At 38.3% G+C, this 133,619-nt stretch overlaps 18 protein-coding genes across 19 annotated transcripts in view; 7 read left to right on the forward strand and 11 right to left on the reverse strand.

The window, feature by feature from the left end:
* LOC6582888 (glucose-6-phosphate 1-dehydrogenase) overlaps window positions 1-250 on the reverse strand; it is a 1,943-nt gene extending 1,693 nt beyond the window's left edge. Inside the window, exon 1 of the mRNA XM_002008535.4 lies at window positions 1-250. This exon is cut by the window's left edge and continues 1,693 nt beyond it. Within this exon, the coding sequence (XP_002008571.1) occupies window positions 1-138 (138 nt within the window). The 5' untranslated portion in view covers window positions 139-250.
* Window positions 251-10,709: 10,459 nt separating this feature from the next.
* Window positions 10,710-57,323, forward strand: LOC6582890 (tyramine/octopamine receptor). Its single transcript, XM_032731492.2, has 4 exons — window positions 10,710-11,321; window positions 29,486-29,524; window positions 53,928-55,559; window positions 56,458-57,323. The coding sequence occupies exons 3-4, from the start codon at window positions 54,114-54,116 to the stop codon at window positions 56,845-56,847; spliced, it is 1,836 nt and encodes a 611-aa protein (XP_032587383.1). The 5' UTR covers window positions 10,710-11,321; window positions 29,486-29,524; window positions 53,928-54,113; the 3' UTR covers window positions 56,848-57,323.
* A 1,418-nt stretch (window positions 57,324-58,741) lies between these two features.
* On the forward strand, window positions 58,742-59,995 carry LOC6582891 (viral IAP-associated factor homolog). Its single transcript, XM_002008538.4, has 2 exons — window positions 58,742-58,881; window positions 59,071-59,995. Exons 1-2 carry the CDS (start codon window positions 58,876-58,878, stop codon window positions 59,785-59,787), a joined length of 723 nt encoding a protein of 240 aa, XP_002008574.1. The 5' UTR covers window positions 58,742-58,875; the 3' UTR covers window positions 59,788-59,995.
* Window positions 59,856-61,365, reverse strand: LOC6582892 (tubulin polyglutamylase complex subunit 2). Its single transcript, XM_002008539.4, has 4 exons — window positions 60,935-61,365; window positions 60,714-60,881; window positions 60,424-60,659; window positions 59,856-60,360 (listed from the first exon to the last, which is right to left on the reverse strand). The coding sequence occupies exons 1-4, from the start codon at window positions 61,002-61,004 to the stop codon at window positions 59,998-60,000; spliced, it is 837 nt and encodes a 278-aa protein (XP_002008575.1). The 5' UTR covers window positions 61,005-61,365; the 3' UTR covers window positions 59,856-59,997.
* Window positions 61,366-62,086: 721 nt separating this feature from the next.
* LOC6582893 (anoctamin-4) lies at window positions 62,087-67,158 on the reverse strand. The gene is made up of 13 exons (XM_002008540.4): window positions 66,940-67,158; window positions 66,686-66,867; window positions 65,648-66,622; window positions 65,443-65,588; window positions 64,800-65,380; window positions 64,524-64,741; window positions 64,303-64,467; window positions 63,992-64,249; window positions 63,416-63,511; window positions 63,253-63,352; window positions 62,796-63,192; window positions 62,644-62,734; window positions 62,087-62,576 (listed from the first exon to the last, which is right to left on the reverse strand). Exons 1-13 carry the CDS (start codon window positions 67,133-67,135, stop codon window positions 62,250-62,252), a joined length of 3,732 nt encoding a protein of 1,243 aa, XP_002008576.3. The 5' UTR covers window positions 67,136-67,158; the 3' UTR covers window positions 62,087-62,249.
* Window positions 67,159-71,024: 3,866 nt separating this feature from the next.
* On the reverse strand, window positions 71,025-79,906 carry LOC6582895. Its single transcript, XM_044010304.1, has 11 exons — window positions 79,837-79,906; window positions 79,504-79,769; window positions 76,611-79,445; window positions 76,383-76,547; window positions 76,139-76,318; window positions 75,905-76,072; window positions 75,649-75,837; window positions 75,408-75,581; window positions 75,156-75,341; window positions 74,329-75,078; window positions 71,025-73,563 (listed from the first exon to the last, which is right to left on the reverse strand). The coding sequence occupies exons 1-11, from the start codon at window positions 79,841-79,843 to the stop codon at window positions 71,074-71,076; spliced, it is 7,410 nt and encodes a 2,469-aa protein (XP_043866239.1). The 5' UTR covers window positions 79,844-79,906; the 3' UTR covers window positions 71,025-71,073.
* A 319-nt stretch (window positions 79,907-80,225) lies between these two features.
* On the reverse strand, window positions 80,226-81,358 carry LOC6582896 (mucin-2). The gene is made up of 2 exons (XM_002008543.4): window positions 81,293-81,358; window positions 80,226-81,225 (listed from the first exon to the last, which is right to left on the reverse strand). Exons 1-2 carry the CDS (start codon window positions 81,297-81,299, stop codon window positions 80,273-80,275), a joined length of 960 nt encoding a protein of 319 aa, XP_002008579.2. The 5' UTR covers window positions 81,300-81,358; the 3' UTR covers window positions 80,226-80,272.
* A 628-nt stretch (window positions 81,359-81,986) lies between these two features.
* On the forward strand, window positions 81,987-83,001 carry LOC26527125 (protein obstructor-E). The gene is made up of 2 exons (XM_015162642.3): window positions 81,987-82,090; window positions 82,193-83,001. The coding sequence occupies exons 1-2, from the start codon at window positions 82,084-82,086 to the stop codon at window positions 82,858-82,860; spliced, it is 675 nt and encodes a 224-aa protein (XP_015018128.1). The 5' UTR covers window positions 81,987-82,083; the 3' UTR covers window positions 82,861-83,001.
* A 730-nt stretch (window positions 83,002-83,731) lies between these two features.
* LOC6582897 (peritrophin-1) lies at window positions 83,732-84,712 on the forward strand. The gene is made up of 3 exons (XM_002008544.4): window positions 83,732-83,792; window positions 83,848-83,897; window positions 83,970-84,712. Exons 1-3 carry the CDS (start codon window positions 83,780-83,782, stop codon window positions 84,672-84,674), a joined length of 768 nt encoding a protein of 255 aa, XP_002008580.2. The 5' UTR covers window positions 83,732-83,779; the 3' UTR covers window positions 84,675-84,712.
* Window positions 84,704-85,299, reverse strand: LOC26527580. The gene is made up of 2 exons (XM_032731051.2): window positions 85,227-85,299; window positions 84,704-85,162 (listed from the first exon to the last, which is right to left on the reverse strand). Exons 1-2 carry the CDS (start codon window positions 85,297-85,299, stop codon window positions 84,762-84,764), a joined length of 474 nt encoding a protein of 157 aa, XP_032586942.1. The 3' UTR covers window positions 84,704-84,761.
* Window positions 85,300-85,390: 91 nt separating this feature from the next.
* LOC6582898 lies at window positions 85,391-86,555 on the forward strand. Its single transcript, XM_002008545.4, has 2 exons — window positions 85,391-85,716; window positions 85,770-86,555. The coding sequence occupies exons 1-2, from the start codon at window positions 85,513-85,515 to the stop codon at window positions 86,436-86,438; spliced, it is 873 nt and encodes a 290-aa protein (XP_002008581.4). The 5' UTR covers window positions 85,391-85,512; the 3' UTR covers window positions 86,439-86,555.
* Window positions 86,556-86,618: 63 nt separating this feature from the next.
* Window positions 86,619-92,690, reverse strand: LOC116804300. Its single transcript, XM_032730934.2, has 2 exons — window positions 92,550-92,690; window positions 86,619-88,871 (listed from the first exon to the last, which is right to left on the reverse strand). Exons 1-2 carry the CDS (start codon window positions 92,554-92,556, stop codon window positions 86,890-86,892), a joined length of 1,989 nt encoding a protein of 662 aa, XP_032586825.1. The 5' UTR covers window positions 92,557-92,690; the 3' UTR covers window positions 86,619-86,889.
* On the reverse strand, window positions 88,967-91,872 carry LOC6582900 (mucin-2). The gene is made up of 2 exons (XM_044009527.1): window positions 91,766-91,872; window positions 88,967-91,703 (listed from the first exon to the last, which is right to left on the reverse strand). The coding sequence occupies exons 1-2, from the start codon at window positions 91,779-91,781 to the stop codon at window positions 89,089-89,091; spliced, it is 2,631 nt and encodes an 876-aa protein (XP_043865462.1). The 5' UTR covers window positions 91,782-91,872; the 3' UTR covers window positions 88,967-89,088.
* Window positions 92,691-93,562: 872 nt separating the features above from the next.
* On the forward strand, window positions 93,563-94,566 carry LOC6582901 (probable chitinase 10). The gene is made up of 2 exons (XM_002008548.3): window positions 93,563-93,671; window positions 93,736-94,566. Exons 1-2 carry the CDS (start codon window positions 93,594-93,596, stop codon window positions 94,516-94,518), a joined length of 861 nt encoding a protein of 286 aa, XP_002008584.1. The 5' UTR covers window positions 93,563-93,593; the 3' UTR covers window positions 94,519-94,566.
* A 437-nt stretch (window positions 94,567-95,003) lies between these two features.
* On the reverse strand, window positions 95,004-100,610 carry LOC6582903 (multiple epidermal growth factor-like domains protein 10). The gene is made up of 5 exons (XM_044010305.1): window positions 100,501-100,610; window positions 98,956-100,439; window positions 98,611-98,744; window positions 96,392-96,426; window positions 95,004-96,323 (listed from the first exon to the last, which is right to left on the reverse strand). Exons 1-5 carry the CDS (start codon window positions 100,541-100,543, stop codon window positions 95,041-95,043), a joined length of 2,979 nt encoding a protein of 992 aa, XP_043866240.1. The 5' UTR covers window positions 100,544-100,610; the 3' UTR covers window positions 95,004-95,040.
* LOC116804301 lies at window positions 96,771-97,551 on the reverse strand. Of its 2 annotated transcripts, XM_032730937.2 has the most exons (3): window positions 97,455-97,551; window positions 97,237-97,386; window positions 96,771-97,181 (listed from the first exon to the last, which is right to left on the reverse strand). In XM_032730937.2, the coding sequence occupies exons 1-3, from the start codon at window positions 97,486-97,488 to the stop codon at window positions 97,126-97,128; spliced, it is 240 nt and encodes a 79-aa protein (XP_032586828.1). In that variant the 5' UTR covers window positions 97,489-97,551; the 3' UTR covers window positions 96,771-97,125. The 2 variants fall into 2 exon arrangements, with proteins under 2 accessions (XP_032586828.1, XP_032586826.1); XM_032730935.2 differs by having other exon boundaries at window positions 96,919-97,386; window positions 97,455-97,550.
* A 6,567-nt stretch (window positions 100,611-107,177) lies between the features above and the next one.
* Window positions 107,178-109,155, forward strand: LOC6582905 (peritrophin-48). Its single transcript, XM_032731512.2, has 2 exons — window positions 107,178-107,368; window positions 108,081-109,155. The coding sequence occupies exons 1-2, from the start codon at window positions 107,362-107,364 to the stop codon at window positions 109,133-109,135; spliced, it is 1,062 nt and encodes a 353-aa protein (XP_032587403.1). The 5' UTR covers window positions 107,178-107,361; the 3' UTR covers window positions 109,136-109,155.
* Window positions 109,156-119,363: 10,208 nt separating this feature from the next.
* LOC6582906 lies at window positions 119,364-120,469 on the reverse strand. Its single transcript, XM_002008552.4, has 2 exons — window positions 120,025-120,469; window positions 119,364-119,961 (listed from the first exon to the last, which is right to left on the reverse strand). Exons 1-2 carry the CDS (start codon window positions 120,331-120,333, stop codon window positions 119,560-119,562), a joined length of 711 nt encoding a protein of 236 aa, XP_002008588.1. The 5' UTR covers window positions 120,334-120,469; the 3' UTR covers window positions 119,364-119,559.
* Window positions 120,470-133,619: the final 13,150 nt, after the last annotated feature.

The raw sequence follows: 133,619 nt of genomic DNA on the forward strand, positions 1-133,619 counted from the left end.
CTTGATGCCCTGCGGCAGACGATTGTCGCGATAGAGTTGCCAGAGCGCCGGAAAAATGCGGCTGAGCGCTAGACGACCCGAAGCGCCGAACACAACAAACGAATAGGCGACCTCATTGGTGGTGTCGATGGGAAGCATTCTGGATTTGCAATTTTGATTGTCCAATAAGAAAAAAAAAACAATTTACTTTTTTTTTTGGGTTTTTTTCTAAAATTTAGTTTAATTTATTGTTGATTCCATGAAAGTAAAGTCAATGTGAGAAAAAATTTGTTAAAAGGTTTCACACTATTTTTTTTTAATTTTAGTTTTAATTTTTTTAATTATTTTTATTGGGGTTATTGTTAATGATAATAATATTAATATTATTATTTTTATTTATTATTATTATTTATTAATATATTATTTTATTTTTATTATTTAATAATATTTTATGTTAATATTTTTATGTTATTTTTTAATTTAATTTTTTTTATTTTTATTTTGTATTCTTATTATTATTTATTAATATTTTTATGTTTTTTTTTTTTTTTATTATATTTTTTTATTGTTTTTTTTTTTTTTATTATTATTATTATTTATTAATATAGTTTTATTGTTATCATTTTTATTTATTATTATTATTATTACAATTATTTTTATTATTTATTATTATTATTATTATTCAAGAATCTGTCTATATTACCCTTTCTCTACTGCCTGCTAAAATTATTGGTATTTGACGACCCAGCTGGACCCAACTCCCTCACCAAACTAAAATTCTTATTACACACGAAATCTATCAGCAATTCCATTTCAGCTTCAAATAAAAAGATGACTTTGTATTATTATAAACTACTTCTTCTTCCATATATATTTCTAGCGAATAAAGTATAATATATTATGCCACACTTGAGACTTAATCTATTTCCAAACAGCAGGAAATAAAATCCACATCTGTATTGCATTTGCTCTGCGCAACTTTATCTCTATCTCCCTCTCTCTCTTTTCTTATTTTTTTTTTTTTTTTGTCTGACAAGACAAAATTTCTTATGTCTTCGTTTTCCAAAGGACCAGCTCAGAGAGTGGCTCAAGCAATGCGCTTCATTTACAGCTCCCACATTTAAAACGCATCAATTGTTCATTGTTGGCAATTGCTTAAAGCTTTTTGCAATGGGTCAACTTTAGCTTGCTCTTCTACTCCTCTATGTTGAAAGAGAGAGAGAGAGAGAGAGAGAGAGAGAAAGGGAGAGAGAGGGAGAGAGTCAAAGACATGACCATTGCCCAAAGTCAGCTTACAAGGAAAATGACGCTGCAGGCGGCAAACGCAAAAGAAAACGCAAACGCAAACGCTTGGCCAGAGCGGAGCCCCAAGGAAAAGCTGTGCACAGTGCGCCGAAGATAACGGAAAGCTGGCTACGAAACAGGAAGGGCAACAGAACGTGCTAAAGGAAAAGCAATGCTGCCAGTTCCACACATAAGCACATAGGAGATTTTCCAAATGCTCTTTGTAGTAGTAGTAGTAGTAGTAGTAGTTGTTGTTGTTGTTTTGATTGTTGTTGTTGTTGACTGCAATTCAAATTCAATCATTACAAATACCCTAAGCTTCCATTCAAGTACATTGGCAACCCGACGACGACGACGATGCTGATGCTGCTGCTGATGCTGTTGATAATGATGATGCTGAAGATGATGCCGATGCTGACGTTGCTTGCAATTTCTTTGCGTGTGTCCGTGTGCATTGTGCATGTGTAGCAGCTAATAGTCCAGTCACGCCCTGCTCATTTTCGTGCTCGTCCTCCATGTCGTCATTTTCGCCCCGCCACGTGATGGGCACCTGATCGGCACAGGCTCCCATGCTCTATGCTCCGTGCACCATGCTCCATGCTCTCTGCTCTCTGCTCTATTGCAATTTGCCTTTCAGCATCGTAGGCTGGCGGAGCAACACCTAAGTGCATCCTGCCATTGTGCTGGTGATAATTAAATTTTCCTTTGACTCGGCTACAGTCTACAAAATGCAATATGCTGAAAGTAAAAAGAAATATCTGCTCTCCAGGGCTCAGGGCGTTGTAATTGCCAGCTCAGTGTGTGGTCCACTCTAAGCTAGGCAGCTCCTGTGTGCTAGTATGTGTGTGTGTGTGCGTGTGTGGCAAAGTGTAGCTCGTTGCAACGATTTACTATCTAAATTAATGTATTTAGTTGCCTAGAGAAATTCGTGAAAAGCTTTTAAGAGAAAATTCCAGTTCGATTGAGGCTGCTCGAAGAATTTTATAAAGCTACAAAGAAAGAAATCGATATATGTATATGGCTGTATGTATATATGGATACACGTATATTCAGAGCAATTTCAATCAGTATAGCCATCATAGGCCAGCCTAAATGTGGCTAGGCGGAAAGGCTTTAAAGGTTTTATATTCTTTGCCTGCGTGGGCCAAAAATAAACAAAATACTGAAAATGAGCGGATTTGACAGCTTAGCCGACCTGGCGACCTTTTCCTTTATTAACCAACGCTGCCAAAGCAAATAAAAGTAGGCAACGGCAACAGCAACGGCAACAGAAACTCCAACACGTGCCACACGCAGCAAATCTCGTCTAATTCACTGGCATCGGCTCTACCAGCAGAAGAAAGTTGGAACGTGCCTGTCAGGGTCTCGACGTAATGCGCCTTCTACCCGGCCACGCCCACCGCCCACCTCGCAAGCCCAGTTGAGCCGAGTTGAACATTGATTGTTGCGCTCGCTAATTGCCTTGTCTCATTTTGCTTGAAATCACATTACTTGGCATTTAAGGGAACGCGTTGACATTTCAAACGCACCGGGGACACGTGGCGTATGCGTAATATTTCCACTCAACAAAGGTAATTAGAGCGGCTAATTGAGGTCTAAACAATGACATCAAGATTAATTGCCAAAGTGTTGGCTAGATATACATCTAGATTTATGTTTCATTGAGGTAACTAATCATAACGAATGTTCAAGTGTTAAATAAATTAAAAGCTATCAAATAAATGCAAATGCAAGTCGGCCAAGGGAAGTCAAGGAAGTCAAGGAAGTCGACCAAGTTGGGCAAATAAATGTGCAAATATCTATGCCAAGACACGCACAAGACAAATGGAGCATTGACCAAACGACCTGACCTTAGCCCAAAAGTAACTCTCAGAAAGTATTTTAAAGAGAGAAAGAGAGACACACACACACACAGAGATATAAATCAGAGCAGTCCAGCGTTAGTGCCTGTGTGAAAAATGTGCATAAATCTATGGGAGAAACGGAAGCGTTTAAAGTCAAGTTTCGAATGAGTTGGCATTTAGTTGGGAGTTGCTTATGATGTGTGACAGTTTGCCAAATTGAAAATCCAGTGAACAATGCGCACTTAATTGCTACACACAGAGAGGGAGAAAGATAGAAAGAGAGAGAGAGAGAGGGGGAGACAGAGACAGACAGGCAATGTCTAATAGACGGGCACGATATTAAGATCATAATTGCCAAAAGACATGAGCATAATGTTGAGCACAAGCCGAGACACATGTATAAGAGGCAGAGATTGAATTACGAGGCAACACACACACACTCACACACACACACACGCACACACGCACAGAGAGACAAATACTAGGCCAGCTGTTTCGTTTTCACTTGCACTTTATTGTGGTTTATTTGTTTTCATTTACTCGGCTCGCTGGCTCACATAAAATTTAATTAAATTGTTTTATTGCATGCAAGTAAATGGGATTCCTTGGCCGTCCGTCTGCTGGCCAGAAAAGTGAAAGCTTTTTGGCCAAGCAAGCGTTGACAACGGAATGCTACGTGGCAACCAACCTGGCCAGCCAACGTCAGGGCAAGCAGGCGCGTCAAATTTTAACGCACTTTTGTGGCTAATCTTTTATTAGCTATACGGCAATGTGGCATTCCGGAGAAGAAGAAAGAAGAGAACTTTACTGCTATGTGTTTAACAATAAGCTAAGAAATGTGAGGCAAAATGTTGCTCTGTTAAATAAATGAAATAAGTATTTTCGGTAGATAATTGAAGAAAATAAAGAAATAATATTAAAGTTAATTTGGAGAAATTAAAACAATACAAAATATTCTTAAAAAAAATATATATATTAATAAAATTTATATAAATATACAAAAAATATTTATAAATAAATATTTTAAAAATATAATTATTTAAATTCATTTGAAAAAAAATAAATAAATAAATATGTGTAAATATATTTATATTTATTTTATATATATACACATATATGTAAAAAAAAAAACAATAAAAATTGTTTATATTAATATAAAATAAAAAGAGCAAACAATATTTATATAGACAAATTTATTTATTTATATAAAACAAGTAAGAAGGCTCTAGTCGAGACTGCTCGACTAGGAGATACCCTGAACCCTCTAAGCTGATATTCTAATCATTCTGCACTTCTTTTATGCACACATACATACACATGCATCCACACGCACGCATAAGCCTGCGCTCTGCTAACTGCGCAGTAAGCAGCGACTGCGCTTGGGCTGCACTGCAATGTGGGCAATATTATGAGAATTTATTTGTTGAATAATTTCTTTTGTAGACATAAGATCTTTATGAAACTTTCAGAGTGTAGTCATATGATGAATATGTGTGTACATTCTAAAGCACAAGTCTCTAGTACTTGAAATGCGCTTTTTACAAATTGGGGGAGAAGGGGGCGTGGTATCCAAAATCTATAAATTACGAAATCTTTGTATCCATTAACTTTATATACAACGCAAATTTGAAGACTCCAGGTCTGAAAATGTTCAGATTAGGCTGAAAAAACAATGCCGATTTTTCGATTATTCTCGATAAATAAGTTATCGGATAAATTATCGAAAAAATAAAGCAAACTCGTACTGCGTATGGTACACACGAGTATGCATACCAAATTTCAGCTCTCTAGCTCTTATAACTTCTGAGATCGACGCACTCATACGGACGGACGGACGGACGGACAGACGGACAGGGCTATATCGACTCAGCTCATCGCGCTGATCAAGAATATATATACTTTGTGGGGTCTGCCACGCCTCCTTCTGCCCGTTACATACTTTTTCACAAAACCATTATACCCTGATTTCCCATTTTCAATGGGTTCAGGGTATAAAAATTAATTTAAAATAAATAAAAACAAAATATTTGTATATAAATATTTTATATATATATAAACAATATGGCAATTAATTGGGAAAAAGTTAAAAAGAAAAAAAAGCAATAATAAATATTGAATTTATGAAAAGACTAAAAATAAAATCTAGATGTAAAAATGTATTAAAAAACAAATTGAATTTGAGTAGGAAAATTATTGAAATTACTTTGGAATGAGTAAAATATTTACAAATATATAAATGAAAAAATGTTTTATTCCCATTATTTTGCTTATATTTATTTTATTGATTTATTTTACCGAAGGTAATGAAAAAATCTTATTTGAAAATAACGTCTAATTAATTTCTTTAATTGATTCCCAATTGTATAGGTTTCCTTTAGAGACAAACTCGTACACCTGTTTCATTAATCTAATGGAGCAACTCATGTTTGACCTAAAGATTGCTAAGAAAAAAAGAAATTAAAAACATTTTTTTATAGACGTCACTTTGGGACACTAAAAAATTTGAAATTTTTGTAAAGCTTTGAAATGAATGGTTTTAAGGATGGGCACTACGTGGCCAAAGTTGCCTGAGCTGTGGAAATAATCGTCCTCAAGTTTACAGTTCACAGAATCTACCGCACACACACATACACACACTCCAACACACATACACACTCACATGTGTAATCAAATAGCTGTGCAGAAGAAGAAGAAGATGAGGACGGAAAACCGATATTAAGGACAGCTGACGGCTGCTGTGGGGCTAGTGATTCCTTTTGTTCTGCCAGCCAGTTGGATATGTTCCCTCAAATTGATTGAGTGGGGTATTTAAGAGTCACTCAGCATTGAAAAGCAATTTCATACTTGTCTCGCTGTGTGGGCTAAGGCCAATAAAAATGCCAACATGATATTGCGCATACGCCCCTTTAACCAGCAACTTACCTCAATAAAGGCAGCAAAGGCAGAGGCTGAGTTAAATATAAGTAAACAGAGCTTGGCCACAGCTCAAATTTGAGCTTGAACAATGAAATTCATTATCATTATGATAAGCTAAAGTGCAGGTAATGTACCTACCTCTCTCTCCCCCTCTCTCTCTCGCTCGCTTTATGAACCTGTTAGTTAATTAATTTCTTAAATAATTCATGAACTAACTGAAGCTGTAAGACATTGTGGCAGCACCCGCTACTTGTTTTCATAAGCAATTGACAGCAGCCCCAAGTGCCTTTTGTGCCCTGAGTTGAGTTGGGTCTGCAGAGTCTGGGCGAATTTTAATATCTTAAACTACGCTGTAGCTGACCTTAGCATAAAGTGCACTAGCCAAGGCTCCAATGGAGCAGCAAGTCAGCTGAATGACAACTGCCAGCCGGAGACAATTGATATGTACAGTAAGCGAGACTGTTTTAAAAAGACTTGCAGATAAGCCTGAGATGAATGACAACGAGACATAAAGTAAGAAGAATAAATTTTATATTTTAAATTGAAAATAATTCTCGTTTGACGATTTTCATGCACATTTTGCTGGAATCACAAACAAACAATGAAACAAAATTCAAATGCAAACATAGAAGAGAATACACAAAGAGTGAGAGGGAGATGGAGAGAGAGAGGGAGTGAGGGGTTCAGAGCAGGGAATGAGACAATAAATGCTCTTATTGGCATATCTACATATTTCTGGTTCAATGCATTCACAGAGCACAAGCGCACACACACATACACGCACACTCACACACACACAGAGAGATGTGGGACGAGCGAAGCAAACAGATTATGCACTGAAAACCAGGAGACGCCGCCGCTGCCGCTGCCGCTGCCGCTGCCGCTGCCGCCAGCTATTGCCAGCGGACCATTGGCAAACCAAAGTATGCGAAAGATGCCGATTCATGTGTGCCATAAAGCACAGGCAAAGCAACAACAACAACAACAACAACAGCAGCAGCAGCATACTGTGTGTGTTTTGTATGGATATGCATAGTCAGCTATATATATATGTGTGTGTGTGTGGCTAAATTTTAATTTGGAATTTTGAAAATGTTGTTTCACACAAAAGCACGGAAAAAACTATGTAGAGAACTCAAAAATTATATAGAGAATGCAATAAATATTTTCTTGCTTGCATGAAAAGCTAAGATCAAAATGTTTGCTAAAAAGTTATTCCCATTCACATGCAGATAAATAAGATAATTAATAACTGTGATTTTTTTAATACTTGGATTCTAAGTCCTAGTCGAATAGCGCCCACTACATTTACATATATCAAATTTATGCATATTCAGCAGCATCAAATTGTTGAGTGGGGTATTTAAGAGTCACTCTCAGTTGAAAAGCATTTCCATGCAAACAGCAACAGCAACAAAGACAGACGAATCGTCAGACAAGCGGACAGATTGACAACCAGGCTTATTCGCTGTCATTCTGTTTGTCCAGCTGTCTAGCCGTCTGACTGTATCTAATTCATCAAGATTATGCGACAGATGATGTACGACATCCAAGCAAGCATAAAGAATTTGTTATGTTTCATTTGTTGTTTTGCATGTATAGCAAATTCATCTAAATTAACAAATTAATATGTATTTATAATTCTTTAGTTTCTCAATTTTGTATTCAAATTGTTATTAAACTCTTGTTAACTATTGTATAATAATAAATATTATTTAATTATATATTGGATATTTAATCTTAGTACATTCATTTTTCTTTCATTATTATATGTTATACATAATAATATATATATATTTTTAATGATATATTAATCCTATTATATTAATTATTATTTCTTATTTTATAATAAGAAATTCATATACATACATACATATATTACATACATTAATATACATTATTTTAAAAATACATTCGCCCCTTTCTTTCTATATGCTATATGCTCTATATCGCTTACTACTTATAAGAGATTTACTACCATTAATTTCTTATACAATTTTTAAAATTTTTTAGACTAAGGAAAATTATAAAAATAAAAATGAAATAAAATAAAAAAAAAAAAAAACATTAAAAATTCACATTAAATAATTTTGACACTCAAACATAATATAAGAAATTTGTTCTAAGAATTTGTTGCTTCAAATTTGCAATATCCGTGTATATATATGTATGTAAGTGTGTGTGTGTGTATGTAAATGTTTTCCTTTTTATTTGGCGCCATTGAAGTGTTAATAATAAATAGATAGATTGGAAATTGTAACCCAAATGTGTTACACCCTGTCAGTTGTTCTCGATTCACATCAACCACATTCCCTGCAATCCCATTTCTTTTATATTTCCTTCTTTTTTTTTTTTAGTGAGAAATTTTTGTTTATCTGTGTGTGGCTTCTGGGTATTTTAATTTCGTGTTTCATTTGGCTTTGCGGCAAGGACAACGGCCATGTCTTCCCAGGCAAATGGGGAAATATATGTAAACTTTTATTAGCCATTGTATATGTATTTATTTTAATACCTTTTGTGATGCGAGAAAAAAAAAAAAAAGAAATATTGAGCGACAAGGCAAAGACGGCAGACGGCAGACGGCCAGCAGCTGGCTGCTGTCGGCCTGGCCAAGTCCTTGGCCATTAGCCCAAAATAACGAGCCAACATATGAATCACACTTAGGGGCTGGCAAGTTATGAGTCCAACTGTCAGTGGGGGAAAACTAAAACCTGTGTTTATGAAGAAAAACTGTCGCCAGCCAGTTGAGAATTTCTGAGCTCTCCACACATTCGGTTGCAGCAATGCAGCAATACAGCTATGCAACTCTGCTCCCAGTTGACTGTCTGACTTTTTATTTCCGTGTCGTGTAAAGTGCAACTACACTCGAGTTTATCTGGGCCAGCTCCGGGGCGGACAATGGACAGACCACAGGCCACAAATGCTGTCCATCATGCGGCCGGGCCATTGTCTTGGCCAAGAGTATTGGCATTATGTAGTGGGAAAACATGTGTACACTGCCGTTAGAATAATTTGCTGGAGCTTAAGCTTTAATTGGCGCAAGCTCGAAACAGCGCAACAGGAATTCATGTTGACAGCCAGACAAAGGCTTTGTCTCCATTTCCATGCAGGGCTGACACAAAGTTCTCATTATGTCGAAAACAAAAAGGGAAACATTTTCCCAGGCATGTGGTTAAATGAGTGCAGCTCGGTTCATCTAAGCGAAAACTAGAAAACTGCAAAAGCTTAACTTTGCAAATTTAAACTGATGCAGAGCATTTCATAACAATTTTTATTTTTCTGCAATCTCTGAAATTTAAATCCAATTAAGGGAAAACTAATTGTGGTGCAAGTTAAACTTTGAAAATTTAAATTCAAGCTCAGCATTTTATATTTTTCTCTATTTTATTTACAAGCTATGAAATTTTGCGAATCTCGGATATATTTTCTGACAAGTTATGGAAATTATTAATATTTTGTGAAAATTATTGAAATTTAAATTCATATTCAGACTTTTATTTTGAGAATTTATCTATGGCACTTTTATTTATTATAATTTAAATACATTCATATTCCAAAACTTTTTTAAATTTATAAAAATAAATTCATATTCCAAAATTAGTTTCAAACTTGTTTTTGTCTTTTATTTTTGGTCTATGCTATTTTAATTTAAATATTTTTTATCATAAAATACTTTTGCAAATCTTTATAATTTAAATTTATATTTCAAGCAATTTTGTATATTCCATTGAATAAATACATATTCTAATATATATATTTTTATGATCCATTAAATTCACATCCTCAAACCACATTTCAACATAAATATTAAAGTTAGTTAAGCGCTCTTAGCTACATTAATCACTCGCCTTCTGCTTGTTCACATGATTATGATTATGGCTAAGATCAGATTACGGTATCATGCAGCAAGCCTAACAGTAGTTGTATTATTATGTTGTTGCCTTACTTATACTTGAGCAAACATAACTCATTATATTTCGTGAAACAAAAAAGGGTGACACAAGAAAAAAGCTTTTGTATGCGCTGTGTGTATGTATATGTATGGATATACAATGACTGTTTGCATTATTCAGAACACTTTCACTTAACTAAATTTATCGACCCATTGTTGTTCACCTTCCTATGGGGGTTGGCGAAAAGAAAGATAATTGTGTTGCACCATCACGAAAAAATATCAGCTCATTCTTTTTTTTTCACAACTCCCACTCAGCGCTCTAAGCTCTGAACTCTCTCACTTCCCAGATAACCCCACCCATATCTTGCCACCCCCATCACTTCCGCAGTCGAATGTTTGCCTTAATGTGTTTATGAATTGTCATTTTCATGGCCGAGCCGTTCTCAGTTTTGATGACATGCAAAGCAATTTGTTAGCCCGGCCCGCTGCTTGGCTCGACTTCTATCAAGAATTTGTCACATTACAACAATTATACATATATACACACACACCTAAATATGCATGCATACATACTTACATATACTAGCATAGTCCGCAGACAAATGAATATGTTCAACGAAAAGAATCAACAGTTTGGCACGAAGAGAGCGCCCGAAGAGAGCGAATGTGCACTGCTTTGCCGGCGCCGCAAGAGTGCTTCGTTTCGTTCGTGCCGTTCGCTTCGGCTCGCTGTCGGCACGCTGAAGCTTAAGGACGGTCGCAGCAGCTGCCTCCGTTGTTCAGTTCTGCTTTCAACGTCGAGACGTCTGCACGCGCGCTCCTCTGCAGTTGCGCTCGACTCAGTACATTTGCGAGTGTGTGTTGCGTGTGCGTGTGCATGTGTGCGTGCGTACGTACGTACGTGTGCTTGACGCGTGTGTCGCAACAAACTTAAAGTTGAGGCAATAGACAAAGTCAAGTTGCCAGATAGCCTAACTAACAGCTGCCAACCGGGAATTGATACGCAACGCACATTAGACAAAAACTTCAATTTCCCTTTATATGCTGCCGCAGCATTCCAGTGCTTCAGTGCCCCTAGGTGATCTCAGTATGAAAACAAAACTTTCGACTGCAGTTTGATCAAATTAGGCATTTGTGTTTGTGCTCCACTCTCGGCTCTTTAAACGTTTGACATAAGCTGAGAATTTCCGAGCTAAATCAATTACTTCAATTTTTCTCGTGCTAACTAAAGTAAATTATAAAACACTTAAGAAGTAACAACGACAACGACAACAACAACAACAACCGCAAGAGAAGGAAAAGCTACTTAATATTCAGCCAAAATGTTTGTCTAAAAGTTCATGTCAAAGCCAAATTACAAAAGCGGCCGCGGGCGCATTTAAATGTGTTTAATTAAAAATCAGGTAAGCAATCAAATGCGGCATTTCCACATTGAAATTGAAATGCTGTTCATGTTTATTTTAAGAGCAATTTTGTTGAATAGACTCTGTGAACTTCAACTCAGATGCTGAGATATTTGATAAGAAAATATTTGAGGGCTGATAAGAGAGCTTGTTAACAGTAAAATACAAATGTTTCATATCGTATATTAGATATTTGCTAATAAACAAATGTGCTAAAATATAAGTGATATCATGCGATTAATCAACTTCTATTGATTGAGAGACCAAAATTGGATTTTTTACTTACTGAATTTTTTTTTTATTAATTACCAATAGAAATAGGGCTGGAACTAAGACTTTTTTTAAGACTAAAATTTATAATATATTAAAATATGTGAACTATAAGCAGTTTTAGAAATATTTGCTTATTTATTTCATTTATTTTTTAATTTGTTTAAATTATTATAAATATAATATATAAATTATATAAAATATAATTATTACAAATGATTATTACTCATAGTAAATATATGAATGTAAATCATTTTAATTCATTCATTCCATGGGTAAGCTTACATTATGTAGCCAGACAAATCAGAACAAAACTAAAATATTTAATAGTAAAAAAAAAATTTTTTTTTAAATCTATTTGTCCTCTTGGGTATAAAATTCAACGCCCCAAATGCTAAGTTTATAGCAAATACATCATTCATATACATAAATAAATATAAATGTGGATTAATAAGAACCAATAAGTACTTAAATCAAAATGTACTTTGAAATAAAAATGCTTAAAAAGTTATAAAATATATACAATATAAAAAAAATAAAATAAATAAAAAAAAAACACATAAAATACGATTCACCAGAAAGTTTTTACCAAATAAATTTAAAAATAAAATATTCAACTATTAAGCTAAAAAATATATATAAATCAATATTAATAAAAAGAAAAAAAAAAGAAAAAAGTATAAAAATAATAACCCAACTTTGGTCATATTGTACTTTTTTTTATTAATCCCTGACGTAAAATAAAGGTTATTTATTATTTAAGTGTGTGTGTTAAAGTTCAAAGTTTGCCGAATATTCATACGACGCCGGGTCATATATGTATGTCGTTTCAAAGATTTCCTAACAAGCTTTCATTGTTGCATTCAAGAGTTCTGATTATTAAAACACACACACATAATTTTCCCTGAGTACCCTCACATAGTTAATTAAATAGTATATTATTATAATTTGCATGTCTTATGCTAGGCTCATGATGCGGATTAACAATGTCAGCGCTAATAGCAAACAAAGCACAGTGCCACAAGACACGATCTGAATGGCATACACACACACACACACACACACACACACACACACACAGACTCACATAATTCACACAAAAACTGTTGCCGCTCCCCCAAGTGCGAGTCTTTATTTTGCCTTAACGCCTTTAATTAATTAAACCGCACAGCTCCCGGAAGTACGGGCTATGCCCGAGCACCGCCCCCGCTTCAATGCCTCAGCTAAATGCCGGCTGCGAGCTGCGAGCTGCTTTGGGGACAACTGTAACAGAATTTGTGTCGTCTTTAAGCAATTTTATTTGGCTCACCTTTGGCGCACAGGTGCGCGACGTAAAGACACAGCGCGCAATCAGTCAGTGCCCCAACCTCAACCTCAGTCTGGGCCACAGATCCTTCCCCTCCTCCCTCTTCAAAGCTCACGCGTGCCACATTTATACTAATTTTGAAGAAGCGCGGCATACTCTTGCGGCAGTTGCTTGATTATATATTTATTTGATTTCTGGCTAGCTGTTTTACGATGCAACTCAGTCTTAGTCTTAGCCTTGGTCTTAGCCTTAGCCATGGTCTTAGCCTTAGCTGTCGTCTGTCTTTGGCCTGCTTATTGCCTGTTTTATATGCGCCGTTTGTCTGCCCACAGCATTTACATAAAATCTAATCAAAAGACATGCACATTAACTGCCGGCGGGCTCATCAAAATTTCACCATGTTGTTGTTGTTGCTGCTGTTGTTGTTGTTGTTGGCTCTCGTATGTGTTGTGATGTCGGCTGCACTTATCCCTCAGATCCTGTGTCTCTACATCTGGCTCCGCCTACCCCTAAAAGCGTATTTAATAATTCAGTAAATTGCCTGTCGCATCAACTTGCCAACTCTTTATGTTTTTCTTTCTTTTTTGTGCGCTTTATTCGATTTTGGTTTTTCGGTTTCTCGGTTTTCGTTCCCTTTGTTTTCTTTTCCTCTTTGCCGGGGTAAACAAAACACAAGAGTTTAAGCCAAAAAAATGATGTATGTATATATATGTGTGTGTAAATATTTATCGATGCCTAACGAAGTGTGTATACCCTATTATAAGTATATATGTATATGCACATATATACATATATAGCTATATTTGTAATACATTTTGTTTGAGTTTGCCTTTGCGGCATTGAGCAAGCCTCAGCGAAATTCCGTTTGTTAAATATTCAAAGCACCCACAACAAGTTAAGCAGCTAACAAGAAAATAATATTTAAATGTTTATCGAAGCGTTGCGTTCGTTTGTTTACTTTAAATATAAATTTATTGATTTGAGCACAAATAATAAAGTGCTTATGCGCCAACTACAACATTTTCATGAACTATGTGGAATTTTATGAAAACAATTTGTATTTCAATTGTTACTGTTGTTTATTATATTCATATTATATGCACAAATATTTCCATAAAGTTTTATTTCCTTATTATGTTAAATAGTTTTATTTATTTAAAATCTAATGAAAAGTTAAGCTTCATATATTTACTATGAAATATTTTTGTTCTATATTATTTATATATTTATTATTATTTATTCTTGTTTCTGTAATTATTTAAAATGAGCGAAAAAAAAGGTTAAAAATATGTATATAAAAAATGTCAGCCATTATTTATATTAATTAAATTATTTAGAAAAATTAATCCCACATATTTAATAGATAAAAAGTAAACATCATTAACTAATGTCATCATTAGCTTCAGCTATTTAATAAATCAGATATCAAAGTTTCAGAATTCATTTAACAATATTTTTTCATTTATATTTTTCTTCATTTAAAAATTAATTTACATAATCAGCTGTCATTTAAGTCGAACAAATTTGCAGCGCCTTTTCATTAACCTGGCAGAAAAAAAAACAAAAACAAAAAAAAACAGAGATAAAAACAAAATGGGAAAAACGTGAAGTAAACATGCAATGCAACATAAAATTAATGCAGTTAAGCTGACGTCTGTGTTGATGTCACTGCCTGGGGAATAGTGGGCGAGTGGAGGAGGGAAGGGGGATACGGTCAGTGAGGGACAGACAGCAACACTGCACTGTAATCAATTAAATATTGATATTTTTAATATTTAATCTTTTCAATTAAATTGCCAATGATTTACATGACAGGCCCGGCGTCCACTTTTTATGGCAAACGCAGAAAATGAAGAAGCATTTGCGCTCGCGCTGCGACAAGCAATCCCATTTGGTTAACCGTAAATGATGTTGTTGTATAAATCAATTAAATTGTTAATTTAAAAATAATTTAATATATACAAATTAAGTTTGCAAGTGCCGGCTGAACTTTATTGTCTTTTGTCTCACACACACACTGTCTTTCTCTCTCTCTCTCTCTATCTCCAACGACTGCCATTGCGCTGACATTTCGACAGATTTATTTAAGTTAAAAGAGATTTTGCCAGTTGTAAAAATTCAGAACTTAAACTGAATTATATGCTATCGATTACTGTGTCTGCATTTACGTATATATTAAATGTCAAAAGTTCTCAAATGACATTTAAAAAGATATAAAACATGCCTGCAAATTTGGTTAGCCAGTCTCTTTACTAGCACAGTTACATTAAATCTAATATATGTATATTAGTAATAATCAAAACAAAACAAAAATTAAAAATATTATTTAAAATAAAAATTAATTATTAAAATTAAACAATAAAGAAAAAATAAATTAAGCTTTCAATTTTAACTTAAATTAAAAATGAATTATTAAATAATAAAATTAAATAATAAAGAAAAAATAAATTATTAAAAATATACTAGCAATAATTTTATAAAGAAAAATAATAGTAAATGAATAAAGAAATACAAAAAATATAAAAGAAATAATAAATTTTTATTTATTACATTTTTATTTATTTTTTAATAAAATAATTATTTATTTTTCATAAATTTGTTGTTATTTTTTATTTTGTTATATAAATTGATTTTTTAATGAGGTTTTTAGTTTTTATTATAATGTTTGCAAATTTTAAAATTCTGGTTTTTATTCAACTCACATTAAGTATACGCCAAGTGGCTCGATATAATTGTGAGCTCTTTTCATCAGAGCTCGCTCTGCAAGCCAAAAACAATATTATTCTATGCAATTGTCTTACTTTACGCCCATTTAATACATAAGCACTCATTGTATGAGCTCTGCAGCTAAATAAAGCTCATTAGTCACAGTTCTTTTGGTTTGCATATTGCGCATACGCCGTGTCGGTTGCAGCAGGCGCTGCTGGAATTCTATGCATTGTGGTGCGCCCTGCGCTGGAATTTGTTGAAAAGAATGCCATGGCGTGCCAGGCAGCTGAATTTCCTAATTATATATCTTTTCCCGACCCATTGCACCGCTCATATGCACAAATTGAGCAGCAATCAGAGCGCACTTACGGCCAATAGGCCACATGGTCGGCTGGCAGGAATCAATCATAATTATTGTACATCAACTGAAATGGCAAACCAATTTGGCATTTGCAATAAAAATGCATTTAATTGTTAACATATGCAGTCACTATATGAATATATATTTATTTACATGTGGATAAAAATTTTAAACGAAAATGTTTTAATTGAATTGAAGGCCTGGCATTGGCGGCAATCAATCTACCAATCAATCAATCAGCGCGCGTGATGAGTGCCAAATAAAGCGAATTATTTGCAAGAGCAGAAGTAAAGCATCAGCCATACAGAGCCCGCATAGTGCCTTCCCCTCCGTCTCTCTATCTCTGTCTCAGTCTCAGTCGCGCTGTCTCTGTCTCTCTCTGTGGCTGTGTGTTTTGCATAATAATGCCAGCCCTCGCTTACTCAACTTCAGCCGGATTCAGCTCGCTGCTTGGCTGCTACGTGCCACAGCAACTGATCCTGACAGGCTGGAGGTATCCATTTCGCAGTCAACCGCAGCACAGTTACAAATTAGCGAGTGTAGCCAACTTGGCACCAGCCGCAACGTGGCCTGTCGATTGCATGCACTGCACATGTCTCCTCCCCCTACCACCAGCCCCACTCAGGAATGCCGGCATAAGCCGCAGCTCCATTTACCCAATGTTCCATTCTCCCGGTTTCATTTTTTTTCTCTTTTTTTCGCTCTTCCGGCTGTGTGCGCGCACATTGAAATTTGGCATTTTCATTCTATTCTGCAGGCGACGATTGCAGTTGCTATGGCCACAAAAAAGGAAAAGAAAAACGTGAGCGAGGGAGAAGTGGAATGAACAAAAAATGTCTTTTATTTAAACACAAACGCTTTGCGTTGGCTTCGACAGTTCACACGCAGCTCTGCGGGGTCTTTTGGCTATTTGCTAAAAAGCTGGCTCATCAATTTGGAAAAGACCAAGCTGAGTATCCGCAATGTCAACGTTGACAAAAGTTTTAATTACAGCAAGACAATCGTTTAACATCAAGCTCTACGGCCTGCTTTGCTGCGCAGCTCGCAGCTGTACAAACAGCAAAAAGTGTTGCATACTTATGAGGGCGCCGCATTTTCGGCGTCTTGGGTAAATGTAGCGTGGCGAATGTTAATTGAATGGAAGAAGATAGCTTAGGCAGGCATATCAGCCAAAATCATAATCCCCACTCAGCCCCTTTGTTGTCTTATCTGCGTGAAAGGCGTTGGGCCCGAGTCAAACAGCTTGGTCAATGCTTTGTCTTTCGCCTTTACAGATTGCGATAATTTGCATATTATGCTAATTACGCAACAATTCTTCTTTCTTTGCTGCAAAACTCATTAATTTATTTACAACAATATGCCATGGCAACATTCCGAATCCTTTCCCCAATTAGTCCCGAAATTTTACAGCTTTTTTTTTTATTTTCATTAATTTCCTTGCTTCATCTGCCTTGGCTCAGCGCGCACAATTTGCATCGCTAAGATTTTAATTTTGCGCTTTTTATGTGCAGCCCCCCACACAGACAATGTTTATTAATTAATACTGACAAACTACAGTAGAGCCAAGATAAGTGCAACTGAAGAGCTATTATTATGCATTTCATTTTTGTTATTTTAAATGAATTATAAATAAACATTAGTTAAAAGAAAGTAAAATGAAAAAATAAAATGAAATATATTAATAATAATAATAGTTAAAAATGAAACCTAAAAAATAATATAAAATAACTTGTATAATATATTTTTATGCTGATATCTAAAGTCAATATATACTAAATTAATTTTCAAGTTTAATAAAATAAATTATTTAAATAATATATAAACTAAAAACTTTGTATTAGTTATTTATTTTAGCATATATTTACAAAAAATAAATTTAAAAAAAATATTGTAAACAATAATGAACTAATTATTGATACTGAAAAATAAAATCAAGCTCACCTTAAGTAGTGGAAACCATTTGATGTCTTACGCTCTTTTCGCTATATCACACTCTCTCTTTCCCTCGCTCTCCTCTAGGCCTTTGATTATGTTCGGCTTTACTTATACGTTGAGCGCTTCGAGTTGTGCTTTTCGATTGACGCTCTTTTCACGAACATCGTTTTGAGAGCGATACGACTTGACGATCGTAATCAGCCTGCTCAGAGTTAATTCACACGATCTTCACATTCACATACACATGCACACACTCAATTCACGTTCGCCACTGATGTGCTTAGCGAGCAGAGCCCTCTTATAGAAAACCAATACATACACACAAGACGATATGCTTCATTGAGCTCACCCAAACGATCGATCAGAGCGTGGATCGACTCGTAGAAGCAATCGGTTATCTCTCTAACTTTTCTCTCAGTGTCAATAAAAAACATTTGTTTGCTGACATCAAAAAACGTTATAATTTTTTAAATTGAATTATTTCTAATTTTTGTAATATACATATACATATACACTTTTTTTTTTTAAATTTATTTTACTAAAAAATTGTTTGTATTTTAAAGAAAAAAATTTAATTTACTTCAATATTTGTCTTGTAAATTACTTGTATATCAAAAATGTTTTATTTTTATTTTATTTGTATTATATAAATAATTTTAAGCAACATATAAAATCTGTAAAAAAAAATCTCGATGATATCGATGATATGCCATATTAATCATTATGGAGCACCTATCGCTCAGGTGCACTTTGCTTTATCATAGTCGACTTCAACATAAGTTTCTGCTCGCTATTCACTGTAGCTGCCGCAAACTGTGGCTCATAAGAAATGTAGCGCCATCAATCGCCTTTGTTGTCGCTCCGCTGCTGATGTTGCTGTTGCTGCTATGATGTTGCTGCTGCTGTTGGCAGCTGCTGTTGCATTTCGGTATTAAAAATATGGCTGCATAACCATGAAGGACGCAGTCAAAGGCAGCTTATCATCATGTGCCGTGCGGCTTGCTCAAAAACAGATACACATTTATATTTGCATATATATATATATATATATATATATATATATATATATATTGGTTAACGATTTGGAGCAGCGCATAGTAAATGTACACAGGCTCGTTTTAATTACAGACTCAAAATACAAACACATGCCGCGACCCAGAGAAATTATGGAATACAATTTGCATACGTTATTGAGTTCGAGTCGCACTCTGTGTGCCACCGAAACATGTGGGTTTCATTTGATATTGAAGCGCTGCCACATTTCGCGTTCTCTGCGCATTTCGTATGTTAAGCACCCACTTTGAGGCAGCTCGTGCACTTTAATTTGTTGGCCCGCATCCGCACGTGAGTCGACGTGGACACGCTGCGTATGCGTAATTTCAGCCTAGTCCCCTGTCTGTACTCTAGTTACAGTCGCTATTCATCTCGCCATGCTATGGCTGCTCTTTGTACGAGAAACGCCTACAGATCTGCTTCTTTCTTTTGGAAACATCAAAAAGTTCGCATATGTTGAGGGGGAGGCTGTTGGAATACGTCTAAATTTTTGTTTGAATCTTAATTGCTTTTGCTAAGCAACTGTTGCCTCAATAGAAAATTGAATTTGATAAGCAAAAGACTTTATTCTCAGTTAAATGCAAAATAAATTAAAAATAAAATAAATAAATAAATGACAGATAGAAAGAGAAGACAGATTAGATGCAAATAAAATCCATTCCAATATAAACCAAAAAGATTATTCTCATTTCATTGACTGGCTTATGATATAAAACGAAAGCTGACTATATAATAATGAAACTCTTTGTATTTGGCAGCATATGACGCCTATTCCCAGTGTAAAATTGTTGAAAAATAGCAGAAGCCAAGCTTTAGCTGTGATTAAAAACAAACATTTGCATGCCTGATGGCACTTGGCAAAATATTTAAGGTCAAGGCTCAAACTAAACAGAGCAGGGCACACACAGACTCAGACACAGACACCGCAAGAGGTGAGGTGCAGAGCAGAAACAGAGTGTTACTCTTTGCCATTATTTGCACGATGTGGTGACACTTTTAATAACCACAAAACCCATAAATAGCGTCACCTAACCGCAAACAAGAACAACAACAGCAGCAGGAGCAGCAACAGCAGCAGGAGCAGCAGCAGCAGCAGCTGAGCAAGCAATTTCCATGCCATATCCATCAAATGAAAAGAAAACAGAGCAAGACTCAGAGTCAGAGCCAGAGACCGAGACGAAGCAGCAACAGCCGCAGCAGCAGCAGCAACAGCAGCAACAGCAGCAACAGCAGCAGCAGCCGCAGCAACAGCTCGTCGCAGCTCAGTAAATTTCGAATCCAGCTAATTTCCGCAATCAGAAAGTCACTTGCGTACCAGGGCGTATAAACAATGAGCCAAACTACACGAGAGCAACAGGAAGAAGAGCAGCGAGGGGAAGTCGAGGGGAAGCCGATGTTATGCCAGCATTATAAGCGCCATAGTTATAACTATCATGGCTCTAGTGGCTGTTGTAGGGTTGTTTCCAGTTCCCTTTGCTCAGCTCTCAGCTCTCTGTTTACAGCTTCTGTTCTGGGGCCATGTGTCATTTAAAAACAACAGCAACAACAACAACAACAACAACGTGGGACACTCAAGTGAAAAGAGCTACACAAACAGGACACGCGGTGACTACGGATTTATGTTCACTCACCCCTCCCTCCCTCTCTCTTACTCCTACTATTTTTTTCTTTTTACGATGACGTTGCCAACTTACCGAACGAGTGACACCTAGCCGTTGTGCACACACATACATAAGTAAATGCAGGTAAACTACAGCGTCCAGCTGAGCAGCGGCAGCAGCAGCAGCAGCGCAGAATGACCGCCATGGTACAAGTAATGCAATGACACTAGCTGAAAATGAAAGCTAATTGATTATGCAAGCACCTCGATAAATATTCTATATGGGTTTGATGCATAATTGATGAGGCGTTCCATTGCGATTCAATAATTTATTGTAATTAAATTATTTAATTTATGTATAAAAGTGTGACTGAGTCTGGATATAATTTAAGAATACCCTGTAGGCATATGAAAGTGGGTTAAGTGTGTTAAATAAGAAAATATATATGTAAATAAAACAAGGAAAAAAAATGATATGAACAGAATAATATTTAAAATATATATTTATATGATTTAAATAAATAAAGGCATAAAATTAAGAAAATATAAAAATAAATAAATAAAATAAATGATATAAATAACATAAATAATTGATATGAATAAAATAAATATATTTAAATGATTTAATTTTAAAAAATGAATGAAATGAATCAAATATAAATATGTAATAAAATAAAATAAATAATATAAATATGTTATAAAAAAAAAAAATTTTAAATTAAATAAATAAATAATTAAAATAAATGATAAAAATTAATAAAATAATAAGAAAATAAATTTTAATAATTATTTATTTGAAATTATTAAATAAATTTATAAATTGTAAAGAACAATCACTTGTGGAATACCAAAATTTATGCTAGCTAAAATGTCTCATATAAATATATACTAAATTTTTTTTTTTTTTTTTTTTTTTACATAACACTAAAACAAGATCTAACTCTTTTACAGAGCGCAACTCCTAGTCATGCATGTCCCAAAAACTCAAAAACTCTCACTAGTTTTTAATTGGGTTTGCGTGTCTGTTGCCCCAAGTATTTAACTGTCTGTCTCCCTCGCACTCGCTCACCTTCTCAGTCTCGCACACACCCAGCCTGCCTGCCTACTTGTCTGTCTGTCTGTCTATCTGTTTGCCACACAACAATAATTATTTGCCATTGCTATTGGAAAACAATTTCCCTCTTCCTTTCGATTTCCTTGCATTTTTCTGTCTGCCTGCGCGCAAAACTTTCCACCGGAAATTGTTGCAATTTATGATTTAATTTATGTTCATTTTCATTTTTTTTTTTTAATACTTGTGCTGCCGTCTCGTTAGCTGCGCGCTGGCTGCTTCATGTTGCATATAAATGCGCTGATTATCGTCACGCCCACGCGCCATTGGTTAAGTGGTCGGCGGAGGGGAGGGAAAGAAGAAAGCGAAACGGATGAGCCGCAGATAAAACGACAATCACAACGTCTAGTAACTACAATCAGCTGTTAAGTGTGGGGCAAGGCGAATGCCATAAATTCTGGGCCGCTGAGGAAGAGGAGGAGAGAGGGGGAAGATCGAGTAACTAAAGGCGGAGAGTTGCTATATTGACTGGCCAGACGTCTGCTCAGAGCATTGTGACTTAGTGAATAGCCAAGTCAGTGCCAAAGTATTGCCAAGTCACAAATCAACAGATTCTGCTTCACCTGTAGCTCAAGGCAGCTACTCAGTTCTTTGAGCTCCTTGAGTTCTTTAGATGTGAGCTAAAAGCAAAGCTTTCAGTTGACATGCGTTGACAATGGCCTGTCGTTCAATTCGGTTAATTTAATCAGAAACCTTTCAGAGCAATGTTTTGTAATCATATTTAAGTGCACGACTCTTAGCCCAAACGCACAATTTGCAGTTGCCAGCAGAGCGAAAGTCGTGCTCACAAAGCTTTGCGCTTTGGCAAATTTGACAAAATTAAAATCAAACGCTTGCAAAATGTCACGCACATTTTGGAGGGCTGCCAGGGCTGCGTCGTACCCCACCCCTAGTCCCACTCTACCCCTCTCTCTCTCTAGAGGTTGGCAGTGACAGTGATAGACTCGTCCCAAAGCGTTCGCTACTCACTTTGATTGCAGCCAACATGTGTGACTGCCAGAGTGAGAGGGGTAGGGAGAGAGGGAGGGAGAGGGAGAGAGGGAGGGACAGAGTGGAAGAGAGAGCGCGTGAGTGGGGATGGAGTATTCATCGTACGTTGAACAAATTTTTTATAGCACATTTACTCCACGTTATTTTTTATACCCTCAACTCATTGATATTGGCAAATCGGGGTGTAAGGATTTGGCTCAAATGTATGTAACAGGCAGAAGTAGGCGTGGCACAGCTATGAATTATATATATTCTTAATCAGGAGGAACAGCTGAGTCGGTTTGGTCAAATATTCATATGTCTATCTCTCTATCTATCCGTCTGTCTGTCTGTTCCTCTGTCCGTCCGTCTGTTTGTCCTGTCTTTCTTTTTGTTGGTCTGTCCCTCCGTCCGTCAGTTTGTATATTTTAATGCATCGATCTCAGAAATAATAATAAAATAATAGACCAGCTATAAATTTTTATCAAATTTAGATACAGGGTATCTTTTAGTCGGACACTTCGACTACAGTTGCCTTACTGGCTTGCTGTTGTCGTTATATTTTCAGTAAAGTGACATTACGTACGAAAAGTGAAAAGCATCATTTTTATGCGACACACTTGAAAAGGTTTTTCGCTCATGTTTTTATGAGTTCAAAAGACGCCAAACCAAAAATTGTCCCAACACACACACACACACACAGGGAGCGCAACGCTGCTGTGTCTGTCCCAGTGCAGTCATGCGTGTCTACCTCTATGCCCAGATTCTACCTTCGGCTGGCACTTTAAATGCGCCCAGACCAGGCCAAATTGCCAAATAGCGCGCATATTTTATGTCAACAGTGTTGGGCAACGCCGCGAAGTATGCAATACTTTATAAGCCTTCAACTTAATTGCTGAGACAAACAAAAATGACACGAAATACCAATTTACGGCTGTTAACAATTTCAATGCATATACAAATATATATATATATATATATATATATATATATATATAATATATATTCTATATATTTAAGCAAAGGCCTCAGGCCAAGAGTCAGCCACTCCTGGCAAGTGCTCGTGTAATTGCCAGGCAAACAAACACTCAGTTGACTATTTAGTCAGCACTCGAGCAGTCCAGCGGCCCTTTGATGCGCTTGCGTTGAGCACCTTTATGATATTTGGGCTACAGATAGATGCGACATACACTCGTCTAGGCTGCAGCACAGTTAATTAGCCCAAAGTGCAGACTTATGCGGACTTAAGCGTTTCACTCGTCAAGTAGGCTGCTAGGCAACTTTTTTAATTACCAACTTTGGGCCAAGTGACACTGATGATAAGAACTATGCGAATTGTCCCCAAATAAAAGGAGACGAAGAAAAAGATGAAGAGAATCTATGCAATACCTTGATTACATACTGTGTGTGTGTGTGTGTGTGTGTGCGATCTGCGCTGGAATTCATATCCACTTGAAAGTTTGATAAAGTTTCTAGTTTACGGTTAGCAGAGCTGGGAGCTATGAGCTGACGACACATGCACAGTTATTTGGTTATTTGATTTGGCTTTCGGGCTTAGGTTTTGGCCGCCTCTTAGGCAGTTAGTCAGCCATGTTGCATACGGTGGGTCTTATCTAAAAATAACCGCCAATTTGGAGTTTTTTGGCGAAAACTTTGCCCAGCTTCCGGGCGAGCGAAACTTTGTGTGTGTGTGTGTGTGTGTGGAAAGCGATTTTCACGTAAGCCAGTTCAGTAAGCCTCTAACACACACATGCACACACACACGCACACAAATAATCATAATATACATGCTAACGTGTACAACTTGCTGGCATTATGATAAAGTTCAGGCAATCAATTGCTTATGTGCAACCAATTTTTCAAAAGCGAAAGCAAAACCCAACGACAGGTGAGACCAACTAATAAATCACTTGCGTCGCAGCGCCTGACAAGATGCGTGCTCAATCGACAGGGCGGTCTGTCGTAGCCTCAATCTTCAATCGGCTATGCTCGGCTGCCTTGACACGTGAAGCGATTAATAAAGTGTAAAAATATAAAACCTAAAAAGGTTTTTTTTTTTTTTGTTTTGCAAAGTGTTATAATTAAGCCATCGAGAGCTGCTGACAGCTCGACCCGCGGCGTCTGACGATAATGTTTTATTCCTTATTCAGCCTGCAGCAGCTCATGAGCTGTCAAGTGTCAGGAGAAAAGAAATAAAAAGAAATGAACGAATTTCTGTTCAATTCTGATATATCCTTGAAACACCAATCTATCATGGGCTATTAAACAAGGCGAGCTAATGAGCTGTTAAATATCTGAGAGACAAAAATAAACGATAAGCCAAGCTATTTTCAATTTGGAATATAAAAGAAAATTTGCTAAATATATTACATATAATTTTATTTATTTTTTTATAAATATATATAGATATTTAGCTTGCTTTATATATACCTAATGTTCACTTGCTATAAATGTTAGAGCCTTTACCGGAAACGGAAAATTGAATTGGAAATTCAGAGTATAATGTGTGGAAGGAACTTGTGTATTATTGATTAGGCATAGGCAGTAGCAGCAGTAGTAGAAGCATTAATAGCATATATATTCCTTATTCGAATGTCGTCATTCGTCATAAAGCTCAAGCTGAGTCGATGAGGAAATGCCGGGCTGGCCATTTAGGCATCGGCATTAGAACTAAAATTAATGATATTTAAATTTGATTATCATTCAGAGTAAAGCTGTTCAACCCATTCCCGATAAAAATCAATAATATCAAGGACTATTAATTTTTGTACAATGACTTTTGAAAGATATAAATATAACATCTCACAAGGTTGACTGAAAAAACGCTGCTCAAAAAAGTGATTGAAAAGTACTATTAATTAGTATTAGTTTTAATTCATGCTGTAAATGAAAAAAAAAAAATAATAATAATAATTATACAAATTTTTGTATAGAAATAATTTCGAAAAGAATAGCACAAGCGATTATTGGATAGAGTAGAAATGCTTTCAAGCCAAACAAAATTGAAGTACAGTGGAATCCCTAAAGCTTCAATTGACAAAGAATACAAATTATACGGTCTTAGATTTTCCATTACGCATTATACAAGACTTCGAAACCAGATTTTAATATTAATTTTGATTGCAGGGAAAATTTAATACGAAGCAGCCAACTCATCAAAACAAGTATAGGGAATTTTTCCGATTAAAATTTGAGTTAAAATTTATGTTGAATATAAATTGAATTTTAATTTTAAATTAAACTTTTTTTGAAGGGCACAGCAGTTGTTTATTTTTTAATACTGCTTGATTGACATGTATTTAATTATTGAGAGTTTTGAGAGAGCTAGGGACTGGACTAAATATTGATTTTCTTAATAAAAAAAAAAAATGCGATGTCTCCTGGCTGTTAAATCGATTGATTCATCGATGATGACGAAAGCAGCCTAAACAGCGAGTAGAGTTCGCAGTTTCAACAATGTTTATGTGAGTGTGTGTACATGTCTGTGTGTCGAATACATACAGAAAACCTGCAATATTTGCGACAGCAGCTCTCTGCAGATATATCCTGTTTTTCATTATAATTTATTTATTATTTTATACTTTAAATATATATTTGATTGCAAACTTTAGCTCAATTAGCTAAAAGTCCATATTCAGGCTCTCTGCCTAAATTCCACTTACCTAATTGATTTTTCGTTTCTAGGCAGATTCTGAAGCGCTGCGAGTTAGCTGGCTTTGAAATCTCGCTTTGCCAAGTGATTTTAATAGCTTGATTGATAGCTTAGCCTAATTGTTCAGTTTGTGGTTGGCTAAAAAAGAGCGAATTTATCATCGTCAGGCAGTGAAATATTGAGATAAATACACAAAGAGCGAGAGCAAAATGTTTTGGCTTAAATGCTCCAAAGTCAATGACTCGAGCAGTGGTTCGTGCACATGATCTAATCAGGCCAAAAAGTAACTTTTCATAAATGCCAAACACACTCACACACACACACACACATTCACACTCACACTCATATTATGTATACGCCATGTTGCACAGTTTGTGGTTTACACTCGACTTGCTGCTCTCCCTCTCTCTCTCTCTCTCTCTCTCTCTCTCTGTTTCACTCTCCCTATGTCTATTTACATTTACTTTCTTTTTTCGTGTGTGTTTGCCAGTGCATAAATTAAATTTGAACAGAACTGTTTTTGGCTTAGAAAGTTTGTTGAAGCAAAAACTACGTATACGTCATGTTGGCCATTGAGTCGAGCAGCTGGTTAGCCATCGAGCTATTGTTGTTGCTGTTACTGTTGCTGTTGTCACTTCTTGTTTAGTCGCATAATTTTGCAGGAAAAGTAATGAAAAGAAACTGGAAAACAGTAAGCTGCCGCCCCACAGAGGGAATGCAGTTGGCAGTTGGCAGTTTGCAGTTTGCAGTCGGGCAGCTGCATAGATTTACACCACTCAACCTGCAGCTGCAGCCAGGCGTATTGTGATTCAAATGGTCTTCGTGCTCAGTGAATGGCGCACAGCTGACGATTAACTTGCTTGCGCAGAGCGTCGCCTTGTTTGCACAAAATGTTGGTCCAAAAACGGCGCAGCCAAAAAAAAAAAGCAGCTTCCCCCCAGCCAAGTTGTTGCCATCTTTCGAACGATAAGAGATTTATGCAAAGTGCAACGGAAATTGAAATTGAAAGGCAGCGGCGGCGGCGGCGGCGGTGGCGCCACCAGCAGCAGCTGCTGAGCACGCCAGACAGCTGTGTGGCTGCTTCATTTCCTCTGCGAGCAAGTTAAAGCGCAGCCTGAGAGCACAACTCATTGACTCTGGAGTGTTTGGGTGGGGCCAACGGCTGCCTTTAAGTGCTCAAGTTGTCCAGCGCTTTTCAATTAAATTCAATTTATTAATTTCAATTATTTGCGCATCAAGTGACCGCGTTACAGGCGGGCATAGAAATAAAAATGAAAAAAGCCGAGCCCAAAGAGAAAACTGTCAACTCCGCACACTGAAGCACTGAAGCAGAAGCCCAACAACAACAACAACAACAGCATCCAGATGCTGCCCAGCAGCCGACTCCTGCGGCGGCTAAGTGCTATGGAGGCATTTGATTGATGTACCGCAGTGAGAGCTGGACTGGGCCCACAGAAATGAGCAACAACCACAACGCGCTGCTAAGTGAGCAAACGCATTTAGCCCATTAAACAAAGAGCTCGAAATACTAAAAGAGAGCAAGAAACTAAGCAAAAACCTTTAAACATGCTCTATACGAGATGCTTAATTAGAATTTTATTTTATTTTTATTTTATTATTTTGAAGCTGAGAATCTGCTGCTTTTACAACATATTTAATTTAATTTTTATGAATTATTTTTTTTTTTTTATTTCTCAAATGAATATTTGTTATCTGTTGCTCAAATAATTCCAGCTTAGTATTTTTGATTATATATTTTAGTATTATTATATTTAACGAGACCAAAAATCAATTTAATCAAACATAAAAAGCGGCTTACATCAGCCAAACTTATTGCGTTGGCGTTTATAGCCGGGCTTGGAGAGTATATCAAAAAGTTGGGCACAATTAAGGCCAGCTAACATTATCATTCTCATATGTCAAAATCAACAAAGCAGCTGTTGTTTGGCCTTTTGCTCATTTTCGTTTGACTGCCAGTTAATGGCCTCTTTGTTGTTTTTCTGCTTCTTCTCCTTCTTCGATTTATTTTTTTTTGTCTTTTTTTGCTAGTCTACTTTGAGGTCGACTATCACTTGCCTGCCTGTCGGCCTTGCCTCTTTTATGGCTGACCATAAAAATACTATTAAAACACAAACAGGCCAGAGATAAATGGCTCAAAAGAACAGGAGCTGCAGCGCCTATTGAACTATATCCATAAATCTCAAGCACCATGATGTTAATAGTGTCGTAAAAGCCGTAACAAGTCACCTGAATGGCTGTCAACATGCGACACTACATATGCATGCCCGGCCATATGAAGAAATAATGCTCAAAGTTGAGTGCTTCAGAGAGTCAATGGGTCAATGAATATTTCATTGAAGTTCTGTGAAAATGCGGCAGGCCTAGGGGCTCTTAAACTAGACTTGCCAAGACAAAGTTTACGAGAATTATATATTATACGATATATAAGCTTTAAATATGGTAACAGCTGATGCACTTCGATAATATATGTTTTTATATATGTATATTTGAAACATAATCCTAAGCAGCCAACAGTTAAGCAGTTTACCTTTTGAGCGTTGGTTTTCCTCAGTGAATTTTCAAAGAAATTATTTTGTTTATGGTAAGACCTTACACCTTTAAAAGATTCGGGGTATAAAAAAAATATATATATAATTTAAAAAAAAAATATATATATATATATATATATACAGTCGAGTCCCAGTAATTCCAAATGGCAAAGGGATCAGTTTTATTTATTTTTTTTTTAATTTAAAATATCGAGAGTTATCGAGAAGTGGATTGGTTTTTTCTTCGATTTGTTGCGATTTACTGTATAAATAATTCGACTCTTCTGATATCAGATTTCGATTTAATATGTCTAGCTGGAATGTAAGGAACATCAGACAGGAACTCACTTTATCAAAATCCCTCAAAAAAGTCTAGACTGCTGACTGAATCGAGCTGGTCTGTGTCATTAAACACTGTCTACATAACTCTCTCTCTCTCTCTCTCTCTCACGCTATCTCTCTCTGTATCCGCTAGACAGATCAAGTTTACTTATCGCTGCTTTGTTCTACATCAAAGGCGCTTCGACGTCATTCTCAGAAAGTCAATTGAGCTGTTCAGGTGGCCCTTTCCCGAGCTCAGCTCACAAATTTCTTTGCATCTCACACAGTTTCCTCTCTTAATAAACAATTTCCTATTGTTCTCTTTCAGTGCTGAAGTCGCTTTGTCTGCAACTCCGTAGCTCTTAGGGTAAGTTTGTAGTTATATTAATATATATACATACATAATTGAAGCAGACCAAGGCAATTTGGCTCTGATCATATCCTCTGCGCCGTGCCCCAAATGCTGTCTGCTGATTGACAGCAAGGCAAGGACATGACACACGTTGGACTTCAACTTCAACGCAAAACGTTCCGGCCGTAATAAATCGACATTGCGGTTGGTGGGGTGGCCGGGGCAGGCGAAACATTGGTCAAATTATAACGTTTTAGCTGTCCTGCGCTGTGCGGGGCTGTCTGTCTGTGGTGCGCTGTCCTGTTTGGACTTGTCCTGCCATTCGCCTGATGTTGACATATTAGAGGCTTTTGAGGTGCAGAGCCACCTTCACGTTCGGTCCGGCACAATTCCCAGCGCTGGGGCCATTTGCGGTGCGAAATTTTACAGCCAAAAGCTCCAGCAGATTATCGGCAAAATAAATAGACAAATTGATTTTAATGGAATTGGATACAGAGCCACAACTCGGGCCACGCCGCACACCGACAGCGACCCAACCCTGTTGTGCAAACATAATTTCATGTAATTGTGTCTTCGCTGTGGCTTCCTCTGCTCTGGTCAGCCTTATTGTGAGTGTGCGAATGTCTCTCTCTGTGTGTGTGTGTGTGTGTATGTGTGTGTGTGTTCCTTAAAGTAAATATTTATTGGAGGCAGCCTGCTTTTGGCCAACTTGATGGACATTTTTTGGCCAATGGTATATGAAATAACAATCACGAAGGTTGCGTTTTGAATTTATTTTATAAGAATTTCACTGTAAATATAACTGTAAATAGAAGCCTTTCCTTGGAAGGACCTTTGAGACCAAATAAGCTGATTTCGGCTGAATTTAAGATTTTACAGCGGCTCTTAAGCCTTAAATTGCCCAGTTACCAGATTAGATACCAAATTTTATTCAGCTAAAGGTTTTGATTTAAAAGAAGACTAAATTTTGAGAAAATATAAGTAAAACATTGATTTAAAAATTTTTAATGTTCTTTTGTGTAGCTTAGCAATATGAGACAAGTAAACCAGTACTAATTTTTTTTAATACACATAAAAATATATATAAATAAATATGATAGTCAAATATAGAGAAGACTAAATAGGTATATATGTATTTACAAATTAATTAATAAATTATTTATAATTAAAAATGATATATGCATAAATACAATAATTCATGCTTAGTTAACAAATATTATTGAAGTCAGAAAAATATATACATATATATATTATTATGATTAGTGTTATTATAAAATAGGTTTATAAATTTTATGTTTACTTCAAAAATAAAAATTAAAGAGAAATATATCTCCAAAATAAATATATAAATAGTTTATATATAAAAATAAATTTGCAAGATACATTTAAATATGTATGTATATGTAAATTTACAAAGAAAATTTAATTCAAGTCAAATAAAAATAGATATATGTTAATAAATTATTTATAAAAATTTTTACATCAAAATCAAACGACATAATAAAAATTTTTAGATTTTCTTAAATATATTTAAAATGCAGTCAAGCTAAATTAAATAAGTGCCTAAATACTTAAGCAGATTTATTTTGTAAATATATATCTTGGCTAGACAATATTCCATAAAGTTGGTCGAGTCATTACCTGTAAGCCAATAAGTCTTCAAGACGGCTGCTGTTTGTCTGCCATTTGGCCATTTTGGGAGACAAAACGCTAACGGCAAACTAAAAAGTTATTGCTTAAGAATTAGTTGTTCTCAGCTTGTTCAAAATTTTCTGTGTCCGTGTGTGTGCTAGTGTGTGTGTGTGTTTGTGTGGGCGAGCTGAAGTGTTTGAGCGAGAGGGAGAACTTTTAATGACATGCTTTGTATGCGAGCGCGTGTTACATGTTAGCCACATTATCTGAGCAGCTAGCGACAACTTTTCGAGTACGAGCTGTAGATGGCGCCACACTAGCCTCCCCCCACACACACACAGACAGCGGCTTACGCTGGCTTTGTTGGCTGGCCTGCAACGTGTCCAAGTTTGTTTTTGTGCTATTGCCAGCCATCGCATCGCATCGTGTCGTGTCGTCGTCCTTTAGCTAATACTTTTCGCTGCACATGGCACATGTTTCTCAGCAGCTCTCGAGCATCGAGCATTGAGCAGCCCACAGCCTTTCACATTCTCATACACAACTAATACGAATTTCACTTAATTGCACTCGAAAAACTATGCATGTGAATTGCACTCAGCTCGACTGGCAAGTGCGGCTAGGTTGGCTGGGACGTCTTGGGGCATGGGATGGTTCGTGTCGGTAGCGTTTGCTGCTGGGTCTAAGTTTGGATTTGGCTCTAGCCGGGTGCGCCATCAGTTTTCGCTTTCAGTGCAGGCAGACACTTTTTGACAGAGCGTCGGACGCACACGACGACCGCAAACGACATCTCGGGGGTCTGAGTGGGTTAGAAAAAGTTTTCCGTTGCTGGCTTGGGTTTCCAGATTAAGTCCCCGCCTCTGCCCGCTGTTGAGCGTAGCTCACGCATAAGCGGCACATCAAGCAGGGAGAGCTGCAGACATCCTTTAGGCAGCCGCAAGCTAATGAGTACAACTTTTTTCTTTCACCTTCACAGCTTTTTATTTCTTTTTCGTTTTGCTTGTTGTCTAGTGTTGAACTTTTCATGCACTTGTTTCAAGCATTTCCAGACCAGCCCAGCCCAGCCCAGACCCGCAGGTGAAATGGCAAAGTGGAAAAACTGGGCGGATCCAACTTAAATGAAAACTTCTTGAATAGAACAATGCGGCATGCAAAAAAGAGGAGTTAACGCCATAACAAAAACTATGCTTCGTTGGATGGTGTAATGATAGCCAAATTGATTAAGTTCCTGTTCCTGTTGCCTCGCTGCCATTGTTCGCCTTTAAGCTGAACGATAGAAATCCCCTTTTAATTAAATTTCTTAAAAGCCTAAAAACTAAGTCTATAAATCAAAGCGAAGGCAAACAAGTTTAAAAACTTTCTGATAATCTCTCAAGCATTCGATGATTTTACACCTTCAGCAGAATTTAATTCAGATTCAAGTTTTTTTCTCTTCTCTGTCAGCTGCTCGTGGGGAAATTATCCTGAGGCGTAAATTCCTCGACTGGCCCTGAGCAGCAGGACGAGACAACAAAAGGTCTGTCATAAACTGTTGCACTACTTTGAGGGTCAGGCAGAGGCGGAAGAGGGGCGGGGCCAGAGAGAGCCTTTTAAACTCTGGGTAACCTTCTTTTGCACTCGCCTCTCACGCATTCCATTAAGGTCACTTTGCCGGAGCTGGGCGGGACGGGGCGGGGCGGTGCGAGCTAAAGTGTGCCTAGTGAGCTGAGCCAACCCAGCCCCAGGCTGAATGTTACTTGTCAACATCTGCAAATAAATAGAGCGGGAGCGAGACAGAGGCAGAGGCAGAGACAGAGTTGACTGAGGGGGGTGTGAGAGGGAAGGGAGTGGCAGTGTGTGGGGCAGTTAAAGATAAATTGAAATTTATGAAGCAGACCTGGGAAGTCAAATGCCAACACCAAACTAACCGACAAAACATTTCAGCACTTAAATGCTACTAAGTAATTTATAAGCCACAAAAGTATTGCATTAGCCGCACAAATGATATAGCATCCGATATACGTAGAAGTCTCCGGACAGAACGTCCGGCAAGCACTTTAGCTTCAATTTAAACAGCACAAGTGCGAAATAAAATATAATACAAAGAAAATTGACATACGAATTGCGTATACGCTAAGTAATGCAATTTGTTGTCCAAAATTCGTTGCCCTAAACTGTATTGCTGAAAATATATATATCGTCAGTATAGTGCAGCTTTGGCATTCCCTGTAAGTATAATTTTGTTTTTCGATTACATCTCGGTTCATCAGTTACCAAATTAGAAAAATGAATATATTTCGGGGCAAACTTTTTTTTTAGTAAGACATGTAAGGTAAAATATATATATTTAAAAATATTTATTTAAATAATATATATATTTATAATTATATAGTATACTAAATATTTATTAATATTTATTTAATTTATTAATATTTATAATATAGTATACTAAAATATTTTTTTAAAAATGAATTTATTGAAAATATATCAAACTAGAGAAAATTGAAAAAACGGCCACAAAAAACCAAAGAGTATTTATTAGAAATACGCCACCCAATAATCCTCTTTTTCATTCAAATTTCAATTAAAGCAATTTTCATATAAGAATCAAATAAATAATAAAAAAAAAAAATATTTAAAATATAAATTACTTTTTTTTTAACTTTTCATTTTATTTTATTCTTCACTGGAGTTATATCTGTATATATTTATATTAGATTCAGATTGATACCATAAAAGTTCATTTAAATTAAAAATTCATTATTTTTATTATTTTTTAAGAATTTTATTACTACAAATATTGTGTAATTTGTTAACGCAAAACAATAATTTTAATTGAATTTAACATTCAATGATTACAATTTAACATTCTGGCCGGAACTTAACCCTAGTTATTATGGAATATGGGTCATAATAACTAAGCTCTAGCTCCCTTCCTGCCCTATAATCAAATTCAAGTCCTGCATCGCAGCTATGATACCCTTTGCCAGTGTATAATTTCATTATATGGCGCAGCCCACCTGTCGAAAACTACAAAACGTACAACAATAGCAAGTCGGGAGGCAGGTAACAAGCTGTGTTCGCCCTGCTCTAGGCAATACATTTGCCAAACCTTATTAAATTATACAGTCAGCCCATGCTGTCGTCTCAGCCGAGACGGGGGAGTTCGCTCTGCTCAAGCAGCCTTTCCGCCTATGTCGTAAAATGTTAAAGTGTGGCATATTTTAGCTAAATATTGCAACTACACCAATGAGAGTTGCACTCGGATGCCACAGCTACAAACGATACGCATAAGTTAGCTCGAGATCTCTCTCTGCCTCTCCCTCTCCCTCTCTCTCTCTCTCTCTCTCTCTCTCTCTCTCTCTGTCGCTCTCATACTCCTCAGTCTCCCTGTGTGCGTGTCGTGGGCCTTGTTCCAGCAGGTGATAAGTTTTGTTGCCGTGAGCTAAATTAATTCAAGGCATATAAATTATCGCTCATTGTTCGCTTGTACTCTCGCTCTCGCTCTGGCTCTCACTCTGGCTCTGGCTGGCTGCAGTCGACACTGGGGTTATATATATTTAAAACGCAGCAATAAAGCAGCACCGGGCCATTTCATCCGGCCTCGCCCATTTCCTTTAGCAGCATATAATATTCTTACTCTCTACTTATAATGCGAATGCTAAATGGCTTTGGCTTCTTTTCTGCTGGCATTTGCCTTATCCTTTTGCCCAAGCATTGCCTTTTGTGTGGACTTCTCGCTGGTTGTGCATCTGTGTGAGTGTGTGTGTGTGTGTGTGTCGACATTTGCGTAGCGTCTTTAATTTAATTTCAACGCGTATACGCCCCATTATGCCGCATTTGAAACGTCAAGTGCGCCCTGAAAATCAATTGACAAAGCCAAGAGGGGCAAAGCGCTGAGAGAGAGAGAGAGGAAGAGAGCTGTCTCCAAACATTATGCATACATACGTATCAAAATATTGCCTGGCATTTGAACTGTATCGACAAAGTCAGAAAGTCAATAAGCAGCTCGATTGTTGTCTACAATGCCTTGCAAATTAGGCGTAACTAATTTGCTTTGTGTGTGTGCGCGCGCCCCCCACACGCATGATTCGCATGAATTTTGAGCTGGCTTTCAGCTGGAAATTTTGGCAACATGGCAAGGCTCATTGCCTGGCAAGGCTTATGGCGAAATGCGAAAACTTATGCGTGCACCACACTAAGGGGCGCCTTTCGCCCAACTTGCTGCCTGTCAGGCAGCGCCGCAGCCGAAGCGCCCAAGTGACGACCGCATTGCCAATTTCGGCACTCACATGACTGATGTGTGCACAAAATGGGGCCAAGTGCTGAGCAAGGCCTCGCAAATGATGTCGGAACTTTTTACGCAGCGTCCTCATAATAAGGAAGCCAAATTATATAACTTTGCACTGACGAGCTGGGAAACCCCACAAGCCAGTTAACCAAATTAAAGAGCACTTTGTGTGTGTGTGTGTGTGTGTGTGTGTGTGTGTGTGTGTGTGTGTGTGTGTGTGTGTGTGTGTGTAGGTGTGTGTGGGTGTCGAAAGGTTGGGTACTTTAAAATTAAGACAATTTGTCTTGACAACCATATCAAGTAACCTGGATAATATAAAAAGTTATTCAGACTCTCCTCGTGAGTTTATATCGTCTGCCGACTTTTTCTATGTAATTGTACAAGCTGGAAAAATTATAGGCAAGTGATAAGAAATTGCAATAAAATCAAAATGAGAAAATTCGAGGAAATATTTTTGTATGGCTTTATTTACCAGCTGCATCGGTGCCATTGAGTAGGATTTTATATCTCCTTGTAACAGGACAACCATATCATATAGCCAGGACAATATATATACAAATTTATTCACAGTTTCTTATTTATTTATGGTCGCTATATGAAAGGAAAATGCAAAAAGGAAAATTACAATGGGAGTTCATACGAATCTTTTCTACTATGATAGGTTAATTTTTCTATGAATATGAATTTTGAAGAAAAATCAAATAAGAACAAACACCTAAGCAAAAAGAATAATATATATAAAAGCATTATTAAATAAAATTAAAATAGAAATATAAATATAAAAAATTCTTATACAAACCGAAAAACAAAAATTAAAACATTAAAAAAAAAAACATTTTTATGAAAAAAAAAATAAAATAAAATACAAATATAATATGTAAAATAAATATATAAATATCTAAGAAATACTTAAAGAAACAGCCAAATTTTTTAAATATTATGTCTTACTTTATTTTTTATTTTATTCAATTCTATTTAAGTGTCTTTTGAACGCGATTCAATAGACCTGTACTCCATGTCTACTAATTGGGGCTAGTATAATTTTGTATATAAGCATTTTATTGATTGAGTATGTGACCTTCCGAGCTGTTTTCAATGCTCGTTCAGTTAATAAGCGAGTAATTTACTTGATACGTAGAGACTCAAGTGGAAAGCTACAAACTAAAGGCATTTCTCTCCAGCTAGCACAGTCAAGACCTGCAAGGACTCAGTCAAGCCGTGGACTGCGCACAGATTACAAAGCCAAAAACAAATTCGAAATGGGGAGCAAAATGATTGAATGGAGAGCACAAATTGTTGCTATGCCAAAAGCAAAATTCATTTCAATATTCATATTAGAATAACAAGTAGTCCAGCACTCAAGTAGCAGAGCTCAGTATACAAAAAAAAAAAATATATATGAAAACACGCCCACACACCGAAAAAGAAAAAAGAGAAAAAAAAAATGCCAGAACGAGCTGTCGATGACGTTCATCGATGTTGGATGCCGCTGCCAATGGGAAGACACGCACAGCAATTGTTGTTGTTGTTGTTGTTGCTGTTGTTGTTGGTTGTTCTTCCGGCATGTAAATAAATACTGAAGAAAAGCGAAAACGGCTATGATTTATTTTCCATTTGGCACGCACATTGTCAATATTTATGGAATTTATCAAAAATTTAGCTGCTGGCGGCCCAAACTCGATGATTGCGTCGAGTCACTTGAAGCGAAGCCATCGGACACGATTTTCCCTGCAATAACAACAGCAGTAGCAACAACAACAACAACACCAACAACAACAACAACAACAATCTGCATAGCTCATAAAGTTGTCGACACTACTTCGTGCTGGCCCAATGCCGAAAACTTATAGCCAAAAATCGAAGCAGTTATTTATGGACTTTTCTATTTTGCTTCTTTTTTCTTCTTCTTCTCTCAACTGTCGGAGCAAAACAAGAAAAATGAAAAGCTAAAAAAAAAAAATAAAGACAGCCGGCCCATTTAAACAAATGAAAGCAGCGAAAACATTACGCTAAATATACAGGCAGTTGTTTGGGCCACACAGATGTACCAAATAAGCGGGAGGCTGCCCCGCTCCACCCTCACAAGCCCAAAGAAAAAAGTGTACCGAAAATCAAACAAAAATATTTTTGAATATATATATATATGCGTATTTATATATATATATTTATGCCTCTGGGGTATTGCGCGTGTATCAAAAATTCTATGAATGGCTTGCGTAGCACCTGAATGAGTCTATTGAACTGGGGGGAGCTGCTGCTATCAGGCAGTTCCTCAATGCAACTTATCAAAGGCACAAGTATATATACTTTTGTATATTTACGAAACAGATCACAGCTATTAAGAGTTGAGTTATGTTGTTGTTGTATAAAACAAATATTTGGGATTGTGTAAAAATTGTTAATCAAGATGAGCTGGAATTTCATTCTTAATTATATGCATTTCCCAGGTGAGTTGCATATTTTTAATATTTTGTAGATCGTTTGACCTACATGTGAAAAACTCTGAGCGCTTCGATTGGATTGTGATTTCTTACAAAACATTTTGTCATGAATGCAAACGGGATCTAATCTATGTCAAGCATTTCTTTCACTCTAAGCAGCTGGCAGTTGGCAGTTGGCAGTTGGCAGTTGACACTTGGCAGGACAATAAACAGCAATTGCTGCTGCTGCTGCTGTTGTTGCTGTTGCTGCAATGATTGTGTAATATGGCTGCACATTTGCATTTGTCGCATACAAATTGTTTGGTGGCTTGGCCGGGGGCAACTCGCACTGCCAAGTGATTTGTGAGCTGTGTTATATGCTGCGGCGGATATATGCTAATTCAGACAGCTCAGCACAGCACAGCACAGCACAGCACACAGAGCTGTGTAAATTTGGCGCAAAAGAGAGAACAATATGCGAATATGGAACCCAAAAACCCAAATCAACAAGCACCGAGCAGAGTTGAAACCTCGACCGCAGACCTTGTAGCCGATGCCTGGCTGCGCATTTCTCACGCGTCAAGTGGCTGCCAAATATGATTTATATGCGTTGGCAAACTACGAAATATGGCCGTTAAAATACTATAGATAAATCCCGTATCGAGTACACATATGTATACAATATTCTGCTGAAAGGAGCGCATATCAGCGATAATCTAATGAATCATTAGATATAGTATCTACTGAAAGACTTCCACGAATTCGGTGTAGTCGGAACTGCGATAGACTGCGATTGCTCTATGCTAATTCCCGATCCGGCTTTAGCACTTAATCAATTGTCAGATAGCTGTGACAGCGGCCAGCGCAATAACATAAAACTAATCACATGTGACAGCTGTCACATATCGTAAGATATATTGACTTGCCATGGCCCAGCGAGGTCAGCGCGACAAAAAACAACAAGTGGACTATATGAAAGTAAATACATACATATATATTATACAATATATTGTTAGAAATATTACTTTCGCTGTAGTCAGTCAGCCAACTGCCCAACTTTGGGCATTGCAGGGGAATAACGAGAGGAAAGTAATTGGATACAGCAGGAATGCAAATATATTTTAACCTTGAATATCCCAAAGAATGTAAAAGGAAAAAATTAAATTACATAAAAGTCGTAAATGAAAATTTTGCAAATTAATCTAGTTGCCAAAGCAACCAAGTCGACCAAATATTTTATTTTTCACTGCTTAAGAGAAGCTAGTTGAAGTTGAATTACATTTTTTTTTTTTTTTTTTTTTTTTTTTTTTTATTTGGAAACTTACCAACTGCATCAAATATTTCTAACAAGAAAAAAATAACATAACTTCATAACATATGCAGAAATATATATGTATATGTATAATAATAAAAAGCAATATTATTTTACCTGGTCAACTGATGCTTCGTTTGAATATAGTTGATAAGAAAACAAAATAGGTCAGGGTGCTCTAGTTGACTATGGCCGAATAGTAGATACCCTCTGACTTGCAAAATCTGGCTGTTGCAAGGGAATCTTCTTTCATACATACATAACTTATCACATTGCACATACATACACACAGAGTAGAACCAAAGTTAGAAATTTACAAAATCTGTGTATTCGTTAGAAAAACTCCCATAAACTTCCAATTTGAAAATTCCATAAATATTAGATATGATGGAATTCTCAAATTGAAGTAAATCAAAATAAAAATGTATTGGAATGGAAATATAACGGTTAAGAGCAGAACTCGAGTTATACATTTTTATTGAGAATAATGAGATGGCATGACTGGAATGGTTGATTGAACAAAAAATTATAATAATAAATTCAAATTGCATATAGTATGCAGGAATATAAATTTTAAATTGCAATTGGCTACGAAATAGCTGAATTCATATTGATGGACAGACGCATTGATGCACAGTAGACAAACAGACTGACGGAGGCATAGACCGGAATGGCTTCATTCTGATCAGAAATATATATATATATATTATCGCTACTGCATTGCCTCCTGCTGCCTATTTCATGATATCATAATACACTGAACTGGTATCTTTTACTATTATAGTTATAGTTATATTTTAAAATTATACATTATGCACAAGTTCAAACAAGAAAAATAAATCATATTTCCATTTTTAAATATCTATCTAAAATATTCATATTAATTCAGTTGCCTTCATATAGACCAACACGTACAAGGCACATTACACAAAACTAATATACTCCATTAATTTCACGAAATGGGTATTAAAAGCATGCCTTTAAGTTGTTGCTCCTCCTCAGCTATTCAAAAAGTCGTTGAATTTTGAGATGGCAGCAACATTTCTCAGTGGCCCAGCACGGCAGCAGGGCACAACACGTTTACTTTGGCTTGCTGAAAGGCGGCAGAAACTGGCAGCAAATTGCATGTAATAAATGCGAGCAAGTAACTTTTGGCAAAGCCAGAGAAATGAGTGCCACGCCCAGCACGTAGCGGGACTCCTTAGTCAGCTGCTGTTGCTGTTGCTGCTGCAGCTCGTCCTCTGATACAGCTCCATTTTCCACTTTCAGTTGGCAACAGCTCGACCATCATTTGGGGAATTGTGGAGCTGTGACAAATATGTCGAGTGTCGAAGCTGCCAGTTCCAGTGCCTGGCTCTGGGTCTGGGTCTGGGTCTGGCAACTGCTGCAGCTGTTTTGGTCCTCATATTGATGGGGCAGCCATCACGCCAAGAATGAGAAGGCGAAAAGAGCACTTCAGGGCACTCTCAATGAATTCGTAGCAAGTAGATTTGCGCCTCTCTGCACGAACTGCATTTGATTTCATTGCATTTATTCCAGCAGCAACAAGCAAATGGAAAATGAAATGAGAAAATGAAAGCTGCGATTGTAACTTAGCTGACTTTTATGCTAGATTTGCAGCAATCAAAATAAACATATAATCGACGGCACACAATCAGAGACAGCTCCATAAACAATTGCGAGTTTATTGTGATGCCAGCGTCTGTTACGCAATTGCAGTCGCTGGGCGCCAGACTGGCCAACAATGTGGCCAAAAGCAATCGGCTGCGACTGGATTAGATTCGAGCTGTATTGCCATTTTAGTTTTTATGACCCCGGTCCCAGTGCCCAGTGCCCAATGCCCCGTGCCCCGTGTCCCGTGCCCAGTGCCCAGTCTCAGTTGTGTGGGCCAAGCGCAATGCCATTTCAATCAAACTTTCAACACGTACACAGCAGAGACTCAATTGCCTCAGTCCCCCAGTTCGGGTCATCAATTCGTCGAACTTTGGCCATAACAATGCGTAATACGCTTGCCAGCCAAGCGAATTAAACATAAAAGGTTTCGTTGCTACAATATACAAAAATATATACGAATTTAATAGAGCTTAGATGATGAGGGAAGGGCTTAGACCAATTCTCAGAATTCCCAGATTGAGCTGTGGAGAAGAAGAAACTTAACGGGAATTGAGAAGGTCCATTAGGCATTGTGCGAGAGAGACTTGAATTTACTTAGGGAGGAAATATTTAGAAATACCTTTTTACTTATCATGAAGTCTATTTATGTTGCTTCGAGCTACGATTGGATTAAAACAATGAATTTTATTCAAGTGAATGATCAACAAATAGTTTTATTTAATAATGAAATATTAGCAAATCCCTTTAGAAGAACCGAACTTTGAAAGATTCCGCAAGGGGACAAATTTAGCAAGAATTCAGCATGGTTTTGCTAGGAATTGTATTTTAGTTTAATTTATATGGCTGAGCAATATTTGGAAAACATTTGCTTAACTTTAAATCTAAGTACGAATCTTTTATTGTTGCTTTGAGCTACGATTGGCGCAATTAATCTTTTTATTTAAGAGTAAAAAATATTTCTCGTTATTTATTTAAAATACTGGCCTCTAGCCAACAATGTAGATTACGGTTTAATGATGACTGCGCTATAGAGTCTAAGACATGATGCCGCAATAAAAAATTATTTCAAAAACAAAAAAAAAAAAAAAAAAACAAATATTTATTTATTAATTTTCTTGTTAATTATTTCTTTTTATGCCCAAGCCTAATAAAATATTATAATTTTATCATAATAAAATATTACCAATGTCTACATTATTTGTATTTCTGTATAAGTCAGGCATTGTAATTATGTTATTACTTACATATTTTTATTTTATGGAAAAATAATCCTACACAAAATATTGACTTAGTCTGGCTTTAAGATTCAGTTTTTCTGTTTAAAGTAAGAAATTAGCTTTCTATAAAAACTTCCATGCCAACCCAGAAAATTTGTAATTAAAAAAAAAAAAAATCGCAGCCAAGTGCCAAAAGAAAATGTGAATTGTGTTCAGCTATTCAAATATTGAATATATCAATATCCAAATTACATTTATGCTCTCCACAAAAACCACATTTATTATACATGTTTGAAACAGCAAGATACGGCTTATGCAGCTCATCAGAATGCCATTCTCATCAGTTTGCAATTAAGTTGAATTGTGTAAAAAACACATGTTAAGCTCCCAGGCGAATGGTGGAAATATTAATTTTGGTTGCATTCAAAGTTCGAACTTATCAAATTCAGTTTTAATTGCTAACCACAGATTCATTTGCATTGCGGAATACGCAGTGGGCTATACGAAAACGGTTCTATTTATTATTCAGTTCGCAGTTGAACAAAGCCACACAAAAACTTTACACGCAATGCCACAAAGCAATTGAAAATTCGATGACCATTCGCCAAAAACAATTGCCAGCCGAACAAACAAAAAGAGTTGCATTGCCATTTAAAAAACTTTTCATATATAGTATATGAAAAATAAGAAATAAAAACAGCTGGTAGACAAAAAACTCTCTCTCACACACACACACACACGGACACCCTTTACCTTCACTGATTTGTTGCGCACGCTTTTTGTTAGCGTGTGTGAAATAAAAACAGCCAAAAAAAAGTCAAAGTACCAAATGGCAGAGTGCCAGATAGCTGGACGAAACTATTGTGGGAGCCGAGCAAAAGCAAGAGCAAGAGCGATAGCGAGAGCAAATCAATCAAATCAAATCAATCAATTCAAAACATGTATAAAAGACAAACAAACAAACAAACACACAGTTGGAGGCAGTTAAGCTTTGGCTAAAAGTTCAATTGCCAATAGAAAACGAAAACAATCAAAAGCCGGAGAAATATAATTGTGCTTGTTGACCCGTGTGCTGACCAGATATGCTACTATCTGGTATTAAGTTGCTCAACAGCCAGCTTGGCTTTTAGCAAATTGATTGCAGTCCACGCACACACTCACGCCTTCGCACAGCCCCTTAATTAGTTTCTGGCAAATTGATTTTGTTGTAGCCAAGCCCCAACCACCAACCACCAAACACCTAACTATCCAGCCAACCGTTCATTCTCCCCGAGCTGGTAGCAGAACCGCTGCCAGCCAAAGTAAACAATAGACTCCCTGAAATGCATATGTAAACAGCCAAGATTCCATCACAATCTCTTTAAATATATCCTATTTCTGATAGCAAGAGAGTGTTTCGGTATATATTCTTTATTGATATAAAAACTAAATTTAATTTTAGTTATATTTTTTATGCTATATAAAGGTAAAATATTTGTAAAATTTAGTTGACCCAGAATATCACACACTTTCATAAAAAACACATATACATACATGTTTATATCTAGCTTGGTCTAAAAGCAATTTCTCCATATTGAAAATTATGAAATAGTCGACTTTCTTCCAATATAAATATTGAAGACTTTATAAAATTTATCTCAAGTTTAATATAAAATGAGAAAATTCTGTCAGAGTTCACAATTTATATGAAAATAAAATAAAACTTCTCCTCCTGCTTTCAGATTTGCTATAGATTTTTGTTGCAGTTAGTCGAGAGTAAAACTAAGCTTCTTTTGATTCCAGTACGTTTTTCTGATGACAAATTTATAGTAAATAACTAAAAAACAAATTTATATTAAATAAACAGAAAAAATTGTAAGCTGTAAGAAATATTCAGTATTTAATACGCTATCCTTAAGACAAGCAATATTTCTATAATATATATATCTCACACATCTAGATTCATATCTGAAACATCTATATACAATGAAGATAATATATATTATTACTCAAACATAAAAATCTTAAAGAAAAATAGTTATACTATCAATTACAGCGTATCTCCCAAAAGACTCCAATGCTTTCATCAAAGACATGACAAAGACACGAACCTGTCACTAAAACTCATTCAATTAGTAGAGGCAAATTACAAATTACGCATACGCCACATTAGCCATGTTTCTATTAGAGCGCAGCTCATTTTTGCCACTTGCTTTGCCACAAGCTGCAGTCAAGGCAGTATTTAACGGCATTACATTAAACACAACGACCTTACAACAATAATTCTCAGTTCATAGTTGGTTGAGCAGAAAAAAAAATCATCATGTCGCTGACATGATATGCAATTACTTATGCATACACCACACACTCACACACACACACATACCCACAAATGCACATACATGCATCGCAAGGGGCAACACTTTGTGTTGTGACATAGAAAATTTGCTTATGACGGCAGCTCGACAACAACAGCAGCATAAATTGATAAGAAATGTGCAAATGATACAGTCACCCTGCCAGCTGAACTGAGCAAAAAGAGAACAGAGAGAGAGAGAGATAGAGAGAGAGAAAAAATGAGGGAAAAATATCAAAAATAGAATATCAATAGAAAAATAATGCAATATAATATTTAATGGATTTTTGTGCAAAATGTTACCGCAAACGTAGCACTACAGCTCAATATAGTTTTTATACTAGAAAATACTGGAAATACTGAGAAATGAAATGGGTATATTGGACTTTATTTTAGAATGATAAAAACTTAGAAGATTTTAGAAAAAATGAAGTAGGTGTGCATATATGTATTCATATAGATAGATAAATAGATAGAGGTAGAAATAGATATAAGTCTATATATGTATCTATGTATCTATGTATCTATGTATCTATGTATCTGTGTATCTATGTATCTATGTATCTATGTATCTATGTATCTATGTATCTATGTATCTATGTATCTATGTATCTATGTATCTATGTATCTATGTATCTATGTATCTATGTATCTATGTATCTATGTATCTATGTATCTATGTATCTATGTATCTATGTATCTATGTATCTATGTATCTATGTATCTATGTATCTATGTATCTATGTATCTATGTATCTATGTATCTATGTATCTATGTATCTATGTATCTATGTATCTATGTATCTATGTATCTATGTATCTATGTATCTATGTATCTATGTATCTATGTATCTATGTATCTATGTATCTATGTATCTATGTATCTATGTATCTATGTATCTATGTATCTATGTATCTATGTATCTATGTATCTATGTATCTATGTATCTATGTATCTATGTATCTATGTATCTATGTATCTATGTATCTATGTATCTTTGTATCTATGTATCTATGTATCTATGTATCTATGTATCTATGTATCTATGTATCTATGTATCTATTTATCTATGTATCTATGTATCTATATATCTATGTATCTATCTTTCAATCTATCTTTCTATGTCTCTATCTCTCTATCTATATAGATCGATTGATAGATATATACAGTCAAAAATAAAGTAATTAATAAATAGCACAATCTATTCCATAATATTTTCACCATATCTTGCCAGCTCAATCAAACTAGTGAATAATAAATAGTTATAAAATAGAAGTGAGTACAAAAAACCCAATCAGCTTTAACAAAGCCATAAAAGCTTAATAACCCAGCCCATATTAGTCTGCATCAACTCATATAAACTTAAATATTTCAAATCAAGCCGAGGTCAGCGTATGTGTTAGTCAAACGCTGCACTTTACAGCACTCAAAGTTGTTTTGAAATGTTTGTGGCCAGAGATTCCATATTGGATGCCTGCCAAGCGCATTTCTCGTTTCGAGAGCCAAACATTCTTGGCAAATGGGTTTCCACGGGATTCGATATGCTCGGATCAGATCTAAAATGCATATTACAATTGCAAAAATGTGCAGTAGAGTGCAATTTTTGATTGACAGTTGTGGGTGTAGCTCGACTGAATGTGTATGAGTGTGTGCCCGTCTGTGTGTGTGTGTGTGTGTGTGTGTTAAGTGCAGCACACATGTGCTTGGCTGTTAGCTAGTAGTTAACATGGCTGGCTTGCCAATGATTTCCATGTTTAGCCATCGCTCGCAGTCGACGTGCATGTGTCAGGTACGCACACACCCTTCTGGTCTGCCGGCTAACTGTCCATTCATACGTCTCTTTCTCTGTCTCTCCGTCTCCGCGCCCCTCGATTTATCTCTTTCTGCTACGCTTCTGGAACTGGTTGGCTGCCTGTCTGTCACTGCTGCGATTGTGCACAAAGTGCATCAATTTTTAAAAAGCATGGCCCGCATTAATGGCCAGCGTTGCGCCAGGGCTGCAAAATGCAAATTGCTGACACGTCGAACATGGGAAACGAACTGATTGACGTCAGCTGAAAGGGCGAATGTGTCAGCGATTAGATGGTATTTTTGCTAGCCCTTAAACTGTTTTGTGGCCATTGCTTTAATTGGCATTTCGAGTTAAAAAACGAAAAAAGAATTCATTGCAAATATGAGCAAAACAAATCAATCAATCAAAGGCAAAAGTGGGAACTGTGAATGGTATTTTTAAACTATACGTATGTATGTAGTATGGCTTAGAGATAAAAAATTGAAGCCTGGCAGAGTATTCATTATATTGGCTTTGCTGAAAAAGTCTGAAATGCATTATTTTTCCAGAATTCATTTTAGAAATGAAAAATACTGAGAAAATCAGAGTAGGAGGAAAAAATGCAAACAAATTGGTAGACGAAAATTGAGAGAAAGGGAGAAAGGGAAAGGGGAAAACTCATATAGAGGAGAATAAATTCATAAGAAAAGTTATACAGAGTGTGGGAGCAAATAAGAGAGAGAACGATAGATAGAAAAGGAGTGAGAAAGCAAGAGAGAGGGAGGTTGAGAGAAAAATAGGAACAGGTTGGCAGAAAAATATTGACGAAAGCACATTGAGAGAAACAGTAAAAAGAAAAGAAAAATAAGAGAATTTGTTTCAACAATTACTAAAACTGAAGTTTAAATATACAATTTTTCACTTAACGATATTAAATTGAAGCCTCGGCCAATCTAATTTGACTAGCAATGTAAAATTCGGAAATGCACATTATATCATTCATTTCAATTAAGCAAATGGCTCGCCAAGACAACTCTACTACTATCCCATTTAGAAATATCTCTCCAGTCCATTCGACGCAAGCTGAACGACTAAAACTATTCAACCCTGAATTGGCACACACAATTTACATATGAAAAAGCTTTTTGGCAATCGCCGCGCTACGCTGCGCTGCGCTGCTTACACATCAATGCGTTGCGTTTGCGTTGTGTCATTGAATAAACTTGCAGTCGGGAAAATTTTACACGTGGCCATGCAAGACATGCGATGAAACACAGCAAACGGATTGAAGCTGGAGACGCATACGCAAACACGCGCAAGACTCAATGTGTAATACAAACACACACACACACACACACACACACACACACACACTCAGTACTGTAAACAAATTTGCAAGTGTGTGGCTGTGAGGGTGTGTGTGTGGGTGTATATGTGTGTTGATCTATTGCTGTGCTTTATAATACGTTAAGCTCGCATCAAGCCCCTCAGAAAAGTGCGAACAGCAAACTGCCAGCTCAGCAAATAGATAAGAAGAGAAAAGTCAAGCCAGCTCGAATTTACCATTTTCAAATTGTTGTATTCTCCGCATATCGCGCTGCCCATATAAATGGCAAGTGGAACTGAACTGAAACCAAAAACGCGCATTAAAGGCCTCAAAATCGAACGCAAATGAACGTGTTCGAAAGCCTCAGCGAAATGGAAGCCTCGCATGCGAAATGTGAATGGCTCGAATTGAACACAGCCAGAAAATTGCGAAATGCGGATGCCAAACTGCGGCCATGTGGGTGTGTGTGAGTGTGCGTGGGAGTGTGTGTGTGTGTGTGTGAGTGCGTGTGTGGATAAGGTTCAAGCCATTCGCATTTTCATTTCGCTGGACTTTATTGAAACAGGTCGACTTCCATTTAGACGGCCGAGGGAGGGGAACTAGCAATAGGCATAGGCTATAATAGAAATACAGCGGGCACGTTCCGCCAAAGCGGACAATGCCATAGCCACAAAAGGAGACTTGAAGTGGGCAGAAATTGTTAGAAATGGATACAGCTAGTTGCGGTATCGCAAATGCCAGCTAGTTGTCGGTATCTGGGGCGTGGCATAAGCCTATGCGATTTGAATGAGAGGCAACAGAACAAACAGAGAATGGAGCGAGTCACGATAGGCTCTTAACTGATCCAACTGGGTGTGGCACAGCAACCAGTTGAATACGGCGAATGAACGAACCAGCAGCTGAATTATGTATAGAACTTGGCAAACTTTTTGATTTAGATATGCGAGTTTCCTTTTTTTTTGTGGAATATTCAAGTATGGGAAGCTGTGCCAACTAAGAGGTGGACTAAGTGGATTGAGATGTTGTGAAACACAAAGGGCATGTGGCCTAAGAGTCTCTTAACTTCTTGATTGACAAGTTAGCTAAGCTACTGAGAATAGTACAAAAGCAAATTGGAAACATGTTTCCATAAGAACTATCGATTAGAAAATTGTGTTAAGTTTAATAATAATTAAAATGATTCAAGGCGCTGTTAAGTAAAAGCATTTTACATATTTTAGCTTTAGCAAAATTTATACGAAAATATTTAGGCTCATTCAGTCAAAGAACATTTTAAAATAGAAAGTATATACATTGCATAGTGAACTTTATCGGACCATGAAATCAGCTGAGGCCATACCAGCGTCAAAATATATATATTTTATAATATATTTATAAATTTATTTATTAATTAATTAATATAAATTATAATTATAAACATAAAAGAGTACAGAAAGTTATTACAATAATATCACCAACCCGATTTTTAAATTGATTTTTAAATTGATGTATAAACATATCTAATTATATACCTATCTAATATACCTATCTAATTATATATCTATCTATTTATCTGTATATTTTATACATATTTGCCTGTATATTTTAATTTCTTACAAACTTTTAAAATATATTTTTAAGATGTATAACTTGGGATCGATAGTAAAATTATCATAAATATATGTATTTTAAAATATGTAGGTATAATTAAATAAATTAAAAAATTGAATATATAACCAGCAGAAGCACAAGCAGTTTGCTATACATATTTCATAATCCAACAAATAAAATTTTTATTAATATGCTAAAATGTCATTCAATATAAAAGCTTTTATCTTTAATCTGTAAAATTTTTTCAAGAACTCTTTTGTGTCCAAAGGCCTTTAATAGCCATTAGCATATGAGACAGCTCCATTAGCTAATAAAATACATCGCGGCCTCTTAATAAAATTCACATAACAATACCAAAGCATGGGCCAATATAAATATATTACCTTTAAGCCATATGCATTTCGTAGCATTAGCATTAGGCTAAGCATAGGTAAGCTTTAAACCGTGCTAACAGCCACGAATCACGCATGTATTACTTCATCTGCAATGCCTGCTGCTCACCTGCCACTCACCTTCCATGCGTCTATCTGTATTAAATATGTAGAGGCTCCTGTGTATCCTTACGATGCGGGATATGCGCAAATGAGCCCTTATTTATAGGCCACTCTGGGCATCTAAAAATAAAACACTCGCAAACTTGTTGTTTTAGCCACTTGTTTATATCTATACTCCAGTGTGTCAGTGTGTGTGTGTGAACGTGTGTGTGGGTGTGGCTGTCGATGGCATGTAAATAAAACAATAGCCAAATTCGACAAGTGTCTTAACAAATTTCAGTAATTGGCATTCCTCGACCAAACTTTGCCGTTTTTCATTTATTCTTCCGCTGTGCGTTTATAATAATCACCCGATGTTCTTTTTCTGTCTTTAATTCCCTGCTATTTGCAAAAGCTATTGAGTTTTCCAAAGAGCTGCTGACTTTTGTTCCACACTAGATATATTATATACAATATAATCACATACTTATTGACAAGAAATAATGGAAATTATATTTAGACTCCGCGTCATCAGGATAGCGTTGCCTTTGCGTACCATTATCATTGAAACAATATCATTGAAGCTATATATTATGATTTTTTTGTATTAGACTCAGTCTTATGTTTGCTGGAATAAAATCAAATTAGGTTGCCTGTCAATTCAGCAAATATTTTGTAGTATTTTTTTTACAAAGAAATACATTAAAATTTGTCGAAACTTGACAAGTGAAATAATTAAGATAAATATTTTGCATTTTCCTATAACATCGGCAGAAATGAGATATATATATATATACATATATTCCTTTCTAGGAAAAAGAAAAACAAAATGATTCCGGATTAGAGCAAGATAAAGAAGCACCAGTCTATTTATTTTATTTTATTTATTATTATTTATTAAATTAACAACCAAAAATGTTTAGTTATTATTAAAACTAGTTGAACTCTTGTGAAAGTAAAATTATTTTCTTTAATTATAGTTAACTTACAATACCCTCATTTACCTAAGAGAGTATCACACAGTCGCTTACACCCAACTATTAAGTTCTATATGCTTCATTTTGTTGCAGTCGAGTAACATTTTGTTTGATTCAGTTGCCTGATTTAACATTTAACATTTTAAGATGCCGAACCATAAATATAAAAATTCCTTAAATATAAAAATATAAGGGCAACTGGTTTTCAAGCACTAAATCCAATTTTCTCCAATAATGCATAAATGCTTAAAATAATTCAATTTTATATAGATTATTTTACATATTTTCTCGCTTATATTTCTAATTCAAATGCTTCATTTGAAAACCAAAAATTTATCGCATTCAAGCAAACATTTCATTTAATTAAACAGTATTATGTGGTTTATAGAAATTTGCCCATAACTTTTTCAAAGTTAAAACTTGCCATTCTAAAAGAGGGAACAAGCGGGCTTACGACTTTTAATAGAGGAAAAACTTGAAAAGTTTTGCTAATGACAGCCGAGCCAAGCAGAACCCAGTTGAATATCTGGGCGATAACGTGTTTATCTATGTGTGTGTGTGTGTGTGTGTGTGTGTGTGTGTGTGTGTGTGTGTGTATGTGTGTGTGTTTCTATCTATATGTTTGTTTGTTTGTTTGTATAGATTATCATAGCATATCACACACATCGCCAAGGTCATGCTCACAAAAACTTTTGCATATGCAAAACCAGACTGAAAAGAAAAGTGCAAAGCGTTTGCCGTTGGAAAACTCAAGGCAACTTATCCAAAGCTTTTCATGCTAGCACACAGCCACCCACGCAGACTCAGCCACCCACTCGTACACCCCATACACTCGCACAGACACACACTCTGCTTGTAATCAGCTTATCACTAAGCATTCAGTCCACGGCGGACCCTAGTGTTGAGCTCTGCATTTATGTAATTAAAGCGCCAAATCAGCTTAAATCAGATAGCAGACGTTCCCCCCTTTAGTTTAGTAAAATCCGATCTCTGGCCACACTGTGCCTGACGCCGCTCATCAAGCTGGCCCACTGCATAAATTAATATCTGCCACTAAAAAAATAAAAAAAGCAACACTTAAAGCTTACAGAAATCAAGGTGAGCTTCAGGTTCATGCAGCTGCAAGGCCTCCGAAAGCCGAGCGGTTCGCGCGAGCCATGAAATACGAGGCAAAAAATTTTTTGGCCTGAATGAAAATGTTTTTTCCCTTCAAGTTTCCTCTAGCTTTCCATGCCACTTTTTTTTGCGAATCGCGTGCGCGCAGTTTATGAGCCGGTTATTTTGATTAATGCTTTTCCAGCGACTGCCACTGCGACTGCGAGGGCAAACGCCGAGGCTGAGCGGATAAATGTGTCAGGCGCTGATGCCGGCAAAAATACGGCGGAACAATTATGTGCAATTTATAGACTAGCCTAAGATTAGCCGAGATTCAGCTGGCAGCGGAACAAAGATGCTTAGCTATTCGCAGATAAATCAAATGACTCGAGTCAGTTGCTGTTGTTGATGATGATGTTGCAACTGCTCAATTTGGGCAATAAAATCTTGAGATGGGTCTTGACGATGACTAACTGAATTGGATTGAAAGTGTTGTTTCACATATGCTAAGCAATTGCAATTGACTTTGGTTTGTTTGATTTCCTATATATGTTGACTGAGTACATGTTCTGTAGGGTATTAATGGAAGCAATAGTTCTCTTAGAGAGTCGAACTTCGTAGAAGTAGATGCACACCTACACATCTATCAGCCACACATAAGCACTTGGGTGCTCAAGGGCATAGAGTGAGCTCCTCAGCGCTGACAAATTAGTTATTGAGAGTCCATTCTAGGTAGATTTATAACCCTAATGAAATTAATCTCTTGCGTGATTGCAAAATAATATATAAAAGAGAAAATTTGCATAGACTCTGTAAAATTGACGAAATTAGCAAGCATATCGAGACAAAAGCCTCAGTAGCCAGTGCTGTGACATAAAAATTAAATTAATTTTTAATTTTATATCAACACTTGCTTCTAAATAAATGAATAACATTCATATATGCTTCATATATAGCTTTCCTCAATTATAAATAAGAAGAGTGGTACTTGATCCAATATCTGTAAGAGCAGCATTTGAGGCTGAAGATATAAGAGCGAACCGCGTCTGCTTTAATCTGGACAGGACGAATAGACGCACGAGCACACAACCCTATAAAAAGACTGCCAGACACAGGGACAAATAAATCTAAAAAATAGCAACACAACTGCATAGACAAAGCAACATCAACTTTCCTAATCATGCTTATCAAGTTTACGCATACAGATATATGTATACTTTGTTAAGTAGGTCACGCCTTTTGCACATATTAGCATAATTACATTATACATATTTAATAGACTCAAAGTGCTACTCTAAATATACTTCTTATCTGCGGAGCACATTAAGAAGACGGATTAAAAAGTAATTTGAATAACTCGTCATAAAACGAAAAGCTGAGTACTCTTAGTCTACTCCAAAGAAGAGAATTCTAATACTCAGATTAAAGTCATGTCCATAGCTACTATATTGCTTATAAGCAAAGCAAAGATAATGATTTAACACTTATTCAATATACTCCCATTAGTAACACTGCCTTCAATTGAAACTAAGTGAAACACTTATATGAGAAGATCGCTTCTCTTTCTACATTTGTTACTCAGTATGAGTATGAGATTTAAGAGCTTGTGGCACATCTTACTCATTTCTCTCACCTACTCACATATCCTGCAAGTTGGCCTTCAAAATGTCCAGTTGCTGTCGTAACATCTTTTATTACAAGACTATCGACCGTTGCTCAAGCTAAGTAGCTCGCTGTATTATTTTACAGTTGGCATTTTACTTGAGCTGGCATTTTTAATTAGTTAGCTTCCTGCCGTTGAAGGAGTCCAACAGCATATTGTCAGCTAAATTGTTAATGGCTTTCTGACAAGACCCTTTTCCAAAATCTTTGTTAACTCTCTTCTTTTCTTCATACTCTTTCAATTAAAGTCAACTGATTAAATGCGCTTTTGAGAGTTTTTCACTTCTATTGTTAACTTTGCCATTTTTAAATGTTTTCTGACAACTTGTAAATAATTTGTTTCTGGGCTGAGTCCGATTTGCTGCTCTGAAATAAATCATGCAAAATAAATATTAATTTAAGGAAATATATAAATAAATAGAGCTACTGTAAATGTACTTTAATATATTTATTTATATTTAATAATTTACTTCTAATCTAAAGTATCATGCAAAATAAATATTAATTTAAGGAAATATATAAATAAATAGAGCTACTATAAACGCTTATGTATATATTTCTATTTAATAATTTACTTCTAATCTAAAGTACCCAATTATATCAGCTCTATATAATGAGTCGTGCTTGCTGCAACATAATATTTGCTTATCGTTAAGCTGCCAAAAATTGGCAGCGAAATGAAATCAAATTTTTCACGCACAACTGAATTTCTCATGTCCTTGCAGCACACACAGCGTTCAGTGAACCAGAGAGTGAGTGAGAGAGAGAGAGAGAGGGAGGGACAGGAAGAGGGGCCAAGGGTGAACAATATTACAAGGCAGCAACCACACACAACAGGAAGAGAACGCGAACGTGGACAAGGACAACGACAACAACAACAACAACAACAACAGTGTTAGCAGGATGTCAAAATGCCATCGGCAGATCAAATCTTGTTCATAAATGTCACCACAACGGTGGCCGCGGCTGCGTTGACAGCTGCCGCAGCCGTCAACAGCACGCCAGAGGCATCAACAACAGCAGCAGCAGCAACAGCAGCAGCAGCAGCAAGCAGCGGACGCAGTGTTGAGACAGCAGCAGCAACAGCAACAGTGGCATCCACAACAACAGCAGCGCTGGCGGCCAATCTGTCCGGTTCGCTGGTGGACAGCTTAACAACAACGGCAACAACAACTGCAACTGCAACAGCCACAGCGATTGTCGAGTCAACAAATGATTGCAGCGCTCTGGCCGTAGAGGAGCTGCACGGCAGCTTCCTTGGCGTGCAGCTGGCGGTGCCAGAGTGGGAGGCGCTGCTCACAGCGCTGGTGCTATCCATCATCATAGTGCTGACGATCATTGGCAACATTCTGGTCATACTGAGCGTCTTCACCTACAAGCCGTTGCGCATCGTCCAGAACTTCTTTATCGTGTCGCTGGCCGTGGCCGATTTGACGGTCGCATTGCTCGTGCTGCCACTCAATGTGGCCTACTCGATACTGGGACGCTGGGAGTTCGGCATACACCTGTGCAAGCTGTGGCTCACCTGCGATGTCCTCTGCTGCACCTCGTCCATACTGAATCTGTGTGCCATTGCACTGGATCGCTACTGGGCCATCACAGACCCGATCAACTATGCCCAAAAGCGAACCGTGGGCCGTGTGCTGCTCCTCATCTCGGGCGTCTGGCTGCTGTCGCTGTTGATCAGCAGCCCGCCCCTGATTGGCTGGAATGACTGGCCGGATGAGTTCACCAGCGCCACGCCCTGTGAGCTAACCTCGCAGCGCGGCTATGTCATCTACTCCTCGCTGGGCTCCTTCTTCATACCGCTGATCATCATGACCATCGTCTACATCGAGATCTTTGTGGCCACGCGACGCCGCCTGCGTGAGCGTGCCAAGGCCAACAAGCTGAATACGATCGCATTGAAGAACACCGATCTGGAGGCCATCAATGCCAGCAACGTGGCCGTGGGGGGCAGCTCGACCAGCTCCAAGGCGCGTGCTCTGGGCAGCCTCTGCGGCAGTTGGTTGTGCTGCGGCCGCGATCGCGCCAACTTTGCCGCGCCCATGATTCACAACGATCAGGAGAGTCTGAGCAGCGAGACACACGCCCAGCCAGAGGGCAACAATGAGTCACAGCAGCAGCAGCAGCAACATGTTGTGGTGTTGGTCAAGAAGTCGCGACGTGCCAAGATCAAGGACTCCATCAAGCATGGCAAGGCGCGGGGCAATCGACGCTCGCAGTCATCGTCGTCGGCCTGCGAGCCGCACGGCGAGCAACAGTTGCTGCCCCAAGGCAACAGCAATAATGCAGCAGGCAAATCGGATCCCGAAATAAGCACAGAGAGCGGCAGCGATCCCAAAGGCTGCATACAGGTGGGTTAGCTATGGTTAGATAGGGCTTACTTGCAGAAGTAGAAGCAAAGATATAGGCATTAATAATATGAAATTATTTCTTTGATTAAAAGTGTCTAAAATATTTTAATAAATATTCAAGTTTTTGGTTTAACGATGTCATTAAATTTGCAATTAAATTGGTCAGCATTCTGTAACTTAATATTTTTATTTGAAGGGTCACAGTCTGAAGTAGATTCCAAATTGGGGCAGTCTGTTCCTTCGTTTACAACCATAAAATATTGGGTGACAGAGCTTAAACGATGTCATACGAACTTTCAAGGCGAATACCATAATAGTCGACAAATTGAGCTGGCTACGCCCAAAACGGTTAAGAAAACCCGCAAAATGATTTTAGATGATAGCCGGCTGAAGCTGCGTGAGCCAGATGAAATTATTGGCAAATGCCTTTAAATTTATGGCTGCCTTTAAATTTAAAAAATAAATAAAAATTTGGCGATTCGCTTAGTTAGTTACTTAATTATAATCGCCAATTTGCTATTTGCTTGGGCTAAAATAGATTGCAAAAAAAATATGCACCAAAAAATAAAATAAATAAAGTAATTAATTAAATTAAATTAAATAACAATAATATTCAAGTTTGAAAAAGAAATTGCTTGATGATAGAAGACTTGCAGACAATGAAGGGCTGGAATCTGCGGTAATTGTCTATTTAAATGAGCCAGACAGTTTATAATATAAAAAGGATATCAAGAAATCTATGGAGTTAATAGGATATTATGCTGAAACATAAGGAAAAACACCAGTTATATTGCTAGATTTTTCTTTTCTATATCAGATACTTCAGAAAGCACCCTCGTATATAATATAAGCTATACACATATATACTCTATCCATGAAAATTTCCCCAACATTTCAGGTTTGCGTAACCCAAACTGAGGAGCAAACCTCGCTGAAGCTGACGCCGCCGCAGTCGTCGTCAACAGGTGTCGCTGCAGCCAGCGCATTGCAGAAGAAGCCGAGCACTGTGAATCAGTTCATTGAGGAGAAACAGAAGATCTCGTTGTCCAAGGAGCGAAGGGCTGCCCGCACGCTGGGCATCATCATGGGCGTGTTTGTCATCTGCTGGCTGCCCTTCTTTCTCATGTATGTGATTCTGCCGTTCTGCCAGAGCTGCTGTCCCACAAACAAGTTCAAGAACTTCATCACCTGGCTGGGCTACATCAATTCCGGCCTCAATCCGGTCATCTATACGATTTTCAATCTGGACTATAGACGCGCATTCAAAAGACTCCTGGGCATCAAGTGATATGACAGCTCGGGCCGAGCGCAAATGTGCGACAAGCGAGAGAGCGTCAGTCAAAGTGTGTGCCAAAGGTTGATATGATTCGCGAATGTGTGGAAACACCTGACAAACTCTTACACTCAAATATGGTTTCACTCATTTGTAGAAAGATCTCAAAGTTTCATTTAAAGCAATTTATATGTACTAAATAAGAAAGTTACAAATAATTGAGAAAGAAACCAAAAAATCATAAAGCAATTTCCAATAGCTTATAAAAAATTTCTTGTTAGAAAAGCTAATTCTAGTTTTAATAATCTCAAACTATATTTTTATTTTCACTATTTCAACTTATAAAATTAATTTTTTGTCGGGTGACAACAGCTCGAGATTAGTTTGCATCACTTTCGTCGGGTGTTTCGGGCTTTTAGAAATAAATGTAAACTGTTAAATATACTCATGAAATGAAAAGTAAAATATAAATAAATTTTATGTGTGCAAGCGCTATTAAAAAAAAAAAAATGAAATAATTTAAAAAATCAGCATTCAAATTAGAGAAGAAAAAATATGATACAAATAAAATTAAAAACAAAATACAAATGAAAAACTAATTGAATTTAACTAAATGTTTAGGCACGAGTTTGTTGCAAAACTTTCATGTTTCACTAGTCGGCGCATAAATTTAATATATATACAATATATACAAACATAAAAAGCTAATATATATTATAATATATAAAAACTTAGTTAAATTCGCGCGCGCTCAACAATGAGAAACTTCCAATTGTTTACTTAAGCATTAATTTAAAAATATTTATATATAAATTTAGGTAAATGAATTTATAAAAAAAAAAATAATAATAATATCATAATAAATTATTATATATGTATTTATAATTTACGCTTATTTGTTAAATAAATTAATTTAACATGAATTATTTTCATGACAAAGCATCAAATGTGTTGAGTGTGCAATAGCACAGCTATAAGCATAAATTAAATTAAATTTAAATAAAAATAAAAAATATAAAAAGAAATTAAATTAAATGTTACATTATGCAATAGAGTTATCAAATACATATATATATATATATATAAATTGATGTATAAGACCATGAAAAAAAAAAAAAAAAAAAAAAAAACAAATAAATCCATGGAAATTTTTCAATTTTGATGGTGTACGATAATTTCACTAATTAAATTGTTTAATTAGCAAATGCAAATGGACAAAAAGACAGATTCGAATAAAAGTTATAATGTAAAAAAAAAATCACCATGTTTTCTATGAATTTTTTTTTAAAGCAAACTGCTGAACTTCATTATATAGATTCTATATTGGGTGGGCAAAGAACTTTTTATGAGTTGGACAGTCGCGTGTAATAACCCATAATTGAATTATCGATTACTGCGCTACTTATACTAATTAAATGGGCTAAGTGCGCTTTATACGTTGATTATCAAAAGTTTCTGGAAGTTTGGTCATTAAAGCACAAAGAAGGTCAAGACTTAAAGCAGCATTTCTTAACCCTCCCATTAACCCGCAAAGAAATTAAATAAAAATGAATCAAGTGAAACATTCAATTACTCCTTAATTATAACTTGCCTGTTTATATTCAAATACAATAGGTGCTGCATAATGGATAAATAAATATACAGTATTTACATATACATATGTACACGTAGAACCACATGTTGCACATATTACCAGCTGAGTAACTTACTAAAACCTTAACAGTACCTGTTGTTAACACATGTCGTTACTAATGTTAACATTTGAACACCTCCTTAGCTGACACGAGCTGACTGCTATGCCGAGCCCTATTGGAAGAGATAACAGCGGCATGTGTTAACAGTGCTGTTAAATAATTTAGCATTAGTATTTTTTTAGTATTTTGGCACGTACTTTTTGGGATTTCTTACAGTACATTTTGAGTTTCGGTTTCTGTTTACCATATTTTGGTTAGTCATATTATATATTTAGTTAAAATTAAGTGAAAAGAACTTCACTATTTATTTATTTCGACGTATTAACTTTAAGCAAGTAATAAAACAACAATGCAGGTAAGATAACTGCCAGAGCAACACAATTATAATTAATAATTAATACGTTCTGACGTATGTATATAAATATCTTTATGCATGTGCATTCTCTTATCTCCATATTTGGTAAAAACCAAATCAAAACGCAACGCATGAGTGCTTGCCATACAAATTCTGAATGAAAACTAAAACAATATATACTTGCTATAGGACCCAAATGAAGATACCGAATGGAATGATGTGCTACGCGCTAAGGGAATCATTGGACCCAAACAAAAGGAGGCCGAGATCACAGAAGATCAAATCCAGGCCATGATGAATGATGTCATTCAGCGAAGGACGGATTTGCCTCCACAAGAGGGTCAGCGCGACAAGCTGATCGACGATATGTCACTGGATGAGCTGGACGAGCTCGAGGACTCTGAAGACGAGGCCGTATTGGAACAATATCGACAACGTCGCATCGCCGAGATGCGGGCATTGGCAGAGAAGCCACGGTTCGGCAGCGTGCGTGAAATCTCTGGCCAGGATTACGTCAATGAGGTGACAAAGGCTGGCGAGGGCATTTGGGTGGTGCTGCATCTGTATGCCAATGGCGTCCCGCTCTGCGCCCTCATCCACCATCACATGCAACAGCTGGCTGTTCGCTTCCCGCAGACGAAATTCCTGCGCTCCATTGCCACGACCTGCATACCCAACTTCCCTGAGAAGAACCTGCCCACCATTTTCGTATACCACGAGGGCGCCATGCGTAAACAGTTTATTGGACCCATTGAACTGCGTGGCGAGAAGCTGACGCTCGACGAGCTGGAGTTTATGCTGGGCCAAGTGGGCGCTGTGCCCACTGAAATCAAAGAGGATCCCAAGCCACAAATCCGAGATAAAATGTTAGCCGATTTGGAGGACAAGAGCTCAGAGTTCTTTTAGATCTCATTCTATGCTAAGAGAACAAAGAGCATGCCAAGTCACAAATCAGGAATAAGATAAGCTCGGAATTCTTTCAAAAAAAAACTTCATTCTACTTTATGTCATGTGTTCATATTAAGCCATTTCTTTTTGCAGTACAATCTAAATCCTTACCCGATCTTTGAGCATTTGTTAACATAATAAAAAGTAACAATTTTTGCTACCAAAACTTCACTTGTTGTGCGACTTCGCAATGCTCGTTGAGGATTTGGTCGTGCCCTTCGGTTTGCTGCGAAAGATGTTCGGATCGAGAATATTATAAGGATGCTCGCAGGCGGGATTGATTGTGCGTCCACGTCTCGGTTCATTTTTCTCCAGCAAATGCGGAGCCAGCAGCAGAAACAGCTGCTCCGTCCACGAGGGCAGGCCAAAGCTGGAGAAGCACAGCTCCCAGTAGGGCAAACCCAAATGCGCAATGGCCATGCGCAGATACTCGCTGAACGTCTCGGACAGGAACTGCCAGGTCAGCGTGTTTAGCTCCAGCAAATAAAACTTTGGATTATTCGAGCTGGTTGAATCATACAGCATGCAAACCTACAAATTGATAAATCATTTATATATACTAAACAAAAACTCCATTGTTAGATCTTAGCTCACCTTGGCCACTTCATTGATATTGTTAATTTCGAATATTTTGGTCTTGGCTGTAATGATGGGCAAGGGATTATCCCATTTGCCCTTGGGTATCGGTGCAGTCACTGGCGCCGAGCTGGTCGAACTTGTCGAGGAAGCGGAAGGGGTAACCAGTGGAGTGGTCTCGATATTCTCACGCAGCAGCGTCACCTGCAGCAGGTGCGGAAAGTGTATATAGCCGACTCGACGCACATCGGTAGCTAATGGAGATTTGCTTATATATATCATCTCTTATATATAATCTCTTCACTTACGCGAATATTGATAGCTCCAATGCAGCACAAAGCCATCGGTGGATAGATAAAACTTTTTCATGTCCTCTGGCAGGTAGACACAGTGCCTTTGCTCCCAGTTGACCACCTGGCAGGGATTCAACGGCTGCCGACGCTCCAAGCTTACATTGCAGACGCGAGGCACAGATGCTAAAATAGGTTAAATATAACTTAACTATATCAAATACGCTCGCACCACTCACATAGGGTTTTGATGAGACCTAGAGTTAGGTTCTCGTAGAAAGCGTCTTCCAGTGAGACTTTCTTATGCATTTTGCCTGGCTTATATAAATAGTTAAATAGTAGTTTGTAGGCAAGTAAACAATGCCTGCCTGGTCGGTGGTTACGCTGGCAACGGAGTCGCGCCTGAGTGGTTTCTATGACAGCTTATGACTATAGCTCCACATATATGGCTGAGAAAGTTAATTCAGAATGGCCTAAGCTGAATTTGTATCAATTAAATTTTAGATCGTATTACACAAATAGACGCTATGCAATTTGGTCCAAATTTACAACTGGAGAGTAAACTACTTGATCATAAATTTAAATAGGAAGAAACACAGATTGTGAATGTGATATATATTATTATATTTTAATGATATGTAAAACGCATGGCAGACTTTTTTTTTTTAATATTCTACGATATCGGACCGGAAAGAGCTAGTACCTAATAGATTAATAACTAATAGGGAAAAATTAATATAATAAAATTAATAATCATTGGGTTTAAATAATAAATATTTAAATAAAAATATAAGTTAATAAATGTAAATCAATTTATTTATATTTACATATTAAATTTAATAAATGTAAATTAATTTATTTATATTTACATATTTAATTTAATAAATTTGTTGTAAATTAGTTTTAGCATATATTGTTAAATTTATTCATTCAAACCCATCTATATAAATACTTATTAATAAATTTATTCAGATTGAAATAGTTAAAAAAAAAAAAATAGATTCAGTATATTTGCATTAATAAAAATTTTAATAATGAAATAAAATTAATTTATTTAATTAATTAATTAATTTAATTAAATTAATAATGAACTAAATTAATTTATTTAAAAAATTGATTCATTTACCAATTTATCAAATATAAATGGAATAACTTTATTATATCTATTTGTCTTCTAACTTCACGTCAAGCTCAAAAAATGTATGTACTGTTCCACATTTCATATAGCAATTATTATACCTTTCACATACATATGTGACATATATAACGATAAATATAAATGCTGGAAATTTTATAATTAATATAATTGCAATTTATTTATATATAACACATTTACAGCAATTTATATACAGAAGGAAATTAGAAACACAAATAACTATACATATGTAAATTAAATATGAGTTTGGAAATATGAAGATGGTAACGAACATATAGGCAGAATAAAATATAAGAGTGAGGGTGTGAATTGTTTTCGAAGAGTTAATGAGATCGAGTCATATTTGATTTGTTTCATCTCTTTGCTTGCTCAGGGGTCTCATCGGCCTCCTCTTCATGTCAGGAAACCTCCCACACTGTGGACTCCACCGAGCGGCGCGGCCGAGCCGCAACCTCGACATGGGCGTCCAGGCCGTCGCTCAAGCGACTGAAGCGACGCGCCCAGCTGCCACGCGCTGTGGACTGGCTGCCGGCTATAGAGGTGCGTTGGGTGGCGTCACGGAACAGGCTCATGATATCCTGATTGTCGCCCTGGGCACGCTTGATGCCGTGCTGGTATTTGGCCTCTTTGGCAAGCAGCTGCTCGCGCTGCATTTGGGTCTTCACCTCGGATGGCACGTCGGGTATGATGAACTGCATGATGCCCGTTAGCACAAACACCACATGCTGTCATGGAATGCATACAGACATAATTTAATGTAATGTCCCTTCACTTGTAATTTGATTAATGTACCTCGAATACCACAACAAAGGCCAGCCGTGCGGCAAACACGTGCCAATAGTGGGGGCTCAGTCCATAAGGCTCGTAGTCCTTTGGCCCGTTGCTATCAAAGTATGTCAATCGTGCATAGAATGTGTCTAAGAGCCCATTAATAGCTCACTTACCGATAGCCTCTGTACTGGCAGGTATCTGGATCGCGTTCGCTGCTCGTTGCGCCCCACTCCTCCTTGTAGTCGGACGTATTGAATATGGACAGCGAGTGCTCAATGTAGCCGGCCAGCGTGTGGGATTCCGAGTAGACGAACTTGTAGACGACGCGCGGTATAAAGTCACTCGTGTAGGCGATCACAAAGGCATTCGATACGACAGCCGTGTAGGTGATTATGCGCAGAATTCCATACCAGGCACCAATATCCTCCACACGCTCGGCCAGGGGCCGCCTGGCTTGCGTGACCATCTTGTAGGCATCCAAACGTATCTCGGCCACATTGTTGAGCAGCGCAAAGAGCGGCGCCAAGGGAAATGCGGCCACAAACAGCGTGACGAAGCCATATTGAAGTACTATAATAGGGTATAAAAGGGGCTTAGGTTTTAAGTAGTCTATAATAATTGATTACTTACTCATTTCTAGGTACTCATCAAAGAGTGCCAAGCGTCCTGGATCCTGCATGTGATAGTCCTGCTCCCAAGCCATATGCAAATGCGATTCGTCTTTTGTAGCCTGTAAAAAAGAAAAAGCTGGGTTAGTCTATAACTCCTCAAACTGTCCCTTAAATAGACTTACTTGTTTATGTTTTCGCTGACGCCACCAATTCCAAAATTTGGGAAACAAATACTCCATAAAGTTGTTCCAGCACTGTTTGCCCACCATAATGATAGCCTAGAAACAAATAATACACAATTATGTAGGTATATTTAGCAGATCAATTGTTACAAATTTTTAAAATTTGAAATTTGAAAAAAAAAAATATATATTAATAATAATAATAAATTATATATATATATAAAAATTAATAATAATAATAAAATACATATGTAAAAAAACTGTTTTTAAATTAATTAATTAATTAAAAAATATAACATTTGTAATAAAAAAAAATAATATATTTAATTAATAAAAATAAATAAATAAAATACAAAAATATGTATATTTATATTTTTATAATAATAAAAATTGTCCAAAAGGAAAAAAATTTATGCTAATTAATATTAATATTGTTATTATTATTATTTGTTCTAATTATTAAATTGAAATGGTCTAAAATCAATCAATGAATAAAAGTATTATTTAAATATGTATTTTTTAAATAAAAATATGTATATTTATATGTATATTTATATGTATATTTAAAGCACCTACCAATTGTATACAAAGTTCGGAGAGGCAGCCCGCCGGATCGCATATATCATTCTTGAGCCGAAAGAATTCACTGCGTCGCGCCTGATCATCGCCGGGGTAGTCAAAGAAGCGTCCTTTGAAGAAGGCTATGTAGATGAGCGACGAGTAGAAGTTCATAAACTCAAAAAAGAATATCTTAAAGGTATATGAGTCCTCATATTCGGTGTGAGTGCGTGGATTCTCCAGATTGGTTAACTTGATGGCCATGCGGTGGTAGATCTGTAAAATATATTGAATTAGATACCTTTCGTAGTTCTGTGAGCTCGACCTACCCGTGTCAGTATCATGATGACCACCAAATTGATTAGAGCAGCCGTCACAGTGGTAAACAGTTTGGCATGTTCCTTCACAAAGAAGCCGCCGCCGCCATAGATGACCGAGACCAGCGATATGCGATAGATAATCGTTCCCAGCACGGCAGACAGCACCACAGAGATCTATAGATAATCAAATAAACTAGCAACAGAATACGACTCCATCCAATGCTAATTACCATAAAGAGCACAGCACTGCCGGTAATGACAAAGCGTATGGCACGGCTCCAGGTGGACATGTAGGGCTCCTTTTCGCGTGTCACCGGATTCATGCGGAATGTGGTTGCATTGGTTTCAAACTCCGGTCGATTCTCCTCATCCATTTCCACATTGTGTAGATCCCATTCCCAGACCAGAACCGATTGTTTGCGTTTCCACAGCTCCAGGAAGGTGGTTGCTATAGATGAAAGTTCATGACATACATATGGAATATGGGTTAACTCTGTATATATTACCCCAAAAGGACATAAAGATGGCAAAAAACACAGTCGAGGGATTGTCAAAGAGGTAAGTCAGACGCGAGAATAGGCACGATTCGGATAGTCTTTGATAGCTGCAGGCCTTATCACAGAGCGGACAGAGCGTTATATTCCCTGTGCCGGACTCATTGCAGATCTCCTTGCTGGGCGTATTATCCTCCGATTCGAGTGTGGCCAGTCCATAAATAAAGCAAAGAGTGCCCACAACCGATGGATAGACGAGCATTTCGGTGTAGAAGCCCAGCCAACTGAAGTAGAGAGCGATTTTGTCGCCGAAATATTTGCGCACAAGGCACAGCGGCTGCTTCTTGTACCACTGCGAGGGATGTGCCCAGGTCTGATACAGAACGCGACGATCCAGCGATATTCCACTCGAGTGCGGCCGATCATAGCGTCCCTCGTGCAACGGAAAGCAGGCCAAGTAGGTGCCATCGTTGAGCAGACGCCGAATGCCATTGCGATCGCCGTCATCGTACGGCGTCCGAATCAACACCTGCATAACCATCAGCGAGCGTTGCGCACCCGTATACGCTGTGGCGCGATCCTTTACAATGAACCTTACACAAGGAGAGCATTTATAAATCAAGTGAATAAATCATATTAGTTTTAGTAGTCCTACTGCTCCTCCGGATTGCCATTGGCCGTGGCCGCTTTGAATGTGGTCTCGCCCTCAAGCAGACTATTGTCCAGCTGTATCTTTTTAGTTAAACGCTGCCAAACATCCTTCCAGTAGTGCACATTACGCATGACCACGTTCTCCTCATCCTAAATGTGAAATCGACCATAGGAGATATTCGCAAATGAAGGTACCAATTCCAACTCACCCAAGAAGGCTTTACGGATATGGTTATGAAGCGTTTGATGGGCAACTTCAGGTTCATGACCTCGGCCAGGCGTGTCTCCAGGCGCCAGGGGAGGTGAATTTTGAGGAAAAAGGTTTTCTCATTGAACGATTGTGATTTGTCCTCCAGCTCCACTTCGAGGCCCTCCTTCACTAGATTGTCCATAAAGGTGCGTCTAATATCACGGCGTCGTGCTTCCGCTTCCGTCATTACGCCCAGATCCTCCTCCTCCCAGGCCAACACCATGTCCACCTTGCGTCGGCCATCGCGAAACATCAGCGATTCCGGATCGAGACCCTCGCGATCCTGTTTGCTCACACGTCGCTCCTCGCTGCCATCGCCCGTGAGGCTGTTGCTCTTGCTGGCCTTGCGGCTGCTCAGGTAGCTGCCATTGATGCTGCTCTCGTCGGTGGATGTCTTCCGCTCGGCTGGCAGCAATTGCTTATAGCCGAATTGGTCGGACAGCACATTCGAGTGGGATGACTCTACAGCTTCGTAGGCGTCCTTGACACTGGGGTCGGCTTGACTGGCTCTGCGTCCACCCAGAGTCGGACTGAGATTCAGGCCCAGAGTGCGACGCATTGCCGTGCCAGGTATATCCTCATCGTGGTTGCCCACAATGCGCGGCCCAAACGCCTGTGTGGGACTCGGCTCCGCCGACTCCGTCTCCAGATGTGTGGGCAATGGCACTGCAATGGAGTTGACCTTCTGATAGAACGAGCCATTGCTGCCGCGCATCATCGACGAGTTCAGCCATTTCTCTGTGTACGCAGCAGAGCTGATTCTGTTGTTGGAGCTCAGCTCCAAGCTGGGCTTTGGCGTAATGGAATGGCCCACAGACATTGGACTTTGGTTCACCGCCTGCCGCTCAACTTCTAGAAAGTTGTAAATATTATCGGCAGAGACGTTGGGCTCGATGGGTGGCGACTGCAGATCCAGTTCAATTAAAGGACTCTCCTGCAGGAGTAGAGATAGATATAACCATATAGAGAACTTGCTTGATATCCTTGTTTTACTTACAGCATAACCAACTAAACGGCCAGCCACTATGCCGCTATCCTGGCTGAGTCTTCTGGGTCGCAGCTTGATCTGGTTGCTGCGTATCATACGCTCACTTTTCGCTGGACTCGAGACAACTTGGCGCCGCGACGTGCCCAACGAACTGTGCTGCGAATTGCGTAGCGTGGGCACCGAAAGGAATCCTATAAATTAACCATAACGGAAACACAACTAAAGCTATAACGAAATCATTTAATATTTCAATAGACACCCACTTGGAAATTGAAATGCTGTCTGCTCAATAGCTGCTGTCTCGCTCTCGCTCTCGCGCGTCGCACTGTCAATTAGATCCTCACGCGAATTGGCCTCCGTTATGGGTGCAGTGCTCTCATCGTCCACACTGTCGATACGTATTTGAAATATATTCGATTTGCGGCCCGCATTGCCCGTCAGCTTTGCATGATTGCTCATGTTTTCCAAAACTTTAACGTCACAACAGCCTAGAAAATCGTAACAGTGCAATTAAGGCTTGGGTCATGAAGTCTAGTTTTCACAGATTATTTTTTTTAGGACGACTTTTCAGTTAATGTGACCTACAATGACAGCCCATGAGGATTTGCTGTGCATGTGTCTCGATTCCCATCATTAAATATGCATTCATATTTAGAAGTTCGATGAAAATCGAAACGTAGCTCATAACACTCAAACGCAAATAGGCCATCAATACCTTTCTGTGTGACAATATACAAATAAGTAGAAGAGCTATGAGACCTTGCAAATGTTTGTTGTCATCTAAGCGAATTGTAAGTGAAATTTGAAATTTGAAATGAGTAAAAGGTTTAAATCAAAATTTTAGCTGGCTTTCTATATCAACCAAACATTCTTATTTAAATCAATAAAATTTTAGAGCTATTTTTAGACAATTTTAAAAATCATTAAAAAATAATACACCCTTCTTATGGAGTGTATACTTGGTTTTATTAATACAAATAAAATTAAAAAAATTAAAAATAGAAAAAATATTAGAAAAATAAGAATTCAATTAAACAAAAATCATAAAAATTAATAGTTTCTAGCTTAATGTGAAAAATATTAGTATTTTAAAATTTTTGGTTTGATTTAAATTTACTTTTTATTTATATATTATTATTATATTATTATTATTATTTTTTTTTTTTTTTTTGTATTTATAATATATTTTTTATTACATTATTTATGTTATTATTTATTATTCTTTAAAAAAATTCTAATTAAACCTCTTACTTAATGCCAAAAAAAAAAAAAAAACAATTATAAAAGCTTTATATTATTAATTATTAAATTAAATAATCATAGCACTTAACGTTGCTATATTATTCAGGTTTCATTTAACGTTTTTAGTCTGTATTTATACACAAACACACACGCACACACACATACACACATATCATGTGTACATCGTACTCCCCAAGGACCACTTAATTCTGTCATTAAAATCGCCTGAAAAAGCAAACAGGCAAACATATTAAATGTCTAATTCATCTATATTTATATAATTAAATGTAATAGAAATGTACGAAGATAGTTTTAAATGTCAAGGGTTTAATATAAAAACAAAATGCCATATATGAAACTTGAAAACTAAAAGGAAAATCATTATAAATTCATAATGCGACTCTTCAAGCTCAGGCAAGAGACCCACTAAATAACCTTTTCGATACGATTGCTTGTTTATAAATTGAACAAGATACATTGACATGAAGTATATATTCGAAAAACCAAAATCAGGATATCGTTATGCATATAAAATATATATATATGTATAAGCACCATGAAATGGTTATGGCTCACGTCACGAGTGAATGCCCAACTTCAGTTCGTAGTACTCGAGGCCAAAGGCATAATAGCCTTTGTACACACACACACACATGCAAACAGACACACATTTATGGGGCACATCAGTATATATAATATAAGTATATATATGATAGATAATGCACATTAGTGAGAGGTCCACATCGGGTCGATAAATGTTGAATAAATAAACTTGTTGCTGAACTAAATTGGCGGCTAGTTGTTGATTCTCACTAGGCGAATGTCAAATACGTATAATTTATTTATTTTCCATTGACTGAAATATGTGCTCAAAGGAGTCTGGATTTAAAAGCCTCCACTTCCATTTCGATTGACACGAATCGAACAAGACCTTTTCTAGTTCGCCCCAAAAATGTGGCACATACTATATATAAATAGAGATACATATCGTAGTGCGCCCAGTATGACTTGCCAGATGCGTCAATATTAGTTGTAAGTAGCTGGCTTGTCAGTTGTGCAAAGTCTCATGCCGTCGTAGTAATCACAGCAATTGAAGGTTTATTGATTCGACATTCTCATTCTTCAAGTTCTATATTAATAATCGATTATTGATTTCAAGTTGAAAGTATTCAAATGCCACTCAACTAAAACTAATCAAAAATTTCACCGTCACTATAGGACAACTGGAATACTTATATATTTACTTGAATACTTATATATTTATTTATTTTTTGATTTATTATTCCATACTTTTAACGCTTGATGTCTGTGTTAATGTTGCTTTTTTTTTTTACTATTGACTTAAAATGTTTGTTTTCCTTTTATATTTATCTATTTTTTTTTTTTTTTTTAATATCTTTTTTTAATCATCTTTTTTTCGGTATTTGCTCGCGTGTCCTATATTAGTTATTAACACATTCCGTTCTGCATAATGGACACTGCGAGCGATTTCGACCGATTTGTTAAAGCACTCGCGCACGAATGACCAAAGAACTGACACAAACCACTGACCACAAGCTAAGCACTATAAGTAAGCTTGCAACTGTCGCCTGTCCCAACCACCGGAGCGACTATCTACTACTACAGCTATTGCTAGATAATCAAAGTAGTTCAGTTTTTTCATGTGTTGCTCTCTCACCCACGCCAAATCGAGCTCGCCACGTTTCTGGGGCTTAATGGTTAATTGACATAGTTGCCCGTGAAGTACTGGCTACAATTTGACATTTCGACTATTCTAATTTTTGTTGTTAGTTTTCTCTTCTTCCTTTTTTTTTTTTTTTTTTTTTTGATATATAGTAGTTATATGAATTAATAAAAAATTATGTTCTATTTGATAGGGCAGCCAAGTACCGCAGGGAATTTTGAACCCATGAACCGGCAATCGAATCTATTGTAGCCCCACACCCATTTAAGGTCCTTCTCGGGGGGTTCACAGAGTTAAACAACGACCTCACTATTAATTGCCGTTACATACTAGTAACGTAAAAACTATAAAAATAGAAATAGAATGGATTATTATACGGTCGCCCATCTATTTCGAGCCGACTGTATATACTTACGTCAAACAATTGGCCAAGTGCGTCGTTTACCACCTTCAAGACAAGGCGATGCGTGATATGTGATATTTGTTATTAGCAGCCTACAGTTGTTGTTGTCTCTTGAAAATCGTGACGAACGTTGTTATTATTTAAATTTACTGCACACAAATATAATAGATTGCAAGGCTCTGATAGAGGGAATTACTGTTCCGACACTTGACCGACTTCCTGATTGATTGCCTGACTAATTGATGCCGAATGCATTGCCAGCAATTCACCTTCCTGGTAGGGAAGGCACACTTCGGAATTATCCTATATGCATTAGCTTTTTAATAGAAATACTTTAATGGGAAATCTTGTCCAAAGGCAGTTAAGAAATTTATTTAATATAATTCATTTGAGAGGAGACTCGTTTCAAAAGTAACTCATATGATTTTGTCAAAGGCAACTTTACGATCTTCTATGCGATTCTCATTATTTATAGTTCTATAAAGTCTTTCATTTATACATATATTAATACATATAGTACCATAGCAAACACAACTCAAATTTTATACCTCCTGCGCTACATTTAATGAATGTCGCTCTTCTATGCGCTTCTCATAAGTTTAATTGCTGAAAACTATAGGTTTTGTGAAAACAGTATATATACTATTGAGTTATATTAAAGAATTTCATTAACAAGAAAACTTGAGAGCCAGAGGGTGAAAAAGCGTTGACGGAGAAAGAAAACAAAAATCTATTAAAGAGAGGAAAGAATATAAATAATAATATTTTTTATAAAAAGTATGAGCTAGTATAGTTAAAGAAGAGATGCATATATAAATTATGAAAGTATTCAGGATAACAATTTTTAGTTGATCTTACTTCCCACTATCTCGATATCTCTCTCTCTCTATCTCTCTCTATCTTTCACTCTCTCTCTCTCTTTCCTTCTTGCTCAGTGTTTGTTTCTAAACCAGTTTCATTTGAATAATCCACCCATTGATAACTTTATTGAACCCAACACCATAAATATATAAATAGCTTTTAAAAATGAGTTTCTAGAGATAGAAGGTTGTAGAAATTCTTCACAGCTCACTCGTCGCCCTTAGCCAATTCGTTGGAATTGTTGTTGCACTGCTGCAGCACATCCGTTTCACAAGAGTTTGTAGTCTTGCTGAAGAACTGGCCCGCCTCGCACTCAGCCTCGATCTTCTGTCCGTGCAGACACACAAAGTATCCGCGACAATTGTTAGCATCCCGAGCCAATTGGCCATGTTTGCCACTGCAGACGCCCACACGTTCGCCATTCTCCATGAGGCAGGTGCCGTCGTTCTGCCGGCAAATGCCCAGCAGGCTGTCGAAGCTCTCGCCATTGCGACAGCGTTGCGAGATGGGCTCGTCCTCTTCGCAGCTGATGTAGCGCCGGCAATCGCCCGGCTCGGCAATGGACACGCCCTCATCGATCAGCTCGCACAGATTGGCAATGTCAGCGGGTGCATCGCTGCAATTCTTGGGCAACTGTGTGGCAAGTGAGTCCAGTGAATCCGTTTCCATAACATCCAATTTCAACTCCTGCACCTCCTGCTGATCCTCGTCCATGGCCAGCTCGTACGCCTGACACTGCTTCAGGGTTGCATTGAAGAAGTAGCCCGCATAGCAACGCTCTCCGCGCAGCTTGTTCGAGATGCAGATGTAGAAACTGTTGCAGTTGGCCAAGTCTGGCAACAACTGGCCATTTTTACCCTCGCACATCACCGGATTGGGTTTGGGCTTCTGATCGCTGCTGATTGTTGAATTTGTCAAATTCTGAGCGGCCTCATTGATGACATACGGGCAGGAGCCATCGTCTGGGGTGCAGAGCAGCTGCTCGGCGTTGAAGTAGCTGTCGCTGCCACAGCGTTGCATAAGTGCCACGCCCCCAGCACAAATGTAGTACCTAGTGCAGTCCTTAGAGTCAGCCACATAGCTGCCATCCGGCAGATGCTCGCAGCTAAAGAGAGCGCTGCTGTTGCCACTGCCTCCACTGTCGTCCCCTTTGCCCAGTTGTCCACGCTGGCACTCGGAGCTCTGCTGTGCCGGCTCGCAGCGCTCCAGACTGGCATTGTAGACCTGTTTGGCTTCACACTCGGCCGCAAAAGCAAGTCCATGCACGCAGGCGTAATACTGATTGCAGTACAGCTGATGGGGCAGTCGCGTGCCATGGGCCACTTTCTTGCAGAGGCCCTGCGAGTCGGACAACGATTTCTGCCGGCACTGACCCTGATCCAGTTGGCACTGCGCCAGCATTCTATTAAAGTACTGACCCTTCGGGCAGTACTGCAACTCTGTTGCATTCTGGCTGTAGCTGCTGTCCACACTAAGGCCAAAGCCGCTGCAGTTGTAATATGCCTGACAATTTGTCGGATGCGCTATTAATGTACCCGCTGTGCTATTGGAGCACACCGAGTCAGTGGGCCGACAGCTGCCATCGTTGGGTCGACAATAGCCCAGCAGCGCATCGAAGAAGCTGCCCGAGCCGCAGCTCTGCGGCAGAGCCGGCTGCTCCTGCAGGCATAGGTAAAACCGTGTACAGTCCGTCGCATCCGCAACGCTCAGCCCGTCGGGCTGGCCCAGGCAACTGTTGCTAGGCTGAGTCTTCAGCTCAGCTGCAGCTGTGGCTGCACTTTGACACTTCGCCAGGGACTGACACCTGTTGAGCTGGCGCGAAAAGCTGTTGTCGCGCAAGCAGCTGCTCAGGTGCCACTCGTCCGCATTGCAGTAGTAGAAGAACTGAGTGCAATTCGCATCGGGCAGAGACACAGCTCGCAGCTCGCCCTGCTGACAGCTGCGCCGCAAGCCGCTGCCCTGGCAGCTGCCATTAGAGCGCATACAGCCCAGCTGCGGCTCGAACTCCTCCGACTTGGCGCAAGTCTTTGTCAGCCAGCGACCATTGATGCACTGCTCATAGGAGCGGCAACTGGTGGCCAAAGCGCGCTGCTGTCCATCCACACAGGCCGTGGCGTTAGCTCCATTCGCATCCAGACGACACTGCTCGCCATCGTTGGGCAGACAGTAGTTGATCTCTCGGCTAAAGTACATGCCGAGCGGGCACTGCTGTATCCACCAGACATTGTCCATGCACATCAGAAACTTGTCGCAGGCCATTCCATACGGACGCACTGTCAAGTGCTGGCAGCCTTTCGATTGCTGGCCCTCGCTGCGATTCTGCCAGCTGCAGAAGTCATCGCCCTCGATCTCCGGCATGGGCAGACAGGTGCTCAACTGCGCCGCATAGTAGTGCCGCCTGGGACAGCTACGTAGCCGCCACTTGCCCGCCGCACACCGGAAGTATTGCAGGCAGCTGCCCTTGCCAGCTCTGCTCGGAATCGTCTCCGACTCGCTGCTCGCATCGCAAGGCGGCAAGCCCAACACTCGCGCATAGCTGCAAACCATGTCATCTCGTGGCTCCAGACAGCGCTGCTGCTCCGGATTGTAGTAGCGCTCCTCGGAGCAGCTGCGCTTGCGCCAGTTGCCATCCAGGCAAATCTCATATTGGGAGCAATTCGCTGGCACTGAACGCTTTGAATTGGCTTCGCAAATGAACTAGAAAGAATAAGAAGGGAAATATATATATACGAAAAATATGTGAATAGAAGAGAAAAATATGAGGAAATTCTAAAGAACTTTTAAAAGTCGGACCTAAAACATCTTAAATGATCTTAAATGACCCAGCTGCAAGATTTAGGGATCTTAACTGAAATCTAATCTTAATTGACTAATGGGTACGGAATCATATCTAACTAATAACTAATAATAAGTCCAGTAAAGAAATTCTATTGGTTTACTTTCGAAAATCGAACCATAATAAAACTGGAATGACCTTAGCTATATAATTTGCATTTCTATTTAATCCAAGACCGCAATGGATTATATACTAAACATATCAAGTCTAGTGGCAAAAGCATCTCTATATACCTATCTTTATAAGCCCACTCACCAATATAGCGCTTAGATTCTCTCAGCTAGACGGACACAAAACTCATATACTCTTTTCAACTAGTGAACGAGTACATGAAATAAAAACCGAAATACAAATTTTGTTTGTATAAAAATAAACATACGGACGAATAAGTTTGTATATGTATATGTATATATATATTTGGATAAGTATAATTTTGGATCAAGCGGAATTTCTCATAATATATATAGTAACTCATAAATAACAGAGGTAATTAAGTATATGTAAGTATGTAATTTAAGACATCGTCTAAGCTCTATAAGTCATTCAAGTCATTGGCGAGGGGTCACGTTCGGTAATGCCTATGTAAACTTCTGGAAGAGTTTCTTAAAGAATGATAGGGATCTTACTTTTTCCTCCGGCTCCACGGATCTCTTCTGTATGACATGCTCATCGGCCATGCACATGCCCAAGTCGCGATCAAACAACTTGTTATCGGGACAGGCGTGATATGTCACAATATCGGGACTTCCGTCGCACGAGCAGAAACCTTGGGGCATACCCTTAGCAGCGAATGCCTCGAACTGTGTCCGACTGACGCAGTCCCGTGGATCGCAAGCTGCCACAGCGGAGGTCTTTTCATGCACACAGACGCCGAGAGTCTCATCGAATACATGGCCATCCGTGCAATGATAATAGGTGGGCACCGTATCGCAGACACAGAAACCGCTGGTTGTGTTTCGTGCAGCGAACGCATCGAACTTGACGCGCGTTTTGCACATTGTCGGATCACAGGCATCCACAACACAGATGTTGAGAATCTTATCATAAACTTGATATTGTCCACAGCTCTGATAGGTGGCAACGCCAGACGCTTCGCACACGCAGAAGCCATTGAGCGTGTCCTTGGCTGCAAAGGTAGTGAGAGCCGTACGGCTGTTGCACAAGGTGGAATCACAAGCCACATCCAGATTGGCACCAGTGGCTGTATCCAGGCATAGGTTTAGCTTGGCGTCGTACTCCTTGCCCTCGGGGCAATCCTGATAGACGGCGATACCCTCCAGACATAGACAAAAGCCGGTTGTCGTATTCAAGGCCTCAAAATTGGAGTAATCCGCCAATTTAGCACATCCCGTGGGATTACAAACGCAGCTGGGTGCCTATGGGAAATCAAGGAAGTTACATAAATGCTCATCTAGATCATTTGCTACTGCAGTAAATTCAATTTGAAACTCACCTCCCTTAAGAGACAGAGGTCGACGGTGGAATCATAAAATTTGCCTAGCGGGCAGTTGACGTAGTAAGCCTCGCCGCCTTGACAAAGACAGAAGCTCGAGTCATCCTCTTCATTCGATGAGGCAAACGTGGCATCCTCAGGCAGGGAGGCGCACTTGCTGCTGCAGCAATATGGGCTGATAATACCCTATACCGAATAAATGACGTTTGATATTTAAAATTTATAGATATCAATTGAATTTCAATGGCCTACCGTTACTTCCAGACAGGCTCCGACATCAACATCAAACTGCTTTCCATCGGGACACAATCTGTAATAAGGGAAGCCACTCTGACAATAGCAGAAGCCCTCAGTTCCATTGAGTGCCAAATACGGCTCGTTTTCTGCGAGAGTATCACACTGTGTCGCATCACAAACAGCAGGACCCTATACATAATAATAAATATATATATATATTGTCTCTACAAGAAATGAAGCTCAGTCAAATATTTACCGCTGCCTCTAGGCAAATCAGTAAATCTACGTCGAACTCCTTGCCCTCAGGGCACTGCGTATAAACTCCACAGGACTCCTTGCAATAGCAGAAACCGGCGACAGAATTGGCAACTGGATAAGTGGTGTATTCAACCTCTGTCGCGCATATTGTTGAGTCACACTCATTCACAGGACATTCGATAATCGGCTAAGAAACAAATATATATATTTATAAGAAATATATAATATATAACCCAAGCATGCTAAGTACTTACAGTTGGGAACAAGCAAACGCCTAAAGAAGCATCGTAGACTTTACCGAACGGGCAGGAGTGGAACGAGGCCAGCTCATCCATACACAAACAGAAGCCAGTGTCCGAGGCTTTCGATGCGAATGTATCACCATTTGGCTTACCGCTGCAGTAGCCTGTGCAGCATCTTGGCTGTAATTGTTAAGGTATTCAAGTTGAGCTTATAAGCATTCTTTTTATATAGAAGTCTCAACCTACATCTGCCAGCGGCGCCAGTACACACTTGAGTTGAGCGTCATTGAAAGTGTAGCCGACGGGGCAAGGCACTGATACGGGTTGATTGGCACGGCATAGGCAGAAGCTGTTAGGATCGTCATAGTTGACAGAGACAGAGTACTCCGGGGCGTTAACGCACTCTTGGGGATCACAAGGTCCCGTCTAGAATGTGTTCGTATTAAATATAAAATAAAAATGATCCAGATCATTCCACTTCACTACTCACAAAAAGGCATGCGCCCGCCGTGGCGTTGAATGTCGTGCCCGCATTGCAGTTCTTCAAGAAGGCACCGTCGGTCTCGCACAGGCAGAAGGTGCTGTCATCACCCGTCAGCGATGCATAGACCTGATTGACATTGGTCTTCTTGCACTGGGTTTGATCACAGGAGGTCTGCAATAAATAAGAATTATGACATATGCCCAAAAGCTGGACATTCGATATGAATTCACTTACACTTGGTTGAGGCAGACAAATGGACAAAGTCGGATCAAAGGCCGAGTTCGGTGGACAGGAACGAATAAGTGCGAAATTGTCGATGCAAACATAGAATCTCGTAATGTCACTGGGATCTGGGAAGGTGGCTCCATCAGCAGCTGTCGCGCACTGATTTGCATTACAAGTCACAGTGGCGGAACAAGTGGCTGTCTTTGTATTGAAAGCTTCGCCCTTGGGGCAATCCATAACCCGAGGCACTCCAGCGGTGCACTCGAAGTACTTGGAGCAGATGGGATGTGCTACATTGCCATCTTTAGAGTCGCAAGGATTAATGCATTGTCCAGTGACATCGATGATGCAGCTGCTACCGTCAAAGCGCTCGCCGCTGTCACAGGTACCAGGCACCGCCAATCCATCGTTGCAGGTAACGTAGGACGAGCAACATGAGCCGGGCATCACGAAGCCATTAGGCTTATTGTTGCATACCCAGCATGTGGCGTCGGTGTCGGGCACACAGGCACCAACACTGTTGCTGAATATGTTGCCGCGACCACAGGTGCCCTCGACCAGCTCACCGTTCTGGCAAAGCACATACATATCGCATTCGGTTGTCGAGGCCTGCATGGCGCCTTCGGCCAAGCCATTGCATGAGGCAGATCGTTTGCTGCGCGAGTTCGGCTGCAGCCATTTGTTTTCGGGGCATTGATTGTTGTCATCCCGGCGACAGATGCCCACGGAGGCATCAAAGTAGAAGCCACCAGTACAGGACTCCTTAGCCCATTTGCCATTGATGCACGCAAAGTAGGTCCAACAGTTGTCAGCACCACGGGCTGCGGAAAATTCCTTGCATTCGCCACCCGCAGCTATAGCAGTAGACTCAACCACACATATGTTCAGGCTGTCATCATAGTAGCTTCCTTGTCCACAATCAGCGGACACCAATTCACCATTCTCGCATTTGAAGTAGAGGCGGCAATTCTCGGGATCACGCACCGTCTCTCCATCTTTGACGCCATTATCACAATCCTTTCCTGTTATTGGACCTTCGGTCGAGCATGTTGGGCATACATTATTCTCATCAATAACGCAAGCCCCAAGAAGTGCATTGAAATAGGATCCACTTGGGCATGTCCTCGATATCCAGGCGCCATTCTCGCAATAGTTATACTTATTGCAGTTCTCCTCGTCGACAGACACAGTTTCATTTGTGCAGGCTGTACTTGCGCAGCAGTGGTTATCGCTGTCAACCACACATATGTTCAGGCTGTCGTCGTAGTAGTTTCCTTGCCCACAATCAGCGGACACCAATTCCCCATTCTCGCATTTGAAGTAGAGGCGGCAGTTCTCGGGATCAAGAACCGTCTCTCCATCTTTGACGCCATTATCACAATCCTTGCCTGTTATTGGACCTTCGGTTGAGCATGGTGGGCATACATTATTCTCATCAATAACGCAAGCCCCAAGAAGTGCATTGAAATAGGATCCACTTGGACATGTCCTCGATATCCAGGTGCCATTCTCGCAATAGTTATACTTATTGCAGTTCTCCTCGTCGACAGACACAGTTTCATTTGTGCAGGTTGTATTTGAGCAGCAGTGGTTATCGCTGTCAACCACACATACGTTCAGGCTGTCGTCGTAGTAGTTTCCTTGTCCACAATCAGCGGACACCAATTCACCATTCTCGCATTTGAAGTAGAGGCGGCAATTCTCGGGATCAAGTACAGTCTCTCCATCTTTGGTGCCATTATCACAATCCTTGCCTGTTATTGGACCTTCAGTTGAGCATGGTGGGCATACATTATTCTCATCAATAACGCAAGCCCCAACAAGTGCATCGAAATAGGATCCACTAGGGCATGTCTTCGATATCCAGGTGCCATTCTCGCAATAGTTATACTTATTGCAGTTCTCCTCGTCGACAGACACAGTTTCATTTGTGCAGGTTGTATTTGAGCAGCAGTGGTTATCGCTGTCAACCACACATATGTTCAGGCTGTCGTCGTAGTAGTTTCCTTGTCCACAATCAGCGGACACCAATTCCCCATTCTCGCATTTGAAATAGAGGCGGCAATTCTCGGGATCAAGAACCGTCTCTCCATCTTTGACACCATTATCACAATCCTTGCCTGTTATTGGACCTTCGGTTGAGCATTGAGGACATACGTTATTCTCATCAATAACGCAAGTCTCAATGGATTTATCAAAATAGGATCCACTTGCACATGTCTTCGATTCCCAGCTGCCATCCTGGCAAACGTTGTACTTGTAGCAGAATTCATCATCGGCTGACACAGTACCGTCCACACATGTAGTACCTGGAGTAGTTGTGCACTCCTTGTCGGGGCATGTGCCCGGTAAGCAGTGCAGGCCGCTCTCACTAAAGTAGCTACCGGTGGGACACAGTTGGCGGGTTGCCTTTTGCTGAGAGCATATATAGAAGGCGCCGCAGTCGTCATTATCAGCCACCATGGAGCCATCGGTTTTGCCAATGCAGAAGTTCTCCCAGCAGTTTGAGTTATTCTCATCAATGACGCAATCGACCGAACTGTTGCTGTAGTAGGAGCCACTGGCACAGGTCTTTACTGTGGCCACCTTGTCCTCGCAGACGTAGTAACTGGCACAGGATGTGTTGCTTGGGAAGGACACACCATTTTCCTTCGTCAAGCACTGGTTTTGCCAGCACTCTGATGCTGGATCTGGAATGCAAGCATTCGTCGTAATGTCAAATTGGCTACCGGCATCACAGCTCTGTGCATATGCGAGCTGCTCATCACAGATATAGAACTCGGAGCAGTAACCAGACTTAGGTAAGTAGGCGCCATTGACCTCGCTGGCACAGATGTTGGCAAGCTAGTGGAAATTGAGAATAGAGTAGATGAAATGAAAGACCTCAGATTTATCAACTTACACCAGAAAGTGGAGCAGCTAGGCTCAGTTTGCAGACTCCACGTCTTGCTGCCGAGCATTTGCCTGTCTTCGGATTGTAGTCCTTGCCCTTGGGGCATTTAATGGAACGCACCACGTTCTTGTTAGTACAACGATAATAGCTGGAGCAGCTTTTAGGATTCGGCCAGTGTGATGTCAGGCCACGTAGCTTGCGGTAAACGCATTCAGGATCGGCAGCACCGACAATTGCTGCCACTGCGGTCAACGTAACCACAGTAAGCAGAGTAACTGTTAGGGGAAAACGAAATTTACTTTACGCAACTCTATGAATTGATGTCGATGTCCTTTTGCTGACCTTTCATTTCTGTTCACTGATATTCCACGGCTGTTGCTATGATTGGACTCCGCACAATTACCAAAATTTCGTGGTCTTTATATACATACTAAGAGAACGTGGTTAACATTGATTTCTGCTTATCAGCATCATTCGATCGATCAGTGCGTACTTATCAGCATTTGTAGTTTGTGTTCAACATGCGCCCATCAAGTACTTTTAATTGAGTTCAAGACTTTGTGCATGAATTCCAGGAAGACAGCAAACCGAATGTCATAGAGTCTGCTCAGCCACACCCCAAATATAAATTCGCCGATTCTTAATTGGTTATGAATGAAGTGCAATGACAATACATGTGCACCCAAAATTATAAAAACATTATTGCTAAAAAATTAAAGCTTTAAGCTCTATAATTCTTTGCATATATACATATATGGTTTACTATATATATTCATATTCAAGCGCAAACAGCTTCACAAGTCTTTGTCCTAGAGTCCCAATAGAGATCGGATGGACAGTCTTTTATATAGCCAAGGTCACCATCGCAATGGACAAACTTGTGACAGTCATAGGGATATGGCAGCAGCTCAACACCCGGATGGTTTCTACACATTGCATCGATATCTATGCCACCTATGGTTGTTGTTGGTACAGATATGGTTGTGCCTGTGGATTCATTCGATGCGGTCGTCGTTATTGGCTCTTCGCTTGTTCTGCTATCAGTTGTCTGTCCGGTTGTTCCTTGTGTTGAAGTAATACCCGATGGAGTTGTTGCTGATGTTCCTTGACTGGAGCTATTGGGATCTGCAGTGGGTATTACGTCTGTTGGATTTGTTGGCGGCTCTATAGATGTTCCTTGACTGGAACTATTGGGATCTGCAGTGGGTGTTACGCCTGTTGGATTTGGTGGAGACTCCGAAGACGTCTCTTGTGTTGAGCTATTTGGATCTACAGTGGGAGTTACGCCCGTTGGATTTGGTGGAGGCTCAGTTGACGTTTCTTCTGTTGAAATATTTGGATCCGCAGTAGGGGTAACTCCCGTTGGATTTGGTGGAGGCTCAGTAGAACTATTAGGATCTGCAGTGGGTGTTACCTCCGTCGTTGTCTGTGGCAGCCCTGTGGGCGTTTCTTGTGTTGAAGCATTCGGATCCCTGGTAGGATTTGGTGGCGACTCAGATGTGGTGCCGGGATCCCGATTTGGTGTGGTCTCAGAAGGGGTCTGTGTCGAACGTGTGGGTGACACACTGGTTGTCTTCTCAGTTGACTCATTGTCCGTTGGCGTCGATTGAGAGGGGTTCGAGGTTACGCAAGGCGGTGTAATTGTTGTCGTAACTGGTTTGAAACAGCTTGCAGCGTTAAGTGTTTTTAGCAGTAGCACCAACTGCAATAATAGTAATACACTGAAGGCCACTGAAATGGTTACAAATGTCCTTTGATGTCTATCAAATACGAAAGTTCAACTATTTAGAGAACTTACCTTTCATTTTGTTCTAAAACCAAGTGTTTAACAATACTAGAGCAGCTGCAGACGATGCGCTTCATATTTATAGCACTCGAAAATGCTACTATATGTATTATTGCTCTATCAATGTCTAATTAGTGCATTACAATGCACTTATTCAGTTATCTTATCTCAATTTTGTTGATTTGCATAAACCTACATATTCAATCAGAAATTGTCAATATTATTGCCCATAGTCAATCGAAGGTAGTAAACAAAGGTGAGGAATTCTGAAAAATTGATGACTGAATTACAATCTTACATTTGTATTCAATTAATTAGGAACTAAATGATTTGATAATTAGTGTTATGTGTAAACTTGCAAAATAAATAACTATATGCCTGAAAGTATGCAACATAATGGATTTACTATGTAATATTTACTACTATTTCTTCGAATTGGTAGTAGAATTTTTGGTTTGGAATGGGAAAAAGTCGTTATAAAATTAATAATACTTAAATTTCTTGTTTTCATATTTATAAATAACTTTTGTGCACTGACTCTAACAATCTGATTTCTAATATCAAAAAGTTATGAAATGTATGAAATAAATTACTAACACACTCACATTAATCTTCTCCTGTTAGCTAATTAATGTAGTTACACCGTTAAACAATTACTAAGTGCGCTTATCAAGTTGCCTTTATTGAAGGCTCTATATAATGTGCAAATCGATCGATTATTGAGCATATATAAAGTCAAATAGTTCATCAGAAGTTCAGTCGAAGTTAACGAACGAAGCACAGACAGCAGCAAATAATACAAAATGAAAGGTTAGTTTGATCGACTCAATATTCTCATCCATATGGAATACAGAAGATGAAAAAAAAAAATACGAATTAAATTTTAATTTCTCAATAACTGTTAACTTGCAGCAATTATTGGAATACTACTTATCCGAGTGATAATTATATTTGCTCAACCCATTGATGACTTTGCCACATTTGGAACATCACCAGAGTCGGAAATAACTGAACCCCAAACAGCTTCAACAGAAAATACAGAGAGTTCTCCAACATATATTGAGATTTCTACAGAAGAAACTGAAGTAACAGGAGCAACTGAAGAAAGTGAAGTAACAGAAGAAACTAATGTAACAGAAGAAACTAATGTAACAGAAGAAACTAATGTAACAGAGGAAACTGAAGTAACTGAAGAAACAACTGACCCACCAACGTCCACAACAGAGGAACTAGAAACCACTGTCGAACCAATAGTTGTATGTGATGAGGGAGTCGCATTCCTGCCAGCGCCGGAGTGCACTGATTACTACATGTGTCTACATGGAGTGGGCATCTTAAAATCATGTCCAGACGGTCTCTACTGGGATCCCAGATGGAGCACCTGCAATTGGAACTCAGCAGGTTGCAATAACGAGTTACCGGAATACCAATGTGAAGACGGTGTTGACTTTCTGCCTGTGGAATCAGATTGCACTCAGTACATTCAGTGCGTTCACAATAGTCCCATACAGATGACATGTCCAGCTAATCTCCTTTGGAATCAGCCACTTCGAAGATGTGACTATGAATGTGAAATTTAGAAATTTCCTAAATTTTATTAAATTAATTTTGTTTATCTTTTTTTTTTTCATTATTATTAATTGATATGAAAAAGTGAATCATTCGCCAAGAATGTTAACTGCTATTGAAAATAATAAATAGATTGGAGTTATATAAATTTATAATCATTGTTTTGATATCAGAGCTGTAATAGATATAATACAATGACTGTAAAGACTATCACAGACCTCTTACCATGAAAAACAGTAAAATGCAACAACTTGGAGATAACAATGAGCTTCACATTGGTATAGATAAGAGTGGGTATAAAAGTATTGTCAACAAATAAATAACGCGTGCAGCCAGAGAAGCGTATCAATAATGAAGATATATCTTTATGTGTATATTAGTTTGTGTATATATGTCTATATGTCTATATGTATACATGTCTATATGTCTATATGTCTATATGTCTATATGTCTATATGTCTATATGTCTACATGTCTACATGTCTATATGTCTATATGTCTATATGTATACATGTCTATAAGTCTATAAGTCTATATGTCCGATATCAAATTTAAATTATCAATCAGTTTAAAGGTAGAGTTATGCTATCCATATTACTAGTTTAATATTCTTTAAAAATAATAAATTCTATATTTCAATAATCATTATATAGAAAACAATCTGATATTTTCTCTGATTTTTAGTAAAACTCTGCCAAAACAAAAAACAAAAACAATCAAACTAGATTATGGGAAGCACCAAATGGTTAGCGAGGCAAAAAACAAAGTACATAACACAGATTTATACCATATCATAACAAAGCAATTATCAATATTCCAGAGAACAAAAGTTGTAATTAAAAGATGATTTGTTTTGTACCTATAGGGTATAAAAGTCACCAGACTACAGCCTACGAAGACAGACCAAATTTTGGTGTGAACAAAGTCAATATGAGATCTTTTAGTAAGTGTTAAAATCGAATACTTTAAAGGAAATATTTCATCTAAAATTCTTACAGTTGTCGTTCTGTTGTTTGCTGCTGCAGTCAGAGCTCAAAGTCTGAAAGATGTAAGCGAATGGCTTGAATTAACCATTATTATAATGTATAACATTTATTTCAGTAAATTATTCCATTTGCAGCATTGCAAGGGCATTCAATATGATCTATTACCACATCCGGATACCAATGAGAAATTCATTGTATGCGCCTATGATTCGGCCGAAGTGCGTACCTGTGACAAGGAAGATCAAGTGCAGAAGTGTTTCGATCCCATCGACAAGGTCTGCAGCGTTGCTGCTTGCACGGCGCCCAAGCCCGTAGACGAGGACATTGCCAAGGAGATATGCGAGAAATTGGGTACATCGGAGCGTATACCGTCTGTCGATTGCGGCCACTTCTGGATCTGCCTAGCGCACATGGAGCCCGTCTATGTTAGCTGTCCACAGGGCAAGCACTTCTCGCGCTCCGAACAGGATTGCATTTCGCCAGCCCTGGCCAAGTGCGCGGCCCCTGAGAAACTGTGCGCGTCCAACCTCAACAGCTACGCAGCCGAAAACTGCAATGAATTTTATGGTTGTACCAACAAGAAGCTGGTGAAACGCAGCTGCGCCTATGGCGAGGCCTACAATGCACTCACCGCATCCTGCGAAAAGGACGTCAAGAATAGCTGTGGAGCCTACAGCAAGCCAGACTGCACAGACCCAGCCAATGCCAATGCCTATTTCGCTCACAGTGACTGTTCGCGATTCTACATTTGCGTATTGAATCAAGTCTACGAGGGAAAATGCGCAGATGGCTATGGATTTGATAGTTTAAGCTCTAATTGCAAGTACGGCCTCTGCTAAGGCAACAATTAAATAAAATAATCAGTCTATACTATCAATTTCGCATGGTTTATTTATCTGTCGGCATTTTAGTTTAGTTACTCTTGGCTAAACACATATTTTGTCACAGGTCAACAGCTGGGAGTTCCAGTACAAGTAGCGCGGGCAGCTCTTCACAAATGGCAAATAGTCGCACTGTATGAAACGCGTGCAGTCTCCGGGATAGGGTATAAATGTGCCTAGCTTATCCTTACACAACCCATTGAAGTCTCCCTCGGGTTGGCTTGAAAATTTCGAGCAATTGCTCAGCTCATTGGTGTCACAGCGTTGCAATTGGGCATTCCAGTAGGATTTGGTCGGACAGGTCAGTGCTCGTGTCTGGTAATAGCGATTGCAGTCACCTGGATAGGGCTTATAAGTTATGCCATCTGCCCGGATGCCAGTGAATTGTTCTGCTGAGCTGAAGCTACTCACGAGAGCGAAAGCACAGAAAATCCAAATTTTAAGCACTATGAAAAGAAATTTTATAAACTGACTTAAAAATTAAATAAAAAACATTTACTTACTTCTTACTTTCTCTGATGGAAAATGAGAACTTTGCAGCTCTATTACACGGCTTTATATACAGTATGTGTGAAACACTCATAACGCTAAAATCAATAATATCTAGATAAAATATAGATTATATGAATTGTGTACATAGCCAGAGCTTGACCGGTTAAGTGGCTTTGATTTAACTGGAAATATGTGAAGATGAATTTGAAAGGAAAATATATAAATTAATAACACTTGACTGAGGAATTTATTTTTATCTTAAAGCTAACTAAATGAGCTTAATCAGCCATTGACAGGAGAAATAATGGAGATAGAGCTTAATAAGAATTTGTATAAAAAGGCAGAGCTAAGCATTAAGATCATTCAGTACTTGCTACTAGGCTCAGCTGATACGATCATACGATATTGGTTAATTTTTTCTTTCGAGACAATGAAATTTGCGGTCTTCATTTGCCTGCTTGGCGTTACCTTAGCAACTGGAAACTTTGGTAATGTGGGCATTGGTTTGGTAAGTGTAATCGAAACGATTCGACATCAAGTCTTTAATAATTGCATCTACAGCCTATCTCACTGGAACCGCCCATTGAGATGAGTAAGTGTCCTGCCAATGATGATCCCAATCACTTTGTTATGTTTGCCTACCCCAACGACTGCCGCAAGTACTACGCCTGTGTAAATGGTCGGGCCTATGCACATCAGTGTCCCGAAAATCTCTACTGGAGCCAGCTGACGTATCGCTGTGACTACAGGCAGTACGCCAATTGCGACAATATGCCGTATCCGGAGCACACGCAGTACAGCGCCTATCCCGGCGATTGTGGACACTACTTTGAGACGCGTCTGCTAAGCTGCCCGAACAACTATGACTGGAATGATCAATATAAACGCTGCGATCCGCCACAAATTGCCGGATGCCGGCCAACACCGCCTCTTAACACCCAGATACCATTTGAGCCGACCGCAGCAACTCCGCCAGCCGTAATCAAGCCAACAATTCAACCAGAGCACAGTGCACCCATTGATCCGCAAAGTCTATGCATTGCTGCTGCTGGCCAACTGACATATCTTCCATATCCCGGAGATTGTCACAAGTTCATTCAATGTGGTCCAACAGCCTCGGTACTTACTTGTGCCATCGGCTTGTACTGGAACCGCAGCACCCAATCTTGTGGCTCATCCCAAATCGATTGCCAGCCCAACGAGCTCTCATACTTCTCCAAAGAAGTTTGAATACACTTTATATGTTGAATTCATAAATATTGACAAGGATTATATAATCAAATATTAATTTGTAATAATTGCAAGCTTCATAAATTTAATAAAAACGCTTACTTCATACGCAAAGAAATTAATCAAAAGGTAAAGAAATTGGAAAGTTTTTTAAATTGTTGATATGTTTATTATTCTTAATTTTTTTTTTTTTTTACTGTAAGTACGCATTTAATTTTTTTTTAAATATCGTGAAATTCGAAAAGCCTTGCAGTTAATTTGAATTCTTAATCAGAAGAGTCTAACCACATCCGAATTTTAGAATTGACATCCGACTATTTTATCTTCCATTAAGAGTCATCATCATAAAGTATAACTTCGACATGAATATTCAAAGCCTGGCCTTCATTTTCGTAATTTTCCTATACTCATTTGATTAGAATTCCAGTTAGAACGGTTTCCATGCTTTATCTTATGCAATGCAATTAGCCAGTTGTGCGTCCGTGCAGCTCATGACAACTACATTAAACTCCTGCTCATCTGGACAGTCGTAGCCCACAGCAATGGGCTCTTGGCATACAATATATTTGGAGCAATTGTGCGGATATGGCACTAGTGAGCCTTCAGGTTTACCTTCACAGATGTCATTAGGCGATTGATTGGACTCTGTTGTTGTTGTTATTGTCACAGGTAATTTGGTAGTAGAAGTCAGAGGTTTGGCAGTTGTTGCAGTCATGGTGCAGTTGGCATACCAGGGAGCCATGCAGCGCTTGAGTGAAGGACTAAACTCTTGACCCTCAGCACAATTGAAGATCAGTGGATTGGGCGAATAACACTGAAGGAATTTGGTGCAGTCATTGGGATAGGGCACCAGGACACCCTCCTCGACGCCCGCACAAGGATCAAAAGGATCGGGCTGTGATGTTGGTGTCGTTGTTGTTGTTGTTGAAACTGTCGTAGTCATTGTAGTCATTGTAGTTGACGGCAAAGCGGTTGTTGTTGTTGCAGTTGGGTCGTAACTCTGGAGACAGGCGTCGGGCGCTACAGTGCCACCACATTCACCACTAATGGGATCGTAATACTCACCGATGCCGCAAACGCCCATCATATAGACTTTATCATTTATGCAACGAATAAACCACTGACAATTTTCTGTGAATGGAAGTGTATTTCCTTTACCATTTATGCAGGTGTCAGGAGCAGGCGTCGGTGGAAGTGGCATCATTGTGGTGCCAATGGATTCGCAATCACTTTGAGCCCAATCCACACACTGCTGCAGTGCTGCACTGAAGAAATATCCCTGAATGCAGTGGAATGCTATAGGCACAGGCTCTACACAAATAATATATTTGCGGCAATTATCTGGATAGTTAACATATTGTCCCTTTGGTACTCCGGCACAAATCTTAGAATCTGGCTGATCGGTTGTTGTCGACGGCTTCAGTGTGGTTGTCCCTGCAGTATTCGGTGCTGTGGTTGTTGTCCCTGCAGTTGTCTGTGGTGCTGTGGTGGTTGTAGTGATAACACTCTCCTGGCACGCTGTGGGCGATACGTTCTGCTCACAATTGCCCGTCGCGGGATCGAACCAAGCATTATATATACAGTCAACAATCACAGACTCTCCGTCACCCAAACACAACATATACTTTGTACAGTCAGTGACTATTGGATACGAAACACCTAGCTCCTGATCAACACAGCGATCTTGTGGACTTTGCGTTATAGTTGTTGCTACGGTGGTTGTTGTTTCATCTTCCTGGCAAGCTGTCTTCGACACATCACGTCCACAATCGCCAGTCTTTGGATCGTACCAGGCATTAACTGGACAACTCGCTCTGTAATATTGATCGTCGCCGAGGCACAAAATATACTGTTGGCAGTCCTCAATATATGGGAAGGTAGTACCAGACTTTTCTCCCACACATTTTGTAAATGCTTCGGTCGTTGTTTTTGGATTTTGTGTGGTTGTCAGTGGTGTAGTAGTAGTCTGATCACTATAGCAGACAACTTCATTGGGATCATCGCATACAAGTATAACAGGATTGAAAAGATAATGATCGGGACATGTCTGCAGTACAGCTTGGTGTTCAATGCAAACCATGAACGCATTGCATTGGTCTATCACAGGAAACACACTTCCGTTGGGAACATTCAGGCATTCCGGGTCAGGGATTGGCTTTGCGCTACAATCAACAGAATCGGGCGTGTCACAAATCTGTAGATCTTTGTTGAATAGCTTCCCACTAGAGCAGTATTGGAGATACGCTTTCGAGTCGATACATGAAATGTACGCAGCACAGTCGTATGGATACTCATAAAAGCCATCAGGCAGATATTTGCAGAAATCTGCTTCAACATTTGGGGTTTGTTTTTTGACTCGAATATTTCTAGTTGAAGCACATTGAACAGCAATCGCCAGCGATATGAAAACGAATCTCCAGCTCCAGTTATAAGCTGAAAAGAGTAAAGCAAAAAGAATACCATGAGAAACTAGAAAATTAGAAAGAAACTTTGTTATGTTGATACTAAATTCGGAATACTAAATAATATTCGGTTGCCTTTTTTAGGCAGTTGCATAATTTATTTTCAGAATAACATTTCAAGTATAGTTTTCAGTTTATAGTTAGGATCCATCGGTTAAGAGTTCCTCGTTGTTATATTTTGGGTTCATCTAGTGCTGAACACATCCAGTATTCTCAGGTAGATCACAAATTCCCTTCTGGCCATTGAAGTATCTGTCACCGCAGCTGACCTTCAGGGCTTGCTGGTGGCGGCAGATGTAGTAGTCGTTGCAGCGCTTAGGAGAGGCCATGAGGAAGCCATCAGGCTTGCCAATACAGTTGATTTGAATTCCATTTTCAACGGATGAGAGGCCAAGCAAAGTCTGAACCACTTCCTTCAAAGGACGACGGTTGGGACGGGCACGAACCGGGTGCTTAGCATTCAGTGCTGAAATGCCTTTATTTGCTTTTGAGCCTGGGCACGGTGTTGTTATGATTGGGGCACAAGCTGTTGTCGTTGTGCTGCACGGAGTAGTCACCGTTGTAGGCGCGGGGCAGGTGGTGGTGGTACATGTTGTTGTTTTTGTTGTTGTTGTGGTGCAAGTTGTCGTTTTTGTTGTTGTTGTGGTGCAAGTTGTTGTTTTTGTTGTTGTCGTGGTGCAAGTTGTCGTGGTGGTGGTTGTCGTAGTACAGGTTGTAGTTGTGGTGGTTGTCGTGGTACAGGTTGTAGTGGTGGTGGTTGTCGTGGTACAGGTTGTAGTTGTGGTGGTTGTCGTGGTACAGGTTGTAGTTGTGGTAGTTGTCGTGGTGGTGGTTGTCGTGGTACAGGTTGTAGTTGTGGTAGTTGTCGTGGTGGTGGTTGTCGTGGTACAGGTTGTAGTTGTGGTAGTTGTCGTGGTGGTGGTTGTCGTGGTACAGGTTGTAGTTGTTGTCGTAGTTGTTGTCGTGGTTGTTGTCGTTGTAGTAGTAGTCGTGGTGCATGGAGTGGTGGTTGTTGTTGTGGTCGTCGTAGTTGTTGTCGTGGTACAGGTTGTAGTTGTTGTCGTAGTTGTTGTCGTGGTTGTGGTCGTTGTCGTAGTAGTAGTCGTGGTGCATGGAGTGGTGGTTGTTGTTGTGGTCGTCGTAGTTGTTGTCGTAGTTGTTGTCGTTGTCGTAGTAGTCGTGGTAGTTGTTGTGGTAGTTGTTGTCGTGGTTGTTGTCGTAGTAGTTGTGGTGCATGGAGTGGTGGTTGTTGTTGTGGTCGTCGTAGTTGTTGTCGTAGTTGTTGTCGTAGTTGTTGTCGTGGTTGTTGTCGTTGTCGTTGTAGTCGTGGTGCATGGAGTGGTGGTTGTTGTTGTGGTCGTCGTTGTGGTCGTCGTAGTTGTTGTCGTGGTTGTTGTCGTGGTTGTTGTTGTTGTCGTAGTAGTCGTGGTGCATGGAGTGGTGGTTGTTGTTGTGGTCGTCGTTGTGGTCGTCGTTGTGGTCGTCGTAGTTGTTGTCGTTGTCGTAGTAGTCGTGGTGCATGTCGTAGTAGTCGTGGTGCATGTAGTGGTTGTCGTCGTTGTTGTTGTTGTCGTAGTTGTTGTTGTTGTCGTTGTCGTCGTTGTTGTTGTTGTCGTCGTGGTTGTTGTTGTGCATGGAGTGGTGGTTGTTGTTGTAGTTGTTGTCGTTGTCGTTGTTGTTGTTGTGGTTGTTGTCGTGGTTGTTATCGTGGTTGTTGTCGTTGTTGTTGTAGTAGTGGTGCATGGAGTGGTTGTTGTTGTTGTAGTAGTAGTTGTTGTCGTAGTTGTCGTGGTGGTTGTCGTTGTTTTAGTCGTTGTGCATGGAGTTGTAGTTGTTGTTGTCGTTGTGGTTGTGGTTGTCGTTGTTGTTGTAGTTGTGGTTGTAGTTGTCGTTGTGGTTGTGGTTGTTGTTGTAGTTGTGGTTGTAGTTGTCGTTGTCGTTGTCGTTGTTGTAGTCGTAGTGGTGCATGGAGTGGTTGTGGTTGTAGTAGTAGTTGTTGTCGTGGTTGTTGTTGTCGTAGTTGTTGTCGTGGTTGTTGTCGTGGTTGTTGTCGTTGTTGTAGTCGTTGTGCATGGAGTTGTAGTTGTTGTTGTCGTTGTGGTTGTGGTTGTGGTTGTCGTTGTTGTTGTAGTTGTGGTTGTAGTTGTCGTTGTCGTTGTTGTAGTCGTAATGGTGCATGGAGTGGTTGTAGTTGTAGTAATAGTTGTTGTCGTGGTTGTTGTTGTCGTAGTTGTTGTCGTGGTTGTTGTTGTCGTAGTTGTTGTCGTGGTTGTTGTCGTCGTAGTTGTTGTCGTGGTCGTTGTCGTGGTAGTTGTTGTACATGGAGTTGTAGTGGTAGTTGTTGTTTTTGGTGTAGTTGTTTTCGTGGTCGTAGTTGTTGTAGTGGGTGTTGGTGTTGTCTTGTCACCGGTGCATGGCGGGGTCGGTGTAACAATTGAAGGAGTTGTTGTTGGCTTATTGTTTTCAGAGCACGGCGGGCGAGTGGTAACGATTGGAGGTGTTGTTGTCTGGCAAGGACTCTGCGTATCCCTAACTGTAGCCGCTTGACGATTTTCCTCAATAGTTTCAACACAGCCTGGATTCTTTAGTACGCAAATTCCCGCTGTAATGTCGAAGAACTTGGGGCAAGTGTACTCCTTATACTCTCCTCGATAACACTCAATAAATTTGGAACAGCTGCCGGGCACGAGAGCTCTCAGGCCATTTGGCTTTCCCTTACAGAATGTCTGGCCATACTGTCGATTATCCACGCTGGCGCCAAGTATGGTGCTTGCAGATACTGCTATGAGCAGTAAAGTTAAAGCTGCAAATTTCCAAAAGTGAGTTAGCTCAACCAATTGGAAGTGCTGCTTTCCGGCGGCTTACCATAAAAGTTACGCATGGCGGTTAGGTAGTAGGTTTGCTGGAGTCTCAAGTATTTCCAGAGCCTAGACAGTACTGAGAGTAACTCTTTGTCCACATACTCTTTTATACGTGTTGCAATACTAACAATTTTGCCAAAAATAAACTTTTTCGCACTTCTGTATCATTAGCAAAGTAGATTCCAGGCTCCATCCTTATCAAATATTGATATCGAGATCTTTATCATTATTTGTGTTCTCTCTTTGCATTTGCAATACCCTGTTTGTGAAGGTCACTAGACCTTTGCCATATAACATTTATTAACTAAAGATATTAATAAATGACACAGTCTAGACCAGATATTCATATGAATAGTTGTAGATAAATTTTGTATACAAAATTATAATGTATTTTCCAATTTATAATTCTATTATAGTCAAAACTTTTATGTGTAGTATCTTCTAGTCAAGCGTCTGAAATTACGTGCACATAGTTGATTTCATTATATCATAACATTTAATAATGATTATTAACCGAAAACCTTTGCAGGTTTTCAGAAATGTTAAATGATATTTTATCAAGTAATACTTAAAATAGAAATGCATTAACAGATTAGATGTACAAATACAAAAAAAAATAAAAAAAAAAAAAATAAAAAAAAAACGTGCTGCAAAATGAATTAGAATTGTTAAATTGGCTAAAGGCAAAATAAACTAATTTATTAATTAAATAGTTCTTATAGTAAAGAAATTTAAATGCAATTTATCTGCGCACATAAACTTCTATAATTGCTAATCAATTTATTTACCTTTCATTTTAATTTTATTTAAATAGTAATTAATGAAATTTTTTTAAATTTTATTTTCTTTTGGCACTTTGGGTTTTCTATTCACACACTTCCAATTGTATATTTTCCGTATTTAGTTCTTTAATAAATATTGTTTTTAGTTCCACGGCTTGAAAGCAACTGATTAATATTATTTGAAAAATCCATTTTTTGACAATATAGCTCCTAAGGAAACTGATAAACAGCCATTACTCATAAAGAGATATAAGCCACTTCAGTGATAATGAAATACGCACGGATAAGATTTAAGAAGAATTTCATTTAATAGTATCATTAAAAAATATATATATACATACATATATATATTTGGTCAACATGAATATAACAACAAAATATTTACTAAGATCATTTAGAGATAGTTTGGCCTCCAACTTACCAGGTCTATGATGTCGATATGATCTCAAAGCTAAAAGCAATTAATTTGATGGTATAAATATTTATTTAATACGCATTTCTAGTATCGTTTTAGGCGCTATTTATTTAGTTTTTATTATACTTTCTGGCTGTTATCACAATATATTACAGCATAGTCCTAGGAGTTTCGTTAAAATCGATTTTTATCAGTCATTATGAAGGCAGCAAATACAGTTGGGGCCAATGATTTCTTTATTTTCAAGGTCAAAATTAGTTAATCATCAAGCTATTAAAATTTATATATATATATATTTTTTTTTTAATTTGTATAAATAAAATACATTATATTCCCAATTCAAAAATATACTCCTCATCCTATTCAATATTTGCATTATATATTTAATATTACACATGAGTTGGGCGCTAGACTGTTTATCATTTGGAAACAAGTTTTTACATTTTTAGCGATTTAATCAATTCTGCGTACTACTGATATGCAAGAAAGTTCGCGTATCAATTACATGGGAAACGGTGCCGATAATATTATCGCACTGTTCAATTTACATATTGGCACTACATAGTCATCATCATTCCGTCTATATAAAACCCGACTCGATGGCGAGTTCATGCAGTTTATATGGAAATTTGATCATGACAGGAGTCATGAAATTTCTAGTGACATTTTGGATAATTGTGATTATCAATCAAATATCTGGCGCCCAGTTAAAAGTAAAATAGATTCAAAGCAAAACGACTCCGATATATATATATTATATAATTCTCCCTCTTACAGGATGATTCCGGATTGAAATCACCGATTTGCCAGGGAAAAAATGGGATTCTAATGCCCATGTTTGGCAAATGTCGGGGATACTATATTTGTAATGATGGCCAAGCTATAGCTGGATCCTGTGATGAGGACAGTCGATTCAATCCTCTCACCTTGCATTGCGACGATGCGGACAATGTAATTTGTCCCTATGAAATATCAGCTGATGACGAAGATGAATCGGACATGGACTCTTCCGAAGAAGATCAATTTGATCAGGATAGTGATGAAGTTGAAGAGCCACCCATTATTACGAAGCCAGTGAAGCGACCAGCCAAACCGTCAAAGGAACCCTATCTGGATATATGTTCAGGCAAACGGAATGGCGTAGCTCTGCCCAAAACAGGATCCTGCACTGAATACTATGTTTGTAAATCAAAAAAACCTCAGCTACGTCACTGCCCAGGTCGACAGCAATTTAGCTCCACTCGCAAGATCTGCATGAAGGCCTCGCTGGCCAAGTGCTCGATAATTCCGGAAGAGCCCCAGCCAAGTCCCGCCATCACGGCCGGCTTCTGCTCCGATGAGAAGCAAGATGCTCTGGTGCCACATAAAGACGATTGCAATAAATTCTTGCTCTGCAGCAACATGATGTTCTTAGTTATGGATTGTCCGCAAGGATTGCATTTCAATGCCCAAGCCAAACGCTGCGACTACCCAAAGGTCGCACAGTGCAATATCGATAAAAAGACCACTAAGAAAATTAACCGAAAGCAATTAAATAAGCGAAAGCTGAAAAAAGTATAAATCTTATCTTTCTAAATATATATGTTCCTATATCTGATGCAATATTAATATCCGAGACTTGTTTTACGACTTGGTCGTTTCAAAGAGATCAATTTAATTAATTTAAGCCGACCTCAAGAGGGACATTTGTTAAATTTCATTACGATTTATATAACTTATTTTACACTCGATCACAAATCGAAAATCGTAATAAGATGCCCATCTTGGTATCCCAGCATCCCCCATCTATATGTGATCGTAAATCATTTCACTGCTTTACATTTTCAATATATATTACCATCGACAGTCGCCATTGTAAGTAAAGGAATAAATTTATAATCTACACCGGAACGAATACTAGATAAACTAAATACATAATACCATGTAAACTTTCATTTTCAGATCATAAATCTTTTCAAAAATCTATTCATCATATCATACAGTTTCTGGATCGTAAACCATTTTCATAGCTGGCCAAATATATTTTTGAAAACTCAGAATGGATGTCTGGGAATGCTGCTTTAAATATGTTTATTAAGAAGTTTAGCAGTCAGAATTATCTGGCCAGTCACACGCGAGAACCTGCTGGTTGAAAACCAAGCCGGCGCTACAGGTGAAGGCAACCTCACACTCACACTGGCATACAATATAGCCTCCGCTGCATTTATTCTTGTCATCGACTAACATGGTGCCATCGCGTTTTCCAAGACAACGACCCTTGCTCTCACAGTAGGTGCCGGAGGGGCCGGCTGTGGGTCCGCTTGGCGGTGGGCTACCATCATCGCATTGGACAACATCGGGATAGTCGCATTCCTTGGTAATATTGTTGAACTGCAGATTGTTGGGACAGTTCTGCTGGATCACATTGCCATATAGACATTGAATGAATGCCGAGCAGTTCTTCTCGACGGGTCCAATCCAATTGTTAGGCATATCACAGCATTCGGCATCGCAGACCTTGGGAATACAAACACCGTTCTCATCAATAACGCAAGCACCCAGCGAATTATCGAAATAGGTTTGAGCAGGGCATTTTCTCTGGACAAACTTATTATCCACACACTCGTAGAAACCAGCACAGTTAGATTCATCTGGCTTAAGAACGCCATCCTTACAGCCTACTGAAACGCACTGACCATTATCCTGCTCACACTGTTTGCTAGCCGCGTTCCAGTAGTCACCAGAGTTGCAGGAAGCGGAGACATATTGTCCGTTCTGACAGACCAGATATTTGGTGCAGTCCGAAGCATCTGCCTGGGTATCTCCATTTGAGCATGGAGCCTGAGTAACGCACTGACCATTATCCTGCTCACACTGTTTGCTAGCCGCGTTCCAGTAGTCACCAGAGTTGCAGGAAGCGGAGACATATTGTCCGTTCTGACAGACCAGATATTTGGTGCAGTCCGAAGCATCTGCCTGGGTATCTCCATTTGTGCATGGAGCCTGAGTAACGCACTGACCATTATCCTGCTCACACTGTTTGCTAGCTGAGTTCCAGTAGTCACCAGAGTTGCAGGAAGCGGAGACATATTCTCCGTTCTTGCAGACCAGATATTTGGTGCAGTCTGAATCATCTGCCTTGACATCCCCATCTGTACATGTGCAGGGAGCTACAGTAACGCATTGGCCATTGTCGTCTTCACATTGTTTGGTATCTCTATTCCAGTACTGTCCGCTTGGGCAGGACTTAAGAACAAACTTTCCCGTACAGCAGCCGTAGTATTGCGTGCAATCGTTTTCGTCGGGCTTGGTATCGCCAACCTCACAGCAATCATCATCGGCCACGGCTCCCAAGACTAAGGCCATGGCAACGAAGAGGAGATACGCTGCAAGTGGATAGATGAATCAAGTATAATATTGATATTATGGCAGAGAATGAATTTTGTTAACTTACCGAAATTTAAGTTTCTTCGGTTAGCCATTTTCGCACTTTGCTTATTGAACGACTATTACCTAGGTAGAGAATTCGTCAACTAACTTTTTCTGGTCCAAGTCTCAGCTTTTATATTTTTCCGCAATTAAAATAATTAAATGCTTCTGCCTAAAAACGGATGCAGCTACCAGCAGATAAAATGGAAACCAGTGCTACTGATCATATCGAGCATATATTCGAACACAACACAACAAAGATTGCTTATCAAACTTCTAAAAATGTTTAAAAGAAAGTATGAATTGATGAATCAAGATAACGAGATATATATCTCATTGACCTAAACACTCAATACACAATAGTAGAGAGTATAGCATACTCTAGGGCGAGAAACCAGGAAAATAAATAAAGTCAATTTATTAAGGAGGGCTTAAAATCATTAAAAACTAAAACTAATCTCACACTATTTTTCCATTTGTCCAATTGTTTTATTTTAGGAGTACTCGAAATTATGTAAATTTAATTGGAATTCCTTAAATTCTTTAAAGATTTTTCCAATTAATCAAGTATTTTTTTTTTTGTAGCTTTTATTTTGTTATTGTTGTTATTGTTATTTTTACATGAATTTCTTTTCCAATTTCAATTCGACACGCTTTAAAATGTGGTTGTGGAATTACCTTTGGTATCTCCTACACACGCCATGATTGTTGTATCAAAGTAAGTGCCATGGGCACATTTCTGACTCACGAATTGTCCCATCACACAGAGAAAATAGGCCGCACAGTCTTGCGGATCGAGTTGAATATCGTTCTCCCTACATTCAGCCGCATCAGATTTACATGATTGCATAGTGGAATTCCAATAGCTACCAGTTTCACAAGTCTTATGAACTAAAGTTCCACCGCAGCAGACATAATAGCTGATACCATCATTCGGATCCTCCTGGGTTTCGCCCTCTATGCAACAGTTTCTGGCTAGCGATGCGATTGAATGCCATAATAGAATGCCCACGAGGAAGACTATATGATAAATTCAAATCCTTAAAATCTCCAAAAGCTTTCTGCTCCTTCACAATTCATATGTTTACCGTATTGCTGATGCTGTAAACGTTCGAAGTACATTTTCAACTGTAATTAGCTTGAAGCACGAGTGTTTACTAAACAGCTGCCTGTTTCTCTCACCTTTTATATTATTCGCCTATCAAAATTATGATATTTTTTCCCGTCAGATAATAGAGTCTGATAATATATTACACGACTATCAATATCTAGGGTCTTACAAGACTCGTCCGATATACTGTAAATTATTTTAATTAATTGTTTAGCTAATTGCTGAAAATTTCCAATAACGTCGGTAAGCAATTTATGGTTTATATTGAACTTTACCCGGCAACTACCCGGCAAGCCCCTTTTTACCCCTTTCAAATCATTGAGCAAGTAAACACAAAGAGCTTAATCGTAATCATATGTAGTTAAAAGCTAATACGTTGATTGAAAATCTCTAGTGGCCAAGTAATAAAACTCTTATCTTATCTAAATCTTTGTTAATGACTGATAAGACCTTTGGAAGATCCAAATAAACTTTTTATAATTTCTTAGTATTGCCTTAACTGAAGTAATATATGGGTAACTGTTTGACTTGCTGTTGTCTGACTAAAGAATCACAGCTGGAGCTATAAGAGGACAAATATATTCAAGTCTAATCGTAAATACAAAAAAAATGCGCATATCAACTGCAAACTTATAATAGTTATAATTAATTACTTATCTTCATATTGATTATTTTGTAATATATTAGTCACATTAATATTATTATTATAAACTTCGAGCTCGGCTGAATTTAAGCAATTATATAATTGAATTGGTAACAATAAAGAGATCGGGAAATGCTCTGCGGCAGAAAATGTGGACCCGGACGGATGGAACACTGCTACGAAGTACAGCTAGAGCACACAGAGAAATACATATGCATATTGATAATAATTATACAGATACCAATTGGTGGCTTAGTAAATCGGAAAAGATATCAACAATTTGCAATGTTTGACAATGGATGAGTATTCTACAGTCGGTAGTGCCCATTTTAACTGTAATTCTCATTTTCAGTATCAGTATTATTATCATTATTAATATTTATATATATAAATATACATATATAATTAAACAAACATTTAAATAAAATAAGTACAATATTTAAATATAAATTATTATAAATTATTTAAGATAATAAGTTGAAGCACTTACCAGTCAATCCACTGCAATGCACTACAACTGTCCAGCTGCAGATCTCCTATACCACTGATCAAGCGCTTCAAAAGATGAGCCTTTATATAGGAGATCGAACCTGCTCGAACGCCGTTGAAGCTCAAGAGCCTTGCCTGAACAGTCGGGCGATGTGTATTAGCTCTGTAAATTGAGTAATATAGGAAGAGAGGCGAGCACAGCTAAATCTACGCCGCTCAGCTCAAGAGTTCAAGCGGCCTCCTTAGTTCCAACTCAAACATGTTGAGTAGATTGAAAGGAATTTTATTATTTTATTTTTATTTATCATTTATTATTGTTAATTTATTTTTCATTTAATTAAAGAGAGCAGCCGGCTTGGTCAGGATAATTGCACGTGGACAATTTGGTATCCCAGTAGAGACCTGGCGAGCACTCCATGGGCACCTCACACTCGCACTGGCAGACGACGTAGCCGCTGCAGCTGGTCAGGGATGGGAAATAGGTGCCTTCGCGCTGTCCCAGGCAGCGGCCGTTGCTTTCACAGGAAATGCCCGAGGGTCCGGCTTCCGGGCCAGTTGGTGGCGAATACGGCCAATCACATTTAACATTTTGGGGATAGTCACAGATCTTGGTCTTGGCGTCATAGAGCAAATTATTGGGACAGATCTGCTCTATGGCACAGTTGAAATTACATTTGTAGAACTTGTTGCACACACCGTTAATGGGGAAGAGTTCGCCCTCCGGCTGGTTCTGGCAAATAGTCTCGGTGTTCGGGCAGACGACATCTGGCACATAGTCCGGCGCATAATCGCACTGATCGGAAGTGGCATTGTAGATCAGACCATCGGGACATATGACAGCGCTGCTGCCACTACCGCCGCCGCTACCACCGCTACCGCCGTCACTACCGCCATCCGTATTTGGTACATTATCCCAGTCACAAGCCTGAACCGCCTCATTGAATTTGGTATTCGCATCGCAGGGCATGGCAATGGGACACTGGCACTGGCAAACGAAGTAGCCATTGGTATCCGGATCAGCAAACATCTTACCATCCCGTTGGCCGGCGCAAATCCCCTGATCGCTGCAAGTGGTGCCCGATGGACCCACCACCTCACCATCACTGTCGTCTGTGGTCACTGGCTTGCAGTCCACGTCCCACGGATAATTGCAGATGCCTTCAATGGGATCGAAGTAGAGGCCGCTGGGACAGATCTGCTCCGTGCTGCAGCCGTGATTGCATTGAATAAACTTCGTGCAGACGCCAGGCAGCTGCAGCAAAGCTCCGTCCGGCTGATTTACACAATCCGGACGCTTGTCGACGCAGAAGTCGGGCACGTCACCACCACCGCCTGGTGGTGCCACCGGACTATCGGTTGGACTGGGACCAGGAGCGGGCTCCGTATTGTAGGTAGTCTCCCCCTCAGACGTCGTCTCATCGGGCACTGTCTCTGTCACACCTATATCCGGACTGCTTGTGGGGCCGGTGGGCTTCGTGGTACTCTCCACCGGCTGACAGGGCGTAGTCTGCTCCGGAACACTGGGCTCATCGGGACACTGCTCGGCACAACAGGTGCACACACAATCCTCGTCGGCGACCGCCTTGCCGAACGGCAAGAGACCCGTACAAACGGCACGCCACTGGAAATCGCATTCACCCAGCTCCGAGTTGAAGTGCAGGCCACGTGGACAGCGGCGAATCTGCGCAACTTCACGATCTTCGCACACCGCAAATCGAGCACAATCCAAGGGCAAGGCCAGACGCGTTCCATCCTCCGCATTGGAGCAAATAGTCGCCCATTGCGCCAGCGAGCTATGAGCTCCAATCAGCAAGAGCAAGCCGATTGAGACTGTGTGAAGGTAAATCACGGAATGAATGAATGAATGTATTTAAATCCATTTGCTATTTACCAATTTCTTTCTTGAATTTGCACATTTCTCCTCGCCAGAACATCGAGCGCAACTAATTGCCGTTCGAGCTGGCTCAGTGGCATTTATGGAAGTGGAAAGCAAAAATTTGGGCAACAAATTGTATTTGTATTGCCCATATAGTATATCAAATCAGTAGTCAATCGTCTTGATAATACCAATAAACGTATTTACCTCTTGATTAGTTCTCTTCGCTCTGTTATCAGAGGAGCTTGGGCCCGCTGCAGGCATCGCGTGTGTAATTACGCACTTGTTGCGGGATCCCAAAGTCTCTTATCGACAACAACTATCATTGTCGGAAAAAAAAACTTCTTCAACTTGGAGCCATGCTCAATATTCGCAAAATGCCGACACTCACAACTTGTTGAAAGCGTTAATTTCCATTCTTCCTCTAGCGATAAGGCAGCTTTCTCACTCTCTGTCTCACCTCATTGATATCAGAGACACACTTAAAGGTTCATTCATTTGGCAATTGTTTAACATTCTTTTAGCTATTAACTCCATTGTTCAAAAGCACCGATTGCAATCTCTAGGCAAATAACAACATGGGCGCACTTAACTGGTCTTACGCGTTTTTATTATGTGAACTGCAATTAATATTGTACATTATTACAAGCACAAGTCTTTTAAGCTAGTCGGCTTTTCTGATTACAAACAAATCGTTAACTAACTAAACTGATTATGTGATTATATATATATATTATGTTATTTATATATATATATATATATATATATATATATATATATATATATATATATATATATATATATATATACAGTAGACGGCATAAGTATTTTGACAAAATGAAATGCGTGTATTGCTGGTTAATTATATGTCTTGTATAGAGAAATTATAGAAACTCTAAGATATGCACCAAATATTTTTGTCACAGCAAATTTATATAAATAAATTCATAGCTCATATTCAGGAGCATCACTCGCACTCAACAAATCAAAACACCTCCACATTTGCCGAAGACATAATTGCATTTGCACCATATCGTCCAACAACACCCCCATTCCCTCCGTTTCCAGCCTAAAAATCTTAGGCCTAACACTAAATAATAAATATAGATGGGACTCCCATATAAAAGCAATACAACCGGCGCTAACAAAAAAACTAAATATAATAAAATTCCTTGCCAATCCCAAACAAAATTGCAGCACCCATACCCTCATAAACATTACAAAAGCTACGCTTCTATCAAAAATAGAATATGGGATTTTCATATACGGCCATGCCCCCAAATCAACCCTCAATAGACTTAAAACCTTACTTAACGCCGCAATCCGCATATCCCTTGGAGCACTACGCTCGACCCCTATCCCCAACTTGCTTTTCGAATCAAATATACCCACAATAGAACAAAAAAGAGACCTCATCACAGCCAAATCCTATAAAACACTCCTAAATAGCTCAGACTCCCCACTCCATAAATACATAAAACGGAACTGCAACCATAGAAACAGCAAACTAACATCAACAGTGCAAAAAATAATAAATTCATGCAAAGAACACAATATCCCCTACCTTCCACCTCCAAACAAAACAATCACCCCCTCATGGTTATTTCCCGCTCCCCTCATCAACACCACACTACACCAATTCAGCAAACCCCACACACCTCCCAGCTCATATAGACAACAATTCGCCAATCTCAAACATATATACAAAGACCATACATTCATTTACACCGACGGCTCACTGCAAAATGACACAGCCACTTTTGCCATTACTACAGAAAATGAAGTCCTAAAAAGATGTATCCTACCCCATTACTCATCCATCCTATCCGCCGAAACCATAGCTATTCTCCATGCCATAGAACTGATCCAAAAAAAAGAACAGGAAAATACATCATTTGCTCCGACTCCCTCTCGTCCCTAAAATCCATCTCCAATACCAACAACAACAACTTATATCCCGCAACCATAAGAACACTCCTTACAAAATCTGCCCCCAAAATAAAACTGTTCTGGGTACCCAGCCACTGTGGCATCGATGGGAATGAGCTTGCCGATATCACAGCCAAATCCACAGCCAAAATGCCCCTCCACTACACCCCAAACTTCAATTCCAAAGATATACACAAATTCCTTGCCAACGAATCATCCAAAAAACTCCATCAAAATATAGAAGTCTGCAACAGTTGGTATCAGCAACTCAACAACCTGACACACACAACCTATTACTTAAAAAACATAAAACAAGAAATTATTACACGCAGCGACCAAGTAAAAATACTAAGACTCCGACTAGGACACACAAGATTTACAAAACAACAATACATCAACCCTGACAACATAATCCCATGCCCCAACTGCAACACCACAACAGACCTCACCATCCAACATATTTTCTTTAACTGTCCCGCAACTTCCCACCTGAAAACCCAAATCTTCCACAACAGCTGCCCCATATCCTTACTCTCAAACCCAACCCCTGAAAACATATGCTCAATAATCAAGTTTCTAAAAATAACAGATTTATACCACCTCATTTAGTTCCCAACCAACAAAACAATGTAAATATGTATATAAATGTAAATGCATAGGATAAGTTAGAGCCGAAGGCCATAGTAGCCAGTGCTGTTAAAATTAAGTTAGATCTTAATTTTTAATTATATCTAACTTTATAAAATAAAATAAATAAATAAATAAATTCATAAATATGCATTAATTGTAATATGCAGATTCAGTACCTAATTAATAAATAAATCAATTTAAAAATAATCTATAATTATAAAAAATGTATGAATATAAAATTTTTTTAAAATTATAAATAAATGAAAATAAATTTTGAAAAATTCGTACATATATATTTCATATTTTAATTTGTCAAATACCAAAAGTATGCAAAGAAATATACTTTTTGCGAATTATTTATATGAATTCTTAAATATATTAATTTTATAACATACTTCTTTATTATTATTATTATTAAGGGTGTCTGTTTTTTTAGTTTTGATAACCTTGAAGTTAAATTTTTTCTGAAATGATATTTATCGCATCGTTGACGAACAACTCATCTAGCTGCAATGCAGTGTGCGTTGTTTCATTATCAACTAAAAAAAAAAAAAAACAACAAGCGTTGTTAAATCCTTCGAAATGCTATTTCTGTGTACTTTCGAGATGTCAAATTAATTTCAGCAAACTCTTATTTTTAATTGGTTTGCAAGCCGTAATTGCTCGCTCTGATTGCTCTTCTGTTCATCATCATCAGTGTATGCACTGTAGCAATCAAATGTTAATTACCTTAGGCCTTCTGCAACACTTTCAATATTTCCTCTGTGCATTCTTCATACTGAAGTTTCAGTTTTTGTGTGCTATAAAGCCAATCGTAAGTGAAAAACTCACGACATTTCTGATTTGAAATTTATCGTAGACTCGTGTAACAATGCTGATCCAAACTAAGAGCAAAACAAAACCATTATATCCTGATTTTCCATTGTCAATGGGTTCAGAATAGCTCTTATATCTTCTGAGATCCTTTTGCTCATACGGACGGACGGACGGACAGACGGACAGACGGACAGGACTATATCGACTAAGCTCGTTGTCCTGATCAAGAATATATATACTTTATGGGGTCTGCGATAATTCCTTCTGCCTGTTACATACTTTTCACAAAACCATTATACCCTGATTTCCCATTTTCAATGGGTTCAGGGTATAAAAAATAATAATATTTTTTTTAAATAATAATAATAATATAAAGAGATAATAAAAGGAGATATTTGTATATTGTGTTTTTTAAAAAATAATAAAAAAATATATATATAATAATAATAATAATAATAATAATAAAGCAAAATTAAAAAATTAAATAAATAAAATATATAAATTGTCATTTTCAATGGGCTTGGGGCTTAAAAATAGTAAATATCCTAAGGCAAGAATAATTAAGTACTGAGAGAATGAAAGAAAGATCTGTATAGAAAATTAATACATATGTATATATGCGTTTAAGTCAATTACATTTGGTATACCAATTATATTATATATCATTTATATTTATATATTATTTATATATACAGTTATATTTATATAAAAACTCGCTGCTGGCTAATCTGTATAAATCAGATTGTTTTATTATTTTAATTACTTCAAATGCCTTTGCAAACATTATAGCCTTAAAGGGTATTGATAGGTCTACTTGACACAAAATAGCTGCTGCCATTGAATAACAGTTTGATAGGTAAGCGATATTAGCACAATTAAGACACAAAACAAACACATGGACAAAAGCAGATGTCAACTGTATATAGAGAAAAGAAATCGCACATATATATATATATATATATGTACACAATATATATGTTTGAGGTATGACATGTACTGTTAGCTATAAATAATTATGCACCTTGATGCACAGCGGTGACTGCGGTGAGTGGCTTCCTGCTTTGGGTCGAGTTAGATGGGATCCGCATTTGAAACTGAGACCGAGACAATTCTAATTATTTCTTTTAGAGAAACATACGCTGAGGTACGCTTGAATTAAATTACACCAATGCAAAGAAGACTCAACTAAGCCTTAAGAAAGAGTAGTAGCTGCAGTTGAAGAAGAGCAACAAATGTAAATAGCTTTCGGGGCTAGACGCATGATGGATTTGATCCATGGCTGGCAAAAGTTCGGTTTATGGGTATACATTACATGGTAAGTGTTTGTTGTGCCCAATGTAGGGTATGCACAGACACAAACAGACACGCACACTAAAACACATATAAACAGCTATGCATATGCATAGTGAGAAGGAGGACACCGGGTCCAGCAAGGGAAATACGAGTTGATCGACACACAGTCAGAGCGTAAGGGACAAGCGTACGCTCGGGTCTATTGTAAAAATCTTCTCAGGTGTAACAGGTTTCTCAGATTTAAGCGCAGCGCTGCGCTTGTCGCCCAAACAGTCGTCTGTGACACGTTCGCTCGTCTCGTTATCAGTCGTGATCGCGTTCGCTCAAAAAAAAATTATATAAATAAAAAAAATGAAGTAGTGCCTAGATAATATTATCTATTATGCCACACACCCAGCAGACATCAAACACCACACCAGTTCAAATTGAAGAACTGAGATCGATTGGTGCATAGATAACGCCCAAAAAGTCATTTTATTTCAATTCTAGCACCATTCGAAATCAGTGCTTTTTATTGGAACCGATCAACGGTGTATGGGAACAAGTGTCTAACAGTGATCTATGAATATGTTGCGAAAGAAAGAATTGAACTGTCTATATAAATGTTAATAAACTATATTTATCTGCTGTTATTTGTATATATGTATATGTATATATATTTATGCTTGCTGTCTCTCTTCTTGTAAGTATGTGAGCCGCGTTCAGGTTCGGAAGCCCCCAAAGTGCAGCTACACTTCGCAGTGATTCAAACAGCAAACTACACAATGTGATTCACATTATATATAAAATAAATACATATCTATATCTATATGACTTACATATCACATAGAAAATTTCCCAATTCTGGAATGTGATATTTTTTTATTAATATTATTTTCTGTTTAGTTCTAAGCACTACCATAAATCAAGAAATTTCGAGCTGATTTTGTGTATATAGTAAAAATTTAATGACTCAATTTTTGAATATTATTTATTGAGTTCAGTTAAGGGGCTAAGAGATGGGTAAGAAAAAGGTATATTAGCTATGGTAGTTTGCATTGCTTCGACAACTACTGTGATTAGACTGTTCTGAGTAGCATGCAGGGTATTTATTTCATTAATGAAAAGTATTTAAAATATTTCAAATTTTAGTATTTTTAAATTTAATTTAGGGTTGTCACGAAAAGTATATGATATTACTACATTTTATTTATAAACAATAACACTTAAATTAATTGAAATGACATGAATGTCTAATCAATATATTAAAATTCTTCAAAAACTCCTAAAATAAAAATTAAAAAAAAAATAAAAAGTCTTATAAAAACGCTAAAACAATTTATTTATTTTAATATCATTTCATTTTAAATTATACAAAAATTCACACACAAATAAATATCTAAATCAGCTGTAAATTAAAAAATTAAAAAAGCTAACAATTACCTTTAAATTTAAATTAAATAAAAATTTAAATATCACCAAATAAATAAATACTAACATTTAATTAATAAAAAAAATAATCAAATTTAAATTTAAGAAAAATACCAACAAATTATAAATCGTATATATCAATATATATGTATAAAATAGCCTTCATTAAGTTGAACCTTTCGCTTGCGTGCTGGGGCACAACGTCAACATCCTTATCATCTGAAGAGACACATGTAGTAGCTTCACTAATTGAATTATTTACACCTGTTATTAAAGGCGGCAGCAATTTGAAAATAATTACTGTGAACCTTTTATCAATTATTCGGCCACATTGTAAATCAACGTTAGCTAATAATAAATTAGGACAAACCAAAAACGAAGTAGAGTACAAATTAATCATGCCAAGAAACACATGTTTCATCAATTCGACATCAAGAATTCCCAATGAGAGAGATACTCAGTATCATTTCTTGGGATTTTCCAGCGATTTCCAGAAACTGATCTCGTAAATATTTCCAGCTAAAAATAAAACGAAAACTTTTGCAAATACTTTAGAGACATCTTCGTACATTTTAGTAACTATCTATCTCTCTCTGGCTGGGGGGCGTTCGTCAGGTGTGCATGTGACTTGCCGAATCTTATCTGTTGGGGTGAAACAGTAATTGCTTTCGCATAATATATAGCTCCAACTCGATCTACTGTGAACCAGCTGTGTACGAGTATATAATGGCAAATATTCAAGCGCCCGCAGTTAGTTTGTTGACTTTGTTTACTGTACACAGAAGAGGCGCTTGAGACATGCAAGGTAAATCGATGGTGATTAAAGTGAATATCATTAACAGGAAATCGGAGTATAAAGAAAGCCCTTATTTAAATGTATGTAACAGGCAGAAGGAGGCGTGGCAGTTGCCATAAAGTACAAATATTCTACATCAAGACGTGAAGCTGACTTAAGTGAGATCTAAAACGTCTGTCTGTTCGTGCATCTTTCGATTCACTTGTCCGTCCGCCCGTGCGTTCGTCATTTCATCAATCCGTTCGTCTAACCATGCCGTTTATCCGTTCGTTATTCCATTCGTTAGTTCCTCTATCCGTCAGTACGTTTATCCATTAGTTCGGGTATCTGTGCGTCATTCCGTCAACCTTTCCGCCGCCCATCCGTCTTTCCGTCTATCCGTATATTTCAACCCGTTAATCTAAGAGCCTATAAATGCTGAAGACTCGACACATTTATTGTTGCTCTTATATATCGCGTTGGTTTCAAATCGATAAATACTCTTGTTTTAGTGTTATCGATTACATGCCATATCATAAACTAGATATACAAAATTATAGCTCGGCCATCTTTAGAGCTAGAGTCTCCAAATTTTGAATAAAGATTCATGTGTGGTATATACAATTTTGATTTTTGTTATATTTTGAATAGCTCCTCCAAATTTCATAAAATTCGGAGCTTTATTTCTTGAGTTTCCTTACTTCTTTATTATATTAAAATGAATTCCCTTAACTCGTTATAGATTGGCTGTTGATAACGCTGCTGCCGCTGCTGTTGCTGCTGGCATTGGCCCGGTTCAGTTGGCAAACGGAATACCTGAACGATGGCCAAGACATTTGTCGCCTTTTCGCGGATGGCACCAAATTGCGCAAGCCGGGCTACTGTGATCGTACAGTCATCTGCCAGAATTCCGTTAGTACACCAGGTGAAACATGCACAGGCGACAAGCCCTTTTTCAGTTTGGCCAAGGGCTCGTGCCAAAAGACGCTAGAGTCCACGGACACGTATTGCAAATCGCCGTGCACGTCCAAGACCACGGGCTATGTGGGCGACGACTTCAACTGTGCGAATTGGTATTACTGCGAGAAGACGAAGGAGATTGGCAAGGGTGTCTGTGACTATGGCATGTGGTTCGATCAGACGACCAAGATGTGCGCCTATCCCAAGGACGTAGCATGCAATGTCACCTTCGAGCTTTGCCAAGTGATGCCGGTGGGCGCGGAGACGAGGGATCCGTTGCATTGCAATATGTATTTCACATGCAAGGCGGGCAAGAATACGACAATAGCCTGCCAGCCTGGATTCTACTATGATGTGGCTAGAAAGGGTTGCCTGGAGAAGTCTTGGGTGGCGTGTGAGAAGCATCCGTATCCGGATGAAGTGTGCGGCACCAAGAAGTTGGCGAAGCGCAACAAATTCGTTGCCGATGGCGCTACATGTCGGGGATATTATTACTGTCGGGACTTGGGCTCGGGTGTGCCGGACCCCGAACCCGTCTGGCATCAATGTCCCGTGGAAACGTTTTTCAATGAGAAGCTGCAAGCGTGTCAGGATCGCGCCTCACGCCGATGTGAAGAGGATCGTTGCGATGGCCGTGAGTCGGGCAATGAACTGGCCGAGGATCTGGGCTGCCAACACTACCTTGAGTGCAAAAATGGTGCAATGGTTGCCAAGAAAAAATGCGATAATGATATGTATTTCGATGTAGCTACTAAACAGTGTACCACAGAGAAAAGGAGCTATGGCATCTGCAGTGACTCACCAGATCCGTATGATCCCGATAATTGGGCTAAATAAATTACTCAGAGCATTCACTAGCATTATAACAAATTAGTCATTAGGTTAATTTACTAAACTCAATTAAATTATTTGCAAACAGCAAAGCTGAAGCTCTAATAAAACTATGTATGTTGACTGTTAATATTAAAAAAAAAAAAATACTAAATTACTCAAAAAGGTTAAAAGCAAAATGGCAGCTATTCACAATAGTGTTGCAAGTGCATGAAGCAGTGCAGGTAAATTTGTAAAGCAGTTCAGGCTAATTTTGAAATGTGTTGTTGCACTGCTTGTATAGAAGTTGCTGCTGGTGTTGTGTGGGAACTGCTTGAATTGCATACAGCTGTTGGCGCATTTTCATACCCTGAACCCATTGAAAATAGGAATCAGGGTATATGGTTTCGTTAAAAATATGTAACAGGCAGAAAGAGGCGTGGCAAACCACTTTATATATATTCTTGATCAGGGCGATCAGCTGAGCCCGTCTGTATTTTTTTCGAAAGTCCGTGTACACAGCAGGTCAATCGAGTTATTCTCAAAAATCGATAACTCATCCCATCATTTTGTTATCGATTAAAAACATTATCCAAATTGAGTAATAAAATGTTATCTGCTACATCATTGGTGCTTGTCACCAAATTTTGAATATATATTTTTTATATGTACTTACATTTATATTTATGTGAATCATATGATTATGTTTCCACAGCTTCATATTATTCAGCATTTGGCATTGATGTACTTTTAACCGAGTCTTGTAGCATTCAGCTTTTGTCATGCAGCTGCCCTAACTCAAGTTTCAAGTTTTACTTTTGTCGCATTTACTAGAAGAGTTGAGCCCAGTTTCTTAATCATTCATAAGGCTATGCCTTTTATTTAGAGAGCAAATTCTGATCAATATTTCCACAAGTTTCATAGATGAAGCATCCATGGAGTGTCATATCATTCAGCTTTTGTCATGCAGCCTTAGAGCATTTAGCCTCTGCCATAAATTTGCTAGAAGATCTAAACTAAGAACATTTTCTGTGAATCATGAATATGTTTTCTATTTCGTGAACTCATTAGTCATATTATTCAGTCTTTGGGATTGATGCCTTACATCGAGTCTTGTAGCATTCAGCTTTTGTCATGCAGCTGCATTAACTCAAGTTTCAAGCAAATATGATCAATATTTCCACATGTTTCATATATGTCGATTGAAATCGATAAATAGTTATCGAAATCGATAAATAGTTATCGAAATCGATAAATAGTTATCGAAATCGGTAAATAGTTATCGAAATCGATAAATAGTTATCGAAATCGATAAATAGCTATTGTAGCATTCAGCTTTTGTCATGCAGCTGCCCTAATTCAAGTTTCAAGTTTTATTTTTCTCACATTCACTAGATGAGTTCAGCCCAGTTTCTTAATCATTCATAAGGCTATGCCTTTTATTTAACGAGTAAATTCCGACCAATATTTCCACAAGTTTCATAGATGAAGCATCCATGGAGTGTCATATCAATCAGCTTTTGTCATGCAGTGTCAGAGCATTTTAGCCTCTGCAATAAATTTTCTAAAAGATCTAAACTAAGAGCATTTATATTTCTGTGAATCATGAATATGAATATGATTTCATGAACAATGAATTCATTATTCAGCTTTGGCATTGGTGTACCTTACATCGAGTCTTGTAGCATTCAGCTTTTGTCATGCAGCTGCCTTAACTCAAATTTCAAGCAAATATGACAAATATTTTCCCATGTTTCATATATATCGATAAATAGTTATCGAAATCGATAAATAGTTATCGAAATCGATAAATAGTTATCGAAATCGATAAATAGTTATCGAAATCGATAAATAGTTATCGAAATCGATAAATAGTTATTGTAGCATTCAGCTTTTGTCATGCAGCTGCCCTAATTCAAGTTTCAAGTTTTATTTTTCTCACATTCACTAGATGAGTTCAGCCCAGTTTCTTATCATTCATAAGGCTATGCCTTTTATTTAACGAGTAAATTCCGACCAATATTTCCACAAGTTTCATAGATGAAGCATCCATGGAGTGTCATATCAATCAGCTTTTGTCATGCAGTATCAGAGCATTTTAGCCTCTGCAATACATTTTCTAAAAGATCTAAACTAGGAGCATTTATATTTCTGTGAATCATAAATATGTGTTCTCTATTATCATAAACAATGAATTCATATTATTCAGTCATTGGCATTGATGTACCTTACATCGAGTCTTATAGCATTCAGCTTTTGTCATGCAGCTGCCTTAACTCAAGTCTCAAGCAAATATGATCAATATTTCCACATGTTTCATATAGTCGATAAATAGTTATCGAAATCGATAAATAGTTATCGAAATCGATAAATAGTTATCGAAACCGATAAATATTCATCGAAATCGATAAATAGGTATCGAAATCGATAAATAGTTATCGAAATCGATACATAGTTATCGAAATTTATAAATAGTTATTGTAGCATTCAGCTTCAGTCATGCAGCTGCCCTAATTCAAATTTCAAGTTTTATTTTTCTCACATTCACTAGAAGAGTTGGCCCACATTTCTGGGGCATTCATGGAGCTATATTTTTTTCCTGAAAAAATAAATTATGAACAATATTTCCACAAGTTTTATTAATGCACCTTCCATCGTCTCGTAGCATTCAGCTTTTGTCATGCAGCTGCCCTAATTCAAGTTTCAATTCTTGTTTTTGTAACATTCACTAGATGAGTTCAGCCCAGTTTCTTAATCATTCATAAGGCTATGCCTTTAATTTAACGAGTAAATTCCGACCAATATTTCCACAAGTTTCATAGATGAAGCATCCATGGAGTGTCATATCAATCAGCTTTTGTCATGCAGTGTCAGAGCATTTTAGCCTCTGCAATAAATTTTCTAAAAGATCTAAACTAAGAGCATTTATATTTCTGTGAATCATGAATATGAATATGATTTCATGAACAATGAATTCATTATTCAGCTTTGGCATTGGTGTACCTTACATCGAGTCTTGTAGCATTCAGCTTTTGTCATGCAGCTGCCTTAACTCAAATTTCAAGCAATTATGACAAATATTTTCCCATGTTTCATATATATCGATAAATAATTATCGAAATCGATAAATAGTTATCGAAAGCGATAAATAGTTATTGAAAGCGATAAATAGTTATCGAAATCGATAAATAGTTATCGAATTCGATAAATAGTTATCGAAATCGATAAATAGTTATCGAAATCGATAAATAGTTATCGGAATCGATAAATAGTTATCGAAATCGATAAATTGTTATCGAGGAATCATCGACATGGTTGATAAACTGATGGCTTGATGATAGATTGCTAGATTTATAGATTTAAAATGCTTTATGTAACTTAAGTCAGCGCTTACACAAGCTTCATAGTATGCCTGCGGGTGTGTGTCTGTGTGTGCTTCTTATGTGAGCAGAAAGACGCGAAGAATTATTGATATATCAGTTCCTCGTAGGGTTCAGGGGATTTCGTAGTCGAGCAGTGTCGACTAGAGCTTTCTTACTTGTTTCTTGTATAGTTTTATGCATATACATATATATATATATATATATATATATTTAATATGACAAATTTATTAAATTTTTCCCTTGCATATAAAAGCTATATGTATGTGCATGTAAGTAGGTATGTTTATATACATATGTTATATATGCTAGCTATACGGCTCTCAAATTGAACTCTGGGCTCGGTTTGATTGTGTGAGAACGGCATAGTAAGGCTATGTATCACAATCAAACCGCACTAGAACTATTTGGCTCTCCTCTTTTAGCTTAATTTGACTGTCTGTAATACATAGCCCTACTATGCGATTCTCACACAGTCAAACCGAGCTCAGAGATAATTAGTTGCCTTCCTTTAGTTGCTTCATATTTAATTACTTACAATGAATGATATACATATACATTTATGAGAATGCTCAGCTTCTTTAATATAAACCAAAAATTTGCTGCTTTAATTAATATTTTAATAATATCTAGAGTAATTTGTAGAAACAAGAAACTGAAGCAATATATGCCAAAAAGTATATTAAAAGTATTATTAAATTAATATGATTTATTAATAATACAAATTGATCAAATTAAATTTTATATTTTTTCATAAATATATAAATATAAATATTATTATTTACAAATTTTATATTTTTTAATTTATTGCAGAAATGCACAATGAATTTCTAAAAATGGGCAGCTCTTCCCATTCCACTTTTCCTGCTGATTGTTTTACACTGACCCAATGCGTTTGTGGGTATTTTCGTATGCCACATTCCCGCCCCGTTGGCAACCAAGGCAACTGTTTGTGGAATGGAACATTGTGGAGTAATTATCTGCCAGACGGAAGAAGCTCCAACTCCGTTGCATTCAGAGGGTAGTTCAAGCGCCCACACCCAAGAGAGACAGAGACAGACAGAGAGAGAGAGAGAGAGAGAGAGTCATAATGCGAGAGAGAGAGAGAGAGCGAACGAGCCTGTGCGAAAACTCCATTTTGCAGTGCTGCAGGCTGCTGCAAAATTTCGCTTTTTTCCATGTAGAGACTTTCCCTGTAGTTTTCATTTTAGACTTCGATGTGACATGAAAAGCAAAGCGAGAGACAAAAGCAAAAAGAACGCAACGTGGGAGTGTGTTAGTAAGGCTAATTGGCTTTGATGCTGCGTCTGACTGAGCGGCAATTTTTTCAAAAACTGAAAAAAAGGAAGAAGCAGACAATTAACTATTTTTTATTATTGAAGAGACATGCATCAAACTGTAAATATAAGAAAGGGAAGCTAATTGCTTACAATTATTAAAATTAAATTGAGGCATAAGTTAAGTGGCGTTAAATTGTTGTTTTGGTTTAATACGATATTTTGGTTTTTAGTTAATCATATAATTAATTAGAATAATAAATTAAATTAAAGAAATGAACAACTATTTTAATATGTTTTTTCATAATTTTAGCGAATTTTTTTAATATAAATACAGTAAAATTAATTAAATATTAGAGTTTATAATATTAGAAAAAATCCTTTTTATTTGTTGAATTTTATATTTATATAATAAAATAAAAATATATATATATATATATATTTTAATTCGGTTTTTTTTTTAATCTTAGCCAGATTGAATATAAATACAATTAAATTTAATTAAATATTGAATATTATAATATTTAAAAAAATCCTTGGTGTTTTTTTTTAAATATATATTTGTTATATAATAAAATTTTTAAACATATATATATATATTTTTTTGTTTTTAATTTTCAGAATATTTTTAATTAAAAAATGTATTATTTTTTAATTTAATTTTTTGAAAATATTTAATTATTTTATTTTATATTTACATACATATGGAACCTGGAGCTAAACCGCATTAACGCATTAATATGTGATCATATATAATCCTACCTAATGTAAGGATTAAAGAAGAAGAAGAAGAGGAAGTTGTTCCTCCTTGTGAATGTATTTCCGTTGCTCTCTCTGTGTTTGCATATTTGATATAGCCTGGAGCATTATCTCTAATCAGGTCAGACCGCCTATGGTATGGCCAGAGCTAATAATAAATCCCAAATGGAGATAATCGCCTTTAAGCATAACTCGTTTATTAGAGTGAAACTCATCTGCAAATAGAGCTGAGGCGGGTCTTGACTAATGTCTGGAGAATCTATGATTGTTGTGTATAAATTGAGGTGTATATTGGTGTGTGTGTGTGTGTGAATGTGTCGGTGTGTGGGGCACTCAGACAACACCCTGTGAGTTGTGCGCACTCACTAAGGGTTGTGTCTGCCCCATGAAGCATTGCAACAATTTGCTATAAGTACTTAAAACTGTTTGTTGTTGTTGTTGTTGTTGATATTTGGACAACATTTGTTAGTTGCAGCCGAGTCTCACCTTGTTACCAATTTTGTTTGCCTGTTCATTTTAATTATACATATATATGTATATGTGTGCACTGTGTATATATGTGTAGGTGTGTGTGTGTGTGTGTGTGTGTGTGTGTGTGTGCGTGTATGTGTGTATATATGCTTTGCGAATGTTAGAAAGTTTCCACCCCCTTTTTGTGTGTGTCGGATCCAAGCTTCTGCTCCCTTGTTGGTTTCACTGCCATTCGACGCGTCACGTTTGCCGCTTGCCACATGCCGCACTTGCCTCTCTCTGGCCATGGCCATGGCCAGTGTCTGCCATTTTGGCTTTTCCTGCAGGAAGCTTGCATATTTTACGTGCTACACGCTGTTGTTGTTGTTGTTGTTGTTGTTGCTTTTGCCTGTCTGTGCGGGCATCTGTGTCTGTGCCTCGACTCTGTCCTCCTCTGTGCACTGTGCTGTGCACTCTGTGCTGGTGCCCCAACTCTTCACTTTTATCGATTGAATTGTGTCTCAGGCTGTGAAATACAGGTCATTGATCTGCTTGTGCTTGCTTTTTCGCCGCCATCAGCCAAACGAAATACGCCTCATTTTCATCTAGATTGAGAATGGGCCGAGTTGTTGCGAGTGGCAAGTGGCAAGTGGAGTACGAAATGCCGGCGAACCGGGAAGTGGACGCCAGCCAGCATCGAATGTGCCAGACACTTTGCGAGTCCAGCTCGACTGATAAACGAACTCTGATTGTGCGCAGAAATAATGCTTATGATAGATGGTTTAGATTTCGTAGTTAGAAAACTATTTGTATATAAATAATATAGAAATTTTTGTATAACATTTATATATTTAAGTGAGGATGAACTGCTCCAATACCTTCATAAACATATATTCCAATAAAGAATCTCATCCATTATAAATGTGAGGTATAAATATAACAATAAACAATAAATATACTACATATAATTATTGAATAAATAATAATAAGTATAAGCAAATAATTTAAATAATATTTAAATACAACAATAAACAATAAATATAGCTTAATGAATTTAAATAAAATCGCAAAAATACTGAAAAAAAAAATATATATATGTATTTAACTAAAGAGATATATTATATAAAATCAATGAAACTAAAAAATAAATAAATATTAATAAAAAATAAAATTAGTAATAAATCGATCAAACTAAATAAAATGGGAGATTATTTTTTTAAATTGTAAAATAAATAAATTATGTATATTTATATTTTGTATTATTTGATTTCTTATTATTAATTTTATAAATATTTATTTATTATATTATTAATATTTAATTAAAATAAATATAATTGTAACTACCAAAAATATTTAAATTTTAAATTATATATATTCAAATTCTACCTTAAAACAACAAAAACTAAATATAACTTTTTATAATTATAGTAAAATCAATATAATTAAATTAAATTTTACAAAACTGATCAAAACAGTTTTTTTTTGTTTTAAATTTAATTATATAATATTGAATGATAATATAAATATATTATATGTATTTTTACTACCATAAATTGTGCTGCATACCTGGAGCTGCGCTTCAATTGCAATGCAGTTTCAATGCGATGAATATTTGAATAAGTAGAGTAAGAATATTCCAGAAAATTAATTACTACTCTACTTGCAATCATTAAAATTAATAATTAAAGACATTTTTTTTAATAAAATATCAAACTTATTTAATAAATAATAATAATAAAAGAAATATATAAACACATAAATATATTTTCCTTTTTTTTTAGCCTAAATTGTATATTATGAAATTAATAATGATTAAATATTATATACATTATTTTCATTTTAGCTATACCTAAATATATAGCAATGTAATCAATTCAGGTAAAGTTTTAGACTTATCCTATTGTTAATGGTTAATCAAGGTATATCATAAAATTTTATACAAACTTTAACTAAATAGGAAAGTCACTTTACAATTTCACATATATCACGATAATTATAATTTTAACTTCCTTTTAGCTATGTCAAACATTATACCCAAATATATATACATATATAGCCGAATTCAACCACCTTTTGTGAGCCAAGAGCCAACCGAAAGGCGTCTGGCCCAGTCGCAGTTGCTTGGCTGTGCTGTGCCTTGTCACACGGTTTCCGTGTTGGACATGTCGAGCAGGAAGACGCAGAGGAGGCGACGAAGGTGGCAAGGCAGCAGCAGCAACAGCAACAGCAACAACAGCAGAGTGCCGGAGGAGTATGGCGATGATAACGAAATCGTTTTTAGCTTTGGGGTAGTGGAGCAGCCAGCGAGTGGGGCGCGTCGCTGATGTCGTGTTGGGCGCAAACTGTACCGAAAGTGCGCATAGAAGGGAGCACGAGAGCAGGCGGACAGGCGGACAGACGGACGACCACTAGACCAAGCCAGAGCCGCAGCCAGAGCCGCAGCCAGCCAGCCAGGCCCAGACAGTGGTAGAAAGAGAAACCAACTGCGACTTATGGCCCAGGATGTGTTTTTGGCCAAAGCTGTAGCTGTCAGCATTTATTTCGAGGGTTGCACTCCAGGCCGGAAAATGCGAATTAAAATAACTGAAAAACACAAAAGAAGCAGCCAATGCAAAAAAAATAAAATAAAAGAAGAGCGATAAAGAAAGAGAAAAAACGAACGCATTGAGAAGACGTCTGTGTGCGGTTCAATGACCAAATGCCGACGATGCTAACGTGGTCCGCACCTACCCAAAGCTCAAATGTGACTAGAGAAAATTCTCGTGGCAGCAAACGAGTTGCAAGGTCGATGAACGCTGTTACAGTTGCACTTGCAGTTGCATTTCAGTTGCAGCCAAAGCGCAGTTAATATCTAGGCCCAAAACACGTTTTTCGGGCTTGCCGCACAATTGTTTAGATCGGATTTGCAAGCGTCTGGCAACGCTAATCAATCATAATTAGAATGAAGCTATGATGTCTATGGCTTAAGCAATCAATAAGAATTGGTATCCAGTATTTTAACTTTCTGGCAACACTAGTCATAGATCATATCAAATTCATAAATGCTATCCACAAAAAAAATAGATAAGTAGATATTGTAGCTCTTAACTGGAGCTATTTCTGTATTTTTAATTATCTGGCAACGCCATTAGCTTAGTTAATCTAAAGAAAAATATTAAAGCTGCTTATCAAACGACTTTCTGCAGCCAGAAATGATATTTTTCTATATATTCAAAGTAGTGACATCTTTATCTAACAACACATCAATCAATCAAAGCTTGTGAATGTCTGGCAACGCGAAGTGAATTCGACATTTCAAGATCATACTTCTGCTGTCCGTCTGCTTCCAAATTTTCAAATATATGGCAACGCCAAAGCTGATACTCCAATAGAAATACATTTCCAAATTTTGTGCTATCTGGCAACGGCAAAACGAGCAATCAATCAAAAGATTGAAGCTGATTTTTAAAAGTTGCTTACATAAATTATAGTCAGCAAAACTGATTTGGCACTAAAATTTGCAAGTATCTGGCAACGCTGGAGCTGTCAGGACATCAAAACTGTTCCGAATTTCTAGTTTATTCTAAACTTGTCGATGTCTGACAATGCCAAAGCTGTTAAAAAATATTTCAAATTCTGTGTTTTCAAGTTTCCCAATATCTGGCAGCTCTATATAAGTCCACATAGCACATATGTTATTAATAATTCGCTACTTGCTTTCGATACGATGATATATGATTCTCAGTTCTGATAGCCTTTGTTGCAAGCTCCATTCAATCGCGGTCACTGCAGTTGCACTCACAGCCGCCGCGCCACACGGCGCATGCGCCGTTGGTAGCGCTGCCTAGCATAGGATAATGGCCTCTGGTAACGCTCGTTGATGTTATAATCGTTGGCGTCGCTGGTGCCGCCAAACGAGGCACTCACTGCACAAAGGCGACGCCCAGCACTCGCCCCACTCTCACTTGCCTCGCGCTGCAGGCATTGACACGGACTGTGACGCTGCCTCTGCCTCAGCCTCTGCTTGCAATGGCAATGGCAATGGCCATGGCCATGATATGGGTACTATCTGGAGTACTCTATATGCTACTATTGCGTTCACTTTATGCCACACACGAATTCACCTTGCCTGACCCAACTATTTGCATGCATTTGTAAGCTGTCTATTGAAGAAGAGTGGTGTGGGTAGTCGATGCAAAGATACTCTGTAATTAGCAAAAGCTATGGCAAAGGTGTACTATTGTCGTAGAGATATTTTATGTCATTTTAACACTAGAATTATGTACAATTATTAAGAGGTATCTCTAAGATTTAACTTATGTGAACTAACATTTTCTCAATAGTCAAATTTGTTCTAATTTTATTTAACAAGATTTTTACAATAGCCTCTAAATATATAAAATTCAAATATAGTTTTCCCATATACATATATTTAAAATTTTGAAAATGAAAAAATGCTAACACACACATACATAAATTCTGAATTGGAGCTAATTTGAAATGATTAACAAAAGACAAATTGTTGAACTAAATTTCAAATTTTTCCTTTTCCTGGTTTTTCTTCTTTTTTTGTCCTTTTCTACTCTCCTTCGTACATCGAAGATCGTTAAGATTTGCTAGAAGAGATTGGAATTGGGTCATTAAAGTCCCAGCGCGAATCGTATGTAAAGGTATCGGAATCGACATCAGCATCGACATCGACATCGCCGTCAACATCGCCATCGATATCGCCATCTATATCACCATCGCCATCGCCATCTTGTGGAACTTCCATTGGATCTGATGGCAAAGCGGAGACTTCTTCATCTGTCGGGTCAGCCTCCATTGGCTTCTGGGCAGTGGACCTACGTTTGAGGCAAATGCGACAAGGCTTGGGTGCTAATACGGTTTGGTGACCCACACTTCGATAGGCGCCACTCTTGGCCCTAGGCCCAGGACGGGTCGTGCGAGACGTGGTATTACGTTTACTGCCCGAAGGATTTTTCTTAGCAACCTTTGTACCGGAACTCTAATAGAAGCAGTTCCTGGTAACCATCCGTCTTATAGATCCATCTCTCTTTTGTCTACTCACCCCAAGTCCTCGACCTGTACTGAGCCACGGAATCGCGCTCGTGCCGTCCTCAAACACGAGCGCTTGACGCAGCGCATAGTCCGAGTGACCGGTGCGAACCAGAACTCCCAGATGGGTGAGACTGCACAGACTCTTCAGGACACAGTCCTCGATATTATCCATTTTCTTGCTGCGACGCATCTGAAATTCCACCTGCCTGACGATGCTGTAAGCCGGCACAAAAGCTGTCAGCGAATGTGCGCCCTGGAGAATACCCAGAGCCTTCAGTACATTCCGATTGATCTTCTTTGGCACATGAAAATTATCCATTTCGTATATGAATATATGTGTATGAATATATATGTACGTATATGAAGAGAGTTCCTAAAATGATATATTTTTTATTATGTTACTTTTCGATATTTAGAGTTCTATGGTTGTACAAGTTGTGATCTCTGAGTTCGTTTCACGTTTTACCTCAAGCGAAAGGCAAAGGCTACTTGGATTATCAAAAACTTATTCATACAGTAGTTGAAAATATTATATGAAAAAAAAAAAAACAACAATAAATAAATATACATATAGTAAAATATGAAATATGAAAAAATACAAAAAATTAAATAAAATATACCTATATTAAAATTTGAAATATGAAACAACAAAATTATTTCTATATTGAAGTATTTTGTAAAATATTTAAAAATTATTTAAAATCTGAGATAATATTAATAATATAATAAATACCTTTTTTATTTTTTAGTTTTATACAAAATTTTATTTACAAATATATTTCATATACAAATACAAAAATTTGTATTTGTATTTATAGATTTTTGTATAAATATACTATTATTTCTAATACTTCAATTTCATAGCTCTTCATACCTCTATTTTTCCTGTTCATCTCGAATGAGTACGCCCTTAGACAATTTCACTTAATGATGAAAAGTGCATCACAATTAAAATGAAAATCAACGAAAAGCGAAAACTTTCTACATATACATAAGCAGGAACACACAGAGAGCGAGAGCGAGAGAGAGAGAGCTACACACACACACACACATAGACAGAATAGAACAATAACAGACTAACCTATTGTAAAGTGGGGAATATATAAATGCAAACACACAAATACAAGCATGTGTGTGTATGTGTGTATTATGCACATATAAAATTTACTGTTGTGTTGGCAACAATTTCCAAAATGGCGTCTCAGCGTGACTATCTTGCCAGTGCCTGCGCCCCAACCTGCCCCGTTACTCACATATGCAACCAAATACATGTTTACCCCGGGCGAAATATCGTTTCTTTTTTTTAACATTTTTTTTTTGTCTACTGCACAACTGCAAAAAAACGGAGCCAGAGCCATGGACAGAGTCAGAGCCAGAGCCGGAGCCGGAGCCAGTGGCATTGTAAGCGCAGAGCGGAGCAGGTCAATGATACCAAAAGTTAACCCATACCAGCAGCGTCTGCGTCGCACTTGAGCAATTTTCACAACAACAAAAAAGAAGGAAAATAAAATAAAGCACAAACAAAAACGAACTGAACTGGCCGCACCCTTTGGGCAAAGCCACCCACACCCACAACCAACCGCTGCCAGAGCCAGAGCCAACTCCACAATCAGCGCCAGTGTCAAGTTTACGCTATACACACACACACACACACATTTACACACTCATGCACACACACACAAGCAGATCTGGTCATGAACTCCATTCTCCATTTTCAATGGCAGCCATAAGAGTCACCGCAGAGCCCCAGCACACACAAAAGCTCTTTTATCTTTCGCATGTTTAATTTGTGCAGTGGAAAGCGTGTGAGAGGGAGCGAGAAGAAGAACAGCACAAAGTGAAAGACAAAAACAAAAAAACAAAACGAATGCAGCGACTAAGCAGCTAACTATCTACATAGCTGTCATGTTGCCTCCCACTTGGCCTGCCCACACCGTTCGCTGCGCCTCTAAATGCAGCGCGACGCCCTATGCATCATTTATTGTACTCCCTCCTGTCCATACTCTTTCGTATTTATCTTTTTCCTGTGCGGCAGCGGCAGCGACAGCGACAGCAACATCAGCAGCAGCACCAACAAAAACATCATGCCACGCCACAACTTGAACAACGCGGTGAAGGTCATTGCTACCAAAATTGTGTCTCCCTTTTGTCCTACTCTACTCTTGACTCAATTCGACTCGCATTCTCATTCGCAGCGCTGCAGAGCCGAGCAAAAAACACCAACACACCAGCACACACCGACACGCGCACACACTTACATGCCTGTCTGTGTAAGTGTGTGAATGTGTTTGTGCGCATTTCTGCATTTAATCGTTAGCAACGACGACTAAAACATTTGCACATCCGCCACATGCAATGCGGAGCAACAGCGTTGCCAGACTGCGCCAATTTAACTAGAAACTTCTAACACATGGAATTGCAAACAAATCTGATTGCAGTGGCAACACTTGCCGCGTATATTACAACATCCAGCGGGAGAGTCCGACTCAAAATAAAATGCAAAAAAAGTAAAGGAAAGAAAAGCAAAACTCGTTCGCTCTGTTCGACCCGTTCCGCTCCCGTGCCAAAAGCAAACTGTGTCTGTGTCACTCAACCCACTAAACTTGCACACAATGCGCCGACAACAACGACGACGACGACGACGGCGACAGCGACGCTGGCGTTGGGAATGCTGACGACGACGACGACGAAGTCGTACTCGAACTGTGCTGGCGCATTCGTGTGTAGCCGGGCTGCGTCGCGACGCGTCGCTGCCTGCTCCTGCTCCATGTGCTTGCTGTTCTTGCTGTTGTTGTTATTGCTGTTCTTGTTGTTCTTGTTCAATTGCATGCGCCTCTCTGCCCTGCTCTTGCTCTCTTCCACATGCTTTTGTCGCTATTTGCTGTTGACTCTATGCGCTCTTTTCCTTCGCTGCCGTTGCCGTTGCCGTTGCTGGCGTTGCTTTACGCTGCTGGGTTCAATGTCTGGTGGTTGACCTACCCGTACCAGATTTTTCTACAGGACGTTTTTCGTTGCTGCTACTGCTGCTGCTGCTGCGCTGCTGCATTTTGCGCATTTGCTGTTTGTTGACTCATTTCCCCCACACGCCAAAAATGCACGACAAGTGAAAACTAAAAACAAAAAAAAAAGAAAATTTGTGCAATGTTGTGTCGTCTGTCGCCTGCAAAGTAAAAGTTGTGCAACTGAGTTAGTTTGCGCTGCTCGAGGGGGCCGCTATTCGCTATTCAGTCGCCTGCTTAAGTTGTGTGACAGCTGAAATTACACAACGATGCATCGTTGTTGTTGTTGTTGTTGTTGCAGTTGTAGTTGGCAACTGTTTGACCAGACAATTGCTCATAAACATTTATGGCCAATAGTTGATTGGCTTATCTATGCGTCAACTCGACTGTCAGCAATGATGCATCAAGCGCTCTTCCCTTGACTGTGGGCATGGCATTAGCCCAAGATATTGCATATGCCACACACACACACACACACACTCAAACATATCCAAGTCTGTTTATGCAACTAGCTTTGCCCGCTGACGTTAGTCCAACTGGTTTTCCACTTGTAATTTCACTCGCTTGGCCAGTTTTCCACAAATGTTGCCTCCACCTGGTCGGTGGCAAGAAAAACCAAGAAACCGCGATGGAAACTATTAGAAGATTCAAGGCTAAGGCTGCACGTCTAAGGCTAAGGTCATTGCCATGCTAGAGCTGTGCGAAAAATATACCCTGTAAAGCATGAACTTGCTAAAAGGGGTGTAGCAGTTGTTTATGTATAAATTTTAGTATTAATTTTTTTTTTATTACTATTTAATTTTTAGACATCAGTTTAATTTTTGATACTATTTTTTATATTTTTCATAAAATTTATTATTAATTTACAACTAAATTCCATAGCAACAACAATAAGTTTTTTAAACTATGTTAATATTATTTTTTTTAAATATATTTTCAATATTAATATTTATTCTGTTTGCTCAAGCAAATTTTTGTTCAGAAATTTAGAAATATAATTTCTATCAATTTCTAACCAATTATATGCCCATGCAAAATTTATCTAATTATAATTAATAATAAAAATTACCAAAATTACTTATAATAAAAATTAATATTAATTTTTTTTTTAATTTTATAAAAAATAAATAATTAATAAAAACTCCAGGGTATTCTAACGCTTATAATACCTAATGATAGTTGGAAAATTCTTGTCTGAGAAGTTATTGAATATTTTATTATATCCATGCAAATATATAGGGTATTCTTACGCCAATCATTCTCGAATGATTTCTGCAACATTCTCAGCTCTTCTATCGATGCATTTTCTGCATTTGAATGCCACTGAAGGAAAAACTAGTTTTCCACCATTGAAGTGAAGAACAAAAGCCAGTTATTATCATGTTCCTCAAAGGCGCAGTACAAACTGACTGAAGAAGACCGGCTAAGCGAGTTGCGAGTGCTTACCTGTGCTATTAGAGAAAGTTACCTGTGTATGGCGTAAGCACTTCCATGGGAGAAAGTACTCGGCGAAGGCGGAAAGTCTTCTAATCGCTGCAATTGTCATGTGTATTTGTATTTGCCAACTGGAACTAGGTAAGCTGACTCACTCAGCTCCCATGCCACTTGCCACAAATGCAACCCCTTCTGACGGTTGGCTACAACTATTTGCTGACTGTTGCAACTTGCAACGGTTGTGTGACAAATTACCCTGGAGACCTGTCTAAATATCGTGCATATCGTGCATATCGTGCAGCTTACATTGTTGTTGTTATCGTTGTTGTTGTTGTTGTTGGGCTTAGCTTGACACATAATAGCCAGGTTCCAGGTGCTACGACCCAGAGCTGCCGGAACATGGGGAAAAATATATGAACAAGAGGAAGAGTTGAGTTGTAATTCTATAAAACTGTGGAAAACATATAATTATAACTGTAAATGTGTATATAGAGATGGGGGAAAGGGTAGGAGAAAGAGCGAGAAAGAGACAGAAAGAGACAGAGAGATTTCGATTGTTTGAGTAATGCATTTATCTCAATCTAGACATAGCTACATCTATATCTATATCTATAAATATATATGTATCTATATCTACATAAACTCTGGAACTTCAGAGACAATCCCTGGCTGGGCTTTTATAGCCCCCTTAATGGCAACCATGAGCCAGGCGACGCCAGCAAACTGTGCAGTTGGCGACGAATGTGCAACCCCTTTGTTAAGCATAAGCCCCTGCAAGCTCTTCCCCCCACCTGAAAGCCCATCCCCCCTAGCAAACACAGACAGTCGCTGTCTCCAACCACCGAAATGAGCTTGCAACAAATTCGTGGCAGTTGAACTTTCGCTAATTTTAATGCAACATCGGGGCAGCAAGGGCTGGGCTTGCCTTGTTTTTTTGGGGGCATGCAACTGACAGACTAAACAATTTGATGGATTTTGTGAGATAACAGCGGTGGCAACATATGGTGACGCAATGTGCTGCAGCAGCACCACCACCAGCACCAGCAGCAGCAGCAGCCGTGGCAGCGCCAGCTACATGAAGGTCAATAAACCACGAGTCTGCGGCACGAACAGACACTAAGGTTGGGTTGCAGCCTGGCGAACAGCTTTTTGGTGGCATGAGCAGGAATCTGTTTGTGGACTTGCCAGCACACAGGGAAGCATGCGAGAGTCATGTTAATTTGCCTATGATCGAGCCCTAGATTGTTACTAATACTAGACAAATTATTGATTTTCATACGAAAATATTTAGCCTTCAGCATGTAAATAGATATTGTATTAAAAAAATATATACTTTTTAAAAACTTGATTAATGTATCAATGTTATGAATTATTATTTTCAATTTTTTTTTTTTTTAACTTTAAAAGCTTACTCAAACCATTTTTTCTTAAAATTTTTTTCATACAATATATTTTGGTTTTTAAATTAAATTCTAAATTGTTTTTTTTTTAGTTTGATAAATATTTTTAATATTTTTCCTTTTTATTTTACTAAGCAAACATTGAAATCTTAAACAACAAACAAATTTTTTTGTAAAATTTAATTTAAAGAATAAAAATCTGTAACAATTCATTACACAATTTATTTTTTAATAATATATTTTTGTCTAAATTATTTTTTTCTAGAAAAAAATATTTTTAATATTATTTCTTAAAAAAAAAATAGTAACATTAAAAACAAACACTTGCTTTTATTATTTAAATTTAAAAATTAAAAAAATTAAAATAAAACAAAAACCGTGTAATAAATGTATTTAGACTTTATTAAATAATTATATATTTAATTTTATAAAATACATACATTTTTTCAAATAAATACATAAATTGTAATTATGGTATAAATATTTAAAGGTCTTTGATATGTATATAAATATTTTTTTTTAAGTAAAACTTTTATTTTATATATTTTCCTTAAATCTAAAAATTATTTATTTGATCAAAACAATAATTATTCTAACAATAAACAAGTAAAAAATTCTAAAATTCTCTTTTATAACTTAAATCTTGCGTAACTCTTAATTTAAATATGTATGTATTTTATATGCTAAACACCTAATATATGTTAAACACAATCTTATACCTTAATATAAACATAAAATATAATAAAGTATTTATGAACTGTAGGTATAATATTTGTATACATATATGTAAATACAGACATACATATATATGAATATATTCCACATCAATTATATGTCTGGAAAAACAAACGGATTATCACCATATTAAGAGCGAATATGAAGTGCATAACATGGGTAGTTCAATAAAATCTGACACTATGTTACGCATACAAAAATATATATAAATGAATCTGCTTAGTCAAGAAGTGAAGAGAATTCTATATTGATGGAATCAGTTGAGAGCTATTCGTATTTGTCTGTCCTGGGAAATATTACTCAAATCTACACTCAAAGCTTGTATACTTTGCATACATAAACACTCCGCTCTAATATACTCAAATAAATAGACTACCATATAACATGTTCTTCACAAGTTTCGTAAAAGTTTGTACAAAAAATACACACACACACACACCAAACGTTTCCCAAGGGAATTTGAACTTCGTCATGTTGATTCAAACATTTTCCCTTTTTCCCCCAAAAAATATTCGGCACACAACAGTGCAAAGCCATGACGAACTTTGAACTTGTGTTTAACCTGTCACCCAGACCCAAATCCAGCAACGCCTGCTCATCATCCAGCCGTCCGGGGCATCAGGTGCAATGGACACACGTTGTCCACGACGCATGCTAAGCCGCAACAGATATGATTACTCATCCAAGCCAAATGCGGGTGATTCACTGGGGGACGGGGGAGGGGGAGGGGGCGGTGGAGTGGAGTCGCACCTTTTCAGCCATTATATAAATAAAGCACAGCCCAATGGGTCGCACATACATGTCCTGGCAGGACACAAAACTCGACGTAAAGTTTGTGTGTTGCCCGCCTCCCAGCGGAGGTGCCTAATGAGTCACTGACCGGGCGGTGCTCCCCATATTTGGGGCTCTCTATCGCTCTTCGTTTCGTTTCGTTTCGTTTCGAGGGCTTTGCATAAATAAAATAAACTCGGGCGTCGAGCTGTTTCATTGAACTGCGCCTCTCGGCCGCCTCAGCATCGACTGACTTATAGCATACATTTGGGCGCCGTTTGGAATTAGCCCCAAAAATCGGTTCACTGCACGCACGTTGACCTAATAATTGGCTACAATATGCTTTTTGCCATGGGTCAGAGTATCAATCGAATGCCATTGTCTGACTTTTTATGATAAGGGCATAACAGGGGCATTGTGTTTGCTCAATTAGGGAGACGGTGCTGGGCATTATATGAGTATACATAGCTAATCATGGATAATGCTGTGGAAAAAAGTTATAAACGGATTGGTGTTTGGTGTTTGCTAAATATATTTAACAGGCTTTGCCAAGCCAAGATAAATTATTTAATTTGTGAAAGTAAATGTTTTTTTTTATAATATCGATGTTATGGTTATATTTTTGATGTACCGCTTCGACACTTAATAAATACATATATATATATTTAAAAAATAATAATAATAATAATAATAATAATAATAATAATATCGATAATTCTGAGAAAAAACGTATGCATATAAATAATAAATTTTTATAAATTTGTTACATATATTTCAGAGTTTGATCTTTAAATTCAACATTTTACTTAAGTGAGATCTCAATAAATATGTTCACAATATGTTACATAAATAAGAGAAAAAATCTAAATAAATCAAAGAAAAAACAAATCTGTATTTCTTAATTTTTTGTCGTATATTCCCTAGGATTCTTGCTCATTTTATTCTTCTTCATGTAAGTTTGATATGTAATTTTTACTTCTTTATCGGTTTCCTCACTCTTCCTCTCCCCTCGCTCCTCCTCTCTATATCATTATCTATTTTAATTCTCTCGCTTGAAATCTTTCTTTTAATTTGAATTTTTCATTTTCTCGAGCTCTTTTATTTTTACCTCTTTCAATTTCCTTTGCTTCCTTTTGAGTCCATCATCCCGTCACTCTCTTAACTTCTCATCCGATCTTACCTCCTCTTTCTATATTTCGTTTTCATATATGTATTTCACTCTGTCGGTCCTTCTTTTAGAAATAATTAGTATTAGACAAGGGTTCAATCTTTGTTCTATTTATATACTATAGCGAAATGCTATTGTAATCCTTGTATTTTGGATAAAGTATATTCTGGGCAAGCAATAAAATGTTGATTAGATGCGTCAAATGCCAAGGCATTGTCAATGATAAAATGATTAAAGGAAACCAAGGGATTCGTGCTGATGGCCACGGGCCACAATGCTAGACACAATGCCAGGGACAGCCCTGAAATTAATGCCGTCTGCCAGGCAGCCAGACCGCAGTGTGATGCTCAATGCCCCCCGTTGGATAATACCGCCACAGCACTGACCTCCAACCTCAGACGGAGCTCTCAATGTCATTTGCAGCATGCACCAGCTGCAGCAGAAGCCGGCAGGCAGCGCCCAGACTCAGGCGCTGGGGGGGGCGGGAGTGGGAGTGGATGCTGAGAAGGAGCGCTGTCCCTACCAGGAATCGGCGACTCTGGGTGTGTGTGTGTGTGTGTGAGTGTTAGTGTGTGTGCTGTGCATGCGGAAATGCGCATGCTTGCGTGTCCTTGCCCTTGGTAGCGAGTCCTTTGCATAGTTGTTGTAGCGAATGCCCCTGAAAACTGTTAACCTTCGTGCAGCGCGAACGAAGGATTTTTGCAATGTGCAACGGGCAACGCGGAACATGCGCGTTGCATTTGCAGCAAGCTCTCCGGAAAAGAGAGAGAGAGAGTGTGTGTGTGTGAGTAAAAGAAAGAGAGAAGAGGAAGAGAAATGCAGAGTAAAAGAGAGTGGGAGAGAGAGAGAGAGCAGCTAGTGGAGAGAGAGTTGCCTTCGCACCGAAACTACAAATTAATGTTTGGGGTGTCGTCTGGCTGCCCCTGCCTCAAGCCGGGCGCATTTGAGAGCTTTGTCATTGCCATTGACCATGATATTTAGCCAATGTCAGTGAATGGAGGTAAGAGTCGCATAACCTTACGCGCTGCCACATGCGCCAAGGGGCAGGATAGCTTAACCCTGCGCCAAAAACTTGTTTCTCAACAAAGACCCAATCGTCATTAGCGACCTTAGCGAACGGCCAAGCGTCTTCCTTGAGCAGACCCCATCCACCCCGTTCACACCTCCCCGACAAGGCGAAGACAACGTGAAAAGTCTTTTGCTATTGCTTTCAATTGAACGTTCGAGGGTTGCAACTCCAGACAGACAATCTCCGGCCCCACCCGCTCTAGATGTTTGCAATTATATGTACATACATATATATTTGTAATTTCTAAGCGACGACAACTCCAGGAATTCTATGCCAAACTTTGCAACCCCAAAAAAAAAAAAAAAAAAAAAAAGAAAAATACCAACAACAACAAAGCATTAAAAAAGCACACACAAGAGGGCAACGGCAAAAACAACGGTTCCAGACACCGCCGAACCCAACTGCAGACATTTAGCAGAAATCATACGAACTACTAAATTCCCTAGAATGGAAATTTAATCTTTTTATAGTTGCATGGGTGTTACCCTGAATTTTTTATTTAGTTTTTTAATTTGTATTAAAAACTTATTTATTGTATTTTATTTTCTTTTTTAAATAATTGGATAGTTCCTATAAAGCTAAAGCTATAGCTAATTTTATCTAATTTCAATTTTTTTTAGCTCTATATAATAATTATTTAACCTGAAGACCTGTAGAATCATTTCTTGAGCTAAAAGAATAAAAAATTCCCTTTTGTCTACATACATATGTATGTACATATTTATATTATAAATATAAATAAATAAAATAATAATTATGGATATGCATATAATACTTATCTAATTTCATTTAATTTCCATAATTAATTTGTTTATATTACATATACATATGTATGTACATATTTATATTATAAATATAAATAAATAAAATAATAATTATGGATATGCATATAATACTTATCTAATTTCATTTAATTTCCATAATTAATTTGTTTATATTAAATTACGCAGCATATTATTCCATTTAAGAGTTTTCGAATATGCCCGTTTTAATAGCATGCCCTTAGGGTATAATAACAGCGTAAATCTGCAGCCCAGCACTTCCGTCCTCGCCGTCGCCGTCGCCATCGTCAACGCCAGCGCCAGCGTCAGCGTCATCGCGACATCGTCAGTCCCTTGTTCATTGCACCCCCAACGTATTGTACATTGACTTCTCTGGGCTACGCTTTGTTTTCTGCATTCGCCGACGGCAGAATCGCCACAATGTGCTCTCCCAAGCGCTCGCTCTCTCACTCGCTTGTTCTCTCTCTTTGTTACGATTTGCACTTCACTCTCTTCTACTCTGCTGAGCGACATTCCCATACCACGACCTACCTTACCCACACCCACAGTGCGCTTTCAGCTTTCTGCGTTCAGCTTTGGCCATTCTTCCGTGCACAACTCCCGCCCAACGAATGCGACCGGGTGGCAGCAGAGTCTGTTATATGTGTTTGTTTGTATTTGTGACTGTGCTGCCGCTGCCGCAGTCGACGCTGCTGCACAAATTCGCAGCTCGGTTTTCATATTGAAAGTAGAATTTTTCACTTTTGCAAATTTCTGTCTCGTTTCAGTCGCGTTAACGACGTCATGTCGCACGTTTGTTCTGAATTTGGTTCTCTACTCGTTCAGTTGCCAGGCCAAATTTCGCTCCCACTGTTATTGTTGTAGCCTGGCTCTCTAGTCTGACGGTATAAGATAAACTTTCAATTGTTATTTATGTACAAGTGCTATAATAAATTATATATCTGTTTAATTGTGCGTGTATTTGTATATGTGTGTGATCACAATGATCACTGTTAAGTGTGCTGCTGCCTTGAGGAGACAATTGGAATATGTGGATAATGATTAACGGTACTATTAAACCTATAAAGAACTAATTGAAATATTGTGCCAGACTGATTTTTTTCATATGCTGATCCCCATCATCTCATTTGACCTTTCACTATCAGGATCAGTCATTTAGATGTTATCCCATTAAAACCTCCTCAGCTTCAGCCCAAAACGTCTGACTCATTCCAGAGCAGCTCTCGCGGCGCCCACTTTTGCACAGCAACTTCAAAACTCCAGACATTGCAACCCTCATTAGGCCCCCCAACCTTCAATGTCTGGTCCATATACACGGGGCGGGCTGCAACTCCAATTACCCACACAAATACAAACTCGCGAGCACACACACAAACAACACCCATCAAAACTCTTCTGTGACTCTGTTTCTTAACAGGGCGCTGCTCGCTCAACTGTAGCGGCGCTGTAGACGCGCTGTTAAGTGCGCCACTGACACACACAGCGACAGCTGCTGTTAACCTTGCCTTGGTATTGGTGAACTTGACTAAACACGCGCTAGCTGCTGCTCGCTCGCTTGCTCTGCCTCTCTCTTACTCTTTCCGCGTAGTAGTTGCATTCGTTTGCGCTCTTTTACGCTCTCTTGCTATTGAGTTTCTATTTCGAAATTCTTTGCTATATGTGTGTATGTGGAGCGGCGCGTTGTCAGCGCAATGAGCATTCAGTGTTAAGGTCAATACGTTTGTTGTGTTTGCAATATGCACACGCACACACACACATTCAAACACATGCATACTGGCATGTTTGCTTGCACCGTGAATGTGTGCGTTTGTGTGTGTGCCTGCAATGAGACTGCTGATTGCTTTGCTATTGAAATTTGTCACTGGCGCTTGTTTATACACTCGTGCCAGTGTGTGAAAGTATTTATTGCTCATTTGTCGCTGCGTTTGTATTTTGCGTGTTTGGGGTCAAATTGTGACTCTGACGCTTTGACGTTTACGGAAGAAAACCGTAAGTTGTTTTTGTATAATTTATGAATCGACTAATGCGAATGCATCTGCTTTGTAAACGTGCCTCGGTTAGGTGAATGAATCGACACTCTCAGAGTACAATAAAAAACGTAATAAAATGTGCTTACGCTGCCACATTCAACTTCCCTTAAGTCTCTCAAATGCGAACCTACCTCAATGCGTGACTCCGTCTGTCCGTAAAGTCTTTTGCTAACGCACATTGCTCATACGCACAGCTTTGCTTTTTGTTGTTCTTGTTGTGGGCGGAAGTTGCTACCCACTCAAACTTCGCCTAGAATACATATTCACACACAAACACAAGGAACTACCCTTATTCATTATTCATTTATTCTTATGCCACCCCAACTGGGTGGCAACTCCATTAAAATTCTCGTCGACCCGCCTCATGCCACAATTTGTTAACCCCCCAAAAAAAAGCAGAAAAAGAACGAAACGAAACTTGGTTTGTGCGTTGTTTGCTGTTCGTCCGCTCATTCGCGTTTATTTTTGTTTATTTATGTTTTGCTTTTGTATTCTTTACAGAATTTTTGGCTTTGCTTCCTCGTTTGCTTAGCGCAAGCTCACGCTCTCTCACACACACAATCGCAGTCACTTGCTTCCTCTCTATCTCTCTCTCGCTCATGCCAGTCGGTTAGCGGGGCTTCCTCGCGCTCTGTCAGACGTGCCCACTTTGCAGCCAGGCGACGCACGCACACAACGATAGTCGCAACGAACGGTTTTCACTTTCATTGTGCAGCTTATTCGCCCACTCACACATATAAGCTCTCTCGCACACACACACGGATACGGACACTTGCTCGCTCAGCAGGTTTTTGTATTGCTGCGCCTCTCACTCTCGCTTACTCATTCGTATGTTCTGTTCTGTTCGGTTCTGTTCTCTGCTCTCACTCTCTCTCACGGTGATGTTCGGTTCTGCTCTCGTGCTGCAAGCTTTTGTGCGATTTTCAATTTCAGTCAGAGAAAGTACGGCGCTTGCAGCGGTCGCGGTTCTAAAAAGCGCGTCCATCAATCAAGCATATTCAAAACAGCCTAAAAATCGCCGTCGCTAATTAAATATTCAATTTAATTAATTTCTGCTTAAAAAGCAAACAACAACAAAAATGTGCAACAAATTGCAGGCCGCACCAAAAGGCGTCAATATAATACAACAAAAATGATGAAAAATTCGAGTTCATAATTTGAATACAACTCAAGCTGTGTGTTGCAAGTTGGTTAACATTGAATCGTGTGTCCGTGGC

This window comes from Drosophila mojavensis, unplaced genomic scaffold (assembly GCF_018153725.1).
Source record: "Drosophila mojavensis isolate 15081-1352.22 unplaced genomic scaffold, ASM1815372v1 contig_74, whole genome shotgun sequence".
Taxonomy (NCBI): Eukaryota; Metazoa; Arthropoda; class Insecta; order Diptera; family Drosophilidae; genus Drosophila; species Drosophila mojavensis.

Bases quoted from the DNA above. Each gene is read 5' to 3' on its own strand.
- LOC6582898 (XM_002008545.4), top strand. From the start codon at position 85,513: ATGGAGATAGAGCTTAATAAGAATTTGTATAAAAAGGCAGAGCTAAGC. The intron at 85,717-85,769 runs GTAAGTGTAATC...TTGCATCTACAG, and splicing joins GTAATGTGGGCATTGGTTTG to CCTATCTCACTGGAACCGCC.
- LOC6582906 (XM_002008552.4), bottom strand. From the start codon at position 120,333: ATGGATAATTTTCATGTGCCAAAGAAGATCAATCGGAATGTACTGAAG. The intron at 119,962-120,024 runs GTGAGTAGACAA...TGCTTCTATTAG, and splicing joins GTACAGGTCGAGGACTTGGG to AGTTCCGGTACAAAGGTTGC.
- LOC26527580 (XM_032731051.2), bottom strand. From the start codon at position 85,299: ATGAGTGTTTCACACATACTGTATATAAAGCCGTGTAATAGAGCTGCA. The intron at 85,163-85,226 runs GTAAGAAGTAAG...TTCTTTTCATAG, and splicing joins CTCATTTTCCATCAGAGAAA to TGCTTAAAATTTGGATTTTC.
- LOC116804301 (XM_032730935.2), bottom strand. From the start codon at position 97,488: ATGTACTTCGAACGTTTACAGCATCAGCAATACG. The intron at 97,387-97,454 runs GTAAACATATGA...TTTATCATATAG, and splicing joins TTTACAGCATCAGCAATACG to TCTTCCTCGTGGGCATTCTA.
- LOC6582890 (XM_032731492.2), top strand. From the start codon at position 54,114: ATGCCATCGGCAGATCAAATCTTGTTCATAAATGTCACCACAACGGTG. The intron at 55,560-56,457 runs GTGGGTTAGCTA...CCAACATTTCAG, and splicing joins ATCCCAAAGGCTGCATACAG to GTTTGCGTAACCCAAACTGA.
- LOC6582895 (XM_044010304.1), bottom strand. The intron at 75,582-75,648 runs GTAAATATTTGA...TATTATGTATAG, and splicing joins TGATTTGCCTAGAGGCAGCG to GGTCCTGCTGTTTGTGATGC. The intron at 75,079-75,155 runs GTGAGTTTCAAA...GATTTCCCATAG, and splicing joins ACCTCTGTCTCTTAAGGGAG to GCACCCAGCTGCGTTTGTAA.
- LOC6582893 (XM_002008540.4), bottom strand. From the start codon at position 67,135: ATGAGCAATCATGCAAAGCTGACGGGCAATGCGGGCCGCAAATCGAAT. The intron at 63,353-63,415 runs GTAAGTCTATTT...TCTTTTTTACAG, and splicing joins GTCAGCGAAAACATAAACAA to GCTACAAAAGACGAATCGCA. The intron at 62,735-62,795 runs GTAAGTGAGCTA...ATACTTTGATAG, and splicing joins TGCCAGTACAGAGGCTATCG to CAACGGGCCAAAGGACTACG.
- LOC6582892 (XM_002008539.4), bottom strand. From the start codon at position 61,004: ATGCATAAGAAAGTCTCACTGGAAGACGCTTTCTACGAGAACCTAACT. The intron at 60,882-60,934 runs GTGAGTGGTGCG...AACCTATTTTAG, and splicing joins AGGTCTCATCAAAACCCTAT to CATCTGTGCCTCGCGTCTGC. The intron at 60,361-60,423 runs GTGAGCTAAGAT...ATCAATTTGTAG, and splicing joins ATATCAATGAAGTGGCCAAG to GTTTGCATGCTGTATGATTC.
- LOC6582903 (XM_044010305.1), bottom strand. From the start codon at position 100,543: ATGTTCTGGCGAGGAGAAATGTGCAAATTCAAGAAAGAAATTG. The intron at 98,745-98,955 runs TCTCTTTAATTA...CCGACTGTTCAG, and splicing joins ATCCTGACCAAGCCGGCTGC to GCAAGGCTCTTGAGCTTCAA. The intron at 96,324-96,391 runs GTAAGTTAACAA...ATCCACTTGCAG, and splicing joins CCGAAGAAACTTAAATTTCG to CGTATCTCCTCTTCGTTGCC.
- LOC6582897 (XM_002008544.4), top strand. The intron at 83,898-83,969 runs GTAAGCGAATGG...TTCCATTTGCAG, and splicing joins GAGCTCAAAGTCTGAAAGAT to CATTGCAAGGGCATTCAATA.
- LOC6582901 (XM_002008548.3), top strand. From the start codon at position 93,594: ATGACAGGAGTCATGAAATTTCTAGTGACATTTTGGATAATTGTGATT. The intron at 93,672-93,735 runs GTAAAATAGATT...TCCCTCTTACAG, and splicing joins TATCTGGCGCCCAGTTAAAA to GATGATTCCGGATTGAAATC.